The 144,179-nt window shown below is 34.7% G+C and overlaps 1 protein-coding gene across 21 annotated transcripts; it reads right to left on the reverse strand.

The window, feature by feature from the left end:
- Positions 1–17,293: 17,293 nt before the first annotated feature.
- Positions 17,294–97,097, reverse strand: LOC107876127 (probable enoyl-CoA hydratase 2, mitochondrial). Of its 21 annotated transcripts, XR_007056711.1 has the most exons (9): positions 94,942–97,096; positions 94,637–94,727; positions 94,502–94,553; positions 92,918–93,036; positions 92,740–92,823; positions 91,267–91,417; positions 84,559–84,618; positions 84,415–84,479; positions 83,207–83,385 (listed from the first exon to the last, which is right to left on the reverse strand). XR_007056711.1 is itself a non-coding variant. In XM_047413764.1 (8 exons), the coding sequence occupies exons 1-5, from the start codon at positions 95,002–95,004 to the stop codon at positions 92,971–92,973; spliced, it is 489 nt and encodes a 162-aa protein (XP_047269720.1). In that variant the 5' UTR covers positions 95,005–97,096; the 3' UTR covers positions 84,486–84,618; positions 91,267–91,417; positions 92,740–92,823; positions 92,918–92,970. The 21 variants fall into 21 exon arrangements, 1 of the variants encoding a protein (XP_047269720.1); XR_007056701.1 differs by lacking the exon at positions 83,207–83,385 and adding an exon at positions 17,294–17,485 and having other exon boundaries at positions 84,559–91,417; XR_007056702.1 differs by lacking the exon at positions 83,207–83,385 and adding an exon at positions 30,107–31,413 and having other exon boundaries at positions 84,559–91,417.
- Positions 97,098–144,179: the final 47,082 nt, after the last annotated feature.

Consider the following 144,179-nt stretch of genomic DNA (forward strand, 5'->3'; position numbering starts at 1 on the left):
TGGATTTTAGTTCGTTGTCAAGGTATTCTATTTGGGATTCTAAGTCTGGGCCTTTTTAAACATTATTCTCAATGAAATTCGTTCTTTGAAGGTCTATTTCTAATCTTTACTCTTTTGACTTCCTTGTTTATGATATTTGGTTCATGGATGTTGTGGTAGTGCGTTGTTTGTTGACTGAACAATTTTGTTAATAATTGGTGCTGTTTTACCTGAATAAGTAGTCATAAGCATGAAATTGATGATGATATGGATGGATAGTTGTTCTTATGTTTAAACTGTCATGTATAAATTTGGGGATGGGAATCAGAGATTAATGAAGTACTTTGAATCAATTGTTTGACATGAAATGGATAAGGATGTCATTGAATTTGGATTAATTTTGATTCATTATGTTGAACATAATAGTAGCATAATATAGGCCATCGTAAGGATAGGCAAGCCATAGGGGGTATGCAAAACTTTGGATTTGTGATTGTTGAATGATGAAATGTTTGTGGAATGGTTTTGTTTTATGCATTGGGATCTGTTGTATTCATTTGATTGGGAGATGCCCCGAGGGATTTGTATTGAATTATCCGGGAATGCCCTGAAGTACCATATACTTGAATACAACTCACGATCAAGGCCCAGAATGTCGGGTAGAAAAAGCAAGGGAGTGTAGTTTAGAATTAGCACAGAATAGAATAGGCTTATATTTTTGTATTTTTCTATTTCGAGATTGTAATAATTGGACTGGTCACTATAATTTTGGATTTATTTTGTTTGTTTGTTTGTTTGATTGTTTTGTGTGATTTTGTGTGGTTTATATATTTATAATGTCAAATTAGCCGATACGCTCCTCCAAGTGACTGTGGTAGAACCACGGGATCGAGGGGTGCCTAACACCTTCCCCTCCATCAACAGAATTTCTTAATCGGAATCACTGTTCAAAGATCAGTTATAGAGTCAAAACCATTTTGTAAAGGATTTCAAAAGGTAACTTGTCACACCAGAGTATGCCAAGTGGTGACTCTGAGTTTTAAATATAAAAATTCCTTTTTGAAACAAATCTCCATTTTGTCACTTAATAATGAAAAACCTTCGTAACTTTAAATTAATATTTTGGTCAAAGTTCTCTCTCGTCGTCACTCCTCCTACTAAAGTAAGTACCAAACTCAGCGCTACTATTGCTATCATTGCAAACTCTATAACCACATGCCATGGTTTATTTCAGAACATATCCCCTGACCCAGATTTATTAGAAATAAGTTCCTCTTTAATATGAACAAAACCATAGTGGTTCCATCTTAGTATGTGCACAAATAATCTATTCCACTCCACCTCCATATTCTTAGTGTTGGGAAAATAAATATTCCCACCCAGGATAATATCCATACAAAATAGCAATAACAAGAGAGTAACAAAGACACCAAATATTATAACGGGGTGAATAAAATACTCAATGGAGGAATACAATAATAGTGATTACAACTTGACAGTGTCAAAAGACTACTACTCTTTATAAATGAAACAACACAGTTTTATTTCTCAAAACTCACTACCATATTACTCCCACACTATTATCTCACAGACTATAGAATATCTATGATTACTCTCTTCTCTTGTATGTTGATGATATGTTGATTGTAGCAAAGGATATAAGAGAGATAATAAAATTTAAAACCCAGCTCAGTAAGGAGTTTGATATGAAGAATCTAAGTGCAGCAAAGAAGATTCTTGGCATGGAGATTCTGAAGGATGGAAAGAATTGGAAGTTATACTAGAGTCATAAAGGATAAATTGAAAAAGTGTTTCACAAGTTCAATATGCAAAATGCCAAACCTGTAAGTACTTCATTGGCAGCTCACTTTAAACTCTCGGCCACTTTATCTCCAAAAATAGATAATGAGTATGACTATACGTCTCGAGTTCCATACTCTAGTGTTGTTGGGTCTCTTATGTATGACATGTGTGTTTACAACCAGATTTATCATATGTCTTCAATGCAGTTAGCAGATACATGGCAAATCTTAGCAAAGAACATTGGAAAATAGTTCAGTGGATTTTCAAATACTTGTATGGATCTGCTTATGTTTGTTTGCATTTTGGGAAAAATAGAGATGGAGTAATCGAATATGTTGATTTTGATTTTACAGGAGCTCATGATAAAAGAAGATCCCTTAAAGGATATGTTTTCAACATTGGTTATTATGCTATTAGCTGGAAAGCTACCTTACAGACTATGGTTGCTTTGTCAACTACTGAGGCAAAGTATATGGCTATTACAGAGGCTTTCAAGGAATATTTGGTTGAAAGGTCTATTTGGTGAACTTGGCAAAGACTTACAGATTACTACGGTCTTTTGCGATAGTCAGACTGCTATCTTCCTCATGAAAGTTCAGATGTTCACGAGAGGACAAAGCACATTGATGTTCGATATTATTTTGTGCGTGAAATTATTGCTCATGGTGATATTGTGGTTAGTAATATTAGTACTCATGATAATCCTGCTGATATGATGACCAAGACAACACCAGGTTCCAATTTTGAGCATTGCTTGGACTTGGTTAGTGTTAGTTGTTAAGATGTTCCCTTCGAGGATTTTGTGGAAGAGGTGGAGAGTTTGTCTTGAAATGGATTTGAGTTCTGAATTAGAATTCGTGTCAAGGTGGAGATTGTTAGAGTTGTGACTCGAATTTTTTTTGATCCATCCTAGAAAGTTTTGCAGTTCGATCCATGTTTGGGATTTTCAATGGGGTCTGTGGTGGTAGCATAGGGATCGGGCTGATAGGCCTGTAGACCTTTATGTTTTTTGGGCCTAGGACTTTTATGTATGCACATATTATATAAGTGCATTTAGTAGGTTGTTTTGGGTATCTAGAAAATACTCATTCTCCTTATTGTACTCCTCATCCCCTGCCTTTGCCCATGGTTTTTTTCTCAAGGGTTTTCACGTAAATCTATGTGTTCTTATTTTCTTTCTGCTTGTGGTTTGCTTTATTTCTGCCTGATTTCTAAGACTGTCCATTCAAAACAGTGTGTCTTTTCCGAACAACCACAACCATCTAAATAATCATACCTTTTCTCAAAATAGTATGTTATTTCCTTGGAGGGTTCCATCCCTTTCGAGCAGCATTTCGCATTTCTGCAGTTGCTTCTGCACCGTGTGCATGCACATTAATGGGGGAACAAAAAATTGGTGCATTTTTCCTTTGGATTCTTAGATCACTTGATTTTCCAAAAATATTGGAAAATGATTCATATATACTGTTGAACAATTCATAGAAAGAGAGAGAAAAAGTTTATGGGTTATTTATTTCGGCTAGAAATGTTAAATATTGTTATTTGATGTCAAATTGGATCATAAATTGTTAAATTATCTCAATTTACCATTATTTTATGTAAAAATTATTTTGTATGTACTTTTTAAATTATTTATTGTAAACTGTAGCTATATTTTTTTTTTTATATTTGTTGAATTAAGTTTTTAATTGTAAGCTATAGAAGATTTTTTAAAAATATTTTAAAAAAATTCTATTATATATATATATATATATCAGTTAAAATCTCTCTTAAATATTTGAATTTATCTTTCTCCCTTATCTATTTTCTTAGATAACGGATTGATAATAAATTCTTAATTTTCTCCGTACTGTTTTATACCTTTTTTTTACTCAAATTCTCCAGTTAACAAAGTAAAATGAAAAAAAAGAAAATACGGTAAAAGGATTATAAGAAATCCTAAATTTCTCCTTCTTTCATTTTCTTAAATAATTTTTTTATATTAGCTAATCCTTTCAAAAAATTTAATAATGTTGTCTTTTCATAAATTTCTCTTATATGCGTTTCTTAATTCTTTCATACTTTATTTTCATTGATATTAATAATTACTTTAAATTGCTTTCATTGCATACACTTCGATCAGATTGTTGAAATCCACATTTTATTCTTAATTTTTTCATACACTAATATTTATTTTTTCTTTATTTTCTTGCAATATAGATTTTATCCGTGAATCAAATTTTATACGTTAGTCAACGTGAATTTCATATATTTTTATACGTTAGTCAACGTGAATTTCATATTTTCATTATTGATTTTTTAAATTCTTTTTGTAGGAAGTAACAAATTCAATGAATAATTTTTCTTACACAGTTGATACAAAATTGTTATCTGAAGTTTTAAGAAAATTGTCACACCCCTTTTTTAACTCCAAAAAGATTCATTTTATGGTTTAAAAGGGTTTTTATTAGTAAGTGACTAAAATGAAGATTTGTTCTAAAAAAGGATTATTTTTACATTCAAAACTCAGAGTCGCCTCTTGACATAAATCCGGTGTGCCAAAGGTAATATCCTGGATTTTCTGGCTAGAGTTTAGACCGTCTTTCCTATGTGTATAGACCCGAACTGAATTATTCTTGTAACGCCCCGCATTTCAAGCTACAATATAGACCATGATTTCGATGCTTTGATAATCCCAAAGCCATAACTCCTATACCAATATGGCATGTTAATTATTTACGTAGTATGTGAATTTATTCAAGCATGAATTTAAACCATAGAGGTCCTTCAACTCAAGGACGAGTTGAAACTATTTCGATCGATTAAGTTTTAGTAGATGTTGTAATTTGTGTTAGCTTTCATCGATCATAACTCTCTGTATATGTCTAATTAGAGATCCTACTATGTGCCAAATGATAGGTCTTCGAGTTAGCTTTCCAACGACACCAATTTTGCAAAAATTCGGCACCCAAGCAAGAAGTTATGGCCTTTCAAAGTAGTAGGCGGTGCGTATGTAAACATAGGCGATCGCATAGGTGGCGCCTATGTAAACATAGGCGATAGCATAGGCGGCACCTATGTAAACATAGGAGATATCATAGGCAGCGCCTATGTAAAGGTTTCAAGTGACTTAAACACTCCGTTTTTGGGGAAAGATGGTCTTTTCCCACCCCTATATATACCACCAACACGGGATTTAATCCCTCAAACACCAAAATATTATCATATTCATCAAATTATCTCAAGAACACTCATTAGGGTTTCAAAATAAAACCCAAGAAACTCAAGATTCAACCGTGGGTTTTAGAAACTAATTGCATATTTTGAATCCTCTCAACGTAGGCTTCAAGAAGCATCTAATATTCGTAGTAATCAAGGTATGTGGGGTTATCTAAAAAAATCTCATGGGCTTTAAAAATTCATGTTTTCAAATGGGGGGTTTTGAAATTGCGAATATGATTATGCTTTAAACGTTTTATGATATTGATTTGGCCCTTAGGCCTACTCCCAATGTGATTTGCCATATGATATATGTATATGATTGTATTTCAAAAAGATTTTAACTTGAGAGCATGAATGATATGAAATTTCCTCTCTTGAAGTGAATTCGTTTTAAATGTTCATATGATGTAAATTGTTTGAAAACATCTTTAAAAGCATGACATGAACTATTTTGAGAATTGATATGATTTTGACTTGAAAACGAGAGGGTTATTTGTGTTGAAACATGTTGAATACAATGGTTGAATGAGAAGAATAATGTGATATTGATGGCTTGCAAGTCGGGTATGACAATACCCTACAGAATATGATATGTGATTGAATCAGATGAAATTTGAATGCATTGATTTTACATGAGATAGGTGGATGCCCGAAGAAGGCGTTTGAGTGTAAGGGCTCATCACTAGAAACCGTGTTTGCTGACACTGGAATTTTGTACCAGGCTAAGTGATCTTGAGTACTTGACTTTATGTCATTCCCAAATTGGGATTATAGGTAGGAGCCCGGGATAAGTGATCTTAGGCACTACCATTGGTTCATGACACCATGCTGTGTGATCTTGTGTGTCTTCATCTCACGTATACTCTAATCTCAGAGGCAACCTGGGTTTGACAGTTGGTGTAAATTATGTAGGGTATTCCAGCTAGCTCAGCTGCATTGCATTGTTATTGAAAACAATTACATTATGCCCATGTGTTTTCAAATGATTTGATATGAAACTTCTTTATAATGACTCTCACCTATACTCTGTAAAAATATTATACTTCTATTTTGATTTCTCTGCGTATCAGTACTTTTGTTTTGACCCCCTTCTCTCCCAGGTTCGGAGGCATATTCTAGGGGTCTAGATTACCAATAAATTTCTTCTGACAGATCGCAGAATCAAGTGGTGAGCCTTCTATATTTCGGAAGGCCTGACGTCTGCTATTTCATTTATCATTTATTAGTTTTGGGTTTGCTGGAGGGCTTGTCCCAATTTTCAGATAGACATTGTTTCAGTAATATAATAGAGATTTTGCAGACGTTATAGAGTGTTGTGTTGAGATTGTGGGACATTATTCCCCATTATTGATTTTGTATGATTCCAGACCATGTTTTTGTAATATTGTTTATCTTTTGTATTTTTTTAACATATGAATTATGTGCATGACTACCAGACAGATAGGGGTGTTTCGGGCCTTTATGGTTCGGGATACTCGTCAAGGCTAGGGCCGCGGTTTGGGTCATGACAAACTTGGTATCAAAGCACGGTTCATGGTCCCAGGGTGTCAGCAAAATTGCATTGGGTAGAGTCTTGTTTATGGGTGTGTAGCGCGCCACACTTATAAGTAGGAGGCTACAAGGCTTTTAGGAATGTCTCTCTTTCTTCATGTTCTAGTTCATGCAATAGAGTTAGAATATTCCTCCTTTATACTCTAATTCATGCTATGGTAACGTCCATACGAAAGTAAACTCATCCCAAATTCTTTCCTTACTCTGATATTCTCAGACCCGTTACATTACTGGGGAGATTTAAGTACAGAAGTTTAGAGTCTAAATGGTATGGTTCGTTCTGATCAAATCATATAAGATTTTTGCAAGGACTTGAGAAAAGTCCATTAGTGTTTTAGAATGTGTTGGTTCTAGTGTGAACCTTGATTTTGATGAAATCGTGCTTTTCAGCCTGCGGTATTAAGTGTATTAAGTTCTTTTCAGAACTTACGTTGCCAGTGTCACGCTTTAGAGGTATAAGGTGTAGCAGAATATTGGAACTGTATTTCCACCTGAATAGTAGTGTGTGTTAAAGTGTTGTTGTCATGACCTATTGGTAATGAAATCAGACCAAGAAGTTGGTGATGTGAAGTCACAAAGTTAGAAGTTAGAGTGAGGATGATTTACCCCTTTATAGTGATAAACTAAATTGGTATCTAGCAGTATGTGTGGACAGTATGGTAGTCCATGGAGGAAGTGTTTGACTCCGATTTTATTTCTACAGAGTAAGATGTGTATTTTTAGTTCATTGAATATTGCGTATTAAATCTCTATCTCATGAAATATTGTCATCAAAGTGTTATTGAAACATAAATTCTAGTGAAGCCGTGTGGGGCTCTTTCAATTCACTAGCATATTGACTTGTCATTCATCCTATTTTCTTGTTCAAAATACAAAATCAAAGTCTAGTGAATCTGAGTGAGGCCTATTTCAATTCACTAGCAACTTGTTGTCCAACTTGTCGTTCTTGTGTAGGTTTATGTATGTATTGCTGAATCTGGTTGCATAAGATTGAGCCGGTAAAGAGACGATTCGTCCTTGTGTGTTATTAGTAGAAGGTAGAGAAGGAGTTGTTAGTCAGGGTGATTTGTTGGTTGCTTGAATGTGAAAATAACTATATTAGCGAGTAAGTTATGATTATAGACTCATGGTTGTTTGAGGAATTTGAAGGCAGTCTAAATGTATGCTTAAGTAAGTATGAGGTGAGAAATCCGCATAGGTAGAGAAGATTGTATGGGGTTATAATATCAGATTAAGGTTGATTATGTCTATTATATGAATTTACCCCTTGACCTTCTTTTCGTTGGTAGTTGTAAGCTAGTACAACTTGTGAGAAGGTAGGTAGTGGATTTTAAGGTGTTTGAATAGAACGTGTCAATTTTATGGACTAGCATATTATTTTGCACTCGTCATTGGTGGTAAATGATTGATACTAAACTATAGGCTTGAATTTAAATAGTGTGGTGGTAAATAGTGGCAAGAGTTTGATGATGCATGTTTTATGGGATTAAATTAGTAGGCTTGAGGTGCTGAAATAGTACATACTAATGGATTAGGATAAGGAAAACCGTTAGGTCATGATCAATTATGGTGGTTATGAAGTTCTAGTGAACTAGTGTTTCGTGATGTTTATTTATAGTTTCCAAGTGAAAATTTTGTGTAAGGTTGGGTTGTAAATCATGTTTAGCACTAGACATTAAGTTTGAACAGTTGAAGTTCATAAAGGTGGATGTGATAATTTCTTGATCAATGATGTTAGTTATATGAAAGTGATCTAATAGTATTGAACGGAGTATGAACTAGCTTAAGTTTAAATTGATTTGTAATGAAGTATAATGTTGTAGGTATGGTTTAGAAGTATGCCAAGGTGATATGAGGTTGCGGCATATTTTTCTAAGATGATTACATAATTTGTGTGGCTAGTGGTACCATTGAATTGTTAAGTGGAGAAAGACAAGTTAGATGGTATATGGTGATCTAAATAGCTATGTTAAGTGTTAGAATCTAAGTTTGCGTTTTGAAGGTTGAATCGATAGACATAAGTGTGCAAGCATTATACTATGACTATTGGTGGCTATGGAAAGATAAAGTGTATCCCAGATGGTAGTCATTCGGGTTAAGTCTACGATATGCATGTATTGTCATTTTTTTCTTTCAAACCCTAGAGTGCAGTAAGTGTAGTTCACTTAGAATCTGGTAAGGGATCTCCCAAACTCTAGATGATGACTTGAAGCTAAGGGGGAGATGATAGAACGAATGACCAAGTAAGGCTCTCAGATTCTAGTAGTGATGCAGTATGATTTAGAACATCAGAAAGTGAGGGTGAATCTTAACCCATTCCTACCTCAGTATTTTTTTTAGTTATTCGGATGCTTACTCATGCCTTACGATCCAGTTCTATGATCGTAGTTCATGATTCTTGTATATGATAAAGTTGCGTACTCTTCTAGTTCCGAGATAATGAGTTCTAGTTCATTCAAGTAGTCGGAATCACATTCCTTATGTTATGAACTCTAGTTGAGGTCATGAAACTCATGACGCATGTACTCACTCTTTATAGTGTGCTCAGTCCCGTATAAAAATCTTTTCATGCTTCAGGATCTTATGTGTTAACCTTTTAGTGACCCTCACTATGCAATGATAGTGGTGATGATGTAAATGTTCTTGTTAATGGAAGATCATAGTATACTTGCTTAGATAAGGCCATAAGTATGATGTAAGAGTTGGGGCCAAGTCTTTGATACACGTAATGGTTAGTGGAAAAGTTTGTGTGTGTATGTCTTAAGGTAGTGCGTGGGATTTATATTGACAATAGTTTAGAAACTATGTGAAGTATGTATTTATGGGTGGTTGCCTTGAAGTCAACATGTGGTTATAAAATAGGCTTGAATGACGTTTTGGGATTGTAGTGGAAGGTCGCAATATGCATTAGCGACTTCATATTAAGAGTTCAGAGTAGTCATTGAAGTGGTAAGACATGTTATGCTTAGGATGTGATCTTTAAAAGAGGTATAGAAGGTGGCATCATATGGTTTATAATAATATCATGGTGTAGCATTTTGTATTTTTCTGACTTAGAGTTAGGCTTGATCGCGGTGTAAGGATTAGACTATTTTAGACATTAGTAGAAAAAAAAATATTGTCAATGCTCATATGAGAATTTTAAACTGAATTAAATGAATATGATATTTATAGGAATAGTATAGTTAAGGGATATTCGAGAAGTGTGCTAAGCTTGAAAGTAAGAAGTTGTATTACCAAAGGTCTGGTAATTCTATCCTAATTTAGGAGTTATATGTCTATATTCCAGATTACAGGGTGGTGTCATTGTGATGATTCCTTAGTGGGTGTCTTGTGTAATCCATACCCAAGATTTGTGGCTCCCTATTATTGCTAGAACTTCGTTAGAGAGAGTGTTGAAGAGAATACTCTAGTTAAGTATGAGGGTGTAGTATAATTCAGTCTGTATGGCCAATAAGTCAGTTTAGCAGTCAGATTCGCATGACTTGTTTTATCACCTTTGCACTTATTCATGCTACCTGAAATCTTAGACATGCTACTATTCTAAGATAAAGTATACTAGTAATTGCGAGTATAGATCAGTTCATGCGTCACGCATTAGATTAAGATTCCAGAGGTTCAGTTATGATTCGATTCGTAGGTGCCCTGTGCATCGCTTGAGTTTTCCGAGTATTTTAGTGAATTGAGCATTCATAGAGGGACATAGGTCCCATGGGGGAGATACCCTATTCAGCTGTATGCAAAGATTCTTATTACAAGCTTCGCACCAGTTATCATTGTGTATTCAGTCATACGTCATACGTCAGTTCCGTCAGATATGCATGCATTTGAAATGGATGTTCAATAGAAAAGTCAGCTTATCAGTGTATTCAGTTCTGCGTTCAGGAGAACAACTCAGTAACAAATCCATGCATCAGATATGCATGATTCATTATGAGAATTCAGCCTATAAGTCGCTTTAGTTGTGTATTCCATGCATCAGATATGCACGTCCGGTATAAGAATTTAGAACATCAGTAGTTCCAGTCTTATAGTCATGTTTTAGATCAGTGTATTCTTTCTTAGAGAAACATATCATGTCCGCGTTATTCCATACCTCTAAGCTTCAATATGTTCGTCCCCATCATTCGAGGACGAATGATCCCAAGGGGGAGATAATGTAACACCCTATATTTTTGGGCTAGAGTTTAGACCGTCATTCAGACGTATATAGACCCAAACTGAATCATTCTTGTAACGCCCCGCATTTCGGGCTATAATATAGACCATGATTTTGATCCGTTGATAATCCCGAAGCCATAAATCCTATGCCAATATGGCATGTTAATTATTTTCTTAGTATGTGAATCCATTCAAGCTTGAATTTAGACCATAGAGGTCCTTCAACTCAAGGACGAGTTGAAACTATTTCAATCGATTAAGTTTTAGTGGACATTGTAATTTGTGTTAGCTTTCATCGACCATAACTCTCTGTATATGTCGAATTAGAGAGCCTACTATGTGTCAAATGATAGGTCTTTGAGTTAGCTTTCCAACGATACCAATTTTGCTAAAATTCGGTACCTGAGCAAGAAGTTATGGCCTTTCAAAGTAGTAGGCGGAGCCTATGTAAACATAGGCGATCGCATAGGCGGCGCCTATGTAAACATAGGTGATAGCATAGGCGGTGCCTATGTAAAGGTTTCAAGTGACTTAAACACTCCGTTTTTGGGGTAAAATGGTCCTTTTCCTCACCTATATATACGGCCAACACGGGATTTAATCCCTCAAACACCAAAATATTATCATATTCATCAAATTATCTCAAGAACACTCCTTAGGGTTTCAAAATAAAAACCCAAGCAACTCAAGATTCAATCGTGGGTTTTAGAAACTAATTGCATATTTGGAATCCTCTCAACGTAGTCTTCCAGAAGCACCTAATATTCATAGTAATCAAGGTACGTGGGTTTATCGAAAAAAAATCTCATGGGCCATAAAAATTCATGTTTCCAAATGGGGGGTTTTGAAGTTACGAATATGATTATGTTTTAAACGTTTTATGATATTGATTTGGCCCTTAGGCATACTCCCAAAGTGATTTGCTATATGATATATGTATATGCATGTATTCCGAAAAGATGTTAACTTGAGAGCATGAGTGATATGAAATTTCCTCTCTTGATGTGAATTTGTTTTAAATGTTCATATGATGTAAAATGTTTGAAAACATCTTAAAAAGCATGACATGAAATGTTTTGATAATTGATATGATTTTGACTTGAAAACGAGAGGGTTATTTGTGTTGAAACATGTGCAATACAATGGTTGAATGAGAAGAATAATGTGATATTGATGGCTTGGAAGTCGGGTATGACGATACCCTACAGAATATGATATGTGATTGAATCAGATAAAATTTGAATGCATTGATTTTTCATGAGATAGGTGGATGCCCGAAGAAGGCGATTGAGGGTAAGGGCTCATCGTTGGAAACCGTGTTTGCCGACACAAGAATTTGGTACCAGGCTAAGTGATCTTGAGTACTTGACTTTATGTCATTTCCAAATTGGGATTATAGGTAGGACCCCGGGCTAAGTTATCTTGTGCACTACCTGTAATACCCCGGGAAATTTTTCATTGAAATTTTGTGCGTAAACGTGTTGAGTTCTATCTTCTAGAATGAATTATAAATTTTTCATGTGGAATGTCTTAGATTATGACCGACCACTGTGTAGAGTATCGAATAAGCTTTCCAATGATATGTGGATCATCCAAAACGAACACCCGAGCAACGAGTTATGAACATTCCGATCGAACTGTGAATTGTAGTGGACAGTAAAACAGGAAAAAGTACTGAGGTCTGGCGTATTTTTTCTCCAACTTTAAACGATCATAACTCCTTGTACATAATGATCTGCGTGATCTACTATACATCAACGGAAATCTCTGCGAGTCCTTTTTCTAATGAAATTGGTTTCATCCAATTTGTCTATCGGAGCAAAAAGTTATGGTCGATCAACTTCAGCCTACCAAAAGCAAATTTTTGGGTCAAATTCAAATGATCGTAACTCCTCGTACACAATGATCTGGGTGAGATACTATATATCAACAAAAATATATGAGAGTCCTCTTTCTAGTGAAATTGGTTTCATCTAATTTGGATACCGGAGTAAAATGTTATGGTTGATCTACTTCAGACTATCAAAACAGTCCACCAAATGACAGATTCGAGATTTTTTTGATTTTTAGTGGCGTTTTGGTCATTCCCCCTCACCAAAAATCCGTCCAAACCCTATATTAAATCCTATTATAAGCATTATATGTTATATTTCATCAAATTCTCTCAAAAAGAAAGCCCAAAGATCCTACATACAACTTTAAGAACCTCCAAAGTTCACCATTAATTCTGCAAATTTATTCAAGATTCCAAGTTCCTAGTTCAAGAACTTCAAGAACCTCCAAAGTTCACCATTAATTCTGCAAATTTATTCAAGATTCCAAGTTCTTAGTTCAAGAACTCCAAGAACCATCATTCAAAGGCACGATTAACATCTCAAAATATGAGTATCAATTTAAAGTACATCATTCAAGGTATGTGGGGTTTTTCAACAAGAACTGTCATTCATTCTTGTGCCCAAAAGTAATTTTTTGTGCAAAGGCATGATTTTTATTTGACTTTTACGAATTTGAAGCATGAACCCATATCTTATGATGATTATTATGAAATCTTGATGTTTATAATTTTGAAAGATGAATTTACATGTGTGGAGATATATAGCATGAATCTTGAATGATATTTATCATGATTTTGATATTTGGGTCGTGAATCCCCATTAGAAATTGTATTTTTTTGAGAAAGTGTGTTATAAGTACATCGATGTTGAATATTTAAGATATTTTGAATGATTTGACCTTTTGGTCTTAATGGAGTTGTTTTGAACTCGAGTGTGAAACAAATCCACAACGTGGTTGATTTTGATAGATGGAAAGCATGATGACTCCCAATGTATATTTATATATTACTGAAATTGTTTTGTTGTGGATTGTCTTTGAAATGATTTGAGCTAAGTCCAGGAGAAATCTTTAGCACCGAGTGGGAGGTATAAAGCGACCTTACTTTCCTAGAACTACATGCCCCCGTAGGAGTGAGCCTGAGGCTGATTTATATAGTGATCACTAGTTTGTGTGGATTTGATATCGATAGTCCTAATCCGATGGCAAGGATAGGACGACTCTCCCCAACGTGGGTTGTACGTTGGACTCCATGTAGCTCACATGGTTTATGTCGGTTATAGGATCTCCCAGTGTGTGTGTTTCCTTGTGTCTATGGTGAATGGTGAAGTGATTTGAAAGTGGAATTTTGAAAGTTATTCTTTCGAAAGATTTAAATGATATTTACATTATGAGAATTGATATTCTTGATGAACTGAAAGTGATTGACAAATTATATGATAACTCACATGTGTTATTGTACTTATGTCATCCTCTTATGATTATGATTATTTTCTTCAGGCTATGTGATTCTTTCATACATCCTGCATATTTCTTATAAATGTTTATGATGATGATGTTTATGCAACTGCATACACCCTCCAAGTTCGGCAGTGATTTTCGGGAACGCTGTTCTATATTCTCTGTTGTGGTGAGTCCTTATGTTTCGAGGACGTGATGTCTGATGTTGGTTTCACGGAATTGTTTAAATTTAATAACTGAGTATGACTCAGTTGGGGCATGTCTCAATGGATCGCTGGTTTTATTGATTTTCTTAGAGGCTTGTCAGACTAGTATAGATGTTGGGAGTTGACTAATAAGTCGTATTTTGTTATCTTTCTAAAATTCTTTTATTCTTGAATGATGATTACTCTGTTGATATTTAAGGGTTATTTATGGAAACCCCATTGATTTGTGTTGAACTGAATGAAAACGGCTCAAAGGGTTAGCTTGGGGCTACTCGTAGCCTCAACCACTGTGTTACGCTTCGAGACCTATTTTTCGAGGCGTTACACTACCATTGGGTCGAGACACCATGCTGTGTGATATTGTGTCTCTTCTCCTCTCGTATACTCTAATCTCGGCGCAACCGGGGTTTGACAGTTGGTGTAAATTATGTAGGGTATTCCAGCTAGCTCAGCTGCATTTCATTGTTATTGAAAACAATTACATTATGCCCATGTGTTTTCAAATTATTTGATATGAAACTGTTTTCTAATGACTCTTACCTATATTGTCTTAAAATATTATACTTCTGTTTTGATTTCTCTGCGTACCATTAATTTTGTATCGACCCCCTTCCCTCCCAGGTTCGGACGCACAGTCTAGGGGTCTAGATAACCAGTACATTTCTTCCGACAGATCGCAGAATCAATTGGTGACCCTTCTATATTTCGGAAGGCCTGACGTCTGTAATTTCATTTATCATTTATTAGTTTTGGGTCTGCTGGGGGCCTTGTCCCTGTTTTCAGATAGACATTGTTTCAGTCATGTAGTAGAGATTTCGCAGACGGTATAGAGATGTTGTGTTGAGATTGTGGGACATTATTCCCCATTATTGCTTTCGTATGATTCCTTACCATGTTTCCGTAATATTGTTTATTTTTCGCATTTTTTATCATATGAATTATGTGCATGACTACCAGACAGATAGGGGTGTTTTGGGCCTTTATAGTTTGGGATACTCGTCATGGCCAGGGCCCCGGTTCGGGTCGTGACTCCAAGTCACCATTTTAAAATCCTTTTCAAAATAATTTGACTCTTTAAACTGATCCGTGAATAGAGATTCCGGCTAAGAAATTCTATTGACCGAGGAGAAGGTGTTAGGCACCTCTCGATCCCGTGGTTCGACCACGGTCGCTTGGTGGAGCTATCGGCTAATTCTGACACTATTAATGTATAAACCACATAACATGCAACAATCAAGCAAACAAACAAAAACTAAATCAAAATCCAAAATATAATGTTCAGTCCAATTATACAGTCCAAAGTAAAAAATGCAAAAAATTTAAATCCTATTCTAACCTATACTAAACTATTCTCCGACGTTTTACCCACTTCCTTGGGCCTACATCATGAACATCCTCAGGATACAAAAATACCTTGAGGCATTCCCAGGGCAAAATAATACAAGTACTTCGGGGCATTCCCCGGCCAAATGATACAAGTGATCCCAAAGAAATATAGTCAAAAACTATTCAATCACACCACTCAACTTTTATCAACTTTTTATTCCACCCCAAATCCATTTTAACCACATGATTAGCGCATGCTTCAATTATCCAATCACGTTTCAAAATCTGAAACCAATATCAAATACAAACATCTAACGAAGATTCAAACTAAACATACAACACATAAATCACCCACACCCATAACATCAATAAAAAATCAAGATAAAGTAAAGATCAGGAGAAGAAATGGACGTCAATGAAACTTGTCCTTGTTTATAATAAAGAAATCTAAAATCAAAATCCTCAAACCAGAACCTCAACACGAATCTCCAAATTGAATTCCAACTTTGAGATTGACAGCGATGGACCGATTGAGATGAACAGATTTCTAATCCATGAATACTGACCACTTAATCGTAAAGACCCCAAAATCTGATATCCAAAATGAACCGTGAGAATAAACTAACCCAAAACCCAGTCAACACGATAGAAGAACAAAATCTGTGTAGCCTGAGCTCCGGTGAGCTTAGGTGGTGGCAAAAAAAATGATGAGTCAAGATGGATTCTGGCGAGTTTCAATGTTTATTGGCTGGGTTTGCCCATTTTTGATCACTTCCTCCTTTCTGCTATCTCCCTCGCATCTCTTTTCTCTACCTAACACTCTCTCGATTTGGCTTCCCCAATCTCTTTCCCTCTCTATTCCAATCTCTCCCTAAAAATGTAAAATTTGGTGTTTGTGCGTGTATGTATGTTACAGTGTGTGTGAATCTACACCCTCCTAAGAAACCATGGAAAAATTGAGGTGAGGGTCATTCTTTTTGTGGTAAGGTTAAGTAGTGTTTTGCATACCAATTCCAAGAAAGGGAGTGTTCCTTCAGATGGTGAAGAAGAGGCAACCCCCCCCCCCCCCCCCCAAAAAAAAATCCCCCCTGTGTTCTCGTTAATGAAGGAGTATGTGTACAAGAGAATGGCTATGATGATGTGGGTTATTTGTGATGATTATGTGTGTATATATGCCTTTTCCATTTGTTATTGTGGGCCTCCTCTTTTCTATTTTTGTTATTGTGAGGATAAAATGTGAGTGAGGTGGTACGTGGGTATGAGTGAGGTGGGGTAGGGGTTAGAATTAGGTGATTAGGATAAAGTTTGTTAGGATTAATTAAAAATAAGATAAAAATTTTTAGGGGTTGTTATTTTTGTCATTTTATGGAGGGATAATTACATAGTTGAGGGTACACAATAGGATAAGGTAAAGTTGAGTAAAAGTGACACCGGGGAGGGACAAAATTAGGTGTCTACATCATTCCCCCTTTGAATGTAAACATGACATGTTTTCAGACAAAGAAGTAGACAACGATACAAAATTTATCCCGACCATTATTTAAAGAAACAGAAGGAAGAAGAGAAGTCGGGTCTTGACTTTGGACATCCTACCTACCCAAGTTGAGAGGGAATCATGTCAGGGTTATCTCAAAGGATTGGAGAGAGAAGGACTATACCGAGTTGGAGAGTCGAGTGAGGTTCCATCGAGGTTTCGGTCCGCGGTTCTGTCATTACATCAAAAATTAAAATTACAAGTTAAAACATAAATGAAATTATAAAATCCTATCAATGCAGCTTCTTTTGGACTCTTGACTTGAGTTGCATCACCCTATTCTTCAGGCGGGCTCCTGATTTGCAATTTCATCACTTGTTGCTTGGTTTTCAATTGCTTCACCTTGTTGCTTAACTTTCTATTTATTCACCCTGTGCTTCGGGCGGGCTCTTAACTTGAGATTTCATTACTCTGTTCTTCAGGTGGGCTTCTGAAATCACATCAAAACTAAATAGAAAATTATCCCAAACAAAGATTGTTATAAAGAAAATTTCTTTTGCCAGAAAAGTAAAGTTACAAAAACAAGAATTAAATTTTTCCCAGTTTATCATCAAAGGACTTTGTGAACATCACATCATTATAGGATTCAAGGAGAATGACTCGACTAAAAGGTACGTCTTAAAGGAATCAAGGGAAATGACTCGACTAAAAGGTTCGTCTTATAAGAATCAAAATTTAAGCTAGGAAGTGCATCACCTAAAAATCAAAATTCAAATTATCCAATCAAGAAAGTGCATCTCCTTACCAATGTTGCTTGAATTATTAAAACAAGGAAGTGCATCTCCTTACCAATGTCGCTTGAATTACCAAAATAAGGAAGTGTGTCTCGTTACCAATGTTGCTTGAATTTTTAAATTAAGGAAGTGCATCTCCTTACCAATACCGCTTGAATTACAAAAATAAAGAAGTCTATTTCCTTAATAATGTTGCTTGAATTGACCAAATAAGAAAGTGCATCTCCTTACAAATATTGCTTGAATTACCAAACAAGGAAGTGCGTCTCCTTACAAATTTTGCTTGAATTACCAATCAAGGAAGTGCGTCTCCTTACAAATGTTGCTTGGATTACCCAAACAAAGAAGTGTGTCTCCTTACAAATGGTGCTGGAATTACCTGAACAAGGAAGTGTGTCTCCTTACCAATGTTGCTTGAATTGTCTCAAATAAGGAAGTGCATCTCCTTACAAATGCCGCTTGAATTACCCAACAAGGAAATAAGTCTCCTTACAAATGTTTCTTGAATTGCCCCAAACAAGGAAGTGCATCTCCTTATAAATGTCTCTTGAATTATCCAAACAAGGAAGTGTGTCTCCTAAGGGTCAACTGGAATGACTCGACTAGAACATGCGACTTCTAGGAGTGAAGGTTAAATTTAGGAATTGCATCACCTAATAAATGAAATCTGGATTACTCAAATAAGGAGGTGCATCTCCTAGGGGTTAAGTGGAAGGACTCATCTAGAAAGTGCAATTTGTAGGAGTGAAGGTTCAATTTAGGAAGTGCATCACCTAATAAATAGAACTGAATCATCCGAACAAGGAAGTGTGTCTCCTAGATATATTGAATTATGAGTTTTACCATGGTTTTGATTACCCAACTTGTGCAACAACATTGCCTCTTGCATTTGTAGAAGGGAGAAATAACGGCCTTTGATGTTTAGGCTCTGAAATCCTTGATCCAAATGCAACATGTGTTCCTTTTTCATACAAAGAAAACTTGTGAGTTTAAAAACATGGTCGATGGTTTGTGGCTTTAGCGTTCGCAACAATCACTCTTGCCCCAGTCACATTTAACCTTGATTTCGACCATTAGCATATGTCATTGACTTACTGCATCATTGATCCACACTCAGATTATTACGAATGACTCTGAAACAAACACGGTATCTCTGCTTTGCCATGCTCCTCAGAGAAACCCTTTGAACCCTGATATTTCCATGAGTTCTCAAACTTGTCTGTTGACAAAATTTTTGGTATGCCTTATTTCGGCTCACAATCATGTCTTTTGCATGTGCTGGCCCTTTTGTCTTTCTTTGTGAAATTGAAGAAGCTAGTAGCCAGTTTTGAGATCTTTTCTCACTTGTTTTGACACAAACTTGACTCAAAGACAAGAGAAAAAATGACAATGATTTTATTTGGACAACTTACTGAAGAAAACAAAATAAAAATAAAGAGAAGAAAGAAAAGACAATGAATGTCCCCATTTGAAATAAAGAAATGAAAAATTTATCTTGAAATGACTGTCAACTCTAATTATTATGTCATGCATTTTGGATCAAGCTGCCTGATCTTTCCATCCAAACTTTCTACCAATTGTTGTTGAGTTAATGACTCTGAAACTAAGTTACTTGCTTGAACCCATTGTATTTGAAGAGCTCATTCAGCTAGTGACATATTGAAGAATTTTTACCAATAAGCCTCTCTCATTTTTCTCTCAACTCACCATTGTCTTATGGTGCCCATGAGGATTTTAACCAATAAGACTCTTTTATTTTTATCTGTCTCAACTTACCATCACCTTATGGTGCCCGTAAGGCTTTTCACCAGTAAGACTCTCATTTTCATTTCTCTCCTGATTTTTTATGCTGAGGAAGACAAGTAGTTCCCAAAATGCGTTATCCATATCCATTGCATACTTAGACTAAGCATTCTCAAAGATTGATATGAAGGTATTTGTTTGGTTGTAACTTGACTTTTGGATAGGGTTAGAAAGAATGGATGGCATGGGGACCAAATGACCCTTGATGTGGGGTGGGACTTACAACTTTTGGAATCGACTCAAACAATGAGGATCAACTCATGCCCCAGTTTTTTTTGACTGGGCAATACTAAATTTTATTTGATTGGACCGAGCCCTGAGTAGGGCAGCCTACGTATCTCACCCCCAAAAGAGGAGAATCAGGTCACGCGTAGTTCTGGCAGTTTGTTCTTTCACTTGATTCTAATTTTTCTTTTGTTGACTCTTTTTCTCTTTGGATTTTTCTGACTCTATTTGTCTTAAAACTTTTTTTCTTTTTGGACATATTTTCTCTTTCTTCTCTTTTTTTTGAACTTTTTCTGACTCTATTATTTTGCTCGACACTTTTCTTTTGAGCTTTGCTGACTATATTGATTCGAAAAGAGGGGTATGAAAGAAAATAGCACTAAGGCTCAAATGGGGTAAACAAAGGATGACACAATGTTTGGATGGCAGAATGAAATGTCTTTATCATATCAATCCTTGAGAATGCAAGTACATAACATGCAATTGGAAAATGGGAGATAAAGAGTCATGTGTGAAACTTTAATAGCACTAACTTAAACTGAACGTGTGTCACTTCTTCTTCTATACTTGTCCAGTATATAACTCTACCTTTGTTATGCATCCCTCACATCAAGTGATTCAGGATTTTGTGGGGCTGATTATATTCTCATTTCTCTTGATATAGAGATCACACATCCACTATTTGACCTAATTGGGACCCGCCTTTCGATCAATAACAAAGTTGTTCTTGTGATTCTCCAAATAATTGCCTTAACTTGTCACCAAATATCTCAGCACTCTATCTATTTTCTCATATGCTCTTTTTTTTTTAACTTTAACCCTCTAATTCAATGTTCATGCTTAAACTGGATTTTAAGATCTGGCTGAAAATTTCACTAGCATGTCATATCACTAGAGTCAACATAAAATGTACTATGTAAAGAAAACAAACAAACAACATATATTTAAAACACAAAGAAAAATAGGACACTTCATTTAGTTGAAACAAAAGGACAAAACATGATAGATCCTGAACTACAACCCTAAAATAATTTGAATAATAGAAAATAAAACAACATAAGCTACCAAACCCCTTCCTAGTAAGGAGAGGGGTGACTTCTCAATTGCTCAGCCTGACATCTTAGCCACTGGTTTGCATATCAGCATGACTAGAGCTTTCCTCACTGTCAATGTTCTGCACCATGACTGATTTATCTTGAATCATCTTTTTAATTTCTCTTTTCAAAGAACGATAATCTTCAATACTGTGACCCTGAACATCAGAATGATATGCACATTGTACATTAGGATCAAAACTTCTTGAATGTAGGTCAGAAGTATACCCAAGAAGAGGAGTGATCATGCCCTGTTGTACCAATCTCTAAAATAAACTTGCATATGACTCTCCAATTGGTGTGAAGCTATCCCTCTACTTCTGTCTCATTTCATTGTTTAGCTTAAATTGAAAACCAGGCCTAGAAGGGCTTCGGTATGTATGTGGAGTTGGAGGATAACTCAGCAGAGTTGGCGCACGCCAGTGTGGGTAAGATGGATGTTGAACATAATGTTGCATATTATACACTTGATATAGAGGTGGGGGAATGGGATATAATGGATTTTGGTAAAGATTCTATGGAGCTTGAGCATAAACTTGGGTTTGAGCCCGTGGGTAACGATGGTGTGGTCCTCTTGCCCGTTCCTGTTGTCCAACTGCAATGGTAGATGCATCTTCCTCATTATTCTTTCCTCTAATACTTCTCGAACCTTTTTGTATTGCTTGAGTAGTCGTTTTCAATGTTGCAAAACTCACAATGTGACCGGTCTTAATTCCATCCTCTATCATCTCCCCCATTTTGATGACCTCAATAAATGGCTTGCCTAATACAGGTAACAAGTGTTGATAATATGTTTCATCCTGTGCTTGAATAAATGCCTCCACTATCTTACTTTATTTCATTGGTGGCTTTACCCTAGCAGCTTGTTCACGCCATCTAATTGCATACTCTCTGAAATTTTCAGTACTCTTTTTCTTCATATTAGTCAGGGATTTCTCATCAGGAATCAAATCCATATTTTATTGAAATTGTTGCATGAATTCATTAGCCAGGTCATCCTAGCTGTTTCACTTGTTGATGTCTTGGTCAACAAACCATTTTGAAGCTAGACCTGAAAGACTCTCACCAAAATATGCCATGAGTAATTCTTTCTTCCCTCCAGCGCCCCTTAACTGGTTGCAATAGCGTCTCAAATTTGCTACAGGATCACCATGTCCATCATACTTCTCAAACTTCAGTATTTTAAAACCAAGAGGAAGATGTACACCTGGAAACATGTATAGATCTTTATATGAGACACTTTTGTACCCCCCAAGTCCTTGCAAGTTTTCATAGTCAGTTCCAAACTTCTCAATTTTCTGGCCATTTCCTCTTTTTCTTCTGTCATATCAGGCTTCTCAGTGTTAGGAGGAAATCCAGGCAGTTAAGTGCAGTCGTAAGGACTAGTCAACTTAAATGTGGGCTCGGGAGCATAATACTGATCACTAGAATTCAATACAGGGTCGCTTGTAGAGTGAGGAATCACAACCATTAGATTGACCTTAAAAGCAGGAGGTTCAGACGGGAGTGGGGCTGCAAAAGCATGAATAGTAGGCGAAGCCGAGCATGTGGTAATTTTGTATTGAAGAGCGAGGAAATGAATAGTGGAAGTATTTGGATACTGTTGCCCCGAACTAGGTCCTGATGCATATTGTGGCGTGTCGACCAAAATAGGGAATTGTGCATGTGACACTAGAGGTAAACTAGAAAGATATTCCAGATTATCAGTGGGAAATAGAGGAGGCGGCAACCCATTATCCCAAGCTCGATGCATTTCTATCATTTGCTGCCTTAATTTCTGAATCTCTTTATTAGCTCCTACATTCTCATTCCCTGAACTCCCTATCTGATTAGTGACAACTAACTCTGTATCCTTGTTGGCCATAACTTTCTCTATGACTTGGAGTGATATGGAGCACCAGCCAAAATGCCACAAACCAACCACCTTAAACTAACTGGAAAAGAGATAGAAAATGCGTTAGAGTTTAACAGTTTTCAAAACCTCTTTTTTTTTTTGAAAAGATCACGAAACCCTAAAGGGGCGCCTACATATCTCACTCCCGAGAGAGGAGAATCAGGTGTGCGTAGTTCGTGAAGTCTTGCCAGAATGGCCAATTAATTCTTTTTCCTTTCTTTTTTTCTTTTTCTTAAAACTTTAAAAAAGAAAGGAAATAACAAATTGTTAAAAGAATTGACAATTTTTTTTTCATTTTTCAAGTTTAAACTCCAATACAAAATGAAACTTAAGATTACCAAAGAAAAATCTTTTTGGGTTTTCGATTTTGAATTTCATAAGAAAATGAAACTTGAACTTATTAAATGAAAAATCTTTTTTGTAGTTTTCTTTTAAAGGTATATATGAAACACCTACTCTAATAAAGAGTGAAGAAATTTTTTTTTTTTTTGAATTTTGTAAATAAAATCAACCAAAAATGGAACCTACGACTATTAAGGACAATCTTTTTGTATTTTTTTTCGAGGCATATGTGAAACACCTACTCTAAATAAATAGTAAAGAATTTTTTTTTTTAATTTTTTTAAATAAGATCCCCAAACCAACAATAGGCTGCCTAAGTATCTCACTCCCGAAAGAGCAGAATCAGGGGTGCGTAGTTCATTCAGATTGGACAATTAATGATTAAATAACAAGCTAGACCTTGACTTAAGAGATACGACCGAAGACAGACGATGAACCACGTTAATAAAATCTTTTGAGTTTTCATTTTGACACTTCACAGAAAAATAACATCAACAACTATGAAAGAGAAATCTTTTTGATATTTTCGTTATATGAAATGTACAAAATTTCTACCATTTTTTTTTCATTTTTCTTTTATAAAAACTCCTATGAATGAAAAATCTTTTTGAAGTTTTCGATTCGCCTTTTCTCCTTTTTCCCTTTTTTTATTTTTTCATGCCCACACACTTTACTTCTAACACATGCTTTCCCCTACATCAGTCTATCAAATGACCACGTTACCCTCAAAGATCAACATTTAGCACATAGGGATGCTTTAGAGGTGAGTCTCCTACAAAGGACCAAGTGGGTCCTGCTAGGTCTCAATATGATGCAGATAAGCATGACCTAAAGGCCGACCTATGCTGGGGTTCACTAATAAGGCTGTTCAGGGGAGCATATGGTCAATAGTGGCTGCTTTGGCTATCCACCTACTCCATACCAGCCAACGGCTCCCCCTCCTAAAATAAGGGTGACTCAACTATAGGTTGTGTACACAGCGTGTACTACAGAACTTGTTGCATAAAGAATGACTCGGGTTATGCACATGATGCCATATATAAAGCGGTAGCACATAAGATAAAAACTATAAACAAAGAGCACGTAGGCACTCAACAATGATAAAATAAACAACAAACAATGTTTACACACCCATAATGTCAAACTAAGCTGATACAACTCCAAAAAATAAGCTCGAATTCTGAAAAGGTTCCCCAGCAGAGTGCCAAACTAAGTGCCAAACTAAGCAAAAAATATCTACACACCTATAGTGCCAAACTAAGCCAATACAACTCCAAAATAAGATCTAATTCTAAAAAAGTTCCCAGCAGAGTCGCTAAATCTGTCACACCCCTTTTTTAACTCCAAAAAGATTCATTTTATGGTTTAAAAGGGTTTTTATTGGTAAGTGACAAAAATGAAGATTTGTTCTAAAAAAGGATTATTTTTACATTCAAAACTCAGAGTCGCCACTTGGCATAAATTCGGTGTGCCAAGTCACCATTGGAAAATCCTTTTCAAAATGATTTGACTCTTTAAACTGGTCCGCGAATAGAGATTTCGGCTAAGGAATTCTGTTGACCGAGTTAAGGTGTTAGGCACCCCTCGATCCCGTGGTTTAACCACGGTTGCTTGGTAGAGCTATCGGCTAATTATAACACTACGAATGTATAAACCACATAACATGCAACAATCAAGCAAACAAACACAAAACAAATCAAAATTCAAAATATAATGTGCAGTCCAATTATATAGTCTAAAGTAAAAAAATGCAACGAGTTATGAACATTCTGATCGAACTGTGAATAGTAGTGGACAGTAAAATAGGAAAAAGTATTGAGGCCTGGCGTATTATTGCTCCAAGTTTAAATGATCATAAATCCTTATACATAATGATCTGGATGATCTACTATATATCAACAGAAAGCTTTACGAGTCCTCTTTCCAATGAAATTAGTTTCATCCAATTTGTCTATCGGAGCAAAAAGTTATGGTCGATCTACTTCAGCCTATCAAAAGCGAATTTTTGGGTCAACTTCAAATGATCATAACTCCTCGTAAACAATGATCTGGGTGAGATACTATATATCAACGGAAATATATGAGAGTCCTCTTTCTAATGAAATTAGTTTCATCCAATTTGGATATCGGAGTAAAACATTATTGTTGATCTACTTCAGACTATCAAAACAGTCCACCAAAGAACAAATTCGAGAATTATTTGATTTTAGGGGCATTTTGGTCATTCCCCCTCACCCAAAATCCATCCAAACCCTATATTAAAGCCTTTTAGGATCATTATTTGTTATATTTCATCAAATTCCCTAAAAAAGAAAACCCTAAGCTCCTACATCCAACTTCAAGAACCTCCAAAGTTCACCATTAATTCTGCAAATTTATTCAAGATTCCAAGTTCCTAGTTCAAGAACTTCAAGAGCCTCCAAAGTTCACCATTAATTCTACAAATTTATTCAAGATTCTAAGTTCCTAGTTCAAGAACTCCAAGAACCATCGTTCAAAGGCACGATTAACACCTCAAAAATGACTATCGATCTTAAGTTCATCATTCAAGGTATGTGGGGTTTTTCAACAAGAACTGTCATTCATTCTTGTGCCCAAAAGTAATTTTTTGTGCAAAGGAATGATTTTTATTTGATTTTTACGAATTTGAAGCATGAACCCATATCTTATGATGATTATTATGAAATCTTGATGTTTATGATTTTTAAAGATGAATTTACATGTGTGGAGATATAAAGCATGAATCTTGAACGATACTTATCATGATTTTGATATTTGGGTTGTGAATCCCCATTGGAAATTATGTTTTTTGAGAAAGTGTGTGTTATAAGAACTTTGATGTTGAATATTTGAGATATTTGGAATGATTTGACCTTTTGGTCTTAATGGAGTTGTTTTGAACTCGAGTGTGAAAGAAATCCACAACGTGGTTGATTTTGATAGATGGGAAGCATGATGGCTCCCGATGTATATTTATATATTACTGAAATTGCTTTGTTGTGGATTATCTTTGAAATGATCTGAGCTAAGTCCGGGAGAAATTTTTAGCACCGAGTAGGAGGTATAAAGCGACTTTAGTTCCTTAGAACTACGAGCCCCAGTAGGAGTGAGCCTGAGGCTGATTTATATAGTGATCACTAGTTTGTGTGGATTTGATATCGATAGTCCTAATCCGATGGCAAGGATAGGATGGTTCTCCCCAACGTGGGTTGTACGTTGGACTCCATGTATCTTCCATGGTTTATGTCGGTTATAAGATCTCCCAGTGTGTGTGTTTCCTTGTGTCTATGGTGAATGGTGAAGTGATTTGAAAGTGGAATTGTGAAAGTTATTCTTTCAAAAGATTTAAATGATATTTACATTTTGAGAATTGATATTCTTGATGAACTGAAAGTGATTGACAAATTATATGATGACTCACATGTGTTATTGTACTTATTTCATCCTCTCATGATTATGATGATTTTCTTCGGACTATGTGAGTCTTTCATACATCCTGCATATTTCTTATACATATTTATGATGATGATTTTATACAACTGCATACACCCCTATATACTCGGTTCTTTTCCATGGTACTGACCTACATCTTCGGATGTGGACTGCATTTTTTCGGAATGTAGGTTCAGATGCTCAGTTTCAGGTTCTACAGTGATTCTTCGGGCACGCTATTCTACATCCTCTATTGTGGTGAGTTCTCATGTTCCGAGGATGTGATGTCTGATGTTGGTTTCACGCAATTGTTTGCATTTGATAACTGAGTATGAGTCAGTTGGGGCATGTCTCAATTGATCACTGGTTTTATTAATATTCTTAGAGGCTTGTCAGACCAGTATAGATGTTGGGAGATGACTAATAAGTCGTATTTTGTTATCTTTCTGAAATTCTTTTATTCTTGGATGATGATTACTTTGTTGATATTTGAGGGTTATTTATGAAAACCTCGTTGATTTTTGTTGAATTGAATGAAAATGGCTCAAAGGGTTAGCTTGGGGCTACTCGTAGCCTCAAGCACCGTGTGACGCTTCGGGACCCATTTTCCGGGGCGTTACAATACGTTACTTAATTTTTTATGTGAATATGTATAAAATTTGTTAATATTGATTATAATATAAGCTTTTATTTGTATGTGTAGGGGTGGGCATTCGGTTTGTTCAGTTTGATTGTTGAATATCGGTTCAATTTTTTGATATTCGGATTGACGAAAATGAAAACCATAACCAAACCAAAATTATTTTGATTTGGTTCAGTTTTTACAAATTTGGTTCGGTTATTTTGGATTTTTATTTCGATTTTAAAGATTAAAGTAGTGAGCAATTAAAATTGATGATTTTTCTAGAAAAATAATCTTTTTTCCAAACATACATTTCATTTCCAAATACAATTAATTCAACACGCATGAAATAACCATAAATATTGACCTCACTGAGTCATTGCCGCGTGACGATAGTGGCCACACTCAGCAGCGACTGCCGACGGCAGTGACGAACTGAGCAAACGACTGTCGTTGGTGATGTTGAAATTTCAAATGAACTAACGAACTAAGGATGGTTGAGCGCCGCTGCAGCCTTCACGTTAATGTTAGGGTCTAAAGCAAAGCAGTATATTAGGATTTAGGGTTACTAAATGATTATTATTTATATATTTATATGTTATATCAGATTATATTATATTTTTAGTATATTTACATGTATATTAAATTATATATATATATATATATATATTATAATATATTATTTATATAATTTTGGTTTTTCGATTTATTAGAATTTTCTTTTTGTAAATCAAAAAATCAAACCGTTTAACCAAATTTCTAAAATTTTAAATTGAAACCAATCTGTAAAACAAAAAAACCAAACCAAAATTAAATTTTGGATCATTTTTTTTGTCGGTTTAAACCAAAATATGTCCAGCCCTAAGTATGTGCAATCGTATAAATTAAAGAGTGGCAATTAACCCTAAAAATTAGTATCGAATTTGTATATGAGAAATAAATCTTTATATTAATTTTGCTTATAATTTATTTTTCTGAAAATGTATTGATACAGTTATCATGATTGATACATCTTCAACAACAATGTCAATGCTCTCGAAAGAAACTACAAAAATTGAAATGTCCACTTGCCGAATCTAGATTCTTTAAAACTTTTGGCTAGAGCAGTGGCTTTGGATATAATTCCCCTCTCTAAGTATTTTTTTTTCCCTACTCTTTCACTTGTGATATCTATTGTGCATAAATCAATAATGAATACACTGTGGAAAAAGAATTTTTCTCAAATTCACCATTATATATCGTTAAATAGTTCGGAGCTAAAAGAATTTGACATAATTCATCGTTAAATAGAATTAATAATGAATATTTTATTGTTTAGCGACATAAACTATCCATCGCTAACTCCTATTTTTAATGTCTTGTAATGTTATTTTATAATTAAAAAATTTCATAAATATGTGTGAAGTTAACTAGTCTAATGTATGATATAATTAAAATTTAATTGATATCTTCTTAAAATAATTGTACAGTTGTATGTGATGAACAAAAGAAAGCTATGACAGATAGAGCTCATCTCTTCCTAAAAAATAACAAGGATGTTAAGCAAAAGGACAATATTATGTGGACTGGGGATCTTCATGCCAAATTCATAAAAAGTTTACAACAACTTGATAAAGAATGTAAGTTTATTTTACTATTAATTAAATTTTTCAATTTATTTCTAAAGAGCAACATGGATAGATAAAATTTATACTAATGCCTAATATCAGCTTGTATTTACATATGCCTCGGCTTGATTTGAAAATATTATAGTTATTAAATTATATTGCATACTTGTGGATCATGTAGAATGTTACCCAAAGGATATTCTGGAAATGATGAATGTTTCTGGTCTTACAAGGATGCATAGGTCATCTCTAGGTACGTCTTTAAAAAAATTGAAGTGACAAATTATGTAACTTTTGAATGCATTTACTGCCGTTATTCTGCAAAAGGAAATTATTTTATAAAAGTTATTTTCTCAAATTTTTATTTTACAAAACGTTTTGGTTGAACTTATTTGTTATCACACTTGTCTGAAAAGTTATTCTTTCTATAACTATTTAATTTTAAAATTTTATATCTACAGCAATAAAAGAAAAATTAATGTTATATCACTTTCACCAAAAAATATTTCAACATATCACTTTCACCAATAAATATTTCGACATTATTCAACCTTTAGTTTTGGAAATCCTTATCAAAACACTCAGTAATTAAAAGGATTAGAGATAGACTTTGTTTACTGATAAAAGTTAATTAATCATTGCTAATTTCTATATTGTTTTAGCGACAATTCAATGAAATAACATTATGTTCAATCTTTAATTCATATTGTTTAAAAAGATTGTTATCGTTCATTAATCATCAAACATCAAAAATATTTTTCATTAAAAATGACTTTGTAGTTCATATGATAATTAGATATATTCATGATCTAACTCATTTTTTCATTCTACATCTCTAAGAAATTTCGTAGCAATGTCAATTGGAAAGCTCTGGAAAAGCGTGTTGATCAACCGAGAAATCCCTAAGTGAATCTCAATAAAGTAGTATTAGAAAATTTGGGACAATGTTCTATTTCTTCTACTTGACTATTTTCAAGTTTTGATTTAGCTGAATGATTGTTTTTTTTTAAAATAAATTGTTGGGTTTTTATAGCATTTTAATATTAAATTTGCTATTGAAATGCTGCATGCTAGAGTATCTTTTGATCTTTATCTCCCACGTTTCATTGTGGTAAAAATGGTCCTTTGATTGCTCTTCTTCCATGTTCAGTTGTGGAAGAATGCACCTGACATTTTTCTTCGGTGACTTTTGTTACATCTGAGAAAATCTGAATGTCTAAGCTGATTCTATCATTGATGAGTTTCATCCACCATTGACGAGATCAAGGAGCTGAATAAAGTAATGTGCAGGGAAGAAGAAAAAGAACTGTTTCATTGCATTTTCTGATTGAAAACTGTACAAAATATCTATACACCTCACTATTTATAGACAATCTTATAAGAAACTCAACTATACAGCTTAGCATCAGCTCTCACTTTAACTAACTAACTAACTCCCACTTGCACTCACTTGCATAGTAAAAATAGAAACTATGAATGAATAGTAAAAATTGTTTTATTTGAATGGAACAGTAAAAAACTACTTCCTCGTCTATCTTGAGCTTGCAATACTCCCCCTCAAGATGAAGGGTGCAGGATATTAAGCATCCAAGCTTACCCATCAAATGCAAATGTAGAGGTTGACAGAAAATTATTAAGTAAATCAGACACTTGATCATGAGTTTGAACAGAGGCGGAGCTAGCCTCCTTTAGGGGGTTCGGCCGAACCTCCTTCGAAGGAAAAATATACTATGTATACATGATTAAAATTATTTTTATGTGGTTATAGTAGGTGTTGAATCCCCTTTGACTAAGTTTTCTTTGAATATTGAACCCTCTATGTTGAAATCCTGGCTCCGCCTCTGAGTTTGAACATAAAGAGTCTCAACCAAACCATACTTGATCTTGTATCTAATAAAGTGACAATCAGTTTCTATATGTTTAGTTCTCTCATGAAACACAGGGATTACAGCCAGTTGAATTACTGATCTTCTATCACTGATTACCTTGATAGGTTTAGTGAGAGGTACATCCAAGTCCTTGAACAGACCAACCAACCAAGTCACCTCTACAATCACTGAAGCCATGCTTCTGTACACAGCTTCAGCTGTGCTTTTGGACATTGTCTACTGCTTCTTGGACTTCTATGAGACCAAGGAATCTACAAAGTTCACTATATAGCCAGTAACAGATGTCCTAGTATTAAGACAGGCTGCCCAATTTGAATCACACCAATAAAAAAGAGTCGCAGCAGGTTGAGCCTTTAACCAAATGCCTTGACCAATAGTACCCTTAAGGTATCTAACCACTCTAGTAGTAGCCTCCTAATGATATCTTTTAGGATTTTACATGAACCGACAAAGAGTTTGAACAACAAAACTAATATCAGGTTTGGTGATAGTAGCATACATTAATTTTCCAACAAACCTCTTATAAGAGGTAATATCGGTCTAAATTGCATCTTCAAGACAACCATTTGCATGATCATGTTCCAGCGTAGTCAATTTGAGATTATGCCCCATAGAGTGAAAGCAGGCTTAGCACTACTTACGCTCTCTTAAGTCCTTCAACTTAAATTTCTTGTGTAAAACCTCCTTAGCATCAGATATCAATGAGGAACTGCTACCTATGATGAGTAAGTCATCAACATAGACTAAAATTATCACTATGTCTTTCTGTTTCTTTAATGTAAACAAGGAATAGTCATGTACACTCTGAACAAAACCAGCATTTACCAAAGCATTAGTAAGTTTCAGGTTCCATTGTCTGGAAGCCTGTTTAAGAATATAAGGATTTCAACAATCTGCATACTCTTGTGTCGCTTTGTTTTTTGAAACCTTCTAGCATCTCCATGTAAACCTCTTCATCTAGATCACCTTGTAAGAAAGCATTGTAGACATCTATCTGATATAGAAATTAACCTTTTGAAGCTACTACAACAATTACACCTCTAACTGTAACCATCTTAGACCCATGAGAAAAGGTATCATAATAATCCAAACTTTCTTGTTGACTATAAACTTTTGCTACCAATCTATCTTTGAATCTATATACCTCTTTATTAGGTTGATACTTGATCTTATAGACCCACGTGGATCCCACAGTATTCTTTTCGAGCGGTAAAGGCACCACCTCCAGGTCTTGTTTTCTTCAAGTGCTTGAATCTATAGCTTTATGTCCTCGGCCCGTCTTGAATCTACTGCAGCTTGCCTAGAAGTATGTGGTTAAACCAAGGTGGAGAATTTGCTTAAGTAGCTATGATATGACCTTGTAGTTTTATCATAGAAGAGGTAGTTTTCCAGGGACTATCTGCAGTTCTTTCCATCCTTAGAAGTAGCATAGTCCTTTAGCCAAATAGGTTGCCTGGACATCCTAGATGTTCTTCTTGGAGAACATATTGCAGGAGAAGAGGACAGTGGAATAGAGATGCAAGGGACTTCAACTTGATTATCAGATGCTGCCGTGTTTTGTGAGGTAGACTGGACCATAGAAGGATGCACATCTACATCAATGCTAGAAAATTCTATATCCTCTATAGAAAAGTAGTCCTCTAAAGGATCATCAACTTCAATAGGAACATTTGTGAGCTCTGTGTTAATGAAATTCTATCGTGATTGTGCAAAATATTATGAGAACTCAACTAAAACCAATTAAATATATTCATGGTGAACTTACACTCAAGTTTACAATGGAAAAACGTGAAGCATTTGTTATCGAGAAAGGGTTGCATCAAGAAATTATGATTAAACTTTCCTTAGGTGCACTAGTTTGAAGGACCTAAGAACACTGCTATCGAAACATCTCGGAATCAAGGATCATTGTCTAATTGGTTCATTGGACCACGACAACTCTTGCTAAGGTGCATGTGATCAATATGATGATTATGTGACTGCTTTTGCAAGATCAGTGAAATATTTTTCTTACAATGGAAAGGAGCACTAATATAGGATATTCTCATGGTTTATCGGTTTTAACTATAAATAAGAAATGACTTAGGCAACAGTGTGGATTTCTTCGCCGAACTTGGCTCTAGATCTATTTGCTAAGAGTTTGTTATTTTCTACAGAAGCAGTAGTCGGAATACCAATAGCTATAGATAAATCAACACAAGTTAAGTCTAGATCGAGCACCGCTTGGATTAAGGTGATTCCAGACCTACTGAAAAAACTTTTAAAGAAACTATAATTTTGATATTTGGACAACAAAACTGGTAAGCTTGTAGAGAGTTTCCAGAAAATTATTTATGATAATCTACCCTTGTGTGTAATTTTTGCGCAAACACCAAGGACATAATGAAAGTACATGATGTTTGATACTGAAAAAAAATTAGATACTATCTAGAATACAGGTGGTGAAGGTTGTGAAGAAGCTATTGGAGAAAAATTTCAAAGGAATATGAGAGGATTTTTGAATAAGAAGAGAGGATGGAAAGATGGAGGTCAAAGACCTCATGAAAAGAACCAACAATCAGACTTGTTGGCAAGTTCCCGTATAAAAGTTGAGGTTCATAACAATGTTGCTAAGCTTGTTGTGTCGAATGTTGATATACAGCAGCAACAAATTATTGCAAACAATAATACAATAGGTGATGTGGATGTACATGAGTTGATTGTCCAATCTGGAGAGAATTTTAAGGTCTTAGTCCCTTCATCGCAAACGAAATATGGACTACAAGTGAGGAACTTAATTGTTAAACAACACACTAACGAACAACAGTATAATACTATTATTCTTCGTTTGTACTTTGGGTACATAGAATCTATAAATGCAGAACAATAACTTCAACTAGAGTTCAAGTATAAACAAGAACACAATGAAGCATATCAAATACCCTCAACACAAGATCAAAATGACCTTTCCTAGAGGTGTATTTTATTCTTTCAAAATGTAGATGAAACAGAAATGAATAAGGTTAAGTCGTCTGAATTCATGGAGTTTCCTTAAGGAAATAATTACCCTCACTATACTCGAGGTTGTGGAATTCTTTCTCCCAGGATAAAATGGCCAAACAGACCAATTGTAGTGGTACCTCAAACAATTTAAATATCTTCGAATGCACAGAATGTTTTGATTGATCACACAGAGTAATTTGTAAGACAGGAAGTATTTTTTATTTTGAAAATTTTTGTATCTAAACCTGTGGATGAAAACAAGTTTATATAGCCACAAGATGCCTCTTCTGAAAAATGGTAAAGGTTCATCTAAAAGGTGTAACCTTTTCTGAAAATTTATGTCCATTCGTCCAAACAGTGTGACTGTTCTGAACAGGCATGCCATTTCATGAATAAGTGTGTCAGTTCATCAAAACAATGCATCAGTTTACTGAAACAATGCATCAGTTGACCGAAATAGTGCATCAGTTCACCGAAACAGTAGCACCAGTTTGATGAAGTATTGTATTAGTTCGAACTTCTGTATGCAAGTATAAATGGAGTACCATAACCAGAAAATATTTTACTGCATTTTTTGTATTTTTGGATTAGATTTCTATCTTGATTTCTTTATTTCCGTCAAATAAACTTTGTCCAAAAAGATAGATCTCATCGATAGATCATTTGGCAAATCCAAATCCAAATCCGAAGCCGAGCCGAGTGAGCGACGACGATGACGGTGTGAGGCATCTCTTATTTATTGCCTCACTTACCATGTGGAGTAAGTGTTCTTATTATAAATACTCCAAAGTTCCCTTCTCCCACCAATGTGGGAGAGTTAGTAAACTTTTTAATTTGGAGTACACTTTCTAAATTGGGTGTCTTCTTTTCTCCACCATTTTCCATTTTTCATTCACACTTCATACACACTTTGAACCCAACAATCCCCCACATGAATGGGGAATTTCTATTTTTCATAAAAGTTGTACGAACAAGTATGTGATCATCAAGAAAAGACTGATTGCATCTGGATAAGTGGGTTTCCCTTTGAACTTTCTGTAGTGAAGATGCATCGGATGCACTTTGTCACACAACTAATGATATCTTTGAACCGTCGAGCTTTAATGTACACCTAGACAATACATGTCACACAACTAGCCTTTTAACATTCATGGTTCTCACAATTTTGTTCTTTTCATCCATGAACACGTCCCGGTTTCATGAGAACTTAGAGAATAGGGCTTTACTAACATTCTCTTTGAAGTCTCTTCCACTTTGCCCTCACATAGGTGATTTATAAATGTTCAATCCTGTAGATTAAACTATTTTTTCAAATCTACCAAATTTATCTAATCATTAAAAGACTTTTCACCTTAAGTCTTATCCTAGTTTACTATACAGTCTACATCATGAGAATGGGTTGGGTAATTGAAAATGTTGAACCTGTTAGACACAACTTTGTTTGATTTCCTTGAACCTAGATCTTGGGATCTCCTGTCTGCTAGGCAGAGTTACCGTCATGCTGACTCGTCCCAGGCCTTAAACCCATTCCCTTGGATGTTCTTTCTACTCTTTCTCTAGATAGGCCTTTTGTAAGTGGATCCGACACATTATTCTTTGACTTTACATAGTCTATAGTGATAATTCCACTAGAGAGAAGTTCTCTAATGGTATTATGTCTTCATCTTATATGATGAGATTTACCATTATACAGCATGCTCCCTACCCTACCTATTGCTGCTTGGCTATCACATTGTATACATACTGGTGCCATTGGCTTGGGTCAATATGGAATATCTTCCAAGAAATTCCGGAGCCATTCAGCTTCTTCACCGGCTTTATCTAATGCAATGAATTCACATTCCATTGTAGAGTGAGCGATGCAAGTCTGTTTGGATGATTTCTAAGAAACTGCTTCTCCACCGATAGTAAACACATATCCACTTATGGATTTTACTTCATTCGATCCTGTGATCCAATTTGCATCACTATATCATTCAAGTACCGCAGGATATTAACCCAAAACTTTTTTCATTGCCATCCAATGAGTTTTGTTGGGATTCCTCATATACCGACTCAATTTAATAATTACACATGCTATGTCTGGTCATGTACAGTTCATTATATACATTAATCAACCCAATAATCTTGTGTACTCCAATTGTGAGTCACTTTCACCTTCATTCTTTCGAAGTGCAAAGCTCGCATCCAATGGAGTCTTGGCAATACTGAATTCTATAAACTTGAACTTGTCAAGTACCTTTTCGATATAATGAGACTGTGACAACGCCAACCCTTGTGGAGTTCAATGAATTCTTATACCTAAGATCACATCTGCAACTCCAGGGTCTTTCATACCAAACTTGCTCTCGAGCATTCATTTTGTTACATTTATGTCAGAAATATCTCTACTGATGATCAACATATCATCCACATATAAACATACAATGACTTGGTGATTTGGAGTGTCTTTAATATAAACACATTTATCACATTCATTTATTTTGAATCCGTTTGCCAACATGGTTTGGTCAAACTTCGCATGTCATTGTTTAGGTTCTTGCTTTAGTCCGTACAATGACTTAATAAGTCTACATACCTTATTTTCCTTCCCTGGGACCACAAAACCCTTAGGTTGTTCCATGTAAATTTCTTCCTCTAATTCTGTATTTAGGAAAATGGTTTTCACATCCATTTGATGGATTTCAAGACCATATACCGCAGCCAAGGCAATTAACATTCGAATCAATGTTATCCTTGTTACTGGCGAGTATGTATCGAAGTAATCAAGTCCTTCTATTTGTGTAAAGCCTTTTACTACAAGTCTTGCCTTGTATTTTTCAATATTATCATCCGATTTCATCTTCCTTTTGAAGATCCATTTAGAACCTAAAGGTTTATTTCTGGGAGGAAGGTCAACCAATTCCTATGTATGGTTGCTTAAGATTGAATCTATCTCACTATTGATTGCCTCTTTCCAAAAGGATGAATCTGAAGATGCCATCGTTTCCTTAAATATTTGAGGCTCATTTTACAAAAGAAATGTCACAAAATCTGATCCAAATGAAGTAGACATTCTTTGACGTGTACTACGTCTTGGATTTTCTTCATTATGTTCATTCTCAATTGGTTCATCACGAGGTCGTTTAGATCCTCCACTAGACTGTTCATGTCTAAGTTTATAGAGGTAAATATTTTCAAAGAATTCATCATTATTTGACTCAATTACCGTATTTTCATTCATATCTGTGACACCAAACGGTATCTAAAAGAGCACGAAATAGTCCCCAATGGCACAAACAGTCCACACATACAAGACACTTAACGAAAACAACAAACACCAAGTTAAAAGATAGAGAAGATATGTAACTTGACTCTAGGAGAACTCATAATTCAGCAAATAAAGAGTGTATTAATACTCTAAAACCTCTACAAAATAAGTTAACAAGAAACACGTTCTTACAAAACACAAGAGGAGTTCGGTTCCCTCAAGCACTCTTGTTTCTAGCCGATACACACAACACAAAAAGAAACCATTTCTTGTGGTGTCACATAGTGGTATACTCTCTTATTGAGAGGAATATTATGTTCAATATTACAAGTGATTTTTAAGAATAAGCTAACTAAGAGAACAAGACTAAAGAAACACCTTAAATAGTCTTTACAAAAAGGATGGCAAAAGGACCCCTATTCCCTTAATGAAGGGGGAGGGTGTGGAGTGTTTGGGGTAGCCTTAGGGGTTTATTTTGGGCCCCCCCTAATGTCATCCCCCACATTTCAATACGTAAAATCCCTTGGGAGAGTTTGCAACAAGCTCAACCGCATCAATTTTCATAAACACGCTTTGAAGCCTTTGTAGTTCCCGAGCTTGACTTCTAGTAAATAGTTTAGAGCCCGTGACACCTGTATAATCATCTCCATATTGAGAGGAGTTTGAACTCAAACTCATGGTTTCTTCATCTTAAATGGTACCAATCTATGAGAGGTCACATACGTTAACCGTGTTATGCACTTGGTATTCCAGTGGCAAGTCAATCTTGTAAGCATTATCGTTAATTCTTTCAAGAACTTGGAATGGACCATCACCTATTAGAAACAAATTTCCCTTTCTTTGGTGGAACTGGTCCTTACGTAGGTGTACCCATACCTAATCTCCAGGATGAAGTACAAGACGCCTTCTCCCTTTGTTAACTCGTTTGGCCACCTCTTGCTTCTTCTTCTCAAGCCGTATCCTCACCTTCTCAAGCAAGATTTTGATGGATTTGGCCCTCTTGTTTCCATATAAGATAATAATAAAATCACTTGACAAATGAGTTAGATCCAAGGGGGTTAGGGGATTGAAGCCGTAGACACATTCAAAGGGCATAATGCCCGTACTCGAATGGATCACCTGATTGTAAGCAAATTCTATGAGAGGTAGGTGATCTTCCTAAGATGTAAACTTACCTTTAACCATGGAACATAGCATGGAACCCAAGGTTCGATTCACTACTTCCGTTTGGCCATCGGTTTGTGGGTGGCAAGACATAGAAAACAATAATTTAGTTCTGAGCCTACCCCACATTGACTTCCAAAAGTGACTAAGGAATTTATAATCCCTATCACTTACAATGGTCATTGGGATGCCGTGTAACTTAACAACATTTTAAATAAACAAAGAAGCTACACTAACCACATCTTCACTATTTTTGCATGGAATAAAGTGTGCCATTTTGGAGAAACGATCAACGACAACAAAGATGCTATCCCGACCCCTTTGAGTCCATGGAAGCTCCAATACGAAATCCATAGAAATATCAAACCATGGGAGTGATGGAGTGGGAAGCGGGGTGCATAACCTATGAGGAAGGAGCCTCGAATCAGCACTCCTACAATCCATGCATTGGCCGCAAATTTTGACAATATTTTTGTGCATCCTAGGCCAATAGAATTGATCCTCCCATATCCCGAGTGTCATCAATTCCAAAGTGACCCATGAGATCACCATCGTGTTCCTTCATCACAAACAACTCTCTCCAAGAGCTAGAAGGTGCACACAATCGTCTCTCCCAAACAAGAACCCATCAAACACAACATAAGGACTAGACTCCAAGGGCCTCCTTTCCCTACCCAAGGCTTCACTTTACCTAAAGATAGGAGTGAAATAAGGGTCCTCGGGATACAAATACTTGAGGCTCTCAAACCCCATTAGCTTGGACGACAAAGTGGACCCAAGAATATGCTTTCTAAATAATGCTTCGGCTACCACATTATCCTTCCTACTTTTGTATTGAATCACATAGGGAAAGGTTTCAAGAAATTCAATCCATTTGGCATGCCATTTGTAAAGCTTATCTTGTGCCCGAAGGTGCTTCAAGGATTCATGATATGTTTGGATTACGAATTCCGTAAGCCAAAGATAGTGTTGCCAATTTCCTAATGCTCTAACCAAGGCATAAAACTCCAATTCATATGTAGAGTAGTTTAGAGTTGCTCCTTTGAGCTTTTCACTAAAATAAGCAATAGGCTTTAAATCTTGTATCGAAACATCCCCTATGCCTAATTTACGAGCATCACATTCAACTTCAAACATCTTATCAAAGTTAGGCAATTGCAACAACAGTGCCGAAATGAGCATATCTTTCAAGGTCTTAAAGGCCTTAGATTGCTCCTCACCCCACTAGAAAGGTTGGTCCCTTCGGATGATTTCAGTTAAGGGGGCGGAAATGGTACTAAATCCTTTGACAAACTTCCTATAAAAACTTGCCAACCCATGGAAGCTCCGAATTTCACCTACGGTTTTTGGGGTTGGCCAATCTTTAATGGCAGTTGTCTTAATTCGTCTACCTCCACTCTTCTCGAGCTTACAACAAATCCCAAAAACACAACTTTATCAACACCAAAGGAGCATTTTTCAATATTAGCATACACCTTTTCTTTCCTAAGAACATCAAACACACTTCTTGGATGTAATACATGATCAATAAGAGACTTACTGTAAACTAAAACATCATTAAAGTACACGACCACAAATTTTCCAATAAACGGCTTCATCATATGATTCATTAGCCTCATAAAGGTACTAGGAGTGTTGGTGAGACCAAATGGCATGACCATCTACTCATATAGACCAAATTTGGTCTTGAATATGATCATTCATGCATCACCCGGTTGCATACGACTTTGGTTATATCCACTCCTAAGATCAACCTTAGAAAACACACAAGAGTCATTTAGTTCATCAAGCATATAATCTAGCCTAGGAATAAGGTGATGATACTTTACCATAATTTTATTTATGTCTCGGTAGTCTACGCAAATTCTCCATATCCCATCCTTCTTCGGCACAAGCAACATTGGGACCGCACACCGACTCATGCTTTATTTGATATATCCTTTGTAGAGGAGGTCCTTAATTTGCGTTGGATTTCCTTTGTATACATGGGGTTGCTCCTATAAGAAGGTTTGTTTGGCAATTATGACCCCAAAACAAAGTTGATTTGGCGCTCGATTCCTCGAAGTGGAGGAAGTCCTTGCGGCAATTCACTTGGGAACACATCATCAAATTTCTGCAAGACATTATAAATAGAAGACGGGATAGGGTAAGTGGATGGGTTAGCATTCAAAACATATGCCAAAAGTAGCATGTGAGTAGTATCATCATACTCTTTAAAGAGGTCACCCTTACGAGCCAACATTACCATCGAATCCCTAATCATCAATGACAAAACTCCCTCTTCACCCTCACCCTTCCCACTCTCGGGTTCCTCCCTTCTGCCCGTGGTTTTTTTTTCTTTCTTTCCATTTCTTGGAAAATTCTTCATTTGTTGATATGCCTCACACACTTGTGATAGTGGTCGGAGGTTGTACTTTTGACCCTTGAACTCAAAGGAATAATAGTTAGTTCCGCTATCATGCTTGGTTGACCTATCATATTGCCATGGACGACCCAACAAAAGGTTACAAGCATGCATAGGAATGATGTCGCAAAGTACCTCATCCTCATAATTTACAACCTCGAACCAAATCTCCACTTGATGAGTCACCTTCAGATCTCCACAATTATTCAACTATTGGAGTCTATACGGACTCATATATGGAGTATTTGGCAACTTCAAGTGATTCACCATCGATTCACTAGCTACATTAGCACAACTTCCGCTATTAATAATTAAGAAGCACCCCTCTTAATAAGGTACTTAGTATGAAAGAGGTTTTCTAGTTAGATAGGATCATCCAACGCTTTGCTAATCATAACTATCCGTACCATATAATTAGGTTCTACAAGTTCACCTTCTTGAGGCCAAACCTATTTTTCTTTATCAACACTAGGCCTCTTGTCCTCCTCTCCCTCTCTATCTTGAGTGACTTCTTCATTTTTAGCCCCATCAAATCCCAATTCTTCCCCTAAGAAATACAATTTCCCTTCTCTCAATATCACATTTCTCCGATTAGAAAACTCACTAGACTTGTGTCCCCATCCATGGCATTTGAAGCATTGGAATCCCTTGACATTGGAAAAAATATTTGGCTTTCCCTCAAGATGTAGAGGAGGTGGTTGAGCACTCTTGCTTATGGGTAGAGGGGTCTTGACTGATTGTTGTTTGGATTTGTTCCACCATGATATCATTCACTTGAAAAACACTCTCACATGCGGATTCCCATGTGAGAAACTTTTTGGGATCACTTTCTTCCTTAAAGATTAGAAGCCCTATTTTGATAGTGTTGAGGCCAACATCCCTTTCCCGAAAACCTTGGCCGCCCTTACCTTCAAACCCTTGGTTCTCCCTCTAGTCTATCCTTCGATCTCTCATCCCTTCTTCCAACAAATAAGGATCATCATACATTCCATATCCTCCCCTTCGGTTCTCTCTCATAAATCCCTCTTCTTCTATTGGCGGGTTTTGGACATTTGGAATTTGGTATGGTGGATTGGCATTTAGTGGTGGAGTTCTTTGGATTAGATGATTTTGGTTTGGAGGAGTCGGATTTAAGGGTGGCATTTTGGTTCCAAGTCTGTCATGTGGGACTTGGTGATGTGGGGAATGGTTTGGTCCATCAAGGCCTCGGCCTTGTGAGTAATAGTTGGCTTGAGGTATAGAATTTGGTGCATACATTCTTTGGTGCATGGCTTCGGGGGTAATGGTTGGGGATGTGTTTTTAGGAGTTGAGAGTTGAGAACTACATTGGCTTTCTACCCGTTCCATCCGGCCACTAATAGAGGCCACTTCCACTCCCAACTTATCAAGACCCGCATTCACTCTAGCCACGTCCCGAGACAAGGATTCAAGATTAGCCATAAGAAAATTCAAAACATTTTGGTCCACAATTTGTGCATTGGATGTTTTGGGATCTATTTGTAATAATTCCATTTTCTAATGTACCTACAAAATAAACAAACGTTAGTTTAAAATATCCTCACACACTCTTAACACTTGGCTTTCTCACTTGGCCCTTCAAGTATTGTAAGCTGGCTATCAATCCTTGAGTGCTTAGGAATGAGTCTACTCTTGAGTTACAATGGATTTTGGTTTTGAAGACTCAAGGAAGTTTCTACGCACTTGAACCAAGAACAACTAAGAATGGTAAATGAGCAAAGAACCACAAAAAATGTTGACACGAAGACGTACTCCAAAACTAGTTCACAACTTAGTAGGTTGTTACTTAGTTATCAACTAGTGTATGAGTGAATAGAAAGAACAATAATAGAGACAAGGAAAGAAACTTGGAAGGTCCTATGACTTGAGTTTGTTGTTGATGTGGCCCACAATTTTTATTTTGGCCATTTGGTGTTGTTGTTTTTGTTTAAGTTTGATGTTGTGCCACTTGAATGACTCAATCTTGATTGTTTGGTGAGGCTTTTTTGGGTTTTGGAGTGAAAAAATCTAGACTTGGAACTCTTTTTCCAAATTTCAAGGTGTCAATAAGCTTTTCACCAACTTGCACCAAAATGGAAAAACACATTTTTGGCTTTGCTTTGTCCCTTCCCCCTTTTGGATCTCTTTTTTAAAAAGGTTTGACACCCTTTTGGTAAGTAAGATTTTTGTGAGGCCCTTTGTCTATTTGCCTCTTTGGTGTTGTATTTAAACTAATTCCAAGACAAACACAAAACCTTGCCTCTCTCTTGTTTTTTTTTTCAAATCAAACACACCTTTTGTTGAACATTCACCTCAAGAACATTATCAACAACAATAAAAACACTTATGAACAACAACAATATTCAAGTCATCCAACCCTTCAACAACACTACAAAAAGCTCAAATCTTGGACCTTAGACTCAAGTGTTCTAGATAAACAACAAGATAACACATGAAACTACTAAGACAAGGAAAATAACACCTATAACTAGACACAAATTCAGCTAAACAACAAGAATGGACAGATTTGCTTCTTTTTGGAATTGTCAGATTTTCAACACTTATTTTTTTTTGTTGACTTAGAGATCCCAAGATTGGTAGTTTAGGAACACAACCAGCCTTATATATGATACCAAATGATACCAAATAGTATCTAAAAAAGCACGAAACAGTCTGCAATCGCACAAACAGTCCACACGCACAAGACACTTAACGAAAACAACAAATACCAACTTAAACGATAGAGAAGATATGTAACTTGATGCAAGGAGAAATCATAATTCAGAAACTAAATAGTTTATTAATACTCTAAAACCTCTACAAAACAAGTTAACAAGCACCACATTCTTACGGAACACAAGAGGAGCTCGGTTCCCTCAAGCACTCTAGTTTCTAGCCGATACAGACAACACAAGAATAAACCCTTTCTTGTGGTGTCAAATGGTGGTATACTCTCTTATTGAGAGGAATATGATGTTCAATATTACAAGTGATTTTTAAGAATAAGCTAACTAAGAGAACAAGACTAAAGAAACACCTTAAATAGTCTTTACAAAAAGGATAGCAAAAGGACCCCTTTGCCCTTAATGAAAGGGGAGGGTGTGGAGTGTTTGGGGCAGCCTTGGGGGTTTATTTTGGCCCCTAATGTCAGCCCCCACATGTCCATATGTACACTCCCTTGGGCGAGTTTGCAACAAGCTCAACTGCGTCCATTTTCATAAACACGCCTTGAAGCCTTTGTAGTTCCCGAGCTTGACTTCTAGAAAATGGTCTAGAGCTCGTGACACCCGTATCAATCCGGATGTTTAGACCTATGAACAAAAAATCGACATGCTTTACTATTTTTAGCATATCCTATGAACACGCAGTCCACCGTTTTAGGTCCTATCTTAACCCTTTTAGGTATAGGAACTTGCACCGTTGCTAGACACTCACACTTTGAAATATTTCAAGTTGGGTTTCTTTTATTTCCATTTTTTGTAAGGAATTGATTGTGTCTTACTATGGGGAACTCTGTTGAGTATATGATTGGCCGTAAGGATAGCCTCCCTCCATAAGTTTTATGGTAAACCAAAACTTATAAGTAAGGAATTCATCATTTCCTTCAAAGTTCGTATTTTCCTTTCCGAAATTCCATTAGATTGAGGTGAATATGGGGCCGGAGTTTGATGGATTATTCCATTCTCTACACATCTTTGAGCAAAGAGAGATTCATATTCTTCGCCTCTATCACTTCTTATCATTTTGATCTTTTTGTCTAATGGATTTTTAACTTCAGTTTTATATTACCTAAATGCATCTATTGCTTTATCCTTACTATTTAGAAAGTATACATAACAATATCTAGTGCAATCGTCAATAAATGTTATGAAATACTTTTTCCCACCACGCAATGGTGTTGACTTCATATCATAAATGTCAGTGTGTATTACGTCTAAGGGATTGGAATTCCTTTCAATGGACTTATAAGGATGCTTTGCATACTTCGATTCCACATACGTTTGATACTTTGATTTATTGCACTCAAAGTTTGGCAAAACTGTTAATCAGTTTTCGTAATATTTTGTAACTAACATGGCCTAAATATTCATGCCATAAATCATAAGACTCAAGCAATTAAGAAGAATTCGAACTTTTATTTATTTCAACAGTCATTACATTCATCTTATAAAGGCCTTCGGTCAGATAGCCTTTTCCTACATACATTTCTCCATTGCTGATTACAATTTTTCCAGAAACGGTTACATATTTGAATCCGTTCTTGTCTAGAAGTGAAATAAAAATTAAATTCTTACGTAACTCCGGAACATACAAGACATTTTTAAGTGTCAAGACCTTTTCGGAAGTCATCTTTAAGCAAATTTTTCCTGTTCCTTCTACCTTAGCCGTAGCGGAGTTAGCCATGTAGATCATTTCATCTACGTGAGCTAGAGCGAATGATGAAAACAACTCCTTGTTGGCACATACATGGCGGGTGGCACTAGAATCCATCCACCATTCGTGAGGATTCTCCGTCAAGTTGCATTCTGAGAACATAGCATAAAGATTATCGCATTCTTTGTTAGATTCAATCATATTTGCTTGATCCTTATTCTTGCCTTTCTTTGGATAATCTGTGGACTTGTGGTTAATCTTTCCACAGTTAAAGCATTTTTCCTTGAAATTTTTCTTGGGTAGATTGCTTCCTTGTTCAGCTTTCTTTTTTTCTTGGAATTGTTTTAGTCATCTTCTATAATATGTGCTCCATTAATTGTAGAATTCCCCTTTGACCTTCTTTTAGTAGCTTCATTATCCTCTTCAATACGAAGTCGGACAATAAGATCTTCAACAGTTATCTCCTTGCATTTATGTTTTAAGTAGTTTTTGAAGTCTTTTCACAAAGGTGGTAGCTTCTCAACTATCGCTGCTACTTGAAAAGCATCATTCAAAATTAAAACTACAAAATAGTTTATGTGAGTATTAAGAACATTTTTAATTTGTTCAAATAAGGTATTTTTCAAAGATATACCTTCTTCTAAGAGATCATGTATAATGACTTACAACTCCTGTACTTGAGAGACAATAGATTTGCTATCTATAATTTTGAAGTCTAGGAACCGTGCAACAAGGAATTTCTTAATTCCCCCGTCCTCCGTCTTATATTTTTATTCAAGTGCCCCCCACAGTTCCTTTGATGTCTTAGTTCCACTATAAATATTATAGAGGTCGTCTTGGAGACCACTTAGAATATAATTCCTGCAAAGGAAGTCCGAATATTTCCAAGCTTCTACAATAATGAAGCGGTCTTTGTTCGAGGTTCCCTTGGGCACCTCAGGTGCGTCTTCGCTAGTGAACCATTGCAGACATAAAATGGTAAGGTAAAAGAACATCTTTTTCTGCCACCGCTTGAAGTCAATGCCCGAAAATTTTTTGGGCTTCTCTGCCGGTGCCATTGTTGGCGGAGAATTTGTACGACTTGATGTGGCAATATTAGTTATCCCCACAGACCTTGTTGCATCTATCAGTGCATCAGTTCACCAAAACAGTGGCACTAGTTCGATGAAGTATTGCAGTTCGAACTTCTGTATGCATGTATAAATGGAGTACCAAAACCATAAATTTTTGCATTAGATTTTTGTCTGGATTTTTTATTTCCATCAAATAAACTTTGTCGAAAAAGATAGATCTGATCGATCGATCATTTGCCGAATCCAAATCCAAATCCAAATTCGAGTCGAGCGAGCGATGACGGCGTGAGGCATCTCTTATTGACTCACTTACCATGTGGAGTAAGTTTTCTTGTTATAAACACTCCAAAGTTCCCTTCTCTCACCAATGTGGGGGAATTAGTGAACTTTCCAATTTGGAGTACACTTTCTAAATTAGATGTCTCCTTTCCTCAACCATTATCTATTTTATATTCACACTTCATACATACTTTGACCCCAACAAATACATCTTTAAAACCCATAAATTTGGTGACCCTTGAGATGTCACAGACAGATATGCACCGTATTCATGATGTTGTGGCGAGAAATGAAAATTCTGGACATTATTCGTGCTTGAATGTTGCTAAGAAATCATTGGATAAAAATTTAGAAGTTGATAATTTGCGGTCCCCTTCTAATTCTACTCATTTTGAACATTCCATCAGTGAAAAACATGTTACAGGTGATGAATTAGGGAACAAAATAAAGGGTGTGGATAGCAGTATTGGCAAGGACTGGACCGTGGTAGCACATAAAAAATATTTAGGCATTTGAATTGGCTCTCCTACTCACGTTAATGTCCAGCTTGCAAGGAATGTTCCATATGCTCGACCTTCTTCCCCAAATGACATTTCTCGTCCAAATACTTTTGATCTTCTCTCAGATAAATTTGGTCATGAAATTAATCCAAAAAACCTACAATGCTTATATTAAATCCAGAAGTGGCTAAAGTATTAAAGAAAAATCAATAACCTGATTTTGTTAGGAGCAACAAAGTGATACTAGCTCTCATTGTTAGGCAGATTTGGTAAATAAAGAAGAATAACATCAGGCATTTTATAAATGTATTTACATTATAGTGAATTTCTATCAAGATCTATCAAGATATACTTTTATATCTATTAGGATTTGAAGCATCCGTCTTTTACTCAGACTAGGAGTAAATTTCCCCTGTAAATAGAGGGGTTTTGTTCATTGTATTGACAATATTATGATCTCTCATCCCTCAAAAGAAATTAGAATTACTCTCTCTACTCTTCTTCTTTATTCTTGTTATTTCTTGTTTTATAACACGTTATCAGCATGAGACTCTGCTAAATAAGGTAAGATTATAAATATAAAGGTCAAGGTTAGTAATTCCTTATGTTATTTTTATTTTTCTATTAATGATATAATTATTGTTGGATTTGAGGAAAAATAATGGTTTGGAACCATTTATATTTAAAATTTATTCCTCAAGAACAATATTATCAAAAAAGATGATAATATGTTGGGTTCAAGTCCCATTAATTGATGCCTAAGATGCCTTTATATGGATCAAATATTGAGTTTGAAAGATTTCGGCTATTCTTTTGAAAATTTGTTATTTTTCTTTTCTTCTTAAAATTTCAAGAAAAAGGAAAAGAAAAAGAGTTTAACTGGCCATTTTGGCAAGACTTCACGAACAATGCACACCTGATTCTCCTCTTTCAGGATGTGAGATACGTAGGTGCCGTTCTTGGGTTTGGTGATCTTTTCAAAAAGAAAAAAATAAGAAGAGAGATTTTGAGAAAGTATTAAACTCTAACACATTTGCTATCTCTTGTTCAGTTAGTTTAAGGTGCTGGGTTTGTGGCATTTTGGCTGGTCCTTCATATTGCACCAAGTTACAGAGAACGTTATGGACAACAAGGATACCGAGTTTGTTGTCACTAATCAGATAAGGAGTTCGGGAAATGAGAATTTAGGAGCTAATGAAGAGGTTCGGAAATTAGGGCAACAAATAATAGGAATGCATCGAGCTTGGGCTAATGGGTTGCCGCCTCTTCCAGTTCCCACTGATAATCTGGAGTATATTCTTAGGTTGCCTCTCGTGTCACATGAACAATTTCCCATTTTTGTGGACATGCCACAAAATGCATCAGGATCGACTCCGGGGTAACAATATCTAACCACTTCCAATGTTCATTTCCTCACTCCCCAATCCAAGACTACCATATACTCTACTCCACCTGTTGTTCATGATTTTGTGGTGCCACCCCCACCTAAAGTTCCTACTTTTGATATTCATCCACAAGTTATTCCTTACTACTCTACAAGAGAGCCTGCATTGAATATTATTGGTGATCAGCGTTACATTTTTGAGCCTACATTCAAGTTGGCTGGTCTTTACGGTGACACTCACCCACCTGAATTTCCTCCTAACATTGAAAAGCCTGTTATGATAGAAGAAAAAGAGGAAATGACCAAAAGATTGAGAAGTTTGGAACTAGCTATGAAGTACTTTCAAGGTCTTGGGGGTTACAAAAGTGTCTCATATAAGGACTTATGTATGTTTCCAGGTGTCAACCTTCTTCCCGGTTTTAAAATGACAAAGTTTGATAAATATGATGGACGTGGGAACCCAGTGGCACATTTGAGGCACTATTGTAGCCAATTAAGGGGTGTTGGAGGGAAATAAGAACTACTAATGGCTTATTTCGGGGAGAGTCTTTCAGGCCTAGCTTCGGAATGGTTTGTTGACCAAGACATTGACAAGTGGATTAGTTGGGATGACCTAGCTAATGAATTTGTGCAACAGTTTCAATACAATGTGGAGTTGATCCCTGAGGAAAAATCCCTAACTAGTATTAAGAAGAAGAATACTGAGAGCTTCAGGAAGTTTACGATCAGATAGCACGAACAAGCTACTAGAGTGAAACCGCTAATGAAAGAAAGAAAAATAGTGGAGGTATTTATTCAAGCCCAGGATGAAACATATTATCAACACTTGTAACCTTCATTGGGTAAGTCATTTATTGAGGTACTTAAAATGGGGAGATGATAGAAGAGGGAATTAAGATGGGTCGCATTGTGAGTTTTGCAATATTGAAAGTGACTACTCAAGCAATTCAAAAGGGTTCAGGAAGTGTTGGGGAGACAAAGAATAATGAAGATGCATCTGCTATTGTAGTTGGATCGCAGGAAAGGTCAATGAGACCATGTCGTCGTCGCTCTCAGGCTCAAACCCAAGTTCATGCCCAAGCTCCACATAATCACTCCCAAATTCCATTATACTCTCCTTCTCCACCTCTATATCTAGTTTATAATGTACATCCACATGTTCAATCCCCATCTTACCCACAGTAGAACACACCAACTCTGCAGAGTCGTCCTCTAACTCCATAAACATAGCAAAACCCTCCTAAACCTAAATTTTTATCCAAGCCAAATGATGAAATGAGGCAGAAGTCAAGAGATAGCTTTACACCAATTGGAGAGTCGTATGCTAGTTTATTTCAGAGATTGGTACAATGGGGAATGATCACTCCTCTCCTTGGGTGCACTCTTAATTGGCGTTCAACAAATTTGGATCCTAATGTACGATGTGTGTATCATTCTGATGCTCAGGGTCATAGTATTGAAGATTGTTGAGATTTGAAAAGAGAAATTGAAAAGATGATTCAAGATGGATCAATTATGGTGTAGAACATTGACAGTGAGGGAAGCTCTAGTCATGTTAATATGCAAACCAGTGGGTAAGTTGTCAGGCTGAGCAATTGAGAAGTCACCCCTCTCTCTACAAGGAACAGGTCTGGTAGTTTGTTTTATTTTCTTTTCTATTTTACAAATTATTTCAGGGTTGTGGTTCAGGATCTATCTTGTTTTGTCCTTTTGTCATTTAGGTTCAAACCCTTCGATCTTTTGTTTCAACTAAATGAAGTGTCCCATTTTCCTTTGTGTTTTAAATATGTGTTGTTTGTTTGTTTTCCACTATGATATGAAATGCTTGCAAAATTTTTAGTCAGATCTTAAAATCCAATTTAACCATGAAACATTGGATCAGAGAGCTAAAATTAGGAGAAACATCTGAGAAAATAGTAGAGTGATGAGACATTTGGTGACAAGTTTAAGCCTTCTTTGAAAATTAAGGCCATTTATGTTGAGAATCACAAGAATAACTTGGTCATTAATTGAAAGACATGTCTCAATTAGGTCAAACAGTGTCCGTGTGATCCTATTAAGAGGAACAAAAAAAAATCAACTCCACAAAAGAATGAGTCATTCAAAGTGAGGGATGTACAACAAATGTGGAGTTGTATGTTTGAAAAGTATAGAAAAAGAGGTGACACACATGCTCGGGGCAAGTTAGTATTGTAAAACATGTCATAAGTGATGTTGATCGTGCACTTTCACATTTCCTGCTATGTACTAGTATTTTCAAGGATTAATATGACGAAGACATTTTATTTTGCTATCCAAACATTGTGTCATCCTTTGTTTACCCTATTTGAGTGTTAGTGTTATTTTCTTTCATACCCCTCTTTTGGAATCAAGATAAAGCCAACAAAGCTCAAAAAAAAACTATCGAGCAAGAGAATAGAGTCAGAAAGTTTCAAAAAAAAGGGAAAGAGAGAAAAATGTGTCCACGAAGGAAGAAAAGAGTGTCAAGAAATTAGAGTCAGAAAAATCACAAAGAAAAAATAGTAAAAAAAAAGTAGAAGAAGAACAAGACAGAATCAAGCAAGAAAGAATAAGATGCCAGAACTACGCGTGACCTGATTCTCCTCTCTCGGGGGTGGGATACGTAGGCTGCCCTACTCTAGGCTCGATCTAACCAAATAAATAATTTAGAATTGCCCAATCAAAAAAAACTGGGGCATAAGTTAATACTCATTGTTTGAGTCGATTCCAAAAGTTGTAAGTCCCACCCCACTTCAAGTGTCGTTCGGTCCCTATGCCATCTTTTCTTTCTAACCCTATCCAAAAGCCAAGTTACAACCAAAGAAAGACCTTCAAATCAATCTTTGAGAATGATCAGGCTAGCATGCAATGGATGTGGATGATACATTTGGGAACTACTTGTCTTCCTCAGCATAAGGAATCAGGAGAGAAATAAAAATGAGAGAGTCTTATTGGAGAAAAACCTCACGGGCACCATAAGTCAATGGTAAGTCGAGAGAGATAAAAATGAGAGAGTTTTATAGGTGAAAACTCTCACGAGCACAGTAAGGATACTGTGAATTAAGGGAAACGAAGATAAGAGGGTCTCATTAGTGGAAAACCTTTACAGACACCATAAGGCAATGGTGAGTTGAGGAAAAGAAAATGAGACAAGCTTGTTGGCGAAAACCCTTCAAGGCGCCACTAGCAAAATAGGGCCTTAAATGCAATTGACCTAAGGAATCAACTCAGTTTCAAGGCCATTAACTCAACAATAATGGGTAAAAATTTTGGATGAAAAGATCAAGCTGCTTAATCCAAAATGCATGGCATAATCATTAGAGTTGACTGTCATTTTATATAATTTTTGTTTTTTTGTTTCAAAACGGGACATTAATTGTCTTTTCTTTCTTCTCTTTATTTTTGTTTTATCTTTCTTGAGTCAGTTATCTTTTTTTTCTTTTCTTGTCTTTGAATCAAGTACGTGTCAAAACAAGTGAGAAAAGATTTCAAAACTGGCTAACAACTTTTTCAATTGCACAGAGCAAGACAAAGTCAGCATATGAAGAGACATGATTATGAGCCGAATAAGACATGCAGAAAGTTTTGTCAACAGATAAGTCGGGGAACTCATAAAAATACCAGGGTTCAAAACGTCTATCTGAGAAGCATGACAAAGAAGAGATACTGTGTTTGTTTTAGTCACTCTTAATAATCTGAGTTTGGTTCAATGATTCAACAAGTCAAAGATATATGCTAATGGTTGGAAGAAAGGTTAAAAGTGACGGGGACAAGAGCGATCGTCGTGAAAGCTAAAGCCAAAAACTAGCCACCATGTTTTAAACTCATAGGTTTTCTTTGATGAAACAGGAAACCTATTACCTTCAAAGCAGGGACTTCAACGCATAAACATCAAGGGCTGCAAGGCCTCACTTTTACAAATGCAGGAAGCAATATTGCTGCACAGGTTTGATAATAAAATCATGGTAAAAATTCATCATATTATATCTCTCGGAGACACACTTTCTTGTCCAGGGATTCCTTTTTCATTTGCTGGGTGATACACTTCTTAAATTGAACCTTCACTCCTAGAAGACGTACCTTTTAGTTGAGTCTTTCCCCTGATTCCTATAAGTCGTACCTTTTAGTCGAGTCATTCCCCTTGATTTCTATAAGGCATACCTTTTAGTCGAGTCATTCCCTTTGACCCCTATAAGACGTACCTTTTAGTCAAGTCATCTCCCTTGATTCCTATAAGATGTACCTTTTAGTCGAGTAATCCCCGATGATTCCTATAAGACATACCTTTTAGTCGAGTCATCCCCCTTGATTCCTATAAGATGTACCTTTTAGTCGAGTAATTCCCTTGATTCCTATAAGATGTACCTTTTAGTCGAGTAATTCCCTTGATTCCTATAAGACGTACCTTTTAGTCAAGTCATCCCCCTTGATTCCTATAAGACGTACCTTTTAATAGAGTCATTCCCCTTGATCCCTAGAAGACGTACCTTTTAGTCGAGTCATTCCCTTGATTCCTATTAGACGTACCTTTTAGTCGAGTCATCGCCCTTGATTCCTAGAAGATGTACCTTATAGTCGAGTCATCACCTTTGATTTCTATATGACGTACCTTTTAGTCTAGCCATTCCTTTTGACCTCTAGAAGACGTACCTTTTAGTTGAGTCATTCCCTTTGACCCCTATAATACGTACCTTTTAGTCGAGTCATCACCCTTGATTTCTATTAGACGTACCGTTTAGTCGAGTCGTCACCCTTGATTCCTATAAGACATACCTTTTAGTTGAGTTATCACCGTTGATTCCTATTAGACGTACCTTTTAGTCAAATCATCCCTTGATTTCTATAAGACGTACCTTTATTCAAGTCATTATCCTTGATTCCCATAATGATGTGACGTGCACAAAAGTCCTTTGATGATAAACTGGGGCAACATTTAGTTCTTGTGTTTGGAACTTCACTTTTCTAGCAAATGAAATTTCTTTATAATAATCTTTGTTTGGGATAATTTTCTTTTTAGTTTTGATGTGATTTTAGGAGCTCGCTTGAGAAGAATAAATAAAAAATCAAGCAACATGGTGAAGAAGTTAAAAGTCAAGCAACATGGTGAAAAGTTGAAAGTTAACAGATTGATGAAATAGCAAGTCAGGAGCCCACCTGAAGAACAGGGTGACGAAATTGCAAGTCAGGAGCCTGCCTGAAGAACAGGGTGATGAAATGGCAAGTCAGGAGTCCGCCCGAAGCATAGGGAGAATAAATGGAAAGTTACGCAACAAGGTGAAGCCATTGAAAACCAGGCAACAAGTGATGAAATTGAAAGACAAAAATGGAAAGTCAGAAGCCCGCCTGAAGAGAAGGGCGAATAATGAAAGTTGAGCAACAAAGCGAAGCAATTGAAAGCCAAGCAACAAGTCAAAAGAAAATTCAAGTCAGGAGCCCGCCTGAAGAATAGGGTGATAAAACTTGAGCTAAGAGTCATGGAGAGCTTCATATATAGGATTTTCTAATTTCATATATACGTTAACTTGTAATTTTTAATTTTGATGTAACGACAGACCTGCGAACCGGAACCTCGATGGAACCTCACTTTACTCTCCAACTTGGTATACTCTATCTTCTTTCAATCCTTTAAGATACCTGACTTGATTCCCTCATAACTTGGGTAGGTAGGATATCCTATATCAAAACTTGGTCTCCCTCCCTCTTTCTGTTTCATTCTTTTGAATAATGGTCGGGACAAAATTCTGTGTCATTGTTTACTTCTTTTTCTGAAAACACTTCGTGTTTACATTCAAAGGGGGCATGATGTAGACACGTAATTTTGTCCCTTCAAAAATAATTCTTTCTCTGTTATCATGCACTTTGACCCCATCTTATAATTTTCTTCAAGAAGAACAAAGGAATAACCACCTCATTTTTTACTTATTTATTTATTTATTTATTTTGTTTTTTTTTTATCCAAATAACAAACCCTAACTAATTTTTTCTTATTTTAAAGATTCCAACTACTCACTCAATTAAAAATAGACACCTAACCCTTACCCCTCCAACTAAAAAACAACACCTCACCCCTCACATAACCATCCTAACTAACCTACCCCATACCCCATACCCCCTCACTTACTACCCTACCCACGTACCCCTCCCCTTTTTATTTTTCTTAGGGGTTATCCCATAAGAGAACAACATACAAAGGGGGCGCTTGATCAATACTACACATACCCAGGACTATCTTCTTCTATTTTTGGGAGGATATTCACATGCATATATAGGCACAGTAGAGCTCACCATTAATAGAGGCACAGAAAATAGACTCAACCTCACAAAATTTCTATTCACACACTAAACCACCACACATACAGTGGTACAAATGAGAATCAGTAGCAAAGAAAGAGGGAAGATATGGATTTAGGGGATTTAGACGTAAGAGAATAGAAAGTCGATTGGAGAGGGGTTGAACAGAAGCTGACTGGGTGTTGAGTTTTTTTCGGTGATTTGTTCACCAAAATCATCCATCCATTGCTGGACTCAGTTGCTGACCAGACCCATTCCCACCAGCTTTTCCACTGCTTTAAAAATCAATCAAACCTACACCATATCGATTCAAATACCTGACCCGTCCTTCTCCATTCCCGTCGTTGTCAAATCCTCTGGTGAAGCGCACCGAAGCTTCAAAAGCTAGAAAAATACATGGTCAAAATAGTCCACAAATTCCAGTCGAGCATCGGTCTTTCGGGTTCTATTTTGATTCTCCAAGTTGGGTCCAATTTGATGTCGAAATTTAGTTTTTATGTTGGATGTTGATTCAAATAGAGTTCCGATCGAAGTTTGAGAAGTTGTTGTTCGTTGTTGAGATTTTAATCTTATATCAATATCTCATTTTGATTTTGCAAATATGTTAGTGAATTACACGGTGGTTGATGTTTGTTTGGCTGATTGAATATGAGGTTTGATGTTGTTCAATTAGTTGTTTGAATTGATTTACACATTGAATTAGGTGAAATTTATCGGCTAATAGATAAAATATAAAAATCATTGATTTGAGGTCGGACGTTGGATATTGATAAAAAATGAATATTCATTACTTTTGATTTATTGTTGATATGGAACGTGATACAATTATGATGTGTTGATATGGATAGGCAAATGTAGGTTCGGGTAGGCAGATTTTAGGTTGGTGACTTTTTGAATGTGTGAATATTTGTTGAATGGTTCTTTCTATTTCAAACGCACAAAATTGAGAAAGTGTATTCATTTTATCAGGGAATGCCCCGAACTCTGATGTATTTATTCATCGGGAAATGCCCTGAGGTATCTTGTATTTGGAGGACATTCGCGATGAAGGACCGAGGCATCGGATGAGGCATTGGAGCTTAGTCTAGCATTAGTTTAGAATATGGTTTACATTTCTGTATTTTTCTATTTTGAGACTGTATAACTCGGACTGGACACTATATTTTGGATTCGTTTTGTTTTGTTTGTTTGTTTGATTGTTTTACATATTTTTGTGTGGTTTGTACATTTTAGTGCCAAATTAGCCAATTCACTCCACCAAGTGACCGTGGTCAAACCCCGGGATCAAGGGGTACCTAACACCTTCCCCTCAGTCAACAGACTTCCTTAATCGAAATCTCTGTTCGCAAACCAGTTTAAAGAGTCAAATCATTTTGAAAAGGATTTTCCAAAGGTGACTTGGCACACCGATTTATGCCAAGTGGTGACTTTGAGTTTAAATGTAAATAATTCATTTTCGAAACAAATTTTTATCTTTTGTCACTTAATAATAAAACCCTTTCAAAACATAAAATCAGATTTTTTTTGTGGTAAAAAGGGTGTGACACTCCTACTAAAGCAAGAATCAAACCCAGCACTACTATTTCCATCATTGCAAACTCCATATACCACATGCCATGGTTTTTTTCAAAACACATCCCCTGACCCAGATTTATTAGAAATAAGTTCCTCTTTAATATGAACAAAACGATAGTGGTTCCATCCTAGAATGTGCACAAATAATCTATTATACTCGACCTCCACATTCTTAGTGTTGGGAAAATAAATATTCCCACCTAGGATAATATCCACACAAAATAGCAATAACAAGAGAGTAGCAACGACATCAAATATTATAATGGAGTGAATAAAATACTCAATGGAGGAATACAATAATAGTGATTACAACTTGACAGTGTCAAAATACTACTTCTCTTTTTAAACGAAACAACAAACTTTGATTTTTCGAAACTCACTACAATATTACTCCCACACTATTATCTCACAGACTATAGAATATCTGTGAATTACTCTCTTTCCTCTCTATTGCTCTCTCAATTTTGGAGTACCTAAACTGAAATAGAAATCATCTATTTATAGATGAACGTCCCAAAACTTTTTATGTTGTGGCACCAATCTCCAACTTGATCATGTTGCAACACCAACTTCCAAATTTATGTCACCACATTAGACATGTTGCAACACTAATTTTTCTTGTTATTTTATAATTTATTTTAATTATTTTGATCCCACAAATCTCTCCCTTAATTTTGATTTTTCTTATTCATTCCAAGACTTGATGTTTAGTTGATGAATTTTTCACCTTATTTGTAAAGCCAAAGAGATCAGCAGACATATCATCTCCATGCGGGCAATAGGTGCATAGACTTCTTCATAGTCAATGCCATGTCTTTGCTTGTAGCCATTAGCTATGAGTCTTACCTTTTATCTCTCTACTTTTCCATGAGAATTATTCTTTGCCTTGTATACCCATTGACTCCAATTACTTGATAATCTTTAGGAAGAGTTGTTAACTCCCCAGTTTTGTTCTTTTTTATCGACTGAATTTCTTCCTCCATGGCTTGTCTCCATTTTTTGTCTATAATTGCTTCATCAAAATTCATTGGTGCACTGTCATCATAGAGACAACACAAAAAATCAAAATTAGTAACTTCTTTAGTGTCATTATAGGGTTCTTGGATGCTCTTCATCCTCTGTAGCCTTTCACTTGAACTCTAATCTTGAGAAAAAGCAAATGCAACATTTATTGGTAGGGTTGCATCCTGTACAGGTGCCATGGTATCTTGCTCTTCTTCATCTTCAAAGTATGGAAGAAAATCATATTTTCTTTGTTTTTGAGCCTCCTGGCCTTCCCAATTTCATGACGCTTCTTCATCAAATTCAACATCACGACTTACCGTCACTTTGTTGTCGCTTGGATTATATAGCTTGTAGCTTTTTGAACTAGTGTCATAGCCAATAAACATATACCTGATGCTTTGATCATCAAGTTTAGCTCTCCCTTGATGTGGAATATGAGCATAGGCTATGCTTTCAAAAATTCTCAAGTGCTTGAAACTTGGATTTCTTCCGCTCTATGCTTCTTAAGGTGTTTGATCTTTCACATTTCTTGTTGGATACTATTGCTTAAATAAACTGCACATGAAAAAGCCTCGGCCCAAAATTCTTTTGGCATAATTTTAGCTTTCAACATACATCTTGCCATATTAAGAATTTTTCTATTATTTCTTTCTACAACTCTATTTTGTTGGGGCGAGTAAGGTACCGTCAGAGGGCGACGAATTCTATGAAACTAACAAAAGTCACTAAATTCCTTTGAAGTGAATTCGCCTCCTCCATCGAACCTTAAGGCTTTTATTTCATAGCCACTCTCTTTTTCTACAAGTGCTCTGAAATTTTTAAAGGCAACAAAAGTTTCTAATTTTTTCTTCAAGAAATATACTCAAGTCTTTCTACTGAAATCATCAATAAAGAGTAAGAAGTATTTACTTTTACCAAACGAAGGTGGATCGATTGGACCACACACATCAGTGTGAAAAAGCTAAAGTGGATTAGTTGGTCTTGATGTGCTTTCCTTCGGATAACCCCTCCTTTTATGTTTTCCAAGAAGACAAGCTTCACACAGCTGATTGGGAAGATTGATTGATGAAATTCCATCAACCATGTTCTTGTCTACCATTGATTTGAGAGCTTCAAAGTTCAAATGTGCAAATCACATATGCCAACACTACGACTCATCTTGCACATCAGACTTCAAATATTTTGCATTAATGGTCTTAAGATTCAAATGAAATAATCTATTTTTTTGCCATATGCACTTTGGCAATTAAATTATTACTTGAATCTCTAAGCCAAAGATGTATATTTTTTTCACATGAATATCATATCCTTTTTCAAGAAGTTGGCCAAAACTCAAAATATTATTTTTTAGTTTTGGCCCATAGTAAACCTCATTGATCAATTTGTGATCACCATTTTTATAGGATATCAAAATCATACCTATTCCTTCAATTTGAATCTCTTGGGTATCTCCAAATGACACATTATCTCTAATCGTCTTCTTGATCTCCATAAGCTTGTCTACATTATAGACACATAACTTTGTCCATCCCAAAAAATAATTTCTATTATTTTGTATCTCCCTACCTATCCCCTACCCCCACCTACCCTACCCCCTACCTACCCCTACCCTCACCTAATCCTACCCACTAAACAAATAAACTCACGTGCACACTCCATTTTTTCCCTTTTCTACCTCTCTGGCACACATATCATCATCTCTATTCTCTTCTACAAATATTCACCATTACCATACACAAAAAAAAATGACCTCAATTCCACCTAAAGACACATACAACAGTGAATTCTCCATTTTGGATCATCCACAATAGGCAAAATCGCACATACACACCAAAATCATACACACATATACTTACCTCTATCAGATCCTCACGAATCTCATGCACACACACTCAGGTCACCGGATAACACACTCTCCCATCGAGAAATATGTACACATGGATATCAGTGAGAAATGGGTCAAGAAAAATGGAAGGATCTTGAGATTTTTGGCTAGAAATAGTGAAACCAAGAGAAGTTCACTCTTATCGAGCTTTTTCTGGTGAAACTTTCAACGGAATCGGCCTCAAGCTCGCCGAAATCGGCCTCAAGTTTGCCAATTGGTTTATCTTCTCGTTGTTTGATCGATCCCATTTCAAAATCATCAAAGCCTTCCTATTTTCCTTTGATATTTGGATGAAAGCTATTCAGCGTCCACTATTTTGGTCATCTTTGTTGTTGTCCGTTCATCGAAGCTCGGTTTTAATCAATTTCAGTTCTCTATTAGATTCCAAGGATTTCGGAACTCATTGGTTTTCGTATTATTTTTGGAAATTTGGGTACTGTTTGGGTCTTAATCAGATTGTTGTGATCAGTTTTGGATCGTTGTTCCACTATTCGGGTTGGATTCATCACTGTCGAGGTTCTATTTGAAGTTCCAAGTCTGGGTTTTCTTTATTATCGACGAAAGTAAAATCTATTGAGGTCCATTTCTTCAACCTGTTCTCTTTTCTTCATTTTGATTAGTTGCATTATCTATTGGTTTATTATGATGACTTGATTTCATTGATATTGTTTTCTAGTTATGTTCGTTACCAAAAATGAGTATGGATTGTTGAAATGATGATTGCTAATTGTGGTGATTGATAAAAGGGATTTGGGGGTGAGAATTGTAAATTAACAAAAAGGATAGATTTGGTTTAATCTTAATTTATTATTGAAATGAAGCATGATAGAATTATAACGTGTCAAAAAAAATATGCAAATATAGGTTCGGGTAGGCAAATTTAGGAATGAGTGTTTTGTTGGATATCGGAACTTGGAATGTGTGTGAATGTTTCCTAGTTTGTCGTACTTAACTCAAGTGTATTCATTTTTCTGGGGAATTCTCTGAGGTTTCATGTATTTATTCACTGGGGAATGCCCCGACGTAGTATGTCTTCAAAGATGCTTCATGATCAAGGCTCGAGGCATCGGGTAAAGCGCGGGAGCGTAGTTAGGATTAGTGTAGGTTAGATAGGATTTATTTTCGCATTTTTCTATTTTGGACTGTATAAATTGGATTGGAGACTATATTTTTGTTTTGTTTTGTTTTGTTTATTTTTTTGATTATTTTATGTTTTTTTGGGTGTTTTCTACCTTCGTACTGTCAGAATTACCCAATACGCTCTACCAAGCAACCGTGGTCAAACCACGGGACCGAGGGGTGCCTAACACATTCCCCTCGGTCAATAGAATTCCTTAGCCAAAATATCTATTCGCAAACCAGTTTAAAGAGTCAAATCGTTTTGAAAAAGATTTTCCAAAGGTGACTTGGCACACCGGATTATGTCAAGTGGCGACTCTTTGTTTAATAGTTTTTCTTTATGTGTTACCGCTTTATATCTGGTATTATTTGTATAACCCGAGTCAATTCTTTCTGCAACAAGTCTCTGAGTGCACGTCGTGTATACGAACTCTAGTTGAGTCACCCTTATTTTAGGAGGGGGAGCCGTCGAACGTATGGAGTGGGTGGAAAGCTGCCACAGCCACTATCGACGATACGTTCCCCTGAACAGCCTTGTTAGTGAATTCACCTCTAAAGCATCCCTATGTGCTAAATGTTGCATCTTTGAGGCTAACGTGGTCATTTGACGGACTGATTCGGGAAAAACATGTGCTAGAAGTAAAGTGTGTAGACAAAACATTTGAAAAAAAATGAAAGACAAAAGAGAGAAAAAAGAAAGAAAAAGTAAGATCAAATAGAAAAAGATAGTGTCGTAGTTTTAGAGTTCTTTATGGCTTTTGTTTTTCAAAATTCTTAAAGTTTTTTTTTTAATTTTTTCACTCATTTGTCAAAAAAAAACATCAAACGGATTTTTCTTTGTCTTCTTTAGTAAATATTCAAAATTCAAAAATTCAATCAAAAAGTTTTTTTAAGGAGTTTTTTTTTTAAATGAAAAAAAAATGATAGAAGTTTTGTGCATTTCATATAAAGAAAATATCAAAAATATTTTGCTTTCACTGTTGTTGGTGTCTGTTTTATGTGAAGTATCAATTTGGAAAACCCAAAAAGATTTTTTAACATTGTTTGTCGTCTGTTTATGGTCGTGTCTCTTAGGTTAGGGTTCAATCATTTGTCTAATCTTTATTTGTCCAATCTAGACGAACTACGCATACCTGATTCTCATCTCTTGGGGTGGGATACGTAGGCAACCCTCGGTGGGTTTGGTAATATTTTAAGTTAGACTGTTGTCCTAGTCCTAGTTAAGGTCCATTTTTTGCTTAGTCAAGTATTTTTTAGTGGTCATAGCTAGCTAGGTTGAGACTTCTTAGCATCTCCGTTCGGCGATTTTGAGTGATGGGTCGGCTTGTCCTTGTGTTATGTGACACTTCTTTGTGTTAGAATCTCGAGGGTCGGGAATTCTCTTGTCTTTATTTAATCATGAGTCATAACTCTGTGTATTATTATAGGATGGAGCTATCCACAAGGTCTAGAGTCTTGATGGTTTCCAAGGGGCCTAAAAAGTTAATCAAATGGTGGGTTATGCTCAACTACTCTGAAAGTCATGAGATAGAAAAATTGTTAGGCAATCTTACATCGCTTTTTAATATCACACCTCGGCCAGATCTGATAGAGGCTGCATTGACCTTCCGGGATTCAGACATCTTGGTGTTTAGGTTTGGAGGTTGTGAAATGACGCCTACCCTGGCAGAAATATCTGTTCTATTTCATTTGCCATATATCGGTAAGAAGTTAATCCTAGCTCAGAATCATTCTAGATGGAGATTTCTCAAACTTAGCAGTTTGAAGGCTAATGAACACCTAGGGTCCCTGAAACAATCTTCGATTTCCTTAGATTATTTGTTCACTAGATTTGGGTCTCCAAATGGTTTTGATTACTTTTGGGATGAATTTTGTACTACCAAGAATAACTGGGAAAAATAGCGTCTTGAGGTTTTTTGTTTGGCGTTGTTAGGTACTTTAGTGTTCCCATTAGATAAAAGGCGTATCAACACCTATTTACAATCAGTAACGATGACCTTGTTCAAGAAAAAGGATGGAGTTACTATCGTACCTATGATTTTGGTGGAACTATATAAGGCTTTGACCGAGGTAAGAGGAGGGCTATGATTTTTCGAAAGAAGCAATTTGATATTACAATTATGGATGATAGAACATTTGCACACTCTTTCTTTGGTCAGACTGGATGTGATTGATTGTTGTATAAATGAACGAGTGAATGCCATCGAACAAAGAATGCGTTTTGATAAGTTCTCGTTCCCTATAGGAGTTAATGCTTGGGTCGAATTTATCTAAGCAAGAACTCATGGCAATATCCATTGGACTTATCATTGGCTCAATCAGAAGGTAATCTTACATGGATGTCGCATGCAACCTCTTCTTATTCTGATTAGGCTCAAATGCACTAGACCTTACAGCCCGAGTAGGGTAATGCGTCAATTGGTTAGACTTTAGGACAATCCACCAATAATAGATCTTTAAAAAAATGTTGAGTATTTTAAGAATATAGCAAAAGGGGAAATCAGATATGAGCAATTTTGGCTTAATGCAATGAAAATGGGTGTAGATTGTCTCAAAGCAGGTTTGGATAATCTAGGATACACTTCAAGATATGAAATTTGGGTACAATCTATTCCTCGAGGTGTCAGTAGACCATTGCCAGCAACTTAGAGGGAGAATACAGGAAGAATGCATAATTGATGATTGTCAGGACGAAAGTGTGGGGCTAAAGTGGAGTCGTCAAGGGTTCAATTATTAGGTTTACTTACAACTATGGAAGGGTATCAGAGAAATCTCTTCAGGTGTACCCCTCAAGAGGCAGGAATACGTGCAATGAGCTTCTTCCCAAGCATTAAAGATACATTGTAGGATATGCTACAAAGTTCTAATGGGAGAGCGAGAACTCTACAGACCGGTCCATCTCAGCCAGGGCCATCACGCAGTGCAGCAGTTTGAAGAAGCACTTCATTTCTTTTATTTTTGAGTCCTTTTTTTTTTCATTTGTATTGTTGTGTCTTTGTTAAGTCGGTTTCAAGTTTGTTTTAACATTTGAGTCTTTATTAGGAAAGTTACGAATGTTGTCCTGTGGGTCAAGAGTGTTGTTTCGTATTTGTTAAATAGTTTCAAAGTTGTCTTAAATTCAAAGTTTGTTTTAGTTGTCTTTTTTATGAAATGTAGTGATGTTGCAGTGTGGTTTTATTTTGTGTGTTCTTCATAAAAAAAAATAATCAATCAAAAATCTTTAACTTTGTGATGTTTATGCATGTGCTTCCCAAACTACGCAAGATCTGATTCATGTACAACATGATACATAGGCAACGTACTTGTGGGTTTGATCTAATCATTTTGATTCTTCATTCTTCATTATTTTCCCTCTTTTAAAGAAAATAAAAAGCCATAAAAATGATAAAAAGAAGCTAGATAGCGAGAGAAGAAAAAAAACAAAAAAGTGACGAGAGAATAAGGTGAAAGAAAAGAGACTAATGAAAAGAACAGAGAAGTGAGGGCGAAAAAAAAGAGGTGCGGTTGGAGGAAAGAAGAAATTAAGAATAGAAGAAAGATTCGGGTGATGTTAAAATGACCTCGCTACCCTCCAAGGCTGGTAGAAATACGGATGAATCTAATACAATCTTTGCAAATGTGAATCCCATGCTTGTTGTGTGACCTAATCGTAACGGGTGTTGTCTTTGATGAGCATGTTCTTTTAGATAAAAGTAGTTGGTATTGTAGCACTCTGGCTAGTCCCCTATACTTCACTAGATCAAAAACAAAGCTTGGCCTGGCTGGCCGGGAGATTGAAAATTCGCTCATTGACTCGGATCAGGATCACAGGGAAGAAAGTTTAGAATGCAATGATGAGGTAGTAAGGCTCAGGTAACAATTGATAGATTTTCACCAGGCGTGGGCTAGCAAAATGCCTCCTCCTCCCCTTCCCGAAGATCTTGGGAATATCTCTAATTTTCTGCCGCTCTCTCTGGCGCAATTCTCTGCTCCAACTGAATCACTTGTGCATGTGCTAGGATTCACTCCACGTCAATATTATCCTGGCAGCCCTAGTGTGCCCTTGGCAGTTCCCCAACCAAGTCCCGCTACTCAGCTGGTGCCACCTGCAGTACCTGTGTTTATGGCTCTGCCACCACCTATGTTGTGCGTCCAACGATAGTACTCCCTTGGTATGCTAGTGAGCCAGTTTTGAAGGTTTTAGATGTCAGTATTATGCCCCATAACCTTCTTTGAGGATAAACGAACTGTATGGGTACACTCAGCCACCTGCATTTCCATTTGATAAAGAGAAGCCTATTGCAATAGAGGAATAAGAAGTCATGACTCAGAAATTGAAAAGATTGGAATAGGCCATGGAAATTTGCAGGGAATTGGAGGTTATAAGAGTGTTTCCTATAAAGATCTTTATATGTTCTCAGACATTAACCTTCCTCTTGGTTTTAAAATGCCAAATTTAAGAAGTATGCTCGGTATGGTGATCCCGTGGCATACTTGAGATGTTATTGTAACCAATTGAGGGATGCAGGAGGAAGCAAAGAGTTTCTCATGGCTTTCTTTGGTGAGAGTTTTTTTGATCTATCTTTAGAATAGTTTGTTGATCAGGATATTGACAAATAGAAGAGCTGGGATGACTTATCTACTGAGTTTGTGCAATATTTTCAGTATAATGTTGACCTGATTCCTAACAAAAAATCCTTGGTCAACATGAAGAAGAAAAGTACTGAAGGCTTTAGGAAATATGCGATAAGATGGCGTGAACAGGCCGCCAAGGTAAAGCCTCTAATGAAGGAGAATAAGCTGGTAGAGGTCTTTATTCAGGCACAGGATGAAACCTATTTTCAACATTTACTTCCAACAATAGGAAAGTCTTTTATTAAAGTCCTCAAAATGGGAGAGATGATAGAGGACGGAATCAAGACCGGCCAGATAGTGAGTTTTGCCGTATTGAAAGCCACCACCCAAGCGGTTCAAGGTGGCTCTGGAGCATTCAGAGGTAAGAAGAAGAAAGAGGACATGGAAACCATTGTAGCTGGAACTCATTCCTATCTCAAAAGACCGCCTCGCCCTTATCCCTAATCCCAAGCCTATGCCCAAGCTCCATATATTTCTCCCCACCATTACTACCCTACGCAAAACCCACTATATTCCATTCCACCACCCCGGTACCCAGTATATAGCACACAACCATATGTCCAAACCTTTTCTTACCCACAATGGCGCACGAAAGCTCCACAAAATTATCTATCAGCCTCACCAAATTACCAAAACCTCTCCAGACCCGATTTCCAACCAAGGCCCGAGAATAAGAAAAAGAAGGCGGTCAAAAATTAGTTCACACCTCTTGGGGAGTCATATGCTAGCTTGTTTGATAGGTTGAGAAAGATGAAGGTCTTGAGCCCAATCCAAGGAAGGCTATCAAATCAACCTCTGAGAAATCTTGATTATTCCTTAAGGTTTGCGTATTGTTCTAACATGCCAGGCCATGATATCGAGAAATGCTAGTATTTAAAGAGAGCTGTCCAAGATTTAATCAACGTAAATCAAATTTTGGTCCAGGCCCCAAAAGTTCCAAACATTAACTAGAATCCATTTCCAACCCATGCTGAAACCAATATGTTGGAGTTAATAAATGATGGCAAAGAATCGTCGATATGTTATAAGACTACTGTCAGAATACAGACCAATAAGGATAAATCGATAAATACGGCAGATTCGTTGAAAACAATGTCATTAAGCCAGGAAGAAATGGGAGAAGAAAAAGTCCAAGAGAGTGCAAAGAAACTCGTGATCATGGTACAAGGCACCAGAAAAGATGTTGGTTTAAGTCAGGACAAACCTACGTTGACGGAGGTAGGAGCTCTGGGTAACCCTATCTTGACGGTGAAAGGAGCACTTATAGCGCCTATTATCATCAACCTAGTGACCCAACTTCTGATAGTTGATACAAAAGAGGTCAACTGGAACTATAAATGGACTGTGATGACTTATCATGGGAAGGGAGTTGAGGAAGAAGTACATGAGGTAGGGGGTCTGACTCGATCAGGAAGATGCTTCATGCCTGAAGGTTTGAGGAAGCCCAAGCCAGTGGTGAGTGGAATTTCATCTCTCGAAAAGCCTTTCACTGAAGAAAAAGCCAAAGAATTTTTGAAAAAGATGAAATTGCCAGAGTATTCAATAATAGATCAGTTGAAGAAGACCACTGCTCAAATTTCCTTCTTATTTTTATTGTTGCATTCCAAGGAACATCGTGACATTATACTGAAGGTATTGAATGAAGCTTACGTTCCTAGGGAGATTATGGTAAATCATCTTAAGAAAATGGTTGGAAAAATCTTTGAAGTAAATCGAATCAGCTTCTCTGATGAAGAATTGCCTGTTAAAGGTACGGGGAATAATCGGGGTATTTACATTACCGTGAAGTGTGGAGATTTATACGTTACTCATGTCATAATTGACGGAGGTTCTAGCGCAAATATTTGCCCTATTTCCACCTTGTAAAAGTTGAACATTGGTGTTGAGAGGATCAGGCCCAACAATGTATGTGTCAGGGCTTTCGATGGAGCAAAATCTAACACCATTGGCGAAATAGAAATAATTTTAATTATAGGGCCTGTTGAATTTGTCATAGAGTTTCAAGTATTGAATATTGACTCCTCTTACAATATGTTATTGGGAATATCGTGGATCCACAAAGCCAAGGCGGTTGTATCTACGTTGCACCAGATAATCAAGTTTGAGCATAACAGGCAAGAAGTGGTTATTCATGGTGAAGGGGATTTTTCCGCGTACGATGATTTTCCCTTGTCTCTTATTGAAACGAACAACGTAGAGGAGACATTTGTCTATCAAACATTTGATACAGTGTCGGTGTATCGTATCTTTGAAGGGCAGGTTATTCCAGGGCCACAATTGTCTCCCGCTTCTGTCATGATGATAAATAAAATTTTAAAATATGGATTCGACCCATAAAGGGGTTTGGGAGTGTCTCTGCATAGTATAGTTCATCCCATATGTTCGAGGGAGAGCATGGGAGCTTTTGGTCTGGGTTTTGAACCTACGGTTGAAGATCTGAAGAATGACAAGGAAAGGAAAAATAAAGCATGGTCACTCCCCCACCTAATGCCGCTGCTCAGTGTGTCATTTGTCAAGAGTAGTGTCACGAAGCCTGTAGAATTTGAAGCTGAATTAGTTGATGACTTCCAGAAACTATTGATTGAAGTTAACATGGTTAAAATAGGAGAAGGTACCAGTAAGGCAGATATGCAGTTCATGGGCCCAGCTGTCCGTCTCAACAATTGGGAAGTCGCTCCTCTCCCCATCAGTAGGGAGTTTTGGTAGTTCATTTTGTTTTCCTTTTATTTCTTTGAGTTATTCTAGGGTTGTAACTTGGAATTTAGCTTTTTGATATTCTGTTGTTTATGTTTAAACCCTTCTATCTTTTCCTTTTAATGAAATGCAATGTCCCTTTTATTTTGTGTCTAATGTATTTTGTTTTGTCTTTTCTTTATACAGTTCTCTTTATGCTGACTCTAATGACATAACATGCATACAGAATTTTCAGCCTGATTTTAAAATCCAAACTAATCAAGATATAATGAAGTAAGAGGGGGAATATCATAAAGAAGAGGCACTAGAAGAAATAAGCAAAGAGTTGGAACAACTTGAAGACAAGTCAAATCCTAATTTGAATGAAACTGAGCCAATTAATCTAGGTAATGAAGAAGATGTTAGGGAAACTAAAATTAGTGTACATGCTTTTCCACAGCTAAAAGATGGAATGATTCAAGCATTAATTGATTATAAGGATGTTATTGCATGATCTAATAATGATATGCCTAGTTTAAGCACTGAATTAGTGACTCATAAATTCCCAACTAATCCTACCTTCCCTTCTGTGAAACAAAAGTTGAGGAAGTTCAAAACTAATGTAAGTATCAAAATCTAAGAGAAAATCATAAAACAAATTGAAGCCAAATTGATTCGAGTGGCTCGTTATCCTACGTGGTTATCCAATGTTGTTTCTGTCCCAAAGAAAGAAGGCAAAATTTTAGTATGTGTTGATTACCATGATTTCAACAGAGCAAGTCCGAAGGATGATTTTCCATTGCCCAATATCCATATTTTTTGGACAATTGCGCTAAACATGAGGTAGCCTCTTTTGTGGATTTCTATGCAGGATACCACTAGATCATTATGGATGATGAAAAAGTAGAAAAGACGTCTTTTATCACACCATGGGGGACTTATTGTTATCGAGTGATTCCATTCAGTTTGAAGAATGGTGGAGCAACATACATGAGAGCCATGACCACCATGTTTCATGATATGATGCGTAAAGAGATTAAAGTCTATATAGATAATGTGATTATTAAATCAAAGAGTCAGGCTGACCATGTTAAAGATTTAAGGAATTTCTTTGAGAGGCTTCGCAGGTATAATCTCTAGCTCAATCCGGCAAAATGTGTAGTTGGAGTTCCATCCAGAAAGTTGTTGGGGTTTGTAGTCAGCCATCGAGGTATTGAATTGGATCCTTTGAAGATCAAAGCCATTCAGGATCTGTCGCTACCCAAGAATAGAACAGAGGTGATGAGTTTGCTTGGTAGACAGAACTACATCAGTAGGCTTATTGCTCAACTCACAACCACTTATGAGCCCATTTTTAAGTTGCTGAAGAAGAGTTCTACTATTGAGTGGACTATAGAATGTCAGGAAGTACTCGATAAAATCAAAAGATATCTTTGAAACCCACCGATATTGGTTCCACCCGAGCCTGGCAGGCCATTAATTTTGTACTTATCGGTTTTGGACAATTTGTTTGGTTGCGTGTTGGGTCAACATGATGTCACGGGCAAAAAGGAAAAGGTTATTTATTATCTTAGCAAGAAGTTCACAGTATGTGAGGCCAGGTACACTCTTTTTGGAAAGATGTGTTGTGCCCTGACTTGGGTAGCATAGAAGTTGAAGGATTATATTTCATCCTACACTACTTATCTCATATCCTGCATCGATTCTTTAAAGTATATTTTTCAGAGGCCTATGTTGATCGGTTGATTAGTAAATTGGAAAATATTACTTACCCAGTTCGACCTTGTATATATGACTCAAACTGCCATGAAATCCCAAGCATTGGAAGTCATCTTGCTGAGAATCCCATTGATGAAGTGTACGAGTCATTAAAAACATACTTTCCTGATGAAGAGGTATTGTGTGTTGATGAAATCGTTATAGATACTGATCTAGGTTGGAAGCCATTCTTTGATGGAGCTGTTAAAGGAGTCAGAATAGGTGCAGTTCTTATCTCTAAATTGGGGTAACATTTCTCGATAACATCGCAACTTCAATTTTATTGTACCAATAACATGGCGAAATATAAAGCTTGCATTTTAGGTTTGAGGTTAGCTTTTGATATGGGATTCCAGGAACTATTAGTGTTAGCAGATTCAGATTTGTTCGTCCATCAGATTTAAGGTGATTAGGAGATGTGAGATTTAAAGCTCATATCGTATCTACAATGCTTGGAAGAGCTATGTCAACGGTTTGTGTTAGTAAAGTTTAGGCATATTCTGAGAATTCACAATGAGATTGCCAATGCTTTAGCCACTCTGTCTTCAATGCTTCAATATCCTGATAAAGCCTACATTGACCCACTGCATATACAGAGTCGTGATCAATATGCTTACTGTTATGTGGTTTAAAAAGAGCTCGATGGAGAACCTTGGTTCTTTGATATCAAGAGATACATTCAGTCAGAAGACTACCCAACACATGCCACCAGTGATCAAAAGAGGACAATTAGGCATTTGGCTAGTGGGATTTTCTTAAGTAGGGGAATCCTATACAAGAGAACCCCAGATCTGGGACTTTTGAGGTATGTGGATGCAAAATAAACCTCGACAATCATGATTGAAATACACTCTGGAGTATGTGGGCCGCATATGAATGGTTATGTCTTGTTAAAGAAGATTCTTTGGGCATGTTATTACTGTCTTACTATGGAGAGGAATTCTATTCGATTTGTTCGAAAGTGTCATCAATGCCAAGTACATGGTGATCTGATACATTCTCCTCCTGCTGAGTTACATGCAATGGCTGCTCCATGGCCATTTGTAGCTTGGGGAATGGATGTGATTGGACCGATTGAGCTGAAGGTATCAAATGGACATAGATTTATTTTGGTGGCCATTGATTATTTTACAAAGTGGGTGGAAGCAGTACCTTTCAAGTCAGTAACAAAGAAGGTGGTAGTAGATTTTGTTCATACTAACATCATTCGTAGGTTTGGAATTCCAAATATGATCATTACAGATAATGCTATCAATCTCAACAGTCATTTAATGCAAGAAGTATGTCAATGGTTTAAGATCGCACATCGAAATTCTACTCTATATCATCCAAAAGAAAATGGTGTTGTGGAAGCCGCTAATAAGAATATCAAGAAGATACTGCAGAAAATGGTACAAGGGTCCAGGCAATGGCATGAGAAGTTGTCGTTTGCACTGCTAGGTTATTGCACTACTATTCACATTCAATAGGGGCAACCCTATATTTATTGGTGTACGAAACAGAAGCAGTCATTCCCGCAGAATTTGAAATTCCATCTCTTTAAGTCATTGTTGAAGCAGAAATTGATGATGATGAGTGGTTCAAAACCTAATTGGAACATTTGAGCTTGATTAATGAAAACAGACTGACGTCGGTATGTCATGGCCAGTTTTATCAAAAGAGAATGGCTCGAGCGTATAACAAAAAGGTACGGCCCAGATTTTTTGAAGTTGGTCAGTTGTTATTGAGGCATATCCTTCCTCATTAGATCGAAGCGAAAGGCAAGTTCTCCCCAAATTGGCAAGGTCCCTTTATTGTGAAGAAAGTGTTTCCTAATGGAGCCTTATATTTGACAGATATTGAAGGCAAAATGGCAGAAATGACTATCAATGCAGATGTAGTCAAAAGATATTATGTATGATACTTTATTCCTTGTTGGTTCTATTGCATATTTAGTACTAGCATTTTTTTGAAGATTGATATGATGAAGGCATTTCATTCTGCTATCCAAATATTGTGTCATCCTTTGTTACCCCGTTTGAGCTTAGTTTCATTTTTCTTTCATACCCCTCTTTTGGAATCAAAACAGAGTCAAAAAATAAAGTGTCAAGAAAAAAATCATGAAAAATTTTAAAAAAAAGGGAAAATCAATTGAAAAAAAATCAAACCAAAACAAAAATGAGCCGATGGAACTACGTGCAACCTGATTCTCCTCTTTAGGGAGTGAGATACGTAGGCTGCCCTATTCGTGTCTCGGTCCAACCAAATAAACAATTTAGAATTATCCAGTCAAAAACTGGGGCATAAGTTAATCCTCATTGCTTGAGTTCATTCCAAAAGTTGTAAGTCCTACCCTATTTCAAGTGTCATTTGAGCCTTATGCTATCCTATCTTTCTAACCCTATCGAAAAGCCAAGGTACAATCAAAGAAAGACCTTCAGATCAATCTTTGAGAATTTTAAGGCTAATTATGCAATGGATATGATGACACATTTTGAAAACTACTTGTCTTCCTCAGCATAAGAAACCAGGAAAGAAATGAAAAAAAAAGAATCTTATTGGTGAAAACCCTCACGAACACCATAAGACGATGGTGAGTTGAGAGAAATAAAAAATGAGAGAGTCTTATTGGTGAAAACCCCCACGGGCACTGAAAGACGATGGCGAGTTTGAGAAAAGTGAAAAGGAAAGAGGCTTGTTGGTGAAAATATTTCAAGATGTCATCAATTAAAGGAATTGTATAAGTCCAACGGGCTTGAAGAAGCACTTCAAAGGAAAAGGCATGAACTTAACAACAAATGGAAAGTTTGGCTAGGAAGAATCAATCCAAAATGCATGTCATAGTCATTATAGTTGGTTTCCATATTTAGATAAGTTTTCTGAGGGACATTGCCCCTTTTTCTTTTATTTACACATTCATGTTTTTGTCCTTTTATGTCTTTTATCAAAAGAAAGCCACCGTCGTTTCTTTACATTTTTGAGTCTATTCTGTGTCAAAACAAGTGAGAAATGACTTCAAAACATGCTATTAGTTTTCCTAATTATATGAGGAAATCCAAGACTAGCACATGAGAGAAACACGATCATAATTCAAATCAAGGCAAAGGTGGTTTATGAACTTATAGGTTGCTGGATTCATGGGAGTATCAGATGTCAAAAGGTGCATCTCAGAGGCATGGCAGAGCAGAAAGACGGTTCTTGAGTCAAGGTCATTTCCCTCGATCTGGTTTGGGTCAATAATACGACAAAACAGGGGCAAGTGTAAGCAATCTGAAACAAAGATGAAGGGAATGAGTGCTGAAGAAAATATCTGGGAAGCCAAGTGCTGTAAGCCACCACTAAGTTTTAATCGACAAATTTTCTTTGTTGAAATAGGGGTAAATTCTCTCCACTTAATTCAGATACCATTGGAAATTCACATCCAAGGGATTTTAATTTCTATTCAGGACCCTCCTGAAAAATAGGATTTTACTTTTTATTCAGGACCCTCCTGAAAAATGAGAATTTTACTTTCTGTTCAAAACCTTCCTGAAAAATGGAAATTTACTTTATGTTCAGGACCCTCCTGGAAAATGGGAATTTACTTTATGTTCAGTACCTTCCTGGAAAATGGGAATTTACTTTATGTTCAGGACCCTCCTTTAAAATGAGAATTTTATATTCTGTTCAGAACCCTCCAAGAAAATGGGAATTTACTTTATGTTCAGGACCCTCCTAGAAAATGGGAATTTACTTTATATTTAGGACATTCCTAAAAAATGGGAATTTACTTTATGTTAGGACCTTCCTGGAAAATGGGAGTTTGCTTTATGTTCAGGACCCTCCTGGAAAATGGGAATTTACTTTCTGTTTAGGACCCTCCTGGAAAATAGGAATTTACTTTCTGCTCAGGGCCCTCCTAGAAAATGGAAATTTACTTTATGTTCAGGACCCTCCTGAAAAATGAGAATTTTACTTTCTGTTCAGAACCCTCCAAGAAAATGGGAATTTACTTTATGTTCAGGACTCTCCTAGAAAATGGGAATTTACTTTATGTTTAGGACCTTCCTGGAAAATGGGAATTCACTTTATGTTCAGGACCTTCCTGGAAAATGAGAATTTACTTTCTGTTCAGGACCCTCCTAGAAAATAGGAATTTACTTTTTGCTCAGGGCCCTTCTGGAAAATGGAAATTTACTTTATGTTCAAAACCCTCCTGGAAAATGGAAGTTTACTTTCTGTTCAGGACCGTCCTGAAAAATAGGATTTTACTTTCTGTTCAGAACCCTCCTAAAAAATGGGAGTTTACTTTCTGTTCAGGATCCTCCTGAAAAATGGGATTTTACATTCTATTCAAGACCCTCCTAAAAAATGGGACGTTACTTTCTATTTAGGACCCTCCTGAAAAATAAGACTTTACTTTCTGTTCAGGACCCTCCTGAAAAAATGGGATTTTACTTCCTATTCAAGACCCTCTTGAAAAGTGAGACTTTACTTTCTGTTCAGGACCCTCCTGAAAAATGGAATTTTACTTTCTGTTTAGGACCCTTCTGGAAAATGGGAATTTATTTTCTGTTCAGGACCTTCCTGGAAAATGGGAATTTATTTTCTGCTCAGGCCCCTCCTGAAAAATAGGAATTTACTTTCTGTTCAAGACCGTCCTAGAAAATGGGAAATTACTTTCTGTTCAGGACCCTCCTAAAAAATGGGACTTTACTGTCAAAAAATAAAATCTCTCTTTATTATAATATTGGTTTGGGATAATTTTTGTTTTAATTTTTATTTTTATTCCAGAAGCCCGCCTGAAGAACGGGGTGATGAAACTTCAAATTAGGAGCCCGTTTGAAGAACAGGGTGATGAAATTGAAATTCAAGAAATAAGGTGAAGAAATTAAAGATAAACAACAAATTGAAAAATAGTAAGTCAGGATCCCACCTGGAGAATAGGGTGAAGAAATTTAAACTCATGCAACGAGTTAAAGAAATTGCAAGTCAGGAGCCCGCCTGAAGAATAGGGTAATGAAGTAGCAAGTCAAGAGTCAAGAAAAGCTACATAGATAGGGTTTTGTAATTTAATTTATATTTTAACTTGTAATTTTTATTTTGATGTAATGACAGAGCCGCGGATTGGAACCTCGATGGAACCTCACTCGACTCTCCAACTCGGTATTGTCCTTCTCTTTCAAATCCTATGAAATACCTTTGACTTGACTATCACATAACTTGAGACAGGTAGAATTCCCAAAATTAAGAATCGATTACCTTTCTCCTTTTTGTTTCTTTCTTTTGAATAATGCTCGGGACAAAATTCTATCTCGTTGTCTACTTCTTTGTCTGTAAACACTTTGTGTTCACATTCAAAAGGGGCATGATGTAGACATGTAATTTTGTCCATCCCCAAAATTAATTTCTACTAATTTGTCTCTCCCTACCTATCCCCTACCCCTACCTACCATACCCCCTACCTACCCCTACCCTTACCTAATCCTACCCACTAAGCAAACAAACCCACGTGCACACTCTATTTTTCCCTTTTCTCCCTCACTAGCACACACATCATCTTCTCTATTCTCTTCTACAGATATTCACCATTACCATACCCAAAAAAATTAACCTCAATTCCACCCAAAGACACGTACAACAGCAAATTATCCATTTTGGATCATCCACAATAGACAAAATTGCACACACATACCAAAATCACACACACACATACTCACCTCTTTCAGATCCTCACAAATCTCATGCACACACACTTAGGTCACTGAAAACACACTCTCCCATCGGGAAATGTGTACACAAGGATAGGGCTGTTCATGGGTCGATTTGGGTCGGTTATTGGTCAAAACCATAACCAAACCAACTTAGTCGATTTTTAAATTTCTAAAACCAAACTAAACGAAACAAAAAAATAACTGTCGGTTTGGTTTTTGTTGGTTTAGTTTGGTTTGGTTCGGTTTATAACTTTAGCTAATCATAAAAGTTGAAAATTAAAAAAAAAATCCAATCTAACATATGAGAAGTTAACCGAGTGTTGTATCTCAACCTTGAAACTAAGTTATCAACTGAGTGCTGAGGTGGAGCCGGCCCTCTTTAGGGGGTTCATCCGAACCCCCTTCGACCTAAAAATATACTATTTATATATGATTAAAATTATTTTTTATGTGGTTATAGTAGGTGTTGAAGTTTGAACCCCCTTCGACTTAGTTTTCTTTGAATATTGAACCCCTTTACTTGAAATCCTGGCTCTGCCTCTGACTGAGTGTTATAATTTAGCAAAGCTATTGACAACACCATATGAATGCTTCTAAAAAATTATTTTAAAACTACATTTAACAGAATGATATGATAAACACCCCAAAATGTAAGAACATAAACTTCTTGCTCAACAAGGTTAAAATAAAAGTTAAAATTAATGATTGTATATAGTCAAATGAATCTCAACTATAAATTTTAATATATAACAAAATATTTTTTTCACAACTACTATCATTTGTCATTCAAAGTGTAAAATTCACTTAGAATCCCATAAGGTACTAACAACTAGATGAAGAAATGACTTAATGCGTTACGACTAAAGTTAAATCATGATTAAAATATAAAATATAATAAATATTTATACTATATTTATGAATAATACATAAATAATTATAATATATATATATATATCGGTTTGGTTTTGTTATTTTGTCGGTTATTATAGAGTAAAACCGAACCAAAACAAATTAGTATAGGTTTTTTAAAATTCAAAACCAAACCTAACCAAATATCAGTTTTTTTAATCGGTTTGGTTTGGATCATGGTTCGGTTTGGTTGATAACCAAACCATGAACACCTCTACACACGGATATTAGTAGGGAAGGGATCGAGAAAAATGGAAGGATCTTGAGATTTTCGGCCAGAAACAGAGAAACCGGGAGAAGTTCGATCTTTTTGAGCCTCTTTTGGCAAAAATTTCACCGGAATCAACCTCAAGCTCGTTGAAATCGGCCTCAAGTTCGCCGATTGGTTTTCCTTCTCGTTGTTTGATCGATCTCATCTTAAAATTGCCAAAGCCTTCTTATTTTCCTTTAATATTTGGATGAAATTTAGTCGGCGTCCACTATTTTGGCCGTTTTTGTCGTTGTCCATTCATCAAAACTCTATTTTAATCAGTTTCAATTCTCTATTGGATTCCGGGGATTTCGGGACTCATTGATTTTCATACTGTTTCTAGAAATTTGGGTACTATTTGGGTCTTAATTGGATTGTTGTGATCAGTTTTGGATCATTGTTCTGCTATCCGGGTTAGATTCGTCGATGTCAAGGTTCTATTTGAAGTTCCAAGTCCGGGTTTTCTTTATTATCTATGAAAGTAAAATCTATTGAGGTTCGTTTCTTCAACCTGTTATGTTTTCTTCATTTTCATTGGTTTCATTACGTGTTGGTTGATTATGATGACTTGATTTTGTTGATATTGTTTGCTGTTTAAATTATTACTAAAAATGAGTATGGATTGTTGAAATTGTGATTGCTAATTGTGGTGATTGATAAAAAGGATTTGGGGGTGAGAATTGAAAATTGACAAAAAGGATAGATTCGGTTTAATCTCGATTTATTATTGAAATGAAGCATGATAGAATTATAACGTGTTGAAACAAATATGCAAATGTAGGTTCAGGTAGGCAAATTTAGGATTGAGTGTTTCATTGGATATCAGAATGTGGAATGTGTGTGAATGTTTCCTAGTTTGTCTGTGTGTGAATGTTTCCTAGTTTGTCATACTTAACTCAAGAGTATTAATTTGTCCGGGGAATGCCCCAAGGTTTCACGTATTTATCCACCAGGGAATGCCCCGACGTAGTATGTCTTCGAAGATGAATCGTGATCAAGGCCCGAGGCATCAGGTAAAACGCGGGAGCATAGTTAGCATTAGTGTAGGTTAGATAGGATTTATTTTCGCATTTTTCTATTTTGGACTGTATAAATTGGACTGGACACTATATTTGTGATTTGTTTTGTTTTGTCTTGTTTGTATGTTTGATTGTTTTATGTGCTTTGCATGGTTTGTACATTCGTAGTGTCAGAATTAGCCGATACGCTATACCAAGCGACCGTGGTCAAACCAAGGGACTGAGGGGTGCCTAACACCTTCCCCTCGGTCAATAGAATTCCTTAGCCGAAATCTCTATTTACAAACCAGTTTAAAGAGTCAAATCATTTTGAAAAGGATTTTCCCAAGGTGACTTGGCACACCGGATTATGTCAAGTGGCGACTCTGAACAAAAATGTAAATAATCCTTTTACAAAACAAATATTCATCTTTTGTCACCTAATAATAAAAACCCTTTCGAAACCCATAAAAATAATCTTTCGAATTTAAAAAGAGGGTGTGACATTCGTATCCACACATATGATTACTTTCTCCATTATCAAGATACCATGAACTATAATCATCTGTATCATCTTTAGTGAGTGCCATTAACAATGTTGACTCATCTTCTTCTTTGTTGTTGTCAATAAGGTTAGCTTTTTCTTCAATATTACTACGATATTCCCAAGAGTAATGTCCAAATTTATGACAGTTGTAGTACTCAATTTTAGATTTGTTATACCTCATTTCATTGGTACCTTGATAAGATCCATGTCCTCTTTCTCCTCTTTGTCCACGACCACGGACTCTATATGTTAAGTGGTTTTTATCCTCATTGTTGAATTTATTGATATAAAACCTTCCTCTTTCATGGCATCCACAGCCTCGCCATTTTCCATTTCCTCTGTAACTTTTTTCACCTCTGAAATCTTTGAAGGATGCCTGAGTTTTAAGAAGTTGCTCCAATGGCTCTTTTTTTCTTCTTTCCATTTTTGGTTAGTGGCCTTGTAAAGAACTTTCAAATTTCTCTATTGTCATAGAGTATAAATCTTTAAATTCCTCAATAGCACACACCACATTATTAAATTTGGGTGTTAAAGAGAGAAGGATCTTTTCTACCATATGCATATCATTTACTTCCTCTCCATACCTTCTAAGTTGATTCACAACACCCATCATTCTTGAACAAAAATCCAAAATGGATTTGGATTTTTTCATTTTAAAATTTCAAAATAAGCCCTTAGAGTTTGAAGTTTTACCTTCTTCACCTTATCAATTATTTGGAGAGAATTTTGTAAGATCTCTCAAGCTTCCTTCGAGGTGGTTGCATCAGCCACCTTCTCAAACATACCATCATCCAGACATTAGTGGATGAGAGTAAGGGACTGTTGATCTTTCTTTTTTGTCTTAATCAAGACATCTTTTTAATTTTGAGATACAGTCTCCTCATTGGCGGATTTTGTATACCCTTTGTCTACAATGTCTCAAACATCTTGAAAATAAAGAATGTCTTTCATTCGTAGGCACCATTAAATCATGGGAAATCTTATAATCTTGAAAATAATGATAATGGGTATAAACCCTAATTTGAAATTCATAAAAAATCATATAATTTACAGTAAATTTGTATTTAAAATAAAGTTTTGAGTGCAAGGATGAAAGAATTATCCTTGTTCAAACCCCACATACCTAAATTGATTATCTTTGATGAGGAACTCGAATCTTGGATTCCTATTAATGTTTTGGAGATGGCTTCTTAGTGCGCGTGTTATAAGGACTTTTGATCTAAATCAGTTGCTTAAAATGTATTTTTCTTAAGATAGTTGATGGTCAATATGTTGATCAAATATTTGATAATTTAAGCTACTGTCATATGCAGCTGTAACAATTTGTGAAAATTGGGAGAAATTGTCATATTCAGTTGTCACAACTAACATTGTCAATTAACCAGTTTATCACCATCCTCATATATATTTATTTGTAGAAAAGTTGTACGAGCCTTTCTGAGGATTGGGTTATTCAAAGCAATTTTAAGAAAAAAGCGTCTTCTCCCTTGTCTTACATGCTTTCTAAAGCTCGACGTAAAGGATGGTCTGGATGGCTTGGGTCAGATTATTGGGATAAACTTATTGTATATTGGGTGTCTCTGAAGTTTTAAAAGAAGAGCGCCCAGACAAAGGCATCTCAAAATTTTAAGAAAGGTGGCTTATTGCATACTTGTGGTTCGGTGTTCATAGAGACAACTAAGTGGAAATTGGTAACTATTTATGGATTTAGATGGTAGTAAATTATTTATGCACTTGTGGTTCACTATGTTTCTTTCATTTCCAGGAAGCATCTCTTACTAGATCAGCTACTCGTGAAGAGGTATGGAAGAAGACCCATATAAAAATTAGAGATGAAAAAGAAGTTTGGGTTGAAACACAGATAGAGGATACTTACGTAAGTTCAAATCTTACTTAGAATTTATTTTATATTATTTATTATATACTAATTTTACTTTTAATGTAAAATCGCTAAGTTCACAAGCTATTGAAGAGTTCAAAACTCAAAATGAGTCAACCGACAAATGATCAAGGTAATCCAATCATGCCATCAGAGGAAGAAACTCTTTCCTGTTAGCTGGATGTAGTTGGGGGAGTGTATAAGGGAAGGGCATACCACTTTTTTTCTGAGAAGAACTTTCACCATCTTTAGGGTGGATTGCAAGGTATGGGGAGTTCTGCCACCATGTCAAATGAGCAGTTTGAGGAGATGTGACAGGAAGTTTAGGATCTTGCTAGGAAGTACGAGGAGGAATGAAAAAGAAGGATGGAGGAGGAGCGGCGTAGGACTACACTTGGGTCAGACGTCAAAGAACTCAAGACTCAAGTAAATACCTTAATCAAGCTTCTTTGTTCTCTGCAACCTAGTTCTGATGATGATAGTGGAGAGGATGAAGAGGATTAGGTGTTGTTATTTTAGGTTTGAATTATGTTAGTTTGGAGTGTTTGAAAGAATTTGTTTTGGTGATTGTTTGCATACTTTTTTGATACTTGTTTGCATATTGTTTAAGTTGGATGAATATGTATGAAGTTGGGTTGCTTAATTTTAATGTTTGAATTGTTTCGAAAGTATTTCTTTTATTGTTTTGCTGGTTAATATTGATTGTACGTTTATTTTCTATTTAAATATTGAATTTTAGTGCAATAAAAAAACTAATAATAACACCATATTGGCAAGGGACTTTTGTAGCTATATCCCTCAAAATGTTCAAACATTAAATTAATTTTTTATTTAACTTAGTGAGGGATATCCCTCAACATATTTAATTTTATAATTTTTATTAATTTTCATGTACCAAGGGTAATCCCTCACTAAATAATAAATTAATATTCTAATCTATAATATATTAAAAGTGTGAAGCCCCTTAGAAAAGTGAATTGAACTTTTTTTCCTTTATTAAAACTATTCGCTTTAGACATAATCGTCTATTACCCTTCTCCCTACAATTAAATTCTATAAAATAAATATATTAAAATTTTCCTACAATTAACACAACCAAAATTTTCCTTCCAAAAAAACGTTGCTGAGAAGTTTCCTTGTTCCCCTAGCCGACCAAAAAAAAAAACCTCTAAATTTTCCTTCCAAAAAAAAAAAATATTTTCTCAAAAGTTTCCTTTTTCCCCAATGATGAAAACAACCGTTGTTTTTTTAATAAAAAAAAACACGCTACAAAATTCTTAATCCTATTTGATTTCTGTTTGGTTTCTTTCAACCAAAAAACATCGAACTTTTTCTCTCCTTCTATATAAACGCTTGAGCTTTTTTGTCATTGTTCATTGTTATAGACACCTGCAATCTTTCATTGTTTTCCGTCTCAACACAATATCAACAATTTTATTTTCAGGTTTTTTGGTGTTATATCATCTCTTCCTTTTTACGCGATTAATTTAAACACAATATTAATTGTTATGCCAGCTTAAATTGCTTAATTTAATTTAGCTTAGTCTGTCCTGTTAATTTAGGTATAATTTTTTGCATCTAATAAATTTACGTGTATTATGAAATTATATGTTCTTATTGTTCTAACTTCTTTTTCTTACCCACCTACCAACAAGATTCTCATATTCAAGTATAATTTTTCTCATCTAATAAATTTACATCTACTATGAAATTATACGTTCTTATCGTTCTAACTTCTATTTTTCTTAAAGATTATTATAATGGATTCTATCGCCGAAGTTGTGGGTATCAGCACTTTGAAGCCAAAGGATTGTATCTGGATGATCAAAGTCTTGGTCATCGGAAGTGGACCTACGAAGCCGTTTAAGAATGGAGGTGGTTGTCGAGAAATGGTGATATTAGTTGATGAGGAGGTAATATTATTCTTTTATACCTCACATGTTTAATAATATTCAGCTATTAAATTTTTACTGTTAAATTTTGTGTATTAATCTATGGATTATTCATAATATTCAGCTATTAATCCATGGATAATTGATAATTGATAGTTAGCTATATCATACTAGATATTATTAATCCATATCATACTATATAATATTCATAATCTTATCTGAATCAGTTTCATAGTTTGCTGCGAACATGTTATTTTACAAAGACTAATATTTGGCTAATCCTCCGATTATTCATAATATTCAGCTATTAATCCATGAATAATTGATATTCAGCTATATCATACTAGATGTTACTAATCCATATCTTGCTATTAAATTATGATTTTTTTTTTCAGGGTACAAAAATTAATGGTACACTTTTCAATGAACATATTGAAACATTTGGAGATTCTTTACAACAATCTAAAGTTTGCTATATCATAAACAGTCGTATTAATTGGGTCAATCCTAATTTTCAATCCGTTAATAAGGACATTGAACTTGTGTTCTTAACGTCCACTATAGTTCAAGAATGTCACGACCCTTTTTCTACATTTTCTTTTTCCAAGAATTTTGTTCCATTCGTAGATGAAATATTGCATACCAAAGAAACAATAGTAGGTAATTCCTTTTAACTTTCATCAAGTAATTACCATTGGCATATATTTAATATTTTACTATTATTTATCTACTCATACATACTTAATATTTTTTTTAGATATATTTGGCATCTTCGTAAGTTCTAAGTCGTTCACAAAAGGCACAACCCGAAGAGAAATAGTTCTTATGAATGAAGAGTAAGTTAAGCTCAATTCTTTTACGAAGCGAAATTGCTTATTTAATAGATGAATTGTTTTATTAATTTAATAATTTAATCTTATCTTCTTTATTTGAAAAATAAAGGTGTGATAGAAAAACTATCACATTATGGGGTGAATTCTCAGAAATAGATGATGCGTTGCTAGAAAAGTTATCTGCAGAAAATTCTATCTGGTATTTTGTGATTTAAGGACTACAATATATCAAGGTACTATCTTAGCAATTACAATAATTACAATAAATACTATATTACATTTTTGTGCCTAACATATTATGTTGCAGGAAATTTTGGCCTATCTTCTACCTATATGAGTAGTATGTGGGTAGAGCCCACATTTGAAAAAACAACAACTCTCCAAGAATGGTAATATATGTTTTCATATTCATGCAAACAAATTATAGTAGACAATTTTTTATTATAATAAACTAAGTAACACATGTGCAGGTGTATTTTCAAGAGGAAAACTCATAATGATATTACTTTACTGCCAACTAAACAAATTAAGATGGCCATAGTAATGACAATTGGTGAAATCGCAGATTGTTTATCTTGTGATAAAGAGGTACTACTTTTAACTACAATAATTTAATATATTTTTTTTACCTAAGTGTGACGCTTAACTTTTCTTTCTTCCTTACAGGTTAAGTATGGCAAATTTACTGCAACTATCGCAACTATATTGAATAGTGATTAACCCTACTATGATTCTTGCACCAGTTGCTATATAAAAGTGAAAATCACTGATAACATTGCAAAATGTCTGGCTATCCTACCGGAAAAATTACTTATGCGGACAGGTAACACACATAAGAGCCATCAAATTACTTTCAGCCATTTGAAAATTCATAAAATGAGATAAATGTCTATTTTACACTGAATTTACAGATTTCTTCTAAAATTTGATGTATTTGCTGGGGTTGAACATTGTTCCGTTACATTGCTTGAGGTTGAAAAACACTTGGTTGGTTTCGATGTTACAACATATAAGCAATCAACTTTGGAAAATGTCATATTACACTATTCTTTAGCACTTATCAAACACTAAAATAATCTGTTTTATTTTGAATTGTATGGATTATCCTTTACTAATTAATACATTATTTTCATTGACACTATTCTTTAACACTTATCAAGAACTAAAATAATCTGTTTTATTTTGAATTGTATGCATTATCCTTTACTAATTAATACATTATTTTCATTGATACAGAAAGAGGAATCCTCATTTTATCGTAACTTGATGCTAAGTATCAGCAAAGTCTACACATTTCTTATTGAAATTGATGCAAAAAGTGAAGGAGATCGAGCGGGTAGATGCTTCATTGCATAAGAAGTCCAAGAAGTTAAACAGATTGCTACAATTGACATAGTAAATAAAGACGTCAACTCAGAAAACTCAGTCAACGGGATCAGAAAAAATGAAAACACCGATGACACATTGTCTCATAAAAGAATCAAAGTAGAAAAAGATTATTCGTTTTTTGTTCTCTAGGAATAGGTTAATATCTTTTAAGTCTAGATCAAAAAAAGCATGGTTGGGTGCTTTGGCTTTAGGCATAACTTTCATGTCTCCTATCCCGGGATCGAATCCTTGCAGATGCACCCTTTAATAAATTTTTGAAGGGGAGCCTTGAGTAACTGGTAAAGTTGCTTCCATGTGACCAGGAGGTCATGGATTCAAGCCTTGGAAATAGCCTCTAACAGAAATGCAAGGTAAGGATGCATACGATACACCCTTGTGGTGGGGCCCTTCCCAAGGACACCACGCATAGAGGTAGCTTTAGTGTACCGGGCTGCCCCTTTTTAGATAGTTAATGGATATTTATTCATTATTTGTGTTTTTTCCTATTATAAACACTAAGAAAATTCAATTGGCATAAAAAATAATATTGATTATTAGATCTTTGTCTAACTTGATATAGCTATACCCTATTTATTTTGACTTACTTATAATACGTATTTAATAGCTTATTCCATATCACAGGTCATTAATCATTAAGCACATGGTACAAGGTAGCTTTTAAAACTAATTGATACATAACACTATAATTTATTTTTTATCACTTTTCATCACTTTAATAAATAATTTTATTATTTTTCCTATATAGATCAAGAAAAAATTAATAAAACTATTCGAATGCATAACAAATATATTGCTGCAATTACAACAAATTTAAATGCTGCAATTAACATTTCTGGTGAACAAAAAGATTCAGGTACCTATTTTAAATTTAAATCTTCTACAATATAGTTTTGACTAGATACATAAAACACAAAACAAATAGTAGACTTAGCTTTCCACGAATAAAGAAAAATTCACTCCTTTAATAAAAAAGAAACACATTTACCGATAATAAGAAATTAACTAGGTGTTCATTACTAACCTCAAAGAAGGTAAATAAGGAAATCCTTTTAGTGCAGAGATTTTATTCTTGCTAGCAGCTAAGACCTGCAAAAAAATATTCATACTATAGATTCTAACCATACAAGCAGGAAAAAGTAACAAAACATGAAAATTAGAGCTTAACCTGTAACCGAGGTTGACTGGCCATTGAAAGAAAATTTTACTTATTCTGAGATGTCTTGTGCTACAAAACAACTTTCGTATTACTTTCAGTTCATACTTAGTACATTTTACCTGATGTCAACTCCAGAAAAATTGAACCAATATACCCAACAATAGACTAAAAGGAGTATTATCAATCTAATTAGCTAAAACAAAAAGTAAAAATGTATTTATTATACCAATAAAAGTTAAAGCAGAGAAGGTAAATGCACACTGATTTTCAAGATTTGAATAGTGTTAAAGCTCATTATAACTTGGATTATCAGAATGAAACTGAAACGATAAATCTATTGGATCTTCTATCCATCTTTAAAGAATGAGGATTACATGGATTAATGGAAGTATCGACATTATTATCAATATATATCCAAATTGAACCACAGAGGTAGGTCTAAGTCACACAAAATTTAACAAGTAAATGTACGTTGGGTAGGATTCGGACATGCATGGGAGTAGTTTATTTGGGTACCTTAAAGTTTTAAAAGTATTTTTAAAAAAATTAGACTAGGAATGTTTAGAGTTTTAAAAGTTTGCAACTCTGTCTTTGATTCCTTCCAATAATTACAAGATCTGGTCTTTCATGGTACTAACAAGATGTTCCTATCCACTTTTTGAAGTAAGTGCAGTTACATAAAGATTACGACAACTTGCTACAACATGTTATATTTCATAGATAGTATAAAAACTTTACCTTGTCAGCGTATATACCCTGTATATTATAATATAAATAAAGAGATTAAGGAGGAGATATATATTACTAGACAAGACTAGTTGAATGCCATTAAGAATGAGGGTGAAAGCTAAAAATGGACACAAATCAGACACTGCATTGGCCACAGTTTCACCCTTGGTGAATGCATAGCTAATAACATTACGCAAACATAACACGATTATAGCTTACACCACAGCTATCACAAATGAAATTGATGTCACCACAAACACTAAGAATGCTGCTAACTTTGGATGCGCTGCTCCTAGCTCATTTATCACTCTCACACTAATCAAAACGAGTCGCTTCAATTTTGTCATTGCAGATCTTCAAAATGCAAAATTATAACATATTTATTATATTCCTCAAATTTTGAATCAAACTGAATATACTATTTACTTCTTTTTAAAGGTAATAAAAGGATTGAGTCCATAGAAGATGTCGATATTGAAGAAACAAGACCAAAAAAAAGATGCAAAATATATTGGTTCCTAAAGGCTCTATCGCAAAGGTGTGAAATTGAAGGTAATGCAATTCTATTTTATTAATTTAAGTTACTTACATTTTATTTGTGCTCACTTTATTATTACTAAGATTTCTAAGATTTTACTCAACAAATTTAGGTGAAATTGACTACATACCATCAATATCGTGTATTCAAGTTGGAAAATGTTCCTGAATGCACTAATTCTCATGCTATGAGATTTCAACATGAGACTCTAACATTTTGTTGCGACAATGGATCAATAAAACTTGCAAATACTGCAGTTCCAACTCAATTATATAATTTAATCTTCTCTAAATCTGAAGTAGCAGAAGAATTTCATAGACATATTAGAGCATATAACAACATATTTGGATTTATGTCTTTTGGTGTTAAACTTGACAATGATCTGGCATCTTTGCGAAAAGGAGTTTATACATTTCGAGCAAAGGGTCAAATATATCATGATCTCCCCTCATTACTACCCCATGATAATAATCCATGCTATTTTTAGATGTACTTTTTTGACACAGAAAATGAATCTCGCAATAGGATTTCAAAAGTCAAAGAAGCCAATTTATCTGAGGAAGTTGTCGCAATAATTAAACAAATAATGGATGGCAATCCTTATGCACAATTGTTTCACCAACTAAAGGATCATTCAAACATTAAGGATTTAGAATTCGAATTGCTTCCACTGCTAAACTAGATCAACGTGTGTACAATAAACCATCAGTAGATCAAGTTGCTGCAATTTGGATAGACGAAAATAACCCCAATGTACCATTTGATCGGGAGATTATTATTCATGAACATTCAGGTAATATTCATAGAGTTAAACATTATTACGGATGTTATGACCCGCTCCATTATCCTTTTCTTTTTCCAAGTGGTGAACTAGGCTGGCACCAAGGAATACGAAAACAACATAAAACAAGTAAAGGCAAGCATGGAACTAAAGTTCTAGGCCTCAACCGAAATAACCCTACATTTATGTCCGTTGATGAGGTGTTTGACAACGAGGAACAAGGTAAATTTTTGAAACAAAATTTCTTAGAATTGTGTACTTACAACTCTCATATCAATATATTTAAAAATATTTTGCAGGTGTACGACGTGGAGCTGAAAATTGTGTCTCTTGTAGAGAGTACTTTTGCAAGGCATAGTTGATAGTATTATGGCTGGAGAAAGCAGAGGCTCGAAAGTTGGTCAAAGAATAATACTTCCTGCATCATTTATCGGAGGTCCTAGGGACATGCGTCGTAGACATACGGATGCAATGGCTTTGGTTCAATATTTTGGGAAACCAGATTTGTTTATCACAATGACATGTAATCCAGATTGGCCAGAGATTCAAGAAAATTTGATAGAAGGACAACTTGCTCAAGACAGACCTGACTTGGTGACTAGAGTTTTCAGATCAAAGTTACAAGATTTAAAAGATCAAATCTTCTAGAAAAGAATATTTGGGCCTGTTGTAGCATATGCTTATGTCATTGAATTCCAGAAAAGAGGACTACCACACATTCACCTTTTGTTAATACTAGAACAAGGATACAATTTGACATCACCAGATGATTATGACATGTTTATTTCTACTAAACTTCCCGACCAAGCAAAATTTTCAATTTTGCATGACTTGGTTATCAAAAATATGATGCATGGCCCGTGTGGAAAAAAATATCCAACAAATTTATGCATTAGGGATGGTCAGTGAAAGAGTCATTATCCTCAACCATTTAATAATAAATAAATACAAGGAAAGGATAGTTATCCTATTTACAAGAGGCGAAATGATGGAAAAAAAGAGGAAGTTCGAGACAAGACAATGAATAATCAATGGGTTGTTCTTTATAATTCTTATTTACTAAGTAGATATAATTGTCATTTCACTGTTGAGTCTTTTGCAAGGGTAAAAGAAATAAAGTATCTTTACAAGTATATATATAAAGGACATAATAGGTGCACTGTTTATGTTGAATCAGATGATGGAGAAAAAGCCGTTGATGAAATTAAGAGTTTTCAATATGCACGTTGGGTTGCTGCACCAGAAGCGCTATGGAGAATTTATGAATTTGATCTTAGTGAAATGCAGCCTCAGGTCATTATCCTTCAACTACATCTTCCAAATAAACAAACAGGTAAACAATTAGGCTTCCTTAAGCCATCTGAATTCTACATCTTTACCCTTCAGATAAAAAAGTCATAAAATTTAGATTGTAATAATCTGTTTTAAGCTGTGAATTTATCATGAAAAGAAATACATAAAGTTTTTTTGTATGAAATATTCTGTTAATCTTTTTAATATTGTCTATTCACATTGTAGTGTGCTATTGGAGTAACCAAAATTTGAAAAATGTTGTTTCCTGAGAATATGCCTCAAAAACCATGCTTACTGAGTATTTTCACAAATGTTCAATAGACAATGAAGCGTGCAAATACATATACAAGGAATTTCCAGAGTATTATGTTTGAAATGCTCAAGGTAAGCTTTGGACGCAAAGAAAAACAAGATTAGTAATTGGTCGAATTGCTATTGGTAGGAAATTCAACATGACCACTCTTAATATTTGTAAACGTTCAAATATCATTTATTTGTTCTTTGTTCTTTAATTTACAGCTAACCTAGTAGAAGGAGAAAGGTATTATTTGAGATTATTATTGAATCACGTACGAGGACCAACTTTATTTTAATACTTGCTAACTGTTAATGGAAGGTTGTGTGACACATTCAAAGAAGCTGCAAAAGAAAGAGGTTTACTCGATTAGGATAATAGAATTTCTGAATGCTTACGTGAAGCGGTCGTCTTCAAAATGCCATCGGCTCTTAGAAATTTATTTGCAAAAATATGGTTCATTGTAATCCGAAGGATGTTAGAAAGCTCTGGGATACATATTATGATGACATGTCAGAAGATTTTAAGAGAATACATGAAAATTCTCCTACGACTCAACTTCAATGCACACTGAAAAGCATAAATCATTTTTTAGAGAGCATGGGAAAGAGAATTCAAAATTATGACATACCTGAACTTGAACGGAGTGTAGATGATAGAATTATATCAGAATGCATAGAAATACTGGAAGAAGAGTCTATAATAGTGCCTTCATAAGATTTGGATGCACAAAAAAAGCTAAATCCTGAACAAGAGCAAGCATTCAAGATTATATTGTAAAGGTTAGAATCTAGCCAATCAGGATTATTCTTTGTCGATGGACCCGGAGGGACCTAAAAAACATTCCTATATTGTGCATTACTTGCAAATATCAGATCTAGGGGCATGATAGCATTAGCAACGACAACAAGTGGTGTAGCAGCAGCTCTTTTATCGGGAGTTCATACGGCTCATTCTAGATTTGAGATACCACTTCAGACAAATGGTACAATAGTAACACGTATGTCAAAGCAAAGTGGTGGAGCTAAATTGATTAAAAAATCCAAGTTGATTATTTGGGACGAAGCACCTATGGATAGCCGTTGGACAATTGTAACGATTGATAGGAGCTTCAGAGATATATTGGACATTGATGAACCCTTTGGTGGAAAAGTAATGGTTTTCGGAGGTGATTTTCGTCAGGTACTGCCAGTAATTCAAAAATCTACAAGGACTAAAACGGTAAATGCAAGTTTGGTAAAGTCGTACTTGTGGAATCGAATGGAAAAGATTAAACTAACAAGAAATATGAGGGCCAGAACAGATGCATCATTCAGTGAATTCTTACTACGCATAGGTAATGGTGAGGAGCCTACAATAAGAGATAATTTGGTACTACTTCCAAGACAATTAGTTATTTAAACTAAGAGTGATATCACTGGTTCAGATGCCTTAATAGAGAAAATATTTCCATCATTGCCTGAAAATGTAAGTTCTGTAAAATACATGACTGAACGGACTATCCTGGCTAGCAGAAATGAGTATGTCGACCAACTAAATAAAATGTCAATTTCCAGATTTCCTGGTGAAACTAGAACGTTTCTTAGTTTCGACCTACAGAGGATGATACAAATAACTACTATCAGTAAGATTACTTACATACTCTAACACTAAATGGTCTGCCTCCTCACAGGTCCATTCTTACATATTTACTAATATGCAATTATGTTTGAGAATCAAATGTATATGTAAGGTTCATAGAGTCAATTACAAAGAGAGGGATACAGTGAATCTTACTATTAGTTATGAAGTTAAGCTACACTTTTATGCATGATGAACAAAATACTGGTTCTAATACTGTCTTCGAGGCCCACACAACTTAAGTTTTTCCTTCTGATTCTTGCCAAATCTCAACTATAGCAAATCAGTAACTCGTGTAAGTTTAGAAAATATCTACAACATAATGACCACTCAATACTAAACAAGTACAATTCTAGGTTGCTAAATATATTTGTACATTTCAAAAATGATCAATGTCATCATTCCAAATTTATCAACCTACATTAGATCTGGATCATTTTCATAATCATAGTCTGCTTCACTTAAATGTCTCATTCTCTTTGCATCACTTGCTGAGAATTGATACACAGGATGGTAGAATATGTGATAGGCATTATTACTAGCAAAGATATATTTCAAACAACATTTTCATTTCAAAACTTAAGCAGCTGATTATCTCACTACTAATACCTTAAAGGACAAGAGATTATCCAAATTTGTGATTTTTACACTGCTCCCCTGAAGGGGGCCCAACATAATACAATATTCCAGTACACCAGTACTGGTACAATACCTGGTATATCCAACATAATATTTCCAACTTTCAAGAAACTATACTTACCAGATAGCTTGAAAATTGACATCTCAACTATTATCCCTTTTATCCCCTTACTCTCTGTTTCTTTAAGCAAATTCTTACAAACTCTATCTCTCTATCAATCCCCATTTTTCTAACTATATAAAAGGATCACCAACTTTCCACTCAAAGAAATAGAGCAAAAACTATATAACAACACGATAAACAGATAGGAACAGAAACAACACACTAATATACAAATCATGATGCTATACTTCAGAATTGAATTAAGAAGGTAGTGAAATATTGTTGGAAAAAGTATAGTGACATTCTTTTACCTGGCCACCGATTTGTTTTGCAAAGCTTGAACCAGATTAAGGTGTCATTCCATGATCACAATCCATTAACAGTAGTTTCTCAGTTATAGAATAAAGTAGAATTAATGCCCTTTGCCATGAACAACACAATAAGAACAATATCTACTTGATATTGACACGACCTTCCTATATTAATCTATTGATCACCAACCATAAAACATTACCTATTAATATGATAATTAAAAGTCCTTACGCTTGCCAAGTTTTAGTCGTCCAAATTTTTGAATTTTCTCATCAATATTACAAATAAAAAAAACAATTTAAAGGCATGTCCGCTTTTTTAGGAATTTCCTTAGTAAATAAATAGGAAAGGATGCCAGTTTATCCGGATGATGAGCTCATTTCACATTATTTTAATGTCACACTTACCTCTGTGGTAGATAGATCATCTCCCTCTATTTGTCCTTCACATATCTAGTCATATTGTCCTTCCAAAACTTTATGATTAGAACCTTTGAAAATTTTGTTTAGCCACCCCATTAGGTGAAATTCTGCTGCTCATGTTCAGCAACGCTTATACCTGCAGTAAAAAACTAATGTTTTCGGTCAAATCTAATCGATTTTTTCTATTTTGTTTTTGCAGCATTTGGAGATTCACACAAGTATAATCTTCTGAAATTTTTTTGTCAGTTTATGGTTGCTTATTTACTCTAGAAACATGTTACTATGTATTTGATTTCAACTTATGATTATAAACCTTCAATCATCATTGGATATCTTTCTTAAGTGAAAGTTTTTATTAAAGTATCTTTTACGTATATGCAGATTGGTGTTGAAAAAAATGTGGCTATCATGTTACTTAGAAATTTAGATTCTTCCAATGGTTTGTGCAATAGAACGAGAATGATATGCAGAGGGTTTGACAAAAATGTCATACATACAGAAATAATGACTGGCCAAAATGCTTTCAAGCATGTGTTTATCCAACGAATATAGATATCACCTCCAGAAAATAAAGGTTACCCATTCAAATTCATTAGAAAATAATTTTCCGTGCGACTGTACTTTTCACTGACGATAAACAAAGCACAAGGACAAACAATACCAACTGTTGGACTGTACTTGCCGCAACATGTTTTTTCACATGGAAAACTGTACGTTGCACTCTCAAAGGGAATATCAATGTCAACGACTAAAGTTTTGGTTATGACACAGCAACCAAAGCAACAAAAAGGAACATACAACAAAAACATCATCTACAATGAGATATTAGGTGAGATACAATACATATGATTACCTGATATAAAAAATAAATTAGTCTTTCGAGTATGTAATATGAGACTAACTTTAAATGTTCGTGTTTGTAGGTTCTGAAGATACGCAATTACTTTAGATTCAACTATTGTCCAAGTCATTGCATTTCATTTACTTTCATAGACATTTACATGGACTAATTTGTTTTATTCTGATATATGTACGTTAAGTTCTTGATGTGTGTATTTTGAATAGAAGGATATAATCAGGTGAAAAGAATAAGTCCATCTTATTTATCTTCTTGAAATAGAAGGGTCGATTTCAAAAGTTCATAAAATCACTTCTTTTAACCAAATAAGCTTAAGATTTTAAAGATCGAGATTTGGTCCTTCACATTCAACTTCAATCCAACACATTTTATCATCTTCTCAACACGCTCTATCAAAAGAACGGTAAATGAAATGAGGCATTGATTAGATCAACATACTCTTTCCACTAAAGCACATCGAACTTTCAAATTTTCTAATTGGATATAGCCATTTTAACACAACTTAGACGATAAAAAGATAAAAAAAAATGTAAATGACCAAAATGGAAGAACATAGTGGATGAGGCAGAAAGCCAAAGAAGAAGATTTTAGATACACACCTGCAACTGCAAATTCTTCAACTCAATGCAACTTTGACATGGAAACCCGACGAAGTGAAAATATAGAAGGGAGATGAAAGAGTCCTACACTTAAAACAAATTCTTGTCATTTGTACAGGACACTTGGATAGGTGTAGATAAAAAGAATTTAGCCGACACAGTTTAGAAAGGAACGCACTATGATTGAAATGGTGACTCTGGAAGCAATTCTACCTAGCAAAATGCAACTGGTTAATAGGTTTGCGCTTCTACACAGTGAGTAGCTTTGCATTGTCTGACGCTGGCTTTGTTGCCATCCTGTATCAAGTAATCAAAAACATCAAACAAATAAAGTTTTTACAAAATATATATGAATTACCTACCAGTTTTTGTTCAACTTGACGAAGGAACGTCTACTTAAGTAATACAAGAAAAGATCAAAGAATGATAATCAATTACTTTGTAATTCCAAATCATTTAGCGCTTGAACTCTTTCTTATCCCAATTTTGTGCATGAAAACATTCTCCTATTAAAACTTTAATATATTTTTTCCTCCACAATTTTGGATAACTTCCAAAAAAGCAACAGATGTGGTTGTGTAAGAATAGTAACTTCGAAGATTAAAATGCAAAGCAAAACTAACAGAAATATTTAACTACTATTACATGACAGAAAAGAAAAGCTAACTTATTTTGACAATGCATCTATCTCAGGAGAAGGCAGCTGATCTGCAGCAACATGAATAAAATTTCAAATCACGATTCAAGTATTCAACTGTCATTTGTCAAGGGAACTAACAATGCAATTACAGTGAATATGTACCACAAATAATTTTTCAGTTTGTGTGTAAGTGTATGAAACAAGATTGGAAAAAGAAAAAAGACAAAGGCAGAAAAAAATATGTCGGAAGGTGCAGAAAGAGGAAAACAAACAAGCAAAGGATTAGTAAATTCCATTAACTTAAGGTTCAAGGAAGAGGATGAAGTTACAAAGAAGAGCCTTACTATCATTCAAAAGTTCACAAAAGAAAAAAAAGAGTAGCACAAATATTCTTTATGCCCTTGAAGGGTGATAACTTATAAAAGGTCAAAAGGGCACAAAAAAGTACTTGTGTCAAAACTACTTCTAATGAATCTTTGGATTACTGGCAATTATCTGTTATATATATAGAGAGTAGCGTAGTCCTTTTATGTTTCTCTTTTTGTCCTTAGTTCATGAATCATAATGGGTGCCACAGTGCATAAGGACATCAAACATAATTTATCAATAACTAAAGTCTAACCTTATGATTAATATCCCTAGCAAGTTCAAGTGCCTTGAGACGAGCCTCACCAGCAGGAACGCAGTAATTGACAAGCCTTGTATGACCAAATAGAATTGTTGAAGGGGTACCACAAGAGAGAGACAAAGAGAGACACAGAGGAGAAGAAGGAAGGGCTTGGGAAAAACAACGAGCCCCGTCCACTTGACAAATTAGCTCTGACAAGTCACGCACATACCTATTAATTCAGCATCTTTCTCACTTATCTTTTGGCCAGTATTGGAAACTTATGAATGGTAAAAGTGATGAAATGACTTCAAGATAGTGGAATATCAGGGAAGCGGGATCTAGGGAAGGGCCAAACCTCAAGGTTTTATTTGTATGAAACCTTACCCTACATTTCTGCAAGAGGCTGTTAGTGGAAATATCTAGCTGATCTGATAAAATTAGCACATAACACATCCTTCACCGAATTTATAGATTTTGTATAAGCAAACATATAATGTGTAATTGAGGCATACCCTGGTATTATAGCAAGTCCTATTTTAGGTAAACCCAATACTGCATCTTCACCTACGTAACACATCATCAGAAATCAAACTAGATAGAAAGAAAGACAAATTATGGCATAAACTCAGAAGTGCAGAAGAACGTACCACATATCCGGATATCACAAGACATTGCCATTTCAAGTCCCCCACCCAATGCTATACACTTAATAGCAGCAATTGTAGGGATATGAAGAGCCTGAGTAAAAGAGTATTTAATCAATAATAGAATAGAAAAGAAGAGGATATATACAACTGGCCCATTTTATGGTTGTTAAAGTAATTAGTTTGGAAGAAGAAATAAGATACATTATGATGTCATGAACCTAAAAAAAGAAAAAGAACTTCTTCTTGCACTTTAAGACTTTTTGATCTTTCATATATTAAAAGAAACAACATCATAAGTCACTTACCTCCAAAAAGGAAAATGTTGATCGCAAAGTGCTTAAAAAATTTAGGACTTTCGATGGAATCATAGTTTTTCATTCCTACATAGAGAATGACAATCAATTGAATTAGCTATCATTAAGTACAAAACACAATATGAATAAAAAATAGTAGAAATGCTACTGACTACATAAATCGACATCTGATATAAAAAATATCAGCTTATTCCATCATATGACAAACCAATCCTAAATCTGATCCCCACAAAGATGTTATAAGCCCCATAGAGGATGCACTTGCAAAGTCTGAGAGATCAAACAACAAAGAAACTTATCAACATTGAAAGATGTATGTTTGGCAGATGTCTCCTAGCTTGTAACATTTTATTATTTTTCTTATCAACATTTCATGCTATAAAAATATGCAAAAAGTTGTATGTTCGGCAAATGTCTCCTAGCTTGTGATTTTTTATTGTTTTTCTTATCAATGTGTGATACTATACAAATAAGTGAAAGATGTATGTTTGGTTGATGTCTCCTAGCTTGTGACTTTTTATTGTTTTTCTTATCATCATGTAAAACTGTACAAATAAGAAATGTTTTAAAGAGCAATGACACTACAAAGACAACCCACAAAAAGAGCTAACATGAAATGAGAAAACAGATAAAACTTTCTCTTGGTTAATAAACATTGATACTAGAAAAGGCTCCTCTAACACCATATAACATTTCCCTTAAACCTCACACAATAAAATATTATATAACATCGTCTTAACTACTTTCATAAATAATAATTAAAGTCAATTCAAGGTAACAACACCAATATCCATATCTAGCAACAACAATAATTGAGGGCTCCACCCATATGATCTGATTCGTATCCACTAAATACATACCTTAAAAAGATTCCAAATGTCTATTGCTATTCAAGAACCCAATTTGTTTGGCATCTTTCTAATTGAACATTGTGCTATCTGTATTTATCTAACTATACACAACATACACTAGATTACAAATGAAACATCAAACACTAAAGCAGTGAAGAGCTATGAACAACAGACTTCTATTGGCACCAATTATGCCAATTTCTATGGGTTCAGAGTTCGGGATGGAGTCGAGATTTCAAATTTATGAGTTCTAAATTTTAAACAACGAATTCAAGTACTACTAATTAGATTCTAAATTTATTACACAAACATACTGTTTGATCAAAATGTTGTTAGATTTGATGGATCTTCCTCAATTTTTCAAAAATAATAACAATAGTAACCCAGAAATGACAAACCAAATCACAATATTTCTATTTACCTACTTCTATTTTTATTCCATACCTCAAATTCAACTATCTCAACCGACATGCAAACATTAGGATACTTACCGGACACATATTATATGTAAAAAATCAAACAAATCACACCTCAAACAAGGAATTAAATTAGAATGGCTTTAAAAAAATAAAATCTTCGAACATGCAACGCAAAAGGAGGAACAAAAATCAAAACTAGGAACATACAATGCAACAGTGGTTTTAAGAAAATCAAAACATACAAAATGTAATTAGAATAAAATCAAACATTTAAACGATTTAAAAACTAAAAAAAAATAAAGGAAATAGGGAAAGAAGATGAAATTAGATGCAAAACTTGACATGCCGTTGTTCAATTGATGCAATAGGAATATACTCTTCAAGTAAATGTTCAATTTTAAGCTTCATGATTTCACCTTATTCATCAATTTTTCGCTAAAATAATATGTAGTATCATAATAGAGAGAGAAAGGAAATGTGTGAGAAAGTAGAGAATGCTCAAACACTAGCCGTGCCAAATATGTAAAATACCAAAGAGTGGATTAGACACACCTTTTACGAAATCAATGTTGTCAAACTTTAGTTACTGGACTCAATTTTTAGTACAAATAGTGGTATTAGTTTCTTAAGAAACTCAACCCCTTGAACTAGAAAAGGGAAGTAGGTAATTACAAGTTTAGACACTTAGCTTAAAAAAGGGAGAGAAAGATAGCTGATGATCCGCATAGGGTGAGGGAGAAACTAAAGCAAATCGACGTTAACTCATCAATGATCTTGGCGGAGAAGACGATCTATGGATGGTACACTTTCCAAAATGAATTCTAAACCATGGTTATCAAATATTTTTTGTTGCATATGTTTGTTGGATCCAGGTTAGGTCACTTTTAGGCCTGACCCATTTATTTTAATTTGTATTGAACTTTTTGCTTTTAATAAAATGGGTTATAGCCCGATTTAGTTTTAAAAAAATACTAATATTTTTACTTTACTAATTTTTATTTTTATTTTTGTACTTTTCAAATTATTGGACCCTTTTAAGTTTGGGCCATAATTTTTACCATTTTATTGTTCAATATACTTGTTTATATACATGAAATTTTAAAATTTTATATAAATTTAACTCACTATTTATTAGTTTATATAAACTATATTTTAAATGAGTACAAAATTAAAAAATTAATTATTACGATTTATGATTAAATTAAATTATATATTTTATGTTATTATAAACCATTTCATTATAATTATATTTTACGTAAAGTATAAATATATAAATGCCTAAGAATAAAAATAAATCTTCCTAGAAATAGAGTTATTTTAAAAGTAGAAAATAAGTAAGTATGATGATAAAATTCAGCTTTAATCAACTGCAGTTTTTATCTTGAAAATTTTGCATGGTTTTCTTAACGTTTTTATATTTAATAAAACAACACATGCACAATTAATAAACTTTCTACATACGTTTTTTCTAAAAAAAAAAAAATATGATACACGTGCAACGCACGTACACTATTCTAGTATTTTTAATATAGCAAGGGTCCTCCCTCACTAAATTATAAATGAATATTATATATATTTTTAATATAGAAAGGGACATCCCTCACTACATTTTATTTTTGGGGAAAATTGTGATACCAAAATAGCGATGGTTGAGTGTCGGAGTCCTTCACTACTTTATGAGGGTCTCCCTCACTAATAATTAGCAAGGCTCAAATTAGCAAGACATCTAGTAGCGATTGCTTTCCTTACTAAATCTTGATTAGTGAGGGACGTCCCTGACTAAATCACATGGCTAAAACAAGAATTTTTAGTAGTGCCATGATCTCAAGCTTCTTCTCCAAAGGACATCTCTCTTCCAAAATCCTTTTCATCTTTTCTCAGATAAATTTGGTCATAAAATTAATCCTACAATGCTTGTATCAAATTCAGAGGCGGATAAAGTATCAAAGAAAAATCAACTTGATTTTGGGCAGTAACATGGTGAATCTATGCAATAATTTATATCGTCTATTCATCTGGAGCAACAAGGTGATACCGGTTTTCATTGATGGGTATATTTGGTAAATAAAGAAGATGAACATCAGGAGGATAATATTGGTAGGAAACTTAAAGCTCAAGCTCTAATTTTTCTCCCAAATAAGTCTGTAATTCATAATTATTCATCAAGTTCCAAGCAAACTTGAGGTGGTGTATTAAATTCCCTTTGTCTAATTCATACAACCAAACAATTGGTGGGAAGTGATACATTGTCTCCAAAGATTTTTTAAAACCTCCAAAAAAAATGACATATTTGAGAAAAGTGAGTATGAAGACATGTTGGATATATGCTTTGCAAGTGCATCTAGGGATGCTGATATCTCTCCTGGACAACAAAGAAATAGAAAGATCAAAATATATCATGATAGAAATCGAAGTTGGGTTGATAAGGTGACAGAGGATTTTGTTCCAAGGCACCATTGGCAAAGCAAAATCATGCGACATTATCAACAACTTTTAAGAAGACCCAACATATTCAAGAAGTGATAAATTTTCAAGTTATTTTGAACAGGTTCGAAGAAGAAGGCAAGGATTGAATATATCAATGTACTTTAGATGGGCCAGCATTCCTTTTTAGTTCATACATTTTTCAAAAGGAGTTCATGATTAATAACTCAAACTTCTCATTTGCATCTCCATCTTGTGCAGCATCTTCTTGAAAGTTGCAATTGGAGAAGATTTGGTGAATAAATCAGCACATTGTCAGTTGAATGAATCTGTTGCACATTAATATCATCATTCTTTTGTAGCTCATGTATGTATAAAAGATTTGGCAAAATGTGCTTCATTCTATCTCTATTTATGAATCCTCTCTTAAGATGTGCTATGTGTGCTGAATTATCTTTGTATAAAATTGTGGGTAATTGTCATGTTTCACACCACATTTTTCTTAAATGAGATGTTTCATGGAACTCAATCATACACATTCTTGGCTTGCTTTATGAATAGCTATTATCTCAGCATGATTCGATGAAGTGTCTACGATAGACTGCTTTGTATATCTCCAAGATATGACAGTACCACCACATATGAACATATAGCCTATTTAAGACCGATCTTTATGTAGGTTAGATAAGTACTAAACATCAGCATGACCAATAAGATCGGGACTACAATCTTTAGAATAAAATAAGCTCATGTTTTTTATCCCATTTTGATGTCTTATAGTAGGAGCAGAAATATACCTTGCTAACAAATTGACTGAAAAGGCTATAGGCCTTGTAGTATTTGAAAGGTACATGAGTGCATCAATTGCACTAAGATATGGTACTTCATAACCAATCCAATTCGATATATTTCAAATTTCAGCAAATAATCTATTGCTTTGAAAACTCTCAAAGAGTTCCAATGATGTTCAAGCAATAAGTTTATACAGTATAAGGATTATAAATAAGTTTCCCAGAAACTTTTATATGCTTCAAGTAGTTTGAATCCTTAAAAGTTTTCACATAAGTTTTGTCAAGTGACAATATTCAACATTTCATGAGTGACATCTTCAAGTGTCTGGACTACAAATCAAATAAGTTTTACATTACCAAAATGCATCCTTTCATGTCACTTGATAAATGTTTCTATGTCAGCATGCTTAAATAAACGTGTAGACACCTAATTTCTTCCCTCCCTGATATTGTTTTTACCCATTTTTACTTTATCCTACTGTGTACCCTTACCCATGTAATTATACCCCACAAAAATACAAAAATAACAAAAATTTAATAAATCCTAACTCTATCCTAACAAAATTTATCCTAATCACCTACCCCTAACAACCTTTCTCTCACTACCTCTATACCCCATAACTCATGCCTTACACATTTTCCCTATTTCAACAATACAAAAAAATGATTCTGAAAAAAAGACAAAAAAAGAGGAGGGACCCACTCTATTTTTCCCAAGAGTTAATTCTCTTTTCCATGCTTTTATTCATTTTAATACAAATAGAGAAGATCATAGAGGGAGGAGATGGACAGCAACAATAAAGGGGGAAAGGGTCTAAAAAAAAAGGACTTGACTTTTCCTTTTGGATTTGATACATATACCATATACATACGCCATTTTAGGGGGGATTTTCCCTTTTTCTTCTTCATTAGTGACACTCATCCTCACCAACACACAGATACTGATACACCACGATTCACACACACACACAAAGATCGGAGGCAGGGGAGAAGGGAAGACAACAGCATATATATACGCACACAAAATCCATTCTTGTTCCTCTCTTCTACACCCTCACGATTCACACATCTATCAAGAACCCATTGATTTCGACTGGTCTTGAATAGAAAATAGTCCATCTATATCAAATCTTTGTCGTCCGTTCAACATCAGGTTTTCATCTCATCGAATTGTTTAGGTCTGGTTTTGGGTTTCGAGATTGGTGTTAATCTTTGTGATATCGATTTGGGGGGGTTTGTTATCTCTATTTTAAGGGGTTGATTCGGAGGTCTATATTGAGTTCGTGTTCTTGAATTAAAATTTTTTTTGAATCGAAATTGACGATATCGAGTTGGAATTTTGTCATTGTTGAGGCTCAAGTTGAGGTTCTCAAAAGTGTATTTTCTTATAATATTCTTCGAAAAGTTCTGAATTAGGTCTATTTCTAACCTCCACTATCTTATTTCTTTGTTTACGATATTCGATATTATGGATGGAATGCTTTGGTTGATGATATGATCTTGATTGTGTGGTTGAGCAAGTTTTATTTGTTTTGGGTGATTCTATGTTGATGTTGATTATTTAATCAGGAATGATTTGTTGTTTGAGCATGTTCGAATCTTTGCTATGGGTTAGTTGATGTTGGATTTGGATGTGAGAAATTGAATTGATAATCGAAGAATTAGTCAATTATTTGGGGATGAAATTGATAAATTGATAAAAAAAAATTGAATTTAGATTAACTTTGGTTTATTGTTGTTTTGTTTAATTCATAATGAGCATGAATATTGTTTTGAACATGATAGAATTATGATATGTTGAAATAAATAGGCGAATGTAGGTTCGGGTAGGCAAAATTTAGAAATAAGTTTTCTTGTTGAATGTTTGAATGTGGAATTTGAGTTGAATGGTTTGGTTTTAGTTCTTGCATTTGAAAATGTATTCATTTAATCGGGGAATGACCCGCGATCACTTGTATTTATTCATCAGGAAATGGCCCAAAGTATTTTGTATTTAGAGGATATCCGTGATGAAGGCTCGAGGCATCGGGTAGCATGGGAGCATAGTATAAAATTAGTGTAGGGTAGAATAGGAACTTACATTTTTGCATTCTTTTTCTATTTTGGGACTGTATAATTGGACTGAACACTAAATTTTGGATTATTTTGTTTGGTTTTGTATGATTGATTGTTGTGCGTGCTTTGTGTGGTTTATACATTGATAGTTTCAAATTAGCCGATATGCTCCACGAAGAGACCATGGTCGATCCACAGGATCGAGGAGTGCCTAACGCCTTCACCTCGGTCAACAGAATTCCTTAGTCAGAATCTCTGTTCACAAATCAGTTTTAGAGTCAAAACCGTTTGAAAAGGATTTTTCAAAGGTGACTTGGCACACCGGATAATGTCGAGTGGCGACTCTAAGTTTTTAATATAAAAGGTCCTTTTCGAAACAAATTTTCATCTTTTGTCACTTTAATAATAAAACCCTTTCAAACCATAAAACGAATCTTTTGGAGTTAAAAAGGGGGGGGTGACAGCTCTGGCGACTCTGCTGGGGAATTTTTCAGAATTCGAGCTTATTTTGGAGTTGTATCGGCTTAGTTTGGCACTATAGATGTATAGACATTTTGTTTGTGTTGTTTTGTGTTATTGTTTATCATTGTTGAGTGCCTACGTGCTCTTTGTTTACAGTTTTTACTTTATGTGTTACCGCTTTATATCTGGCATCATGTGCATAACCCGAGTCTTTCTTTCTGCAGCAAGTCCATAGTACACGCGTGTACACGACCTATATTTGAGTCTCCCTTATTTTAGGAGGGGGAACCGTTGGGTTGTATGGAGCAGGTGGACAGCTAAAGCAATCCACTATCGACCATACGCTCCCCAGAACAACCTTGTTAGTGGACCCCATCATAGGTCAGCTTTTAGGTCATGCTTATCTGCATCATATTGAGACCTAGCTGGTCCGATGTGACCCTTTGTATGAGACTCACCTCTAAAGCATCCCTACGTACTAAATGTTGTATCTTTGAGGGTAACGTGGTCATTTGACGGACTGATTTGGGGAAAGCATGTGTTAGAAGTAAAAGGCGTAGGCAGGAATTGTTGAAAAAATAGAAGAACAATTGACTCGAAAAGAAAAAAAAGAGTTTCGTAGTTTTTAGAGTTTTTTATGGCTTTTGTTTTTCACAATTCGAAAATTCAAAAAGATTTTTTTACCTTTCGCACTCATTTTCTCTAAAACATCAAAAAGATTTTCCTTTGTCTCGTTTAGCATGAATTCAAAATTCGAAAACTTCAAAAAAAAAATTTCATTCATAGGAATTTTTATAAAAGAAAAATGCAAAAAAAAAGATGTTAGAAATTTTTTACATTTCGTATAACGAAAATACCAAAAAGATTTTTCTTTCAGAGTTGTTGATGTCATTTTTTTATGAAGTGTCAAATTGAAAACTCAAAAAAAAAGATTTTGTTATGTTTTTCATCATGTGTCTTTGGTCGTGTCTCAAGTCAGGGTGCAATCTGTTATTTAATCATTAATTGTCCAATCTGGACAAACTATGCACCCCTGATTCTCCTCTCTCGAGAGTGAGATACGTAGGCAGCCTATTTTGGGTTCGAGGATCTTATTTGAAAAATCCCAAAAAAGATTTTCTTCAGTTTTCCTTTAAAGTAGGTGTTTCCTATACATATTTAAAAAAAAATCACAAAAAGATTTTTTGTTAATAGCTTCAAGTCTCATTTTCGTATGAAATTCAAAAATTGAAAACCCAAAAAGATTTTTCTTTGGTAATCATAGGTTTCGTTTTGTATAGGGAGTTTAAATCTGAAAAATGCGAAAAGATTTTCATCAATTCTTTTGACAATTTGTTATTTTTGAAGTTTCTGGAAAAAAAAAGGAAAAAGAGTTTAATTGGCCATTTTGGTAAGACTTCACGAACTACGCATACCTAATTCTCCCCTCTCGGAGGCGAGATACGTAGGCGCCCTTCTTGGGTTCGGTGATCTTTTATAAAAGAAAAAAAGGTTTGGAAGAAAAAATATTGAACTCTAACATATTTGTTGCCTCTTGTTCAGTTAGTATAAGGTGGTTAGTTTGTGGCTTCTTGGCTGGTCCTCCATATCACACCAAATTCAAGGAAGGGTTAGTTGTGTCCAACAAGGATATAGAGAGTGGCATCATGGATAAAATAAATAGTCAGGAAATTGAGAGTTTAAAGGAGGAGAATTTGAGACTGAGACAACAAATGATGGAAATGTACCGAGCTTGGGCCAGTGATCTGCCTCCACCTCAGTTCTCCACTTTTGACCCGGCAAATACCTTGACTCTTCCACCAAAATCGCAATGTCAGTTTCCTACTATGGTTGATGCATCACATCATGCCTCAGAATCTATTCCACATCAAATGCACCTCAATACTTCCACCACTCTTTCTTTAGCTCCTCAGTATAAGTCTACCACATTCACATCACCACATACCGTTTGTGCTTTTGTTTCTCAACCTTCTACTAATGATTTCACTTTGGCTATCAATCCAACGATTGTGCTTCCATAGTCCACTAGTGAATCCACGTTCAATACTCATGATGATCATTGTTATACTCTTAAGCCTACAGTTAAGTTATGTGGACCACCAAAATTTTATACTAAGAAGCCTAGCATGCTAGAAGACCCAGAGAAAATGGTTGGGAAAGTTAAGAGTGTAGAAAATGATATGAAAAGTTCCTTGGGACTTGTGGTCTATGAGGATGTTTCCGATAAAAACTGGGGCATGTTTTCAAGTGTTAACCTTCCTCCAAGCTTTGAGACATCAAAATTTGAGGAGCTTTATGGACAGAATGATTCTGTGAAACATTTGGGACGATATTGCAATTATTCAAGGGAAACTGAAGGAAAGAAGAAGGAAAACGCATCTGTTGTCATACCTGGGCCAAAGCAGAGTTTGAGAGGTCTAACTCACCAATACTATCAGCCTCAATCTCAAGCTTACATATCAAATCCACTTATTCATCTGCTGCAACAAGGTTCCTCTTTTCAAAATCCATGGAATTCCATTCCACTTCTTCAATGTCCTTTTAACAATGCACAATTGTGTACCCATCCATCTTCTTATCCACAATGGCATGCACCTGTCCCTCAACATCATCCTCGACCCCCATAAATTTACCAAGGAACCTCTAAATTCAAGTTTTATACGAGGCCAGAGTTCGCAAAGAGGAGGAAGGAAAAGGATAATTTCACTCCTATTGGGGAGTCCGATGCCATTTTCTTCCAGAGATTGAGACATAAGGGCATGATTACTCCTCTCCTTGGGTATATACCTTATCCACATTCAAGAAATTTTGATCCTAATGTATGGTGTGCATATTATTATGATGTTCAGGGTCATAGTACTGAAGAGTGTCGTACTTTGAAAAGATGATTCAAGATTAATTGATTGTGGAGAAAAACATTAGCCCCTCGACTATCCCATAGAGCTCTTCACCAGCATGTTGTACTGCATAATATATGGGAGGCAATGAGTTAAGCATGGGGATCCAGAACTTATTTGTTGAAAGAAATGTGTCTGACAGTGGTGGAAGCTCTAGTCATGTTGATATGCAAATCAGTGGCTAATATGTCAGGCTGAGCAATTGAGAAGTCACCCCTCTCCCTACTAGAAAGAGGTCTGGTAGTTTTTTTTGTTTTCTTTTTTGCTATTCGAATTATATTAGGGTGGTAGTTCGGGATCTATCTTGTTTTGTCCCTCTTGTCGTTTATGGTCAAAACTTTTCTATCTTTTATTTTAACTAAATAGAATGTCCCTTTTTCCTTTGTGTTTAAATATATGTTATTTGTTTGTTTTCTTTACATCGTACATTTTATGTTGGCTTTAGTGATATGACATGCTGGCAGAATTCTTCGCTAGATCTTAAAATCCAATTTGAGCATGAACTTTGAATTAGGGATAAAGTTAGAAAAAGCATGTGAGATATAGGTAGTGTGTTAAGACATTTGGTGACCATATTGAAACCTTCTTTCAAAATTAAGGCAATTGGTTTGAGAATTACTAGAATAACTTGGTCATCAATTGTCAGTCATGCCTCAATTAGGTCAAACAGTGGATGCGTGATCCTATATCAAGAGGAACAGAAAGAAAATCAGCTCCACAAAATCATGAGTCATTCAATGTAAGAAATGTACAATAAAAGTGGAGTTGTATGCTAGAAAAGCGTAGAAGAAATAGTGACGCACAGACTCAGTCAATGTTAATGTTGTAAAAGATGTCGCACATGATCTTCATCTCTAACTTTCATATTGCATGTTATGTACTTGCATTCTCAATGATTGATATGACGAAGGCATTTCATTCTGTTATCCAAACATTATGTCATCCTTTGTTTATCCCATTTGGGCCTTAGTTTTATTTTCTTTCTTACACCTCTTTTGGAATTAATATAGAGTCAACAAAACTTAAAAGAAAAGGTGTCGAGCAAAACAGTAGAGTCAGAAAAGTTTCAGAAAAAAAGAGGAAAAAAGAGCATCGAGAAAAATAAAGTCATAAAAGTCCCAAAGAGAAAAAGAGTCAACAAAACAAAAAAATTCAAAATCAAGCAAAAGAACAAGCTGCCAGAACTACGCATGACCTGATTATCATCTCTCGGGGATGAGATACGTAGGCTGCCCTACTTTGGACTCGGTCCAACCAAATAAATAAATTTAGAATTGCCCAGTCAAAAGAAACTGGGGCATGAGTTAATTCTTATTGTTTGAGTTGATTCCAAAGTTGTAAGTCCCACCCCACTTCAAGTGTCGTTTGGTCCCCATGCCATCCTTTCTTTCTAGCCCTATCCAAAAGCCAAGTTACAATCAAAGAAAGAAATTTAAATCAATCTTCGAGAATGCTCAGGCTAAGCATGCAATGGATGTGGATAACATATTTTGGGAACTGCTTGTCTTCCTCAGCATAAGGAATCAGGAGAGAAATGAAAATAAGAGTCTTATCAGTGAAAACCCTTAAAGGCCCTATAAGACGACGGTGAGTTAAGATAAATAAAAATGAGAGAGTCTTATCGGTGAAAACCCTTATGGGCACTATAAGATGACTATGAGTTGAGAAAAATGAAAATAAGAATCTTATTGGTAAAAAACCCTCTCGGATACTATAAGGCAATGGTCAGGTGATAAAAGAAAATGAGAGAGGCATGTTGGCAAAAACCTTTCAAGGCGCCACTAGCCGAATGAGGTGTCCGAATACAATTGACCTAAGGAAGCAACTCAGCTTCAAGGCCATTAACTCAACAACAATGGGTAGAAAGTTTGGATGAAAAGATCAAGCTTCTTAATCAGAAATGCATGTCATAATCATTATAGTTGACTGTCATTTTCTGATAAACTTTTCTTTCATTTTTTTCAATGGGGATATTCATTATCATTTCTTTCTTTTTTATAGTTATATTTTTATTTTTCTTGAGTTAGTTATCCAAATAAAATCATTGTCATTTTTCTCTTATCTTTGAGTCAAGTCTATGTCAAAATAAGTAAGAAAAGATTTCAAAACTGGCTACCATGTTTTTCAATTGTACAAAGCAAGGCAGATAGGCCAACGCATAAAAGATTCATGATTGTGAGCCAAAATGAGGCAAATAGAAAGTTTTGTCAACAAATAAGTCTGGGAAATCATGAAATACCAAGGTTCCAAGGGGTCTATTTGAGAAGCATGGCAAAGCAGAGATGTTGTGTTTGTCTCAGTCACTCTTAATAATTTGAATTTGGTCAATGAAGCAGCAGGTCAAACACATAGGACAATGGTTGGAAGCAAGGTTAAATGTAATGACGGCAAGAGCGTTTGCCACGAAAGCCAAAGCCACAAACCAGCCACCATGTTTTTAAACTCACAACCTTTCTTTGCATGAAACAGGAACACATGTTACCTTCAAATCAAGGATTTCAAAGCCTAAACATCAAGGCCCGTAATTTCTCACTTTTACAAATACAGGAAACAATGTTGCTGCACAGGTTTGATAATTAAATCATGGTAAAAATTCATCAACTTATATCCCTCGGAGACACACTTTCTTGTCCAGGAATTTCAGTTTTCATTTTTTGGGTGATACACTTCTTAAATTAAACCTTCACTCCTAGAAGACATACCTTCTAGTCGAGTCATTCCTCTTTGGCCCCTAGAAGACGTACCTTTTTGGTTGAGTCATTCCCTTTGATTCCTATAAGACGTACCTTTTATTCGAGTCATTCCCTTGAACCCTAGAAGACGTACCTTTTAGTCAAGTCATTTCCTTTGATTTCTATAAGACGTACCTTTTAGTCGAGTCATTCCCTTCACCCCTAAAAGACGTACCTTTTAGTCGAGTCATTTCCTTTGATTTCTATAAGACGTACCTTTTAGTCGAGCCATTCCCTTAACCCCTAGAAGACGTACCTTTAAGTAAAATCATTTCCTTTGATTCCTATAAGACGTACCTTTTAGCCGAGTCATTCCCTTGACCCCTAAAATACGTACCTTTTAGTAGAGTCATTCCCTTGACCCTTAGAAGACATATCTTTTAGTTGAGTCATTTCCTTTGATTCCTATAAGACGTACCATTTAGTCGAGTCATTAACTTGACCACTAGAAGACGTACCTTATAGTCGAGTCATTCCCCTTGATTCCTATAAGACATACCTTTTAGTCGAGTCATTTCCCCTGACCCCTAGAATACGTACCTTTTAGTCGAGTTATTTCCCCTTGATTCCTGTAAGACATACCTTTTAGTCAAGTCATTTCCCTTGACCCCTAAAAGACGTACCTTTTAGTCAAGTCATCTTCCTTGATTCCTATAAGACATACCTTTTAGTCGAGTCATTCTCCTTGATCCCCTGAAGACTTACCGTTTAGTCGAGTTAATTCCTTTGATTCCTATCAGACGCACCTTATAGTCGAGTCATTCTCCTTGATTCCTATAATTATGTGACTTTCACAAAAGTCCTTTGATGATAAACTGGGGAAAAATTTAATTCTTCTGTTTGAACTTCACTTTCTTGGAATAGGAAATCACTTTTTAATAATCTTTGTTTGGGATAATTTTCTTTTTAGTTTTGATGTGATTTCAGGATCCCGCCTGAAGAGCAGGGAGAATAAATGAAAATTCAAGCAACATGGTGAAGAATTTGAAAGTCAAGCAACATGGTGAAAAGTTGAAAGTTAACAGATTGATGAAATAGCAAGTAGGAGCCCGCCTGAAGAATAGGGTTATGGAATTGCAAGTCAGGAGCCTGCCTGAAGAATAGGCTGATGAAATTGCAAGACAGGAGCCCGCCTGAAGAATAGGGTGATGAAATGAAAAGTCAGGAGCCCGCTCGAAGCATAGGGAAAATAAATGGAAAGTTAAGCAAAAAGGTGAAGCAATTGAAGACCAAGCAACAAGTGATGAAATTGCAAGTCAGGAGCCCGCCTGAAGAATAGGGTGATGGAACTTTAGTCAGGAGTACAACAGAAGCTGTAAAGATAGGATTTTGTAATTTCATTTATATTTTAACTTGTAATTTTCATTTTTATGTAATGACAGAGCCGCAGAACGAAACCTCGATGGAACCTTACTCGACTTTCCAACTCGATATAGTCCATTTCCTTCCAATCCTTTGAGACACCGTCACTTGATTCCTCCATAACTCGGGTGGGTAGGATGGCTTAAGTCAGAACTCGGTTATTCTTCTTCTTTCTGTTTCTTCCTTTGAATAATGGTCGGGACAAAATTCTATCTTGTTGTCTACTTCTTTGTCTGAAAACACTTTGTGTTTACATTCAAAGGAGGCATGATGTAGACAACTAATTTCGTCCCTCCTCGATAACGTTTTTACCCATTTTTACTTTATGCTACTGTGTACCCTCACCCATGTAATTATACCACACAAAAATACAAAAATAACAAAAATTCAATAAATCCCAAACCTTATATTAACAAATTTTATCCTAATCACCTACCCCTAACAACCTTTCTCTCACTACCCCTATACCCCATACCCCATGCCTTACACGTTTTCCCTATTTCAACAATACAAAAAAGAATGATTCAGAAAAATGACAAAAAAAGAGGAGGGACCTACTCCATTTTTCCCAAGATTTCATTCTCTTTTCCATGCTCTTTTTCATTTTAATAAAAATAGAGAAGACCATAAAGGGAGGAGTTGGACAGCAACAATAAAGGGGGAAAGGGTCCAAAAAAAAAGAACCTGAGTTTTCCTTTTGGATTTGATACATATACCATATACATATGCCATTTTAAGGGGGATTTTTCCTTTTCCTCCTTGACTAGTGATGCTCATCCTCACCAACATACACATACTGATACACCACGATTCACATGCACACACAAAGATCGGAGGCAGGGGATAAGGGAAGACAACAACATATATACATGCACAGAAACTCCATTCTTGTTCCTCTCTTCTGCACCCTCACGATTCACACACACAGAGATTCCATTGAGAACCTATTGATTCTTACTGGTCCTGAACAGAAAATAGTCCATCTATATCGAATCTTCGTCGTCTGTTTAACATCAGGTTTCTATCTCATTAAATTATTTAGGTCTGGTTTTGGATTTTAAGATTGGTGTTCATCTTTGGGATCTCGATTTGGGGGGGGGGGGGGGGTTTTTTTTTTTTTTTTTTGTTTGTTTGGGGGGTTTTTTTTGGTTTATGTTTTTTGATTTAAAATTTGTTCTTTGGGGGGGGGGGGGGTTGTTATATCTATTTTAAGTGGTTGATTCGGAGGTCTATATTGAGTTCATGTTCTTGAATTAAAATTTGTTCGAATCGGAACTGGCAATATCGAGTTAGATTTTTGTCATTGTTAAGGATCAAGTTGAGGTTCTCGGAAGTGGATTTTCTTATAATATTCTTTGAAAAGTTCCGAATCATGTCCGTTTCTAACCTCTACTGTCTTATTTCTTTGTTTATGATATCCGATATTATGGATGGAATGCTTTGGTTGATGATATGATCTTGATTGTGTGGTTGTGCAAGTTTGATTTGTTTTGGGTGATTCTATGTTTAAGTTGGTTAATTAATTGGGAATGATTTGTTGTTTGAGCATGTTTGAATATTTGCTATGGGTTAGTTGATGTTGGATTTGGATGTGAGAAATTAAATTGATAATCGAAGAATTAGTCAATTATTTGGGGATGGAATTGATAAATTCATAAAAAAATTGAATTTAGATTAACTTTGGTTTATTTTTATTTTGTTTAATTCGCAATGAGCATGAATATTGTTTTGAACATTATAGAATTATGATATGTTGAAATGGATAGGCGAATGTAGGTTCGGGTAGGAAAAAATTAGGAATAAGTTTTCTTGTTGAATATTTGAATGTGGAATCTAAGTTGAATGGTTTGGTTTTAGTTCTTGTATTTGGAAATGTATTCATTTAATCGGGGAATGCCCCGCGATCACTTGTTTTTATTCACCGGGGAATGCTCCGAAGTATTTTGTATTTGGAGGACGTCCATGATGAAGGCCCGAGTCATCGGGTAGCATGGGAGCGTAGTATAAAATTAGTGTAGGATAGAATAGGATTTACATTTTCGCATTCTTTTTCTATTTTTGGACTGTATAATTGGACTGAACACTAAATTTTGGATTATTTTGTTTGGTTTTTCTTGAATGATTGTTGTGCGTGCTTTGTGTGATTATACATTCGTAGTGTCAAATTAACCGATATTCTCCACAAAGCGACTATGATCGAGCCACGGGATCGAGGGGTGCCTAACACCTTCCCCTAGGTCAACAGAATTTCTTAGCCGGCATATCTGTTCGCAGATTAATTTTAGAGTCAAAATTATTTTGAAAAGTATTTTCCAAAGGTGACTTAGCACATCGAATTATGTCAAGTGGCGACTCTGAGTTTTGAATATAAAAGGTCCTTTTCGAAACAAATTTTCATATTTTGTCACTTTAATAATAAAACCCTTTCAAACCATAAAATGAATCTTTTGGAGTTAAAAAGGGGTGTGAGAAAACATTGAATTCAAATCCTCGTAATATTTCACAATATTGCGCCAATATTGTGTTAGAGATATTGATGATATGTCATATTTTATTGGTTCACAATGCGACATAACATTTTGAGATCTCATCACATCATTATTTTCAGGTACATGAACCTCTCATAAGGTTTCATGAAGTGTTATATTGTAGGCTCTTCAAGAGCTCATTGCCTTCTTATTATGATTATTTTCTCCGTAAGTTTCAAGAATTATTTCATTTGGAACCGATTTTTCTACCATGCTTCATGAATGCGTAGACTTTGTCCTTTAAGGACATAAAATAGGAGCAGTTGCAGCTTAAATATGAGATGCGTTCGGCATTTGACTAAAATTATCTTTTGAATAAGGATTGATGATAACTCCTAACATATTTCATAGCTGCTTATAATCTCCCCCTTATGTTAGGAAAACTAACATACATCCTCTATCTTCTTTGAGAAATCCATCTTTGTGCATCATGGTATATTCATTAATCGTATACCGCACATTAACTATTAGATGGACAAAGTGTGATTCCTGACTTAGCGTCAACTTTGAGGGAAAAATAATCATAATTTATTGGTTTGATGCATACAAGTACTTTTGTATATAATATTCTAAACCAACACATGAAGCTTTTTTTTCTCAATAGTTTAACTATTTATTGAAAGCATTCAATGCCAAACCATTTTCATCAAGATGAATTGTCTTGATTACACAATCTGAAAGTTATGCTTTTAACTCAATTTCATTGAGCAAGAAACTTTATGAATGTCAAACTACAGGTTGACAATAAACGCACATGTGATCATATTTTATTGATGCATCTTAATTAATCACATGACTTGTGAACGGGTGATACAAGGCAGCCCAAGAACATAAGAAAATAAACACCAAAACAGTCCACTAGTTCAAGGAACTATGGACCTCTTTTGGTGACCCCTCTCGGATTCAAGAACACAACAAGAACACCATGTAATGAGGTGTTTAATCCCTAATTTCCAGAAGCAAACCAAACTATATTATGAAAATAAAAATGAAGAACAACAATGTTACAACCACAATAACCAAACGACTTGAACAACAACACAAACTACAAGATTAGGACAAGAAACAAAGATAGATAGTTAAACAAGTGTTGATGTAGTCTTAACAACCCAATAACATATTCACTCTTGGAACCTCAACACTTCATACAAAAAACACCTAACTCATACAATGACACAAGAGGGGCATCCACCTCTCAAAGCACCAAAGTCTCAAGCTTTGCAACACACAAGAGAATCCACCCTTATGCTATACCATAATATCAGTTTTGAGAACTCTCTCTCACAAGAGTAGTGTATTAAATATCAAGAATAAACTAAGAAAATAAACCCTACAAGGTTATATTTATACAATATTACAAATAATAGAGAAATGAAAAAAGTGCCCTTTAGTGACTAGTCCTTAAAAATACTCAAAAGTGTCATGATCATGTCATACTTGTATCATCTTCTCCATCTTGAGAGGAATTTGACCAAAAATTCACGAGCTCGCCTCTTTTACAAAGGCACTTCATATTATCATTCTTCCGGCCACATATCTTCTCCATACTCTTCATTTTGTACTTCGGCTTTGTTTTGCTCTCCATCTTGCAGTTTGTCATCATTATTAACCGATTCAATGCCCACCTTTTCTCCAAGATAGTACAATCTACCCCCCTTAGGATCCTATTCGATCGGTTTGGGCACTCACTAGCCTTGTACCCCCACCCTTGACACTTGAAGCATTGAAACCCCTTGGGATTGGAAGTAGAATTCGATTTACCTTCATACCTTGGAGGATGTTTTTCGAAACCCTTAGTGGCCTCGGGTTGGGTAGCCATGAATGAGTTCTATTTGAGCTCCCTCTCAACCTCTAAATCTGCGTGGAAGATGCCATCTACGGTGTCGAATTTGTAAAGTGTCATGCGAGTGGAGATGTCCTTGTTTAACCCAACCTTTAAGCGTACAATGTCATGACTTACTTGCTCGCCTCGGTGGTCAATTTTTAACATCAATTGTTGAAATTCATCGTAGTAAGCCATGACACTCTTGCTCCCTTGGCTCAAATTATACAATTTGGCAAGAAGCTTATGTATATAATTCTTGGGCAAGTACCGTTGCCGCATAAGGTTCTTCAACCGACACCAAGGAGGAGGTTGTCCCCCAATCATCTCATTCCCAAATCATTTAACGTACTCCCACTATGTATTAGCATACCCTTTGAAGTGAGCTATATCATAGAAACTTTTCCTTTCTTCGGTGAGATCATTAAGGTGGAAGATCTTATCACAAGGCGACTCCTGTGCAAGGTAGGCTGCAGGATCACTCTCACCTTTGAAACTGGGAAGGCTCACTTTGATGGAATTGAGACCTACATCTTGGTTTGGATGGCCATATCTCACCTCTCAGTCTAACTCCCCATGTCTACCCCTCATTCTTTCTTCACTCAAGTAAACATCATCATATGGCCCATAACCACCATGTTGTTCTCCCTTACCATATCCCTCAATATGGATGGGTCTATTTGGGTTAAGTGGAGCTTATAGTGATGGGATTGGATTTGGATAGTAAGGTCTTTGGTCAAGTGGAGTTTGGATGAGAGAGTTCGGGTTTGGTGGTGGTATTTGGGTTCCACGCCCTTCTTGTTGGACTTGATGGAGTGGAGGATGGTTTGGTCTATCTTGTTCTTGACTTTGAGAGTAGAGATTGGTTGGATTTGTGGCAATTGGTGGATATAGCATTTGGTGCATGGTCCCGGGAGTATTAGTTGGGGAATTGTTTTGAGGTGTGAAAGGTCGAATCCTTTGGCTTTCTACACGTTCTAATCTTCCACTTATTGATTCCACATACATATCTAATTTCTCAAGACCCACATTCAATCTAGCCACATCTCAGTACATAGTTTCAAGGTGAACCAAAATGAGATTGATGGCATTATTATCCATTGTTTGAGCATTTGAAGCCTCGAATTCCATTGTGGCTACACCAAAAGTAACCCTTCAAGTTACGGTCCAACAAGACACCCAATCAATTAACAACGCCACACACAATAATACAATACAAATTCTACAAAACAAAATACACGTGAGTTCAAAACAACCTCCCACAATGAGATCCCACCTATAGGTTTCTTCAAACAAAAGCTTAATAATGGTGATTGACTCAAATAACCTCCAATTTAGCTCAAATTCTAACCTTATACTCCTATAGTGTTAGATAACCCAAATCTAACACTAAAAACACAAGAAAAACACAAAATCAAAAACTCAAAATTTGACCTACGGTAAAAAACGGGTTTAGTTTTTTTTGGGGGGGGGGGGATTTTATATTTTGACACTTCTTTTTTGTTAGGATTTTCAATTTCTATACTCTAATAGTGTTAGAGAACAAGGATATAACACTAGAAACACACAAAACACACAAAAATCATGTTTTTTTGAAAGACCCTAAAAACGTGAACAGTAGCTTTTTTTTCCTTTTCTTTCTTTTCACTTTTTTTTTTATTTTCAAGATAACAATCCCAAGATTGATTTTTTTGGAACAAAATAAAACCTTTCTTTGATAGCAAATGACACAAGATAGCCCAAGAACACAAGAAAACAAACACCAAAATAGTCCACTAGTTCAAGGAACTATGGACCTCTTTTGGTGACCCCTCTCGGATTCAAGAACACAACAAGAACACCATGTAATGAGGTGTTTAACCCCTAATTTCCAGAAGCAAATCAAACTATATTATGACAATAAAAATAAAGAACAAGAATTTTACTACCACAATTACCAAACAGCTTGAACAACAACCACACAAACTACAAGATTAGGACAAGAAACAAAGATAGATAGTTAGACAAGTGTTGATGTAGTCTTAAAAACCCTAGAGAATATTCACTCTTGGAAATTCCACACTTCATACAACAAATACCTAAATCTTACAATGACACAAGAGGGGCATCCATCTCTCAAAGCACCAAAGTCTCAAGCTTTGCAACACACAAGAGAATCCACCCTTATGCTATGCCCTAATTTCAATTTTGAGAACTCTCTCTCACAAGAGTAGTGTCTTCAATATAAATCATAAAATAAGAAAATAAACCCTACAAGATTCTATTTATACAACATTACAAATAATAGAGAAACAACAAAAGAGCCCTTTAGTGACTAGTCTTCAAAAATACTCAAAAGTGTCATGATCATGATCATACTTGTATCAACGGGATCATATTCACCTTTTATACTCTTCAGCTTTTAAGGGATCCAATCCCAATAGTAGGTTGTCCAACCAACTTTTCATGAGAACAAGCAACATTAAAGTTCATGAAGAATTTTTGAATTCTTCAATATATGTTCAATATTCAATAGGCACATGTCGACTGTTCATGTCAATTTATGAACTTTTATTCTAGTAAACTCTAAGTTTACATTGACATGCACCTTTTACTTTAGTAAATTTCAGATTTACTATTACATGAATAAATTTCAGATTTACTACTTCAGAAGTAGATTTCAAAATAACTTTTCTCAACTATTCAGCCTCTTTCGGAGGTGAGTTGTGATTCCATCACAATTAAGTACACGTTTGCATTAATAAGATTCTCATTTCCCAGGAATGGAATGTAATCATGCCTTCAGCGTATCAAATTATGATAGCTACTACAAAACCAAATTGAGACATACATATGATTTATTGCTACCACATTCAATTCAAGGAATGAAGCATATTTAGTGGGACATGTTTCACCAAATATCTATTATTTTTTCCTTTGCCATCATAATATAATTATATCATTAATATGGTGCATTTAAATTCAAACTCAATGTCTTATCCATATAATGGAGTCTTAGGCATAAATTGCTGGGACTTGGACCCAACATATTATCATCTCTTTTGATAATATTATTCTTGAGGAATAAATTTAAAACATAATGGTTCCAAACCAAATATTTTTCCTCAAATCCAACAATACTTATATTATTAGTAACAAAAGACAAATAACATAAGGAATTACTAACCTTGAAATCCTTTAGATTTATAATCTCACCTATTTGACAGAGTCTCGTGCTAATAATGTGTTATAAAATAATAAAGAACAAAGAAGAAGAGTAGAGAGAGGAGAGAGTAATTCTTATTAATTCTTGAGGGATGAGAGATCATAAGATTGTAAATACAATGAACAAAACCCCTCTATTTATAGGAAAAATTTACTCCTAGTCTGAGTAAAAGACGGATGCTTCAAATCCTAATAGATATCAAAGTAGATCTTGATAGATCTTGATAGACATTCACTATAATGTAATACATTTATAACATCTATAATGTTTTAACTTTATTATTTTCCTTCCTTATATATTAAAATTTCAATAAACTCTAATATTTTCATTAATTTTTATTTAATATTTTACCTTCAGTAAAAATAAGTATATCCAATTTTACTCAATATTCTCTATTAGATTGTCTAGAATGAATAGATAAGTTGGTCATTTGATGAAGATAAGTAACACAACCACTAAAGGATATGTAGCAAATGGGACTACTTCTTTCTTAACTAAAGGTCTCAGATTTGATTCTTGATAGGGAGTTCTTCCTCTGAATGAACCTCACACACACGAATCTACATTAATCGGGTTCTAATATAGATGTCAAATACCAGATTAAAAAGAAAAAGAAAAAAAAAGAAAAGTAATACACATAAACAATAAAGTAAGCGATATCGTTAGTTTGTTTTATTTTAATTTTGATTATTTTGATTTAAATTTTTAATTTTATATTATAAACATGACATTTTAATCAATACAATTCAAATTATTTTTACTTTTCCATTTAAACATAATAACACTAATAACTCAAAATACATATTCATGTTTAAGTTTATTTAAATAATCAAATATTGTGAAAGTATGATTTCATTATGATAGGATATTTTAATTTAAATTTGAATTCGATTTGTTGATATCAAAAAGCTGAATTGACCTTTTTTCTCAAATTTCTTGTTTTAAATAATTTTTAAACTTGAAATGGTATGATACTTGTGTGTTTCATCACTATGTTTTTCCTATTCTATATAATATATTCAACTATTCATTCTAAATATACGTCACTTAATATTTTATGTAAATATGTATAAAATTTGTAAATATTGATTATAGTATAAGTTCTTATTAGTATGTGCAATCGCATAAAGAAAGAGTGGCAATAAACCCTGAAAATTAATATCGAATTTGTATATGAGAAATAAATCTTCATAGTAATTTTGCTTATAATTTATTTTATTGAAAATATATTGAAACAGTTATCATGATTGATACATCTTCAACAACAATGTCAATGCTTTCGAAAGAAACTACAAAAGTTAATGTGATAATAATAAATGTTCACTCGCTGAACGGATGAACCTAGATTCATTTAAACTTTTGGTTAGAGCTGTGGCTTTGGATATAATTTCCCTCTCTAAGTATTTTTTTTTCCTACTCTTTCACTTGTGATATCTGTTGTGCATAAATCAATTACAAATACACTTTAAAAAAATCTCTAAAATTCACCATTATATATTGTTAAATAGTTTGAAGCTAAAAGAATTTGACATAATTCATCGTTAAATAGAATTAGTAATGAATTTTTTAATGTTTAGCGACATAAACTATCCATCGCTAACTCCTATTTTTAGTATGTTTTGTAATGTAATTTTTATAATTAAAGAAATTTCATAAATATGTTGAAGTTAACTATTCATATAATGTATGATATAATTCAATTTTAATAGATATCTTCTTAAAATAAATGCACAGTTGCATGTGATGAACACATTGAACTCTTAGAAAAGCAAGCTATGAAAGATGGAGCTCATCTCTAACTCAAAAATAACAAAGATATTAAACAAAAGGACAACATAATGTGGACTGGGGATCTTCATGCCAAATTCATAAAAAATTTACAACAACTTGGTAAAGGAAATAAGTTTATTTTACTATTAATTAATTTTTTTTACAATTTATTTCTAAAGAGGGACATGAATAGCTAAAATTTTTACTTATGTCTAATATCAGCTTGTATTTACATGTATCTCAGCTTGATTTGAATATATTATAATTATTAAATTATATTGCATACTTGTGGACCATGTAGAATGTTACCCAAAGGATATTGTGGAAATGATGAATGTGTGAGGATGCAAATTGCAATTCATCTCTAGGTATGTCTTTACAAAAATTGAAATACATCTTTACAAAAATTGAAGTGATAAATTATGTAACTTTTGAATACATTTACTGTAGTTATTCCGCAAAAATAAATTATTTTATAAAAGTTATTTTCTCAAATTTTTATTTTACAAAGTGTTTTGGTTGAAACTATTTTTTATCAAGCACTTGTCTGAGAAGTTATTCTTTCTACAACTATTTAATTTTAAAATGTTATATCTATAGCAGAAAAGAAGAATCAATGTTATATCACTTTCACCAATAAATATTTCGACATTATTCAACCTTTAGTTTTGGAAAACCTTATCAAAACACTCTGTAATTAAAAGGATTAGAGATAGACTTTGTTTACAGATGAAAGTTAATGAATCATTGCTAATTTCTATATTTTTTTAGTGACAATTTAATGAAATTCCATTGTTTTCAATCTTTAATTCATATCGTTTTCAAAAGACGGTTATCGTTCAGTAATCATCAAACATCAAAAATATTTTTCATTAAAAATAACTCTGTAGTTCATATGATAATTAAATACATTCATGGTCTAACTCTCTTTTTTGTCTTCTAACATCTCTCAGCAATTTCATAACAACGTCAATTGGAAACTCTGAAAAAGCGCGTTGATCAACCTAGGAATGCCTGAGTGATTCTCAATAAAGTAGTTTTAGAAAATTTGGGATAATGTTCTATTTCTCCTACTGGACTGTTTTCAAGTTTTGATTTAGTTGAATGATTTTTTTTTTTAATAAATTGTTGGGTTTTTATAGCCTTTTAATATTAAATTTTCTATTGAAATGTTGCATGTTGAAGTGCATTGAAATGCTGCATACCGTAGAATCTTTTGATCTTTATCTCCCACGTTTCATTGTGGTATTAATGGTCTTTTGATTACTCCTCTTCCATGTTTAATTGTGGAAGAATGCACCTAGCATTTTTCTTCGGTAACTTTTGTTACATTTGAGAAAATCTGAATGTCTAAGACCAGTCTATCATTTATAGGTTTCATCCACCATTGATGAGGTCAAGGAGCTGAATAGAGTAATGTGCAGGGAAGAAGAAAAGAAATTATTTCTTTGCATTTTCTGATTGAAAACTGTACAAAATATCTATACACCTCACTATTTATAGACAATCTTGTAACAAACTCAACTATGCAGCTCAACACCAGGTTATTCTAACTAACTAACTCCCACTTGAACTCATTTGCACAGTAAAAATAGAAACTATGAATGAACAATAAGAACTGTTTTATATCAATGGAACAGTTAAAAATTACTTCCTCATCTATCTTGAGCTTGCAATACTCCCCTTTAAGCCGAAGGGTGTAGGATATTAAGCACACCAAGCTTTCCCATCAAATGCAAATATTGAGGTTGACAAAGACTCTTAGTAAGTAAATAAACCACTTGATCATGAGTTTGAACATAAAGAGTCTCAACAGAACCAGACTTAATCTTGTCTTTAATAAAGTGACAATCAGTTTCTATATGTTTAGTTCTCTCATAAAACACAGGGTTTGGACCCAGTTGCATAGCTGATCTACTGTCACTGAATACCTTGATAGGTTGAGTGAGAGGTACATCTAATTCATTGAACAGACCAACCAACCAAGTCACCTCTGCAATCACTAAAGCCATGCTTCTGTACTTAGCTTCAGTTGAGCTTCTAGACACTGTCTATTGCTTCTTGAACTTCCATGAGACCAAGGAATCTCCAAATTTCACTATATAGCCAGTAATATACCTCCTAGTGCTAGTACAAGATGCCCAATATGAATCACACTAACAAAAAAAAGTCGCAGTAGGTTGAGCCTTTAACCAAATACCTTGACAAATAGTACCCTTAAGGTATATAACCACTCTAGTAGCAGCCTCCCAATGAGATATTTTGGGATTTTGCATGAACTGACAAAAAATCTGAACAATAAAACTAATATCAGGTCTGGTAATAGTAGCATACATCAATTTGCTAACAAACTTCTGATAAAAGGTAACATCGGTCAAAATTGCATCTTCAGGACAACATTTGCATGATCATATTCCATTATGGTCAATTTGAGATTATGCTTCATAGAGTGAAAGTGGGCTTAGAACCACTAAGATCTATTTCTGAGATAAGCTCCAAAATATATTTTCACTTATTCAGCAAAACAGCTGTGGTTGATATTATCACTTTAATACCCAAAAAAATACTTAAGCTCACCTAAATTATTCAATTTAAATTGCTTGTGTAGAACTTCCTTAGAATTAGATATCAATAAGGTACTGCTACCAATGATGAGTAAGTCATCAACATAGACTAAAATTATCACTATGTCTTCCTGTTTCTTCTATGTAAACAAGGAATAGTCATGTACACTTTGAACAAAACCAGCATTTACCAAGGCATTAGTAAGTTTTAGGTTCCATCGTCTAGAAGCTTGTTTAAAAATATAAGGATTTCAACAATCTGCATACTCTTGTGTCTCTTTTATTGTTTGAAACATTTTGGAATCTCAAAGTAAACCTCTTCATCTATATCACTTTGTAAGAAAGAATTGTAGGCATCCATCTGACATAGAAACCAACCTTTTGAAGCTACTAAAGTAATTACACTTCTAACTGTAACCATCTTAGACACATGAGAAAAGGTATCATATAATCCAAACCTTCTTGTGGACTATAACCTTTTGCTACCAATCTAGCTTTGAATCTCTCTACCTCTCAATTAGCTTGATACTTGGTATTATAAACCCACTTGGATCCCAAAACATTCTTTCTGGGTGGTAAAGGCACCACCTCCCAGGTCTTGTTTTCTTCAAGTGCTTGAATCTCTAGATTCATGGCCTCAACCCATCTTAAATCTACTACAACTTGCCCAAAAGTATGTGGTTAAACCAAGGTGGAGAATTTGCTTAAGTAGCTATGATATGACTTTGTAGTTTTATCATAGAAGAGGTAGTTTGCCATGGAATATCTGCATTTCTTTCCATCTTTAGAAGTAGCATAGTCCTTTAGCCAAACAGCTTGCCTGGACATCCTATATGTTCTTCTTGGAGAACATATTGTCGGAGAAGAGGACAGTAGAATAGAGGTGCAAGGGACTTCAACTTGATCATCAGATGCTGCAGTGTTTTGTGAGGTAGACTGGACCATAGGAGGTTGCACATCTACATCAGTGCTAGAAAATTGTATATCCTCTACAAAAACGTCATTCTCTAAAGGATCATCAATTTCAATAGGCACATTTGTGAGCTCTGTGTTAACAAAATTCCATTGTGATTGTGTAAAATAGTACGAGAACTCAACTAAAACCAATTGAATATATTCATGGTGAACCTTGTTGGGTTCAATATGTATGAAAAAGGTGTGAACGAAAAATGGAGAGGAAAATGGTGGAAAAAAAGAGACACCAATTTAGAAGGTGTACTCCCAAAATTGGAAAGTTAACTAATTCTCCGACATTGGTGGGAGAAGGGAACTACGGAGTGTTTTTAATAGAAAGACCTTACTCCACATGCTAAGTGAGGCAAGAAATAAGAAATGCCTCGCATCGTCGTCGTCGTCGCTCGGCTTTGGATTTGGATTTGAAAAATGATCGATCGATGAGATCTATCTTTTTGGACAAAGTTTATTTCATGTAAATTTAATCCGAATGCCAAAAAGAAAAACGCACCGGTAATCCTCCATTTATACATGCATACATATTTTGAAATAGTATTTTCTGAAATGATACACTGCTTCGAACTGAAGCAATTGTTCAATGAAATGATATGTCTGTTTAATGATCTGATGTACTATTTCATGAACTGGTATGTCTGTTTGGAGAAGGACACATTCTTTGGGTAAACAAACATGAATTTCTAGAAATATCACACCATTTAAGCGAACCAATCCCACCTTTTCAAAGAGGCATATCACAGGCTATATAAATCTGCTTTCATTCACAGGTTTTGATATGAATTTTTCTGCAATAAACTCTATTCTTGTATTTACAAATACTCTGTGTTATCAATCAATCTGTGAAGTGAGTTTGACTATATTCCAATTGTTTGAGGTATTGGTCTGTTTGGCCATTTATCCTGGGAGGAAAATTCCGCAACCTCGAGTACAGTGAGGGGAATTATTTCCTTAAGGAAAGTCCATGAATTTGGGCGACTTGGTCATTTCTGTTTTCATCTTTATTTCTGAAAATAAAATACACTTCTAAGAAAGATCACTTTGATCTTGTGTTGAGGGTATTTACTGCACTTCATTGTGTTCTTGTTTTTAAACATAGAACTAACGTTGAAGTTGTTGTTCTACATATATAGATTCTGCGTACCCGTAGAAGGAACTAACAATCTTAAGGAAATAATTTCAGAATTTGTATAACTTATTTTTGGAGATTAAAGTTTTAACTTTCTACTCCGCCTGAACTTAACTAGTGATTTGAAGTCATAAAAACTTCATTGTCAACTAGAAACAAGAAGAAAAATTTAAAGTTGCTTAACTTTATAAGTAGTATTTTGAAAATACTAAGTATTTTTGTCCTGTGGTGACAAGAGAAATGACATGCGATAGTCAAATGCAAGATGCGGAAACGTCTGTGGGGGAAACCAATATTGCCACATCAAGTCGCACAAATTCTCCACCTACAATGGCACCGGTGGAGAAGCCCAGAAAATTTGCGGGCATTAACTTTAAGAGATGGCAGCAAAAGGTGTTCTTTTACCTCACCACTTTGTGTCTTCTCCTGATGTGCCCGAGAGAACCTTGGATAAAGAGCGTTTTGTAATTGTAGAAGCTTGGAAACATTCAGACTTCCTTTGCAGGAATTATATTCTGAGTGGTCTCCACGACCACCTCTACAATGTTTACAGTGGAACTAAGACATCAAGAATTAAGAAATTCCTTGTTGCATGATTCCTGGACTTTAAAATGATAGATAGCAAATTGGTTGTCTCTCAAGTACAGGAGTTGCAATTCATCATACATGATCTCCTAGCAAAAGTTATATCTTGGAAAAATACCTTAGTTGAACAAATTAAAAAAGTTTTTAATACTCACATAAATTGTTTTGTAGGTTTGATTGTGAATGATGCATTTCAAGTAGCAGCGATAGTAGAGAAGCTACTACCTTTGTGGAAAGACTTCAAAAACTACATGAAGCATAAACGCAAGGAGATAACTGTCGAAGATCTTATTGTCTGACTGCGTATTGAAGAGGTCAATAAAGCTGCCGAGAGAAGTTCAAAAAGGAATTCTTCAATTAATGGAGAACATATTGTAGAAGATGACCAAAACAATTCTAAGAAAAGAAAGAAAAATGGACAAGGAAGCCATTAACTCAAGAAGAAATTCAAGGGAAAATGCTTCAATTGTGACAAGATTGGCCACAAGTCCACGGATTGTCGAGTCCCGAAGAAAGGCAAGAAGAATGATCATGCAAATATGATTGAATCCAATAAAGAATGTGATGATCTATGTGCTATGTTCTCAGAATGCAACTTGGCGGGGAATCCTCGCGAATGGTGGATGGATTTGGTGCCACCCTCCATGTATGTACCAACAAAGAGTTTTTTCATCATTCGCTCCGGTTCAAGTAGAACAAATGATCTACATGGCTAACTCCGCTACTGCTAAGGTAGAAGGTATAGGAAACATATGCTTTAAAATGACTTCAGAAAAGGTTTTGACACTTAACAATGTCTTGTATGTTCCAGAGTTACGTAGGAATTTAATTACTGTTTCACTTCTAGACAAGAATGGATTCAAATGTGTAACCGTTTCTGGAAAAATTATAATTTGTAAAGGAGAAATGTATGTAGGAAAAGGTTATCTAATTGAAGGCCTTTATAAGATGAATGTAATGACTTTTTAAATAAATAAGAGTTCAAATTCTTCTTATTTTCCTGAGTCATATGATTTATGGCATGAGCATTTAGGCCATGTTAATTACAAAACATTATGAAAACTGATTAACTTAGAAGTTTTGCCAAACTTTGAGTGCAATAAATCAAAGTGTCAAACGTGTGTGGAATCGAAGTATGCAAGGCATCCTTATAATTCCGTTGAAAGGAATTCCAATCCCTTAGACTTAATACACACTGACATTTGTGATATAAAGTAAACACTATCACGTGGTGGGAAAAAGTATTTCAAAACTTTTACTGATGATTGGACGAGATATTGTTATGTCTATCTTCTAAATAGTAAGGATAAAGAAATAGATACATTTAGACAATATAAAACTGAAGTTGAAAATCAGTTACATAAAAAGATAAAAATGATAAGAAGTGATAGGGGTAGAGAATATGAATCTCCCTTTGCCGAAATATGTGTAGAAAATAGAATCGTCCATCAAACTACAACCCCATATTCACCTTAATCTAATGGAATTGTGGAAAGAAAAAACCAAACTTTGAAGGAACTGATAAATGCCTTACTTATAAGTTCTGGTTTACCGCAAAATCATATGGGCAGAGGCTATCCTTACAGCCAATCGTATACTCAACAAAGTTCCCCATAGTAAAACACAATCCATTCCTTATTAAAACTGGAAAAGAAGGAAACCCAACTTGAAATGTTTCAAAGCGTGGGGATGTCTAGCAAAGGTCCAAATTCCTATGCCTAAAAAGGTTAAGATAGGACCTAATATGGTGGACTGCGTGTTCATAGGATATACTAAAAGTAGTAAAGTATGTCGATTTTTGATTCATAAATTCGAACATCCGGATATTAATGAAAATATGGTAATTCAATCAGACAATGCTGAATTCTTTGAAAACATTTACCCATATAAAATTAGACATGAACAGTGTAGTAGAGGATCTAAACGACCTCGAGATGAACCAAGTGAGATTGTACATAATGAAGAAAATCCATGATGTAGTATACTTCAAAGAACGCTACTTCATTTGGATCGAATTTTGTAATATTTCTCTTAGAAAATGAGCCTCAAATATTTAGGGAAGCGATGGCATCTTCAGACTCATCCTTTTGAAAAGAGGCTGTCAATAGTGAGATTGATTCAATCTTAAGCAACCATATATGGGAATCGGTTGATCTTCCTCCCGAAAATAAACCTTTGGTTCTAAATGGCTCTTCAAAAGGAAGATGAAAATGGATGGTAATATTGACAAATACAAGGCAAGACTTGTAGTAAAAGTCTTCAAACAAAAAGAAAGCCTTGATTACTTTGAAACATACTCGCCAGTAACAAGGATAACATCGATTCGAATGTTAATTTCCTTGGCTACGGTATATGGTCTTGAAATCCATCAAATGGATGTGAAAACCACTTTCCTAAATGGAGAATTGAAGGAAGAAGTTTACATGGAACAACCTGAGGGTTTTGTGGTTCCAGGGAAGGAGAATAAGGTGAGTAGACTTATTAAGTCATTGTATGGACTAAAGCAAGCACCTAAACAATGGCATGCAAAGTTTGACCAAACCATGTTGGCAAATGGGTTCAAGATAAATGAATGTGATAAATGTGTTTACATTAAAAACACTCCAAATCACTAAGTCATTGTTTGTTTATATATGGATGATATGTTGATCATTAGCAGAGACATTTCTGACATAAATGCAACCAAACGAATGCTCGAGAGCAAGTTATATATGAAAGACCTTAGAGTTACAGATGTGATCTTATGTATGAGAATCCATCGAACTCCACAAGGGTTAGAATTTTCACAGTCACATTATATCGAAAAAGTACTTGAAAAGTTAAAGTATATGGAATTTGGTATTGCCAAGACTCCATTGGATGTAACCTTTTTACTTCAAAAGAATAAAGGTGAAAGTGACTCACAATTGGAACGCAAGAGTATTGGGATGTTTAATGTATATAATGAATTGTACACAACCAGACATAGCATGTGCTATTGGTAAATTGAGTTGGTACATGAGTAATCCCAATAAAACTCATTGGATGGCAATGAAAAGAGTTTTGGGGTATCTTAAACACACTCAAGATTATGCTTTGCATTATAATAAATATCCTGCGGTACTTGAAGGATATAGTGATGCAAATTGGATCACCGGATCGAACAAAATAAAATCCACAAGTGGATATGTATTTACTATTAGTGGAGGAGCAGTCTCTTGGAAATCATCCAAACAAACTTGTATTGCTCGCTCTACATTGAAATCTGAATTTATCGCATTGGATAAAGCCGGTGAAAAGTAAGAATGGCTCCGAAATTTCTTAAAAGATATTCCTTATTGTCCCAAGCCAGTGGAACTAGTATGTATACACTGTGATAGCCAAGCGGCAATAGGTATGGCAGGGAGCATGATATATAACGGTAAATCTCGTCACATACGACGGAGATATAATAACATTAGGGAACTTATCTCTAGTGGAATTATTACTGTTGACTATGTAAAGTCAAAGGATAATGTGTTGGATCCACTTATAAAAGGCCTATCTAGAGAAGGAGTGGAAAGGACATCTAAGGGAATGGGTTTAAGGCCTAGGACAAGTCAGCATAGTGGTAACTCTACCTAGCAGACTGGAGATCCCATGAGCTATTTTAAAGGAGATCAAACAAAGTTGTGTCTAACAGGTTCAAAATTTTCAATTACCCAACCCATTCTCATGATGTTGACAATGTATAGTAATCAAGGATAAGACTTAAAGTGAAAAGTCTTTTAATGATTATCTAAATTTGGCAGATTTGACCAAATATTTTAATCTATAGGATTGAACATTTAGAAATCACCTATGTGAGGGAGAAGTGGAAGCCGCTTCAAGGAGAAGGTTAGTAAAGGCCTATTCTCTAAGCTCTCATGAAATCAGGACGTGTTCATGGCTGAAAAGAACAAAAATGTGAGAACCATAAAACGGTAAAAGGATGGTTGTGCGACATGTGTTGTCTAGGTGTACATTAAATCCTGATGGTTTAAAGATATCAAATCTACTGATTGACCGAGTGCATCCGATGCATGATCACTACGGAAAGTTCAAAGGGAAACCCACTTATCTAGATGCAGTCAGTCTTTGCTTGATGATCACATACTTGTCCGTAAAAATTTTAGAAAAAAAAGCCATTCTCCATTAATGTGGGGGATTGTTGGGTTTAATATGTATGAAAAAGGTGTGAAAGGAAAATGGAGAGAAAAATGGGGGAAGAAAGGAGACACCAATTTAGAAGGTGTACTCCCAAAATTGAAAAGTTTACTAATTCTCCCACATTGGTGGGAGAAGGGAACTATGGAGTGTTTTTAATAGAAATAAATTACTCCACATGCTAAGTGAGGCAAGAAATAAGAAATGCCTCGCGCCATCGTCGTCGCTCGCCCGACTTCGGCCTCGGCTTTGGCTTTGGCTTTGGATTTGGATTTGGATTTGGAAAATGATCGATCGATGAGATCTATCTTTTTGGACAAAGTTTATTTCACGTAAATTTAATCTGAATGCCAAAAAGGAAAACGCACCAGTAATCCTCAATTTATACATGCATACAGATTTCAAAATTGTATTTTTTAAAATGATACACTGCTTCGAACTGATGCTGATATGTCTGTTCAACGATCTGATGTACTGTTTCGTGAGATGGTATATCTTTTTGGAGAAGTACACGTTCTTTGGGTAAACAAACATGAATTTCCAGAAACATCACACCATTTAAGTGAACCAACGTCACCTTTTCGAAGAGGCATCTCACAGGCTAAATAAATCTACTTTCATTCACAGGTTTTGATATGAATTTTTCTGTAATAAACTCTTTTCTTGTCTTTAAAAATACTCTGTGTGATCAATCAATCCGTTAAGTGAGTTCGACGATATTCCAATTGTTTGAGGTACCGCTACATTTGGTCTGTTTGGCCATTTTATCCTGGGAGGAAAATTCCGCAACCTCGGGTACAGTGAGGGGAATTATTTCCTTAAGGAAAGTTTGTGAATTCGGGTGACTTGGCCATTTCTGTTTTCATCTTTATTTCTGAAATTAAAATACACTTCTAAGAAATATCACTTTGATCTTATGTTAAGAGTATTTACTATACTTCATTGTGTTCTTGTTTTTAAACATAGAACTAACGTTAAAGTTGTTGTTCTACATATATAGATTTTGCATACCCATAGAAGGAAATAACAAACCTACACTCAAATTTACAATGGAGAAAAGAGAAGTATTTGCTATCGAGGAAGGGTTGCATCAAGCAATTGTGATTAAAATTTCCTCAGGTGCACCAGATTTGAAGGACCTAAGGACACTGCTGTCGAAACATATCGGAATCAAGGGTCATTGTCTAATTGGTTCATTGGAACCACGACAACTCTTTCTAAGGTGCATGTGATCAATATGATGATTATGTGACTGCTTTTGCAAGATCAGTGAAATATTTTTCTTACAATGGAAAGGAGCATTAATATAGGATATTCTCGTGGTTTATCGGTTTTAACTACAAAGAAGAAATGACTAAGGCAGCAGTGGATTTCTTCGCCAAACTTGGCTCTGGATCTATTTGTTAAGAGGTTATTATTGTCTATAGCAGCAGCAGACGAAAAACCAATAGCTATAGATAAATCAACACCTCCAAACCGAGCACTGCTAGGATTAAGGTGATCCCATACCTACTGGAAAAACTTTTAACGAGAATAAGATTTTGATATTTGGACAATAAAACCGGTAAGCTTGTAGAGAGTTTCCAGAAAATTATTTATGATAATCTACCCTTGTGTGTAATTTTTGCGCAAACACCAAGGACACAATGAAGGTATATGATGTTTGATACTGAAAAAGAAACTAGATACTATCTAGAATGCAGGTGGTGATGGTTGAGAAGAAGCTATTGGAGAAAAATTTCAAGGGAATATGAGAGGATTTTTGAATGAGAAGAGAGGATGGGAAGATGGGGATCGAAGACCTCATGAAGAGAACCAACAACCAGACTTGTTGGCAAGTTCCCGTACAGAAGTTGAGGTCCATAACAATGTTACTAAGCTTGTTGCGTCGAATGTTGATTCCCAGCAGCAACAAATTATTGCAAACAATAATACAATAGGTGATGTGGATGCACGTGAGTTGATGGTCCAATCTGGAGAGAATTCTAAGGTCTTAGTCCCTTCATCGCAAATGAAATATGGACTACAAGTGAGGAATTTAATTGTTGAACAATACACTGACGAACAAGAGTATAATACATCTTTAAAACCCATAAATTTGGTGACCCGTGAGATGTCACAATCAGATATACACCATATTCATGATGTTGTGGCGAGAAGTGAAAATTCTGGACAACATTCGTGCTTAAATGTCGCTAAGAAAACATTGGATAAAAATTTAGAAGTTGATAATTTGTGGTCCCCTTCTAATTCTACTCATTTTGAGCATTCCATCAGTGAAAAGCATCTTACTGGTGATGAATCAGCAAACAAAATCAAGGGTGTGGATAGCAGTATTGGCGAGGACTGGAATGTGGTAGCACATAAAAAATATTTAGGCATTCAAATTGGCTCTTCTCCTGCTTGCGTTAATGTGCAGCTAGCAAGGAATGTTCCATATGCTCGAGCTTCTTCCCCAAATGACATTTCTCGTCCAAATACTTTTGATCTTCTCTCGGATAAAGTTGGTCATAAAATTAATCCAAAAAACCTACAATGCATATATTAAATCCAGAGGTGGCTAAAGTATTAAAGAAAAATCAATAACCAGATTCTGTTAAGAGCAACAAAGTGATACTAGCTCTCATTGTTAGGTAGATTTGGTAAATATAGAAGACGAACATCAGGCGGATAATATTGGCAGCAAACTTAATGCTCAATTTTCAATTTTTGTGCCAAATAAATTTACAATTCATAATTATTCATCAAGCTGCAAGCAAACTTCAGATGGTGTAATAGATTTCCTTTCTCCAATTAATACTGCCAAACAATGGGTGGAAAGTGATACATTGTCTTCAAAGAGTTTTGAAAACCTCCAAGACGATGACATGTTTGAGGAAAGTGATGAAGACATGTTGGAATTATGCTTTAGAAGTGCAGCTCGGTATATCGATATCTCTCCTGGGCAAAAAAATAGAAAAATAAAAAAATATCACGGTAAAAATCAAAGTTGGGATGGTAAGGTGACAGAGGAGTTTGTTCCAAGACACCACCGACAAAGCAAAATCATACGACAGTGTCAACAAATTTAATAAGACCCAACAGATTCAAGAAGTGATGAATTTTCAAGTGACTTTGAACAGGTTCGAAGAAGAAGGCAAGTATCGAATATATCAATGTGCTTTAGATGGGCCAGCGTTTCTTTTTACTTCATACATTTGTAAAAAAGGAGTTCGTGATTAATAACTCAAACTTCTGATTCATCTTTATCTTTTTTCATTACTTAAGCATCTGTCTTTGTAATATCATCATAGAGTGTAACATAAACTCTATAATGATCCTAAAATATCTAGTTCTCTCTAATTCTTATTTTTACACGCTTGTTGATTAGTTGAGGGTTTCTTACCTCATTAAGAATGGTAAGGTAAGGTCTAACCCTCCTTGCCTATTATTTTCTTTTTTGAGGTTTAATTTTTTTATTTTTTTTTAAAAAGGGGTGGTTGTTATCTTTTAGTAACCAATGTCTTATTTTAAGTTTTTTTTCACAAAAATAAAAAATTTATTTATTTATTTTTTAAAAATTGCTATGACTTCCAATATAAAAAGTATTGTTATGACTTACAATAAAAAATCTAAGGTTGTATATTTTAATTTTTTTCCTTTTTTTTTAATTTGTGGAGCAATTAATATAAAATCTAGAACTAATATTCAATAAAGAATAGATTTTGTTCGTGCACCGTCTATTTGATGAACGTACCAGATTAAGTCTCAATCTCTATAAATTAATCCTCCTTATGTTCATTAGGGTTACCGCATATTATCAATACAATTTCATTGCAGACGGCTCTGATAGCGATAATACAGTGGCAACTACTTATTTTGGAATGATATATGAAGTTCGCGTGATGCTAGTTAGTTAGATCAGTAATATTGCTATCAAGATTGTTGATTTGCTTAAGTGTAAGGACTATAAAGGTAATATCTCTAAAAATTTATACTGAACTTATAATTTTTGATTCTTTGATATAAATAAATTATATGTGATTTTCTTTTTAAAAGAGATTTAATTGATATGTTGATAATTTTCTCATTTGCGATTTTAACATCGATCTCTTTTAAAAAAAAAATTATCTTATAAATTTTGAATTTTTTTTCCTACCTGTGAAAACATCATTTCTATGTTTGTTTATGTTGTTTTATTAGTTAAAATGAGTTTTATGTGTTTATAAGGAATTAAATTAGATTCTTTATAAGCATGTAACTTACTTTATTAGCTTTCCCTATGACTTTTCAGAGGAGGACGATAGTTTTACTTAATTTTTGTATCCTTTCAAATTTATCAAATCTCCTTGAAGGGACACAATTTTATTAATTATTTAATGAAATTAAAATTGCTTTACGCTTGATCTTTTTGAAGGAAAAGGAAAGAATAAATAATTTTTGTCAATAGGTCAAAGTGATATAGAATCGGAGGAGAAAATAAATTAAATCTGTTAAGAATAATTTTTGAAGGTGCAGATCGTTTGACTTTTACAGTCTATCTATCATTTTAAAACAATCGTTTAGATGGTAGAGGCGACACAAGATTAGGAAATAGAGCGGGTAAAGAAAGACCAAGAAACACATCGATTTGATTATTATTACTATTGATCGCAAGATAATTTTCTTTTTTATCTTTTATTAGATGTAGAAAAAAAAAAAGCAAGAAAATATGATTTTCATGAAAAAATATTTTCTTTTTAATTGAAATTCCCCTCTTAATTTTGAGGATTTTTTTCTTCCACTCTAATTTAACATATTATTTTATCGTTTTGACATCTCACACATCTTTACTTCTGTAATGTTTTCACTTTATTCATTTTCTTCCTTATATATTAAAATTTCAATAAACTCTAATATTTTTACTAATTTTTATTTAATATTTTACCTTCAGTAAAAATAAGTATATCCAATTTTACTCAAATATGCACTATTGGATTGTCTAGAATGAATAGATAAGTTGGTCCGTTAATGAAGATAAGTAATACGACCACTAAAGAATGTGGTGCAGCAGATGGAGCTACTCCTTTCTTAACTAGAGGTCTCATATTTGATTCTTGGATATGAAAATATTCTTGATAGGGAGTGCCTCCTCCGAATGGACCTCACGCACATGAATTCAGATTAATCGGGTTCCAATATAGATGTCAACACTAGATAGGAAATAAAAAGAAAAAATAAAAGTAATACACATACACAATAAAGGAAGCAATATTGTTAGTTTTGTTTAATTTTAATTTTAATTTTGAATATTTTGATTTTATTTTTTAATTTTATATTATAAACATGGCATTTTAATCAATAAAATTCTAATTATTTTTACTTTTCCATTTAAAAATAATAACAATAATAATTCAAAATACATATTCATGTTTAAGTTTATTTAAATAATCAAATATTTTGATAGTGTGATTATGATAGGATATTTTAATTTGAATTTGAGTATGAATTCACTTTGTTGATATCAAAAAGCTGAACTGGTCTTTTTTCTCAAATATTTTGTTTTAAATAATTTTCAAACTTGAAATTGTATGATACTTATGTGTGTCATTACTATGCTTTTCCTATTCTATATAATAGATTCAACTACTCATTCTAAATTATTATACGTCAATTAATTTTTTTTTGTAAATATGTATAAAATTAGACATATTGATTATAATATAATTTTATATATGTGCAACTGCATAAACTAAAGAGTAGCAATACACCCTTAAAATTAATATCGAAATTGTATATGAAAGATAAATCTTCATAGTAATTTTGCTTGTAATTTATTTTACTGACTTTCTTTTTTTTTTTTTTTGGTAAACATTTTACTGACTTTCAAATGTATTAATACAATTATCATGGTTTATACGTCTTCGACATCACTGTCAATGCTTTCCGAAGGAACTACAAAAATTGATATGATGATAATAAATATCCACTCGCCGAACCTTGATTTTTTAAAACTTTTGGCTTGAGTTGTGGCTTTGGATATAACTCCTTGAGTAATTTTTTATACTCTTTTAGTTATGATATCTATTGTGGATAAAATCAATTATTTTTATAAATACATAATAAAACAAATTTTCTAAAATCACCATTATATATCGTTAAATAGTTTGGAGCTAAAAGAATTTAACATAATCCAACGTTAAATAAAATTAGTAATGAATTTTTTACTGTTTAGCGACATAAACTATCCATCGCTAAGTCCTATTTTTAGTATGTTTGGTAATGTTATTTTTATAATTAAATGTTTATAAATATGTGTGAAGTTAACTAGTCATATAATATATGATATAATTCAATTTTAATTGATATCTTCTTAAAATAAATGCACAGTTGTATGTGATGAACACAATGAGCTCTTAGAAAAGCAAGCTATGAAATATGGAGCTCATCTCTTCCTCAAAAATAACAAGGATGTTAAGCAAAAGGACAACATAAAGTGGACTGGGGATCTTCATGCCAAATTCATAAAAAGTTCACAACAACTTGGTAAAGAAAGTAAGTTTATTTTACTATTAATTAATGTTTTAATTTATTTTTAAAGAGCGACATGAATAGCTAAAATTTATACTTATGTCTAATATCAGCTTGTATTTACATGTACCTCGGCTTGATTTGAAAATGTTATAGTTATTAAATTTTATTGCATACTTGTGGACCATGTAGAATGTTACCCAAAAGATATTCTGGAAATGATGAATGTGTCTGATCTTACAAAGATGTAAATTGCAAATCATTTCTAGGTACGTCTTTAAAAAAATTGAAGTGATAAATTATGTAACTTTTTGAATGCATTTACCGCAATTTTTCTGCAAAAAGAAATTATTTTATAAAAGTTATTTTCTCAAATTTTTATTTTATAAAATGTTTTGGTTGAAACTATTTTTTATCAAACACTTGTCTGAGAAGTTATTATTTCTACAACTATTTAATTTTAATATTTTATATCTATAGCGAAAAAAGAAAATCTAATGTTATATCACTTTCACCAAAAAAGATTTCTACATATCACTTTCACCAATAAATATTTCGACATTATTCGACCTTTAGTTTTGGAAAGCCTTCTCAAAACACTCAGTAATTAAAAGGATTAGAGATGAACTTTGTTTAATGATAAAAGTTAATTAATCATTGCTAATTTGTATATTTTTGTAGTGAAAATTCAATGAAATAACATTATTTTTAATCTTTAATTCATATTGTTTCAAAAGACTGTTATCGTTCGGCAATCATCAAACATCAAAAATATTTTTCATTAAAAATAACTCCATAGTTCATATGATAATTAAATATATTTATGGTCTAATTCTCTTCTTTTTCATCTAACATCTCTCAGATATTTCGCAGCAACGTCAATGAAAAAGCTCTGCTGATCAGCCCAGGAATCATGAGTGACTCTCAATAAAGATGTAGTATTAGAAAAATGGGGACAATGTACTATTTCTCCTACTTAACTATTTACAAGTTTTAATTTAGTTGAATGGTTTTTTTAAATAAATTGTTGGGTTTTAAAATTATTTTAATATTAAATTTGCTATTGAAATGTTGCATGTTGACGTGCATTGAAGTGCTGCATACTGGAGTATCTTTTGATCTTTATCTTCGATGTTTAATTATGGAAGAATGCATGTGGCATTTTTCTTTGGTAACTTTTGTTACATCTCACTAATTATTCACTCATTGTTCTATCTCTTTATGTTTTATAACTCAGGTAACTTAAAAGCATTCATCTACCCACATTCCTCTAATTCATTATTTCGCCTATGATATAGAAAAAGCAAAAGACAAAGATATAGTGTTTATATTTTGAGTTTAGTAGACAGCTGCACCCACTGCACCACTGATCATACCTTGCAAGAAATCAAAATATTTCAAAGTATCAAATACAATATAGGAAACATAAAGAGGCCAAAGAATGCTTGACCTTTTTATTTTGGAAAAATTAGAATGAGATGCAAAGTATCACCACTATATTGATTCTACAACCATCATAGGCTGAATTTGTCATCTTCATCAATATCCTTTATTCTCCAGCTTGCTGCACCCCCAACTGTATAAGTCATTCATCTTCTTGATGGTCTACCAATTTAGCATAGTATAGTCCAAAAGTAATACTAATTGGATAAGGGTGAAACTTAAAAGAGTATGAATGTTATGTTTTGGATGAGGATGGTACTGAAAAAAAGATTGTCCTTCTATTAGTTATTGCTATAGTATTTTTGTGCCGCGGTTGATATGCTTAATTCACCCAAAATTGCTCGCTCTTTGAAGCAACGGTAAAATTGTACTCCTATAACCTATGAAAAAAAGATTGTCCCTGCTATTAGTTATTATTATAGTATTTTTGTGCCGCGGTTGATAAGCTTAATTCACCCAAAATTGCTCGCGCTTTGAAGCAACGGTAAAATTGTACTCCTATAACCTATAGATCACGGATTTAACCATCATTCTCTTGAGGTATGACCCTTCTCCAGACTCGGCTAAATGCAGTATGCTTCATCTACCGGACAAGCCCTTTTTTGGTTCCCGTAGTTCTACCTACCACATTTTGAGGTGTGGGCACACTTAAGCAGTAGTTGAACCAGTCTAGAGGGAAAAAATTAGCAAAAAGAGTTCGAATCCTACTTTGAGGAGTCAATAAAGGGACTCAATTTAATGTTTTTGATGACTTTACTTATTTTTCATGGTTCCATTTCTCAGCTTCCTACTCTTAGTTGAGTGTAGTAAAGGAGTAATCATGTTTCCCACCTTTCTCGCCTTCAATAATAATTAGTAATAATTGGAGTTCAGAGGAACCCCTTGTATATTCATCTTAAATTCTAGACCAACCATCCTTAATTTCCAGCAAAAATTTGTTATAACAATAAGCCATTAACATCCCCCAACTAACGCCAACATAAAGTTGAGACCATACAACATTTTTTAACCCCCTTTGAAGATTCAGTTCTGATAATTGAGTGGATATCCTTGTGGCAGATTCAGTCGTGGATTTGTGAGAAAGCAGCGTTCCAAAGCTTCATTGTATCTTTATAAGACTCATCTCTACCAGCTTGCAAAGTACCATATAGCTGAGGCTTTACTTGGGATATTGAGGTCTAAACATTGCACTTCATAGTCAAATGCCAATTCAAGAAATTGGCACTAGCTATAATCTGGCAAAATACTCCAAGCATTCGAAAGCTAAGAACTGTTCCAAGTTTGCTATTACCTTTCAAAGTTGTTATCTGATTGTGTTTCAAATAGGTGTATCAAATCTATCCCATGAAAATATGATCCCCAAAACAAATCAAATCAACCCTTTCGATAGGGAAAGAAAACAAAACATAGAACACAAAAATATCGTGAGAGTTTCAAAAGGAAAGGGAAGTAAGAGTCGGCGAGGAGAAGGTTCGTTCGTAGAAACTCAATTGTACAGACATAAATTCAAAAATATTAAAAAAAGGAAAACTAATCTTAAATCATGCACTGGAAGGACTCAGTAAAACACAAATTAAGTACTCCATTTGGACTCGACTCCAGCAAATTATGGTTTATTAGATACCTCAACATCCCTATAGCCTAAAGTTACTTCACCTAGGACACCAAAAACACACTTCACCATAGAACAGAGAGCAATTTCTTTTTTCTCAAGCACAATTTCCAAGGCAACTGTCTATGCAACATAGATCCCTTCGCGCATCGTAGGCATAAATATTCAAGGCTGTTTTTCTTTTCATTTTTGTAGTAATCAAAAAATGCAAGACTTCATAGGCATTTGAATTCATACTATAAGCTGAAAGAACCACCTAATCAAAAATTTAACTGGTATGATCTATATAACTATTGCATACTCACCATACTTCAACCCAACTCAAAATCAAGCAAATAGAACAACCAAAAGAATGCCAGGATGATGGTACAGTAGGCAGTAGCTTCTAAGCTCTCAAGTAACTGTCTCAAATACCTCAAGCAGAAGCTGCTGCCTTCTTCCTTGGAGCTGCTTCAGTACTTGGACAAACAACAGTTAAAAGTGTATTATTATCTACACCAACAACTTCGTCGAACTAAAACAGGAAAGATTACTCTTAATTATAGATGTGCATCTTTCACAATCACTCACAATTTTCATGCAAAATATTTTGTGAAAAACAGTTTTATATTAAAAGTTTATTTCATAGAACTATTTGCAGCATTCAGTTGGGTACAAAGTCACCAACCGTACTCACTCATACAAGGTGGACGACAAAGTGTAACAATAGTGTTAAATAATCCCCCATTATGTGTGCCTCTTTCGTTTCTTAGTTGGGACCGAAGAAGACGACTTTCTGTCTAGTAGCAATTTAACTTTAAACTTCTCATTTTACCCTTAAAGAGTGGATTTGTACCCACACAAATATCAACCGCTTATTTTGGACTTTAAGTTTCAAAAATATTTCTTTCATTCCTCATGACCAATCAATCACCTTTACATAAATTGGGACAGAGGGAGTAGTTGTGATTAGGATCCCCTCCAGTATCTGTTTCCTCCTGCTGCTCCAATAACCTTGTTGACTTTTGACACATGTCACTTGTTAAATCTCACTGGCCAAATCAGCTACCTCTCTTAATCAATATACACACACAAAGCCTCCGTCATCTTCACTCTTCCTACTAAAGCAAGTACCAAACCCAGCACTACTATTGCCAACATTGCAAACTCTATATACCACATGCCCCAAATCAACAAGGGTACTAGAGAAACGGGAGGAAACAGGCACTGGAGAGTATATCCTAGCTCTTTATACTAGCATTGAAGGTTGAAAACAATATCTAAATATTGATTCATGTATATGGATATCTGTAAAGTAAAATGACACTTATCTATGACTAGAGGAAATCTTAATAAAAAAATAAAGTAATAGAAAGAGAGAGAACATGTTAATGGGCTATTTATTTTGGCTAGAAAGGTTAAATATCGTTATTTGATGCCAAATTGGATCATAAATTGTTACATTGTGTCAGTTTACCATTATTTTATGTAAAAAAAAATTTTGTATGTACTTTTTTAACTATTTATTGTAAATTTAAATTGTATCTTTTTATATTTATTGTATTAAGTTTTTAATAGTAAGTTGTAGCAGTTTTTTAAAAAATATTTTAAAACATTTTATTTAAAATTTATCTATTAGATATATATTTCAATTAACATCTCCCTTAAATATTTGCATTTATCTTTCTCCCTCATCTGTTTCCTTAAATAAAGAACAATAATAAATTTTGTTATGAAATATAAATAAAGAACAACAAGAATAAATAGAGAAAGAAGATAGAAGACTTCTTTATTTCTCTTGAGGGATGAGAGATTATAAATTGATAAATACAATGAAAAAAACCCATAGGAAAAAATGTTCCTAGTTTCTGACTAAAAGGCAGAGACTTCAAATCCTGATAGATATCAACTAGATCTTGATACATCTTATTAGATCTTGATAGAAATTCACTATAATATAAATACATTTATAACACTCCCCCTTGAATATCTAGATAGATAATGTACCTCGTTAAAACCTTCTTAGAAAAAATCCAGTGGAAAAAAATCTAGTGAAGGAAAACGAGTACACATATCTAACAATATGCATTTCGTCTGCCTCATTAAAAATGTTACAAGAAAACCCAGTGGACAAAACCTCATAAGGGAAAAAGAGTACAACGCGTATTAAATACTTCTAACGAGAACATCCTTGAACCTTTGCATTCCAACTTGTGCACCATCCTTCTTGAAAGTTGAAATGGAGAAGACTTGGTGAATGAATCAGTCATATTGTCACTTGAATGAATCTATTGCATGTTAATATCACCATTCTTTTGTAGCTTATGTATGTATAAAAGCTTTGATGAAGTGTACTTCATTCTATCTCCTTTTATGAATCCTCCATTAAGATGTGCTATGCATGATGCATTATCTTTGTGTAAAATTTTGAATACATTGTCATATTTCACACCATATTTTTCTCGAATGAGATGTATCATGGACCTCAACTATACACATTCTCAGCTTGCTTCATGAATAGCTATTATCTCAGCATGATTCGATGAAGTGGCTAGAATAGACTGCTTTGTATATCTCCAAGATATGAACCCCCCACATATGAACACATAGCCTGTTTGAGATCGAGCTTTATGCAGGTCAGATAAGTATCCAACATCAGCATGACCAATAAGATCGAGACTGCATTCTTCAGAAAAAAATAAACTCATTATGGTGTCTCCTAGTAGGAGCAGAAGTATACCTTGCTAACAAATTGATTGAAAAAGCTATGTCAGACCTTGTAGTATTTGAAAGATACATGAGTGCACCACTTGCACTAAGATATGGTACTTCATAACCAATCTAATTCGGTATATTTCACATTTCAGTAAATAATCTATTGATTGGAAAACTCTTCAAGAGTTTCAATAATTTTCAAGCTATAAGCTTATACAATATAAGGATTATCAATAAGTTTCCCAGAAACTTTTATATTTTGAATCTCTAAAGAAATTTTCATATAAATTTTGTCAAGTGACAATATTCAACATTTCATGTGTGACATCTTCAAGTGTCTGGACTGCAAATCAAATAAGTTTTACGCTTATCAAGATGAATCCTTTCATGTCACTTGATAACTGTTTCTACGTCAGCATGCTTAAATAAACGTAGAATTCAAATCCTCGTAATCTCTCAAAATATTGCGTTAATATTGTATTAAAGGTATTAATGATATATCATTTTGTATCAATTAATAATGCAACATAATATTTTGAGATCTCACCACTTCATTATTTTCAGTTACCTAAACCTCTCATAAGGTTTCATGAAGTGTTATATTGTAGGTTTTTCAAGAGCACATTGCCCTCTTATTATGATTATTTGCTCCTCATTTTTCAATGATTATTTCTTTTGAAATGAATTGGTATACCATGCTTCACGCATACATAGACGATGTCCTTTAGAGACACAAAATAGGACCACTTGCAGCTTATATGAGATACTTTTGGCATTTGAATTGAATTATCTTTTGAATAAGGATCTGATGATAATTTCTAACATATTTCATAACTGCTTATAGTCTCTCTCTTATGTTAGGAAAACTAACATACATCCTCTATATTCTTTGATGATTACATCTTTGTGAATTATGGTATATTCATTAATTATATACCGCACATCAAAATTATTAGATGGACAACGTGTGGTTCCTGGCTCAGAACCAACTTTGAGGAAAAATTAATCATAATTTATTAGTTTAATACATACAAGTACTTTTGTATATTATATTTCGAACCAACACATGAAACTTTTGTTCTCATTAGCAATGGTTCAGCCATTTATCGAAGGCATTCAATGCTAAAACATCATCATCAAGATGAATTTTCTTGATTGCACAATCTAAAAATTCTGCTCTTAACTCAATCTTATTGCAGTAACTTTATGAATGTCAAATTGAGAGTTGACAATAAACGTACAAGTGATCATCTTATAGCGATGCATCTTAATAGATCACATGACAGGTGAACGGACCCTTATTCACCTTTTATACTTTTCAAATTTGAAGGGATCCAATCCCAATATTAGTTGGTCCAACCAACTTGTCATGAGAACAAACAACATAAATAATTCTTGAAGAATCTTCCATTTCTTCAACATATGTCTAATACTCAATATGTATATTTTTTTGAAATGTCGCAATCGTTCATTTCAATTATGAACTTTTAATCTAGTAAAATCCAAGTTTACATGACATGTGCTTTTGCGTTAGTAAATTTCAAATTTACTATGACATGAGTAAATTCTAAATTTACTACTTCAGAATAGATTTCAAAATAACTCTTCTCAGTTATTCTTCCTCATTCGGAGGTGAGTTGTGATACCATCAATTCTCAACTATTGTTCTACATTCGGAGGTTAGTTATGATACCATCACAATCAATTCTCAATTATTCTTCCTCATTCATAGGTGCATTATGATATCTTCTCAACAAAAAATACTTTCGAATATATATACAGTCACATTCACCCCAGGGTATAGATCTATATTTATAATAATTGAAATTTTTATTTCAAAAAATGGAATATAATCATGCCTTAAGCGTATCAAATTATGATAGTTACTACAAAAACAAATTGAGGCATACATATGATTTATTGCTACCACATTCAATTCAAGAAATGGAGCATATTTAATGAGACATATTTATTAAATACCCATTATTTTGCCTTAGCCATCATAATACTATCAATATGGTGCATTGAGATTCAAACTCAATGTCTTATTCATATAAAGGCATCTTAGGCTATAAATTGATGGAACTTGAACCCAACATCTTATGTTCATGATGCATCGGGACTCTAATTCAATGTCTTACCCCGTTGATGCGATAAACTTAAATTCATCATCTTACCCTCAATCAATAAAGAGAAAATACCCAATTACCCCCCTGAACTATACCCAAAAAGGTTATGACACACCCAACTTAAAGGGGGTCCTATTACCTCTATGAACTAACTAAAAGTATAATTTTGACACCCTTAGTGCCTACATGACACATACGTGTCACACATGTGTGCCTACATGGACACTTCAGTGTGTTGTGCCACGTATGTGCCACGTAGGCACTAAGGGTGTCAAAATTACACTTTTAATTAGTTCAGGGGGTAATAGGACCCCCTTTAAGTTGAGGTGTGTCATAACCTTTTTAGGTATAGTTCAGGGGGCAATTGGGTATTATCTCATCAATAAATAGGCAAAAATATATGACACATATTTGATCTATAATAATCACTACCCTAGAAGAAAATAAATTATTTCAACAATATAATAATGTCAATATTTATAACTTTTTTTTTCTTTTTGAACTAACAAGAGAACATATTCTAGTTGGCAGTTCCTAGGAGTCATGTAAGAGAATAAAAAGTTAATAATCCGCAGCACAACATATTGATTTAATCATCGTAGCATAAACTTAAAACATATATAATTACTTTTAATTCTTGGAGTTAGAAAGTTATAAAGATAGGTATCAATATTTGAGTAATTTCCTAATAACAACTTTATTATGGCAATCAAGTGCTAAACCAAATTACAACTAATAAGTAATTCAAGGTTAGGTACATCAGCAGTTGCATGGATCTCATAAAAAAATGACGATTTGCTTCTGTCATAATTTTAAATACAACAGAGGGAAGCAATAACTAGGATAATTGAAACGAGCTAATGAAAAGATGATGTTAACAAAATAACTGGTATAATTCTTACCTTGATTTTTCTTTAACATGTTTATTCAAGACATCATCGTGCTGATTATTTACATATCTTGAGAATTTATTTTGCCGAGTTGCTCTTTATACTTAATTGAGAACAATCGTCTGAGAATAAAGAAGAGGAGTAGAGAGAATAGAGAGAGTAATTGTTATTTCTCTAGAGAGAAGAGAGATCATCTTGATTGTTAAGAATACAATGAACAAAACCCCTCTATTTATAGGGAAAATTACTCCTAGTTTCTGACTAAAAGACAGATACTTAAATTACCCCTTGAATGTCTATATATATAATGTGCCTCATTAAAACCTTACTAGAAAAAACCAGTGGGAAAAAAAATTTAGTGAAGAAAAAAGAGTACACATCTCTTACAATACACATATAGGTTGCCTCATTAAAAACCTTACAAGGAAAATCCAATAGGACAAAACCTCATAAGGGAAAAAGAGTATAGCGTGTATTAACTCCCACTAATGAGAACATCCTTGAGCCTTTGCATCCCAATGTTCTGCACCATCTTCTTGAAAGTTGCAATTGGAGGAGACTTGGTGAATAAATCAGCCACATTATCACTTGAACAAATCTGTTGAACGTTAATATCACCATTTTTTTGTAGTTCATGTATGTAGAAAAGCTTTGATGAACTGTGCTTTGTTCTATCTCCTTTTATGAATCCTCTCTTAAGATGTGCTATGCATGCAGCATTATCTTTATATAAAATTGTGGGTATATTGTCACATTTCACACCATATTTTTCTTGAATGAGATGTATCATGGACCTCAATCATACACATTCTTGGCTTGATTCATGGATATCTATTATCTCAGAATGATTTGATGAAATGGCTACGATAGACTACTTTGTATAGCTCCAAGATATGACAGTACCCCCACACATATGAACACATAGCCCGTTTGAGATCGAAATTTATGCAGATTAATTAATTACCCAACATCAGCATAATCAATAAGATTGAGACTACAATCTTTAGAATAAAATAAGCTCATGTGTTTTCTCCCAGTAGGAGCAGAAATATACCTTGCTAAGAAATTGACTGAGAAGGCTATATCAGGCCTTGTAGTATTTGCAAGATACATTAGTGTTGTGCACCAATTGCACTAAGATATGGTACTTCATATTTCTCATTTCAGCAAATAATCTTATTGCTTTTGAAAACTCTCCAAGAGTTTTAATGATTTTTGAACCATCAATTTATCCCCCATAAGG

This window comes from Capsicum annuum, chromosome 6 (genome assembly GCF_002878395.1).
Source record: "Capsicum annuum cultivar UCD-10X-F1 chromosome 6, UCD10Xv1.1, whole genome shotgun sequence".
Lineage (NCBI taxonomy): Eukaryota > Viridiplantae > Streptophyta > Magnoliopsida > Solanales > Solanaceae > Capsicum > Capsicum annuum.

Excerpts from the sequence above, each read along its gene's own strand:
- LOC107876127 (XM_047413764.1), bottom strand. The coding sequence starts at position 95,004 with ATGATTCCATCGAAAGTCCTAAATTTTTTAAGCACTTTGCGATCAACA. Across the intron at positions 94,728-94,941 it reads CAACATTTTCCTTTTTGGAG|GCTCTTCATATCCCTACAAT; the intron begins GTAAGTGACTTA and ends TCTTTTACTCAG. Across the intron at positions 94,554-94,636 it reads TTGTGATATCCGGATATGTG|GTGAAGATGCAGTATTGGGT; the intron begins GTACGTTCTTCT and ends TGTGTTACGTAG.